Genomic DNA, 144,179 nt, shown 5'->3' with positions numbered 1-144,179 from the left:
ATACTTCTGTTTCTCTGACAATCATGTTATGTCCTTCTCTTACTCTCACTTCTAAATGTAGGTTTTCCTAAATATTCTCTCCTTAATTTCTCCTTTCTTGCTTTCTGTACTACCTTCCTTGACCATTTATCCACATACATGACTTTTTTAATCTTCATAAACTGTCTAGATACTCTTCAGGGCTCTGGCTCCCATTTCTAGGTGCTTGCTGGACTTCTTTTAGACAGGTAAACTTGAGGTTTAGTAATGAGACTGAATTCATTACCCAGCTCTCTAAACATCTTCTGCCTCCTTAATTAACATTGCGGTTAATGACTCCAGCATTCAGAAGAATACCAAAACCTCTTTATCTTGATTTGTCTTGGTCACTACCTTATTTCACATCCTAATTGCTTCTGATCTGAGCTATATCAGTAATTTCCTACCAGATCTTCCTCCTTGTGATTTTAGCCATTCTTTACTTCTAGAATCAGCCTTCTAAAGCCTGGCTACAATGTGTAAATTTTGCATTAAAAATTCTCAATGCTCTCTCCTTCTCCCTATCAGCATATTCTGATTAAAAACCAGATTTATGACCTTGAAGGCTCTCTCCAACTTGATTTCAAGTGTAACTTATAAACATACCCCCTACCTTTGTACTCACCTTATGTCCTGCCACAACTTGCCAAATGTGGAGAGTTCATGTGTCTGGTGCTACTGCTTATTCTATTATATCCATTTCCTCATTTTTCTTTATGAAAATCTTACAATGCAGACCTCCAGGCAAAACATAATATGCATGATAGTATGCTTTAAATTTAAATAATTCTTCAATATTCTCCTTGTTTTGCCTTTGCAGAGAACTAGTATTCTTTGATGGATTTCAGTAAGTAATGCCCTTATCAAAATTGGAGGTCCTGTATGACTTTTCTATTAGTGAAGAGATGGTACCACTTAACTAAAGGCCTAGTTTAAATCATTCATTTTTTCATTCATTCTTTCTTTATGCAGTAATTCTACAACTCTTTATTGAATACCTACTATGTGCTGGACACTCTTCTAGGCACTGGGGGATAAAACAAGCAAAGCTAACAAGGTGTCTGCCTTTCTGGAGCTTACAGATTACTGAGGAAACAGTACTAATGGAATACAGCAAAATAAAAATCAATGATGTCTGTGTCAAGAACTAAGAAGAGGTGCCCACTTTTACTGTAGTGTATTAGTGGAGTGCTGGCCTAGTCTGGGGGTTCATAAAAGGAATCACTGAGGAAATAATGAATGACTAGCAAAGAGGAGGAAAGCATTCTCAAATGCCTTTATCTACAATTTATTATTTTTTTAGTTTAAGGTTTTTGTTTAAATTCCAGTTAGTTAACATACAATGTAATACTAGTTTCAGGTATAGAATTTAGTGATTCTTCACTTACATACAATGCCCAGTGCTCATCACAACCAGTGTCCTCCTTAATCCCATCACCCATTTAACCCATCCCCCAGGCTACCTACCCTCCAGAAACCCTCACTTTTTTTCTCCATAGTTAAGAGTCTGTCTTATGGTTTGTCTTTTTTTTTCACCCTACGTTCATCTGTTTTGTTTCTTAATTTCCACATATGAGTGAAATCATATGGCATTTGTCTTTATCTGACTTACTTTGCTTAGCATAATGCTCTCTAGTTCCACCCACGTCATTGCAAATAGCAAGATTTCATTCCTTTTTTTGACTAAGTAATATTCCATTGTGTATATATACCACATATTCTTTGTCCATTTATCATTTGATGGACCTTTGGGCTCTTTCCATAATTTGGCTATTGTTGGTAATGCTGCTAAAAATATTGGGATGCATATATCCCTTTGAATCAGTATTTTTGTATCCTTTGGATAAACACCTAGTAATGCAATTGCTGGATCGTAGGGCAGTTATATTTTTAACTTTTCAGGAACTTCCATACTGTTTTCCAGAGTGGCTACACCAGTTTGCATTCCCACAAACAGTGTAAGAGGGTCCCCGTTCTCCACACCCTTGCCAACATCTGTTGTTTCCTGTGTTGTTAATTTTAGCCATTCTGACAAGTGTGAGGTGATATCTTGTAGTATTGATTTGTATTTCTCTGTTGATGAGTGATGTTGAGCAACTTTTCCTGTGTCTGTTAGCCTTTTGTATGACTTCTTTGGGACAATTTCTATTCATATCTTCTTCTCATTTCTTAACTCAGTTATTTGTTGTTTGGGTGTTGACTTTTATAAGCTCTTTATATATTTTGAATATTAACCCTTTATCAGATATATCATTTACAAATATCTTCTCCCATTCTGTAGGCTGCCTTTTAGTTTTATTGATTGTTTCCTTCACTGTGGAGAAGATTTTTATCTTGAAGTCTTGATAGTTTATTTTTCCTTTTGTTTCGCTTGCCTCTGGTGATGTGTCTGGTAAGAAGTTGCTTCAGCCAAGGTCTAAGAGTTTGCTGCATGTGTTCTCCTCTAGGATTTTGACGTTCTCCTGTCTCACACTTAGGTCTTTCATTCATTTTGAATTTATTTTTGTGTATGGTGTAAGAAAGTGGTCCAGTTTCATTCTTCTGCATGTTGTGGTTCAGTTTCCCAACATCTTTGTTGAAGATGCTATCTTTTTTCCATTGGATATTCTTTCCTGCTTTGTCAAAGATTAGTTGACCATATAGTTGTGGATCCATTTCTGGTTTTTCTATTATTTTCATAGATCTGTGTGTCTGTTTCTGTGCCAGTACCATACTGTCTTGATCACTATATTACAACTTTGTAATATAATTTGAATTCTGGAATTGTGATGCCTCCAGTTTCTTTTTCTTTCTTTCCTTCTTTATTAATGTTTGTTTATTTTGAGAGAGAGTGTGTGAAAAGAGAGAGACAGATAGACAGACAGACAGAGGAACTGAAGGGGGCCTTGAGCTAACAGCGGAAAGCCCAATGCAAGGCTCAAACCCGTGAACTGTGAGATCATAACCTGTGTTGAAATCAGATGCTTAACCAAGTGAGCCACCCAGGTGCCCATCCAGATTCTTTTTCTTTTTCAAGATTCTTTTAGCTATTCAGGATCTTTTGTAGTTCCATACAAATTTTAGGATTGATTGTACTAACTCTGTGAAAAATTCTGGTTGTATTTTGATAGGGATAACATTAAATGTGTGGATTGCTTTGGGTAGTATAGACACTTTAACAATTGATATTCTTCCGATCCATGAGCATGGAATGTTTTGTCATTTCTTTGTGTCATCTTCAGTTTCTTTCATAAGTGTTTTTATAGTTTTCAGAGTACAGGTCTCTTATCTCTTTGGTTAAGTTTATTCCCATGTATCTTTTGGTTTTTGGTTTAATTGTAAATGGAATCGATTCCTTGATTTATTTTTTCTGCTGTTTCAGTATTGGTGTATAGAAATGTGACAGATTTCTGTATGTTGATTTTGTATTCTTTGACTTTACTTAATTCATGTCTCAGTTCTAGCAATTTTTTGGTGTAGTTTTTTGGGTTTTCTAGATAGTATCAAATAGTTAAAATTTGACTTCTTCCTTGCCAATTTGGATGCCTTTTATTTCTTTTTGTTGTCTGATTGCTGAGGCTAGGACATCCAGTACTATGTTAAATAACAGTGATGAGAGTGGACATCACTGTCTTGTTCCTGACCATAAAGGAAAAGCTCTCGGTTTCTCCCCACTTAGGGTGACATTAGTTGTGCATCTTTAGTATATGACCTTTACGGTGTTAAACTATGTTCTCTCTATCCCTACTTTGTTGAAGATTTTTATTAAGAATGGATGCTGTATTTTGTCAAATACTTTTTCTGCATCTATTGAGAGGATCATATGGTTCTTGTCCTTTCTTTTATTAATCTAGTGCATCATGTTGATTGATTTGAGAATATTTAACCACGTTTGCAACTCAGGAGTAATCCCACTTGATTGTGGTAAATGATTCTTTTAATGCATTGTTGGATTCAATTTGCTAGTATTTTGTTGAGAATTTTTGCATCCAGTTTCATCAGGGATATTGTCTATAGTTTTTTTTAGCGGGGCCTTTGTCTGGTTTTAGAATCAAGGTAATGCTGACTTCGTTGAGTTTGGAAGTTTTTCTTACATTTCTATTTTTTGAAACAGTTTGAGAAAAATAGGTATTAACTCTTCTTTAAATGGTTGATAGAATTCCCCTGGGAAGCCATCTGGCCCTGGACTTTTGTTTGTTGAAGGATTTTTGACTACTGATTTAACTTCTCTGGTTATTGGTCTGTTCAAGTTTTCTATTTCTTCCTATTCGTTTTGGTAGTTTATATGCTTCTAGGAATTTACCAGTTCTTCCAGATTGCCCACTTGTTAGCTTATACTTTTTCATAACATTTTATTATAATTATTTGTATTTCCATGGTGTTGGTTGTAATCTCTTCTCACTCATTTGTGAATTTGTTTATATTGATCCTTTCCTTTTTTCTTTCAAATAAGTCAGGCTAGAAGTTTATCAATATGATTAATTGTTTTGAAGAAACAGCTCCTGGTTTCATTGGTCTGTTCTGTGTGTGTGTGTGTGTGTGTGTGTGTGTGTGTGTGTGTTTCTGTATCATCTATTTCTGCTCTAGTCTTTATTATTTCCCTTTTTCTGGCTTTAAGCTTAATTTGTTGTTCTTTTTCTAGCTCCTTTTTTTTTGTAATATATGAAGTTTATTTTCAAATTGATTTCCATACAACACCCAGTGCTCATCCCAAAAGGTGCCCTCCTCAATACCCATCACCCACCCTCCCCTCCCTCCCACCCCCCATCAACCCTCAGTTTGTTCTCAGTTTTTAGCAGTCTCTTATGCTTTTGCTCTCTTCCACTCTAACCTCTTTTTTTTTTCCTTCCCCTCCCCCATGGGTTTCTGTTAAGTTTCTCAGGATCCACATAAGAGTGAAACCCTCTTTCAATTTCACTTGTTTCACTTTCACTTTTCACCTGTCTTTCTCTGTATGGCTTATTTCACTTAGCATCACATTCTCCAGTTCCATCCATGTTGCTACAAAGGGCCATATTATATTCTTTCTCATTGCCACATAGTACTCCATTGTGTATATAAACCACAATTTCTTTATCCATTCATCAGTTGATGGACATTTAGGCTCTTTCCATAATTTGGCTATTGTTGAGAGTGCTGCTATAAACATTGGGGTACAAGTGCCCCTATTCATCAGTACTCCTGTATCCCTTGGGTAAATTCCTAGCAGTGCTATTGCTGGGTCATAGGGTAGGTCTATTTTTAATTTTTTGAGGAACCTCCACAGTGTTTTCCAGAGTGGCTGCACCAATTTGCATTCCCACCAACAGTGCAAGAGGGTTCCCGTTTCTCCACATCTTCTCCAGCATCTATAGTCTCCTGATTTGTTCATTTTGGCCACTCTGACTGGCATGAGGTGATATCTGAGTGTGGTTTTGATTTGTATTTCCCTGATAAGGAGCGACGTTGAGCATCTCTTCATGTGCCTGTTGGCCATCCGGATGTCTTCCTTAGAGAAGTGTCTATTCATGTTTTCTGCCCATTTCTTCACTGGGTTATTTGTTTTTTGGGTGTGGAGTTTGGTGAGCTCTTTATAGATTTTGGATACTAGCCCTTTGTCCGATATGTCATTTGCAAATATCTTTTCCCATTCCGTTGGTTGCCTTTTAGTTTTGTTGGTTGTTTCCTTTGCTGTGCAGAAGCTTTTTATCTTCATAAGGTCCCAGTAGTTCATTTTTGCTTTTAATTCCCTTGCCTTTGGGGATGTGTTGAGTAAGAGATTGCTACGGCTGAGGTCAGAGAGGTCTTTTCCTGCTTTCTCCTCTAGGGTTTGGATGGTTTCCTGTCTCACATTCAGGTCCTTTATTCATTTTGAGTTTATTTTTGTGAATGGTGTGAGAAAGTGGTCTAGTTTCAACCTTCTGCATGTTGCTGTCCAGTTCTCCCAGCACCATTTGTTAAAGAGACTGTCTTTTTTCCATTGGATGTTCTTTCCTGCTTTGTCAAAGATAAGTTGGCCATACGTTTGTGGGTCTAGTTCTGGGGTTTCTATTCTATTCCATTGGTCTATGTGTCTGTTTTTGTGCCAATACCATGCTGTCTTGATGATGACAGCTTTGTAGTAGAGGCTAAAGTCTGGGATTGTGATGCCTCCTGCTTTGGTCTTCTTCAAAAATTACTTTGGCTATCCGGGGCCTTTTGTGGTTCCATATGAATTTTAGGATTGCTTGTTCTAGTTTTGAGAAGAATGCTGGTGCAATTTTGATTGGGATTGCATTGAATGTGTAGATAGCTTTGGGTAATACTGACATTTTGACAATATTTATTCTTCTAATCCATGAGCAGGGAATGTCTTTCCATTTCTTTATATCTTCTTCAATTACCTTCATAAGCTTTCTATAGTTTTCAGCATACAGATCTTTCACATCTTTGGTTAGATTTATTCCTAGGTATTTTATGCTTCTTGGTGCAATTGTGAGTGGCATCAGTTTCTTTATTTGTCTTTCTGTTGCTTCATTGTTAGTGTATAAGAATGCAACTGATTTCTGTACATTGATTTTGTATCCTGCAACTTTGCTGAATTCATGTATCAGTTCTAGCAGACTTTTGGTAGAGTCTATCGGATTTTCCATGTATAATATCATGTCATCTGCAAAAAGTGAAAGCTTGACTTCATCTTTGCCAATTTTGATGCCTTTGATTTCCTTTTGTTGTCTGATTGCTGATGCTAGAACTTCCAGCACTATGTTAAACAACAGCGGTGAGAGTGGGCATCCCTGTCGTGTTCCTGATCTCAGGGAAAAAGCTCTCAGTTTTTCCCCATTGAGGATGATGTTAGCTGTGGGCTTTTCATAAATGGCTTTTATGATGTTTAAGTATGTTCCTTCTATCCCGACTTTCTCGAGGGTTTTTATTAAGAAAGTTGCTGGATTTTGTCAAAGGCTTTCTCTGCATCGATTGGCAGGATCATATGGTTCTTATCTTTTCTTTTATTAATGTGATGTATCACGTTGATTGATTTGCGAATGTTGAACCAGCCCTGCATCCCAGGAATGAATCCCACTTGATCATGGTGAATAATTCTTTTTATATGCTGTTGAATTCGATTTGCTAGTATCTTACTGAGAATTTTTGCATCCATATTCATCAGGGATATTGGCCTGTAGTTCTCTTTTTTTACTGGGTCTCTGTCTGGTTTAGGAATCAAAGTAATACTGGCTTCATAGAATGAGTCTGGAAATTTTCCTTCCCTTTCTATTTTTTGGAATAGCTTGAGAAGGATAGGTATTATCTCTGTTTTAAACGTCTGGTAGAACTCCCCTGGGAAGCCATCTGGTCCTGGACTCTTATTTGTTGGGAGATTTTTGATAACCGATTCAATTTCTTCGCTGGTTATGGGTCTGTTCAAGCTTTCTATTTCCTCCTGATTGAGTTTTGGAAGCGTGTGGGTGTTTAGGAATTTGTCCATTTCTTCCAGGTTATCCAATTTGTTGGCAAATAATTTTTCATAGTATTCCCTGATAATTGCTTGTATCTCTGAGGGATTGGTTGTAATCATTCCATTTTCATTCATGATTTTATCTATTTGGGTCATCTCCCTTTTCTTTTTGAGAAGACTGGCTAGAGGTTTGTCAATTTTGTTTATTTTTTCAAAGAACCAACTCTTGGTTTCGTTGATCTGCTCTACAGTTTTTTTAGATTCTATATTGTTTATTTCTGCTCTGATCTTTATTATTTCTCTTCTTCTGCTGGATTTAGGCTGTCTTTGCTGTTCTGCCTCTATTTCCTTTAGGTGTGCTGTTAGATTTTGTATTTGGGATTTTTCTTGTTTCTTGAGATAGGCCTGGATTGCAATGTATTTCCCTCTCAGGACTGTCTTTGCTGCATCCCAAAGCGTTTGGATTGTTGTATTTTCATTTTCATTTGTTTCCATGTATTTCTTAATTTCTTCTCTAATTGCCTGGTTGACCCACTCATTCGTTAGTAGGGTGTTCTTTAACCTCCATGCTTTTGGAGGTTTTCCAGACTTTTTCCTGTGGTTGATTTCAAGCTTCATAGCATTGTGGTCTGACAGTATGCATGGTATGATCTCAATTCTTGTATACTTATGAAGGGCTGTTTTGTGACCCAGTATGTGATCTATCTTGGAGAATGTCCCATGTGCACTTGAGAAGAAAGTATATTCTGTTGCTTTGGGATACAGAGTTCTAAATTTATCTGTCAAGTCCATCTGATCCAATCTATCATTCAGGGCCCTTGTTTCTTTATTGACCGTGTGTCTAGATGATCTATCCATTTCTGTAAGTGGAGTGTTAAAGTCCCCTGCAATTACCACATTCTTATCAATAAGGTTGCTTATGTTTGTGAGTAATTGTTTTATATATTTGGGAGCTCCCGTATTTGGCGCGTAGACATTTATAGTTGTTAGCTCTTCCTGATGGATAGACCCTGTGATTATTATATAATGCCCTTCTTCATCTCTTGTTACATCCTTTAATTAATGTCTAGTTTGTCTGATATAAGTATGGCTACTCCAGCTTTCTTTTGACTTCTAGTGGCATGATAAATAGTTCTCCATCCCCTCACTCTCAATCTGAAGGTGTCCTCAGGTCTAAAATGAGTCTCTTGTAGACAGTAAATAGATGGGTCTTGTTCTTTTATCCATTCTGATACCCTATGTCTTTTGATTGGCACATTTAGTCTGTTTACATTCAGTGTTATTATAGAAAGATATGGGTTTAGAGTCATTGTGATGTCCATAGGTTCCATGCTTGTAGTGATGTCTCTGGTACTTTGTCTCACAGGATCCCCCTTAGGATCTCTTGTAGGGCTGGTTTAGTGGTGACAAATTCCTTCAGTTTTTGTTTGTTTGGGAAGACCTTTATCTCTCCTTCTATTCTAAATGCCAGACCTGCTGGATAAAGGATTCTCAGCTGCATATTTTTTCTCTTCATAACATTGAAGATCTCCTGCCATTTCTTTCTGGTCTGCCAAGTTTCAGTAGAGAGATCGGTCACAAGTCTTATAGGTCTCCCTTTATATGTTAGAGCACGTTTATCTCTAGCTGCTTTCAGAATTTTCTCTTTATCCTTGTATTTTGCCAGTTTCACTATGATATGTTGTGCAGAAGATCGATTCAAGTTACATCTGAAGGGAGTTCTCTGTTCCTCTTGGATTTAAATGCCTTTTTCCTTCCCCAGATCCGGGAAGTTCTCAGCTATGATTTCTTCAAGTACACCTTCAGCACCTTTCCCTCTCTCTTCCTCCTCTGGAATACCAATTATGCGTATATTATTTCTCTTTAGTGCATCACTTAGTTCTCTAATTTTCCCCTCATACTCCTGGATTTTTTTATCTCTCTTTTTGTCAGCTTCTTCTTTTTCCATAATTTTATCTTCTAGTTCACCTATTCTCTCCTCTGCCTCTTCAATCCGAGCCATAGTTGTCTCCATTTTATTTTGCCATTCATTGATAGCATTTTTTAGCTCCTCCTGGCTGTTCCTTAGTCCCTTGGTCTCTGTAGCAAGAGATTCTCTGCTGTCCTTTATACTGTTTTCAAGCCCAGTGATTAATTTTATGACTATTATTCTAAATTCACTTTCTGTTATATTGTTTAAATCATTTTTGATCAGTTTGTTAGCTGTTGTTATTTCCTGGATGTTTTTCTGAGAGGAATTCTTCTGTTTGGTCATTTTTGATAGTTCCTGGAGTGGTGCGGGACTGCGGGCACTTCCCCTGTGCTGTCTTGAATAACTTGCATTGGTGGGCGGGGCCGCAGTCAGACCTGATGTCTGCCCCCGGCCCACCGCTGGGGCCACAGTCAGACTGTTGTGTGCCTTCTCTTGCTCTCTCCTAGGGGCGGGATACACTGTGGGGTGGTGTGGCCCATTTGGCCTACTTGCACACTGTCAGGCTTGTGGTGCTGGGGATCTGGCGTATTAGCTGGGGTGGATCAGCAAGGTGCACGGGGGCGGAAGGGGCAGGCTCAGCTTGCTTTTCCTTCGGAGATCCGCTTTGGGAGGGGCCCTGCGGCACCATGAGGGAGTCAGACCCGCTGGAGGGATGGATCCGCAGAAGCACAGCGTTGGGTGTTTGCGCGGTGCAAGCAAGTTCCCTGGCAGGAACTGGTTCCCTTTGGGATTTTGGCTGGGGGATGGGCAAGGGAGATGGTGCTGGTGAGCACCTTTGTTCCCCGCCAAGCTGAGCTCTGTCCTCCGGGGCTCAACAACTCTCCCTCCTGTTGTTCTCCAGCCCTCCCGTTCTCCGAGCAGAGCTGTTAGCTTATAAACTTCCAGATGTCAAGTCCCACTTGCTGTGGGAACACACTCCATCCAGCCCCTCCTCTTTTGCAAGCCAGACTCGCGGGCTCTGCTTGGCCAGCAGGCCGCCCCTCCACCCTGGCTCCCTCCTGCCAGTCTGTGTAGCGCGCACCACCTCGCCTCCCTTCCTACCCTCTTCTGTGGGCCTCTCATCTGTGCTTGGCTCTGGAGACTCCGTTCTGCTAGTCTTCTGGCGGTTTTCTGGGTTATTCAGGCAGGTGTAGGTGGAATCTAAGTGATCAGCAGGGTGAGCCCAGCGTCCTCCTGCACTGCCATCTTCCCAGGATCTCCTTTCTAGCTCCTTTAAGTGTAAGGTTAAGTTGTATATTTGAGATTTTTCTTGCTTCTTGAGATAGGCTTGTATTGCTTTACACTTCCTTCTTGTGACCACTTTTTCTGCATCCCAAAGGTTTTACACCATCGTGTTTTCATTTTCATTTGTTTCCATATATTTTTATTTCTTCTTTAACTTCCTGGTTGACCCATTCATTCTTCGTTCTTCTTTTTTGAGAGAGAGAGAGATTGAAAGAGAGAGAAAGAACGCTAGTGGAAGTAAGTGGCAAAGTAGTTAAGGAGAATCGTAATCAGGCTCCATGCTCAGTGTGGAGCCCGACACATGGCTTGATCCCACGACCCTGGGATCATGACCTGAGTCAAAATCAAGAGTCAGATGCTCAACTGACTGAGTCCCTCCAGGTACCCTGACCCATTTAGTCTTTAGTAGGATGTCGTTTAACGTCCATGTATTAGTGGTCTTTCCAAGGCTTTTCTTGAGATTGACTTCAAGTTTCATAGTGTTGTGGTTGGAAAATATGCATAGTATGAACTCAGTCTCTTTGTACTTGATGAGGCCTAATTTGTGACGTAGTATGTGATTTATTCTGGAGAATGTCCCATGTGCATTTGAAAGGAATGTGTATTCTGCTGCTTTAGGATGAAATGTTCTGAATATATCTGTTAAGTACATCTGGGCCAGTGTGGCATTTAAAGCCATTGTTTCCTTGTCGATTTTCAGTGTAGATGATCTGCCCATTGATGTAAATGAGGTGTTAAAATCCCCCTCTATTATTGCATAATTATCAATAAGGTCTTTATTATTTGATATTAATTTTATATATTTGGTGTTTCAATTTTGGGGAATAAATAGTTACAATTGTTAGATCTTCTAGTTGGATAGACACCTTTATTATGTAGTGCCCTCCTTCATCTCTTCTTACAGTCTTTGGTTTAAAATCTAGTTAGTCTGATATAAGTATTGCTACTCTGGCTTTCTTTTGACATCCATTTGCATGATAAATATTTCTCCATCCCCTCACTTTGAATCTGTAGGTGTCTTTAGGTCTAAAATTAGTCTTTTATAGACAACATTTAGATGGGTCATGTTTCTTTATCCATTCTGCTACACTATGTCTTTTGATTGGAGCATGTAGTCCATTTACATTCAGAGTAATTATTGCTAGATATGAATTTAGTGCCATTTTTATTCCTTGTTTTGTCATTATTTCTGAGGATGTTCTCTGTTCCTTTCTAGGCTTTGTCACTTTTGTTTTTCTTTTTCCCACTCAACGACTCCCCTTTAATATTTCTTGCAGGGCTGGTTTGGTGGTCGCAAACTTCTGTAGTGTTTGTCTGGGAACCTCTTTTCTCTCCTTCTGTTATCAATGATAGCCTTGCTCAATACAGTATTCATGTCTGCAGATTTTTTCCCATTTAGCACATTGAAAAAATCATGCCACTTTCTTCTGGCCTGCCAAGTTTTTTTGGAGACATCTGCTGCTAGCCTTATTTGTCTTCACTCTAAGTTAGGGACTTCTTTTGTATTGCTGCTTTTAGGGATTTTTTCTTCTTTATCTCTACATTTTACAAATTTAATTACAATATATCTTGGTGTTGGCCTGCTTTTGTTGATTTTGATGGGGGTTCTCTGTGCCTCCTGGATTTAGATGTCTGATTTCTTCCCCAAATCAGGAGGTTTTCAGCTAAAATTTCCTCAAATAAACCTTTGGACCCCCTTTCCCTCTCTTCTTTTGGAACTTCTATGATAGGGATGTTATTAATGCTTTATGGAGTCATTGAGTACCCTAAGTCTACTTTTGTGATCCAAGATTTTTCTTTCCCTCTTTTGTTCAGCTTCATTATTTTCTATAGTTTTATCTTCTATATTACTTATTTGTTTCCCTGATTCTTCCGTCCTTGTGGTCATTACATCCTACTGGTTTCAAAGTCTTGACTATTGTATTTTTCATTTCAGCCTGATTGGTTTTTAGGTCTTTTTTCTCTGCAGTAAAGGACTCCCTGGTGCCCTCTATGTTTTCTCAAGCCCAGATAGCATCTTTATGATTATTTGCTTTTAATTCTGGATCAGACATATTACTTACATCTGTTTTGATTAGATCCCTGGCTGTGACGTTTTATTGTTCTTTCTTTTGGGATTAATTCCTCCATCTTGCATTTTGTCTAGGTTTCTGTTTTCTTCTGTGTTTTAGGAAAGCCTTTTGTTTCCTCTTCCTGAAAGTAATGGCTTTATGAAGTGGTCCTAAACTGTTCTGGGCTTGGTGCTTCAGGAAATGCCTCTTGTGTATGCTGTGTGCACTCTGCTGCTGTATTATGGCTGTTCTTTCCCTTGGATCAGTCCTCTGTAAATTCGTCCTTGCCTGCGGTGGGGAGTGTTTGGACCTTGGCCAGAATGTGGCAAGTTTTAACTAGGTGTGTTGTGGTAGGTTTGTTAAAAGAGACTGTTTGCTATTTACACTAGAGGTGAAGCTTTACAGAATTCTGTGCTCAGTTGACATGATGTGTGTGAGATTTGTGCTGGTCTTCTGGGGGAGTGGCCCAGTGCCCTAACTCTCAGGCACACTTGCCTGGGAAAAGCCGCACCTGCAGAGTGCAGGGGGACAGTGCTTGGTGTAAGCAGTTTAGGCCACCACTCTTGGCTCTGTGTTGCTTACTAAAGTTAGTTTATGCTAAGGGGTGGGGGAGGAATAAAATGGCACCAGCCAGTTCCCAGGTCCCCTGAGAGGGGAGTTTGTGTCTGCTGCTGTCCAGGAAGCCCTTCCAGAAGAGCAAAAAATAATCTCCACTTGTGCATCCCAGGCATCTCTTAGATTTCTGCCTTCACCCTGTTTTTGGGCTGTCTGCCTGCCTGACAGCTCAATTCACCATGGGGTCTATTCCAGGCAGACTGACGCTAAGCTTTAAAACTCCAAACTTTAGGGACCTGAGTGGTAGGTTCCATTGCTGGTCCTCTGGGTGAGGGTCTCACTGCCCTGGGACAGATGCAGGTTTGTGCCAGAAGAACAGTCGCAACAAAGTACAGGTGCATGGAGTTAGGAGTAAAGCACAGCAGAGAGCCAGTGCTCTTTGTTCTGCCCACAGCAAGCATCTTTATACCTATGCTGGGAGGTGGGTGAGGGAAATGGTGTCCACTGGCTCTTTTGTCCTCAGAGAGGCAATGCCACCTCTCTTAGATGTGCTCCAAGAAGGGGGAACTGTATCTCCCAGTGTGTCTCAGGAGATCTGGGAATCACACCATCTGTCCCCTCCGCCCCCGCCCCCCCACCCCAGGCTATCTGCCCTCCTCCTCAGAGGCACTGCAGTGCCCTCAGGACTTCATACCAGCCATGCCACAGATCTCTAAAACTACAACCTTTGAGCGCCCCTTGTTGTAACAACTCTTGACATTCAGCCCCTCTTGTTTCCCCATCAGTGGTTTTGAGGAAGTGTTTTCCTTGTGGGATCCCCCGTGTGCTCTTCTTACTCTATCTCTCTTTCACCTCTCTTCATGACTGGGCTCCCTCCCTTCTGCAGTACCCACAAGCCATTTCTCCCCCAAACCAGGTCTCTGCATCTCCTACCTTCTGCTATGTGGCCTCTTCTGTACTCTAGTTGTGCAGTTTGTTCTGCTAGCCCTCAGATTAATTTCTTAGATACTCAGAATGATTCAATATTTATTTAGCTGTGTTCAAGGCATAAGACAAGAAGTCGTACATCTCTGCCATCTTAGCTCCTCTTGCCCTTATCCACATATTGCACAGAGATTAATTGGGAAATGAAAAACCCACCTCAAATATATATTTAAGTACTAATTGAGAGTGTGAAGTTTGTTAGGTGTAGAAATTATATCCTATGAATATACCTATGAAGATACAAAGCTATGTTAGGGCCAAAAGTGGCACTAAGAGGTAACATTGAAGTTGTAATGAGTGAACTCAGGTATAAAATTCTTTACAATGCTATGTGGGATCACATAAATAGCTCTATGAGAAAGGTTTATACGTTTTGCTTTTCCAAGATGTTTCCAAAGTGTTCCATAGATACAATTCTGGTTTCCTCAGGAACACCTAGCTTGCTCATTGTTTACGCAACAGCTGCAAAACAATTTGTTCCTTTAGTTTAGTTTTCATTCCCTTTTAACTCCTGAATTCAGAGAGTTAAGTGGTCATCATACTCCATATTTATCACCATCATCATCATCAATGTACAACATGTCTGTTTCATTTTATTTTATATTTTCCTCCATCTTCCTTGATTCTTCCTGTTTCATTGCCCATACCACATATCTCTTTATAATATACATGTATTCTATGCAGTGCATCCAAATGAACTTGCTATTGACAGCAACCTGCTCTTCACTTCTGGTCTTAAAGGTCAAAACTCTGCTAGTGAGTGTCAGTGAACCCGCCTCTCAGATCCCTGTGGACTCCATCCTTCCCTCCATCCATACTTCCACTCCTTAGTTCAGACATTTGCTCTTTATTTCCTGCTCCATTGTAACTGATCTCCCTAAGTGGTCTTCCTAACTCTAATCTTATTTGCCAAATGCAGCCAAAATGATTTTTCTAAAACACAAATATGGTGATGTCACCACTCTGCTTTAAAACCTTCCATTGTTGCTTTTGCTGATGAAAGTCCTTAGAATAGTGCTAAGGCTCCTCACATTCTCACCTCTGTCTGCAATCACTGTACTTTTTCATTGGCACCCACTTCGCCTACATATTGAGCTGCTTGGCAGTCTCCCATATATACCTCTTGTTTCTTGCCTCAAGAAATGCAAAGATGACCAGAAAAAAGATATTACAAATAGAGAATCCAGCAGCAGAACAAAGGTACCCAGGAGAATCATTTGATTTTAAATTGGTATACACTTAATCATATGCTGTTTATTCTATACACATAATGGACCCATTGGTTACAGTCATGAAGCATTAGGACTATTGAAATTGATTTTTTTAATTAAAAAGATTTTTTTAATGTTTATTTTTGAGACAGAGAGAGACAGAGCATGAATGGGGAAGGGTCAGAGAGAGAGGGAGACACAGAATCTGAAGCAGGCTCCAGGCTCTGAGCTGTCAGCACAGACCCTGATGCGGGGCTTGAACTCATGAACTGTGAGATCATGACCTGAGCTGAAGTCGGATGCTTAACTGACTGAGCCACCTAGGTGCCCCTGATATTGTTTTTTAAGTATATAATTAAGAGCATGAAATTCTGATAAATCTTCCAATTTAGTTTAAAATAATTTTAACAAATCTATAATTTGACAAACATATGTAATAAATATTCTTATATAAGTGAAGCAAAATCTTGCAAAGAAATGTATAGAAATGATCATATTCCTTATATGATTTCATTGATTGGGAATAAAGCCTATTTTCAGCCTCACTTTGTTACTTGCCAGTTGCATCTTGAGATTTATCTTTCATCTTGTTATTTACAAATAAACCTTAAAAATATGAAAATAATCCTGTTGAATTTTGTAAAGAAAATGATTTCAAATAATGAAAGCATTTTAAAATTCATTTTTAATATTGAAACACAGGCATAGTTTATTTGATGCATTTTAACATACACCCCCAACCTAAATGTTAGTTAGTTCCCTTTTGATTTGGTTCTCCTGAGCTGAGTTAAAAAATGCCCTTGACACAGGCTGCAGTAGACTAGGTTTATGCCTGAGTGTACCTTATGTCCTGGACTCTGTGGTCGTATGTGTTACGTTGATAACCCTGAGATAGATGGAGTAACTGTAGGCCAGGTTAACATCCAGTTAGCCTACCTGCAGCAGTACTATGTCTTCAGCCTTAATTTTCCTGGAGAAGGATAGTGATCTTCCAGAAGGTATGACTGTGCTCATCTAAATATTATCAGCACATCTGGGCTTCCAGGTGAGAACCTTGCCCTAGGGGATGTTGCTGATTATTCTGCTGTGGACCTTGGCTGCCCTGGTTTCCTTCAATATCCTTTACTGCAGAAACCCCATTTGACTTACTCACGTGGTACCTGGGTCTAGCCTTTCTGTCAATTTTAATCTTTATCAATAAGGCCAAATGATAGGTTAACCATTAAATACATTTGGTTTGGGCATGCCTGGCTGGCTCAGGTCAGTAGAGCATACAAACCTTGATCTCAGGATGGTGAGTTTGAAACCCACGTTGTGGGTAGAGTTCACTTAAAAAAAAAAAAATTGGGGTTGAATCATGGTTTCTCTTAAATAATTAGCTTAAATTAAATTTAATGACAAGCCTGTGTCATTTGTTAAATGGTAAGAAGATTTGTATTTATATTTTGAAATCTTAGGCACATTAAAATTAAATATATATTTATTTAAAATGAAAATATGTCTTTTTACTTTAAAATCACTTCTATGCCTGGCGAAAGTGCTTATTCAAAGTTCCTATGGGAATAAACACAATTATTTAGGAATGGGAAAGTATTCATAATTCAAGAAGTTGGGAAATGCTGGCTTAAGGGAAAAGCAGTGCTATGCTAAACTATACTATTCTTGGTGGGCAATGAAAAGAGAACACGAAAATGAGAGACCTTTCAGCTCTACCAGATTTTATAAGCATGTAGTAAAAAATCCAGGGGTTGATTCTACACAGGTAATTAGTGAGATTAGACTCCAGAATTCTCCTCTATGTTTTTTTTGTACAGAAGCAGTGTTAATTGAAAATTGTCGCTATGTACTCAGCCGTATGCAAACAGAGCAAAATGTTGCTTTTACAAATTCAATGTGCTTGCTTGCTGTCCTAAATGTGATTTCAATTTCAGAGAATTTTACAGGAATAACCAGCATTGGCATAATATTATTCACGTCCATTATAAAAAATTTTTTGCACCGAGGCCAAGTGCATTTCCAAAGTTCATGCTTTCGTCTACTTTTAATACTTCAGAAGAGTTTATGAAGACTTTGAAAATATCATTTAAAAATAATAACGGAATGAAGATACCAGCTAACAAAAGAATATCTTACAAAGTTAAACTTTTTTTTTAGAGCCCCATAAATTAGCCTTGCAGTGTAGAAAGATCAGAAATTGGAAGCTCTGCTTCTGTGAGGACTGACAGCCCTAATCAATAGATGTAACATTTTCACACTTTGCTTCACCTAGAACTAGAAATTGTATTTAAAATGCCCTCAGAACAATTCTCCTCTTCTTCCAGGAAATAAGACCCAGCTTATAGAAAACACCACAGCTAATGTTCAGTCCCTGAACGTAAAAACCTCTTACTGAGGATAGTGACACAAGATGTATCATAGATTCTGAGAGCAAAAAGCTGATTTTTATGTTTAAAGACTGGAGACTGGGCAATCGGTACTGGTATTAGTGGAAAGAAGACAGCAGCTAAGGACTAAATATTTTAATCACAAAATGTACTTGTTAAAGCTGGGCTGAGAAGTGACAAACCCTATAAAATCCATTAGCCATTTAAAATTAACATCTAATCTGCAGAAAGGAATAGGAGAGTAAAGAGCCTTATTTCCTCTTTCTAAACGGGATATTACTGCTTGAGGAATTGCAAAATCCAGAATCAGTCTGGGAACCAACCATAGCTTATAGTTTTAGGGGGAAGAAGAATGTGGAATGTTTGTAACCTCTCCCGAAATTGAGCGAAATGAAACCCAGTCTTATTCTGTTGTGAACACACAAATTCTTCCTAAAGATTTGTCACTTTAGTGCTCCATATTGGCTGGCAAAATGCTAAATTACATCAGTCATTCTTCTGTGTTCCTTACTCTTCTGTCTTCCACTCAAAAAAAGATGTCTGACCCATTGGTAATATTTATATCTGCTTTCACAATCCTTTACCACTTTGGAGCCATTTAGAACATTTCATACATCAGATTGCTATAGGACTAATTAGACTTCTGATCAATATAGCAGATTGATCTCATGTGATGCACACTGAAACAGAAATGCTAGGTAAAACATTGTAGAATATTCATAGAAACCATAAAAAGATATTTAAAAGACATAGTGAAATTTAAAAGCAAGATAGGGAGATTTCTAGGTGCCAGAAATGAAGTAGGATTCTTTAGTAGTTAAAGGAGTTGAATCTGCATGGTACGTGTTTCAGATGCTGGGGTAGAATCCTTAAAGGGGACTGGAAATCTTTGCTAATCAGCTTGCTATTGTGACCAAAAGTGAGCTGTCCACTCTAGGCCAATGGAGTGAAAAGACACTGAAACAACAAGACTTCCATTTAAAGATGTAAGGCCGTATCTGTGAATATTTTATCACGACCTTACTTTGGGAACTCCAATTAGGTTTGATTTTTGCAATTCCAGTATCAGCTCCATAAAGCTTCCAGAAAATTTCATTTTTCCTATATTCTCTGAGATGTGCCATTTAACTTGTACCATTCTGAATGCCTTCAATTTTTTTTGAAACTTCGCAGATTTTTTCAAAAATATTTACCTTCTTTAAAAAAATTTTTTTTATAGTTTATTTATTGAGAGACAGAGAGAGACAGAACATGAGCATGGGAGGGGCAGAGAGAGGGGGAGATACAGAATCCAAAGCAGGCTCCAGCTTCTCAGCTGTCAGCACAGAGCCCGACACAGGGCTCAAACTCACAAACCGTTGAGATCATGACCTGAGCCAAAGTCAGACGCTTAACCAACTGAACCACCCAGGCATCCCTTGAAACTTTGCAGTTCTAACTTTACCAAAATCCTGTCTTGGACAATCTGTGGCCATTATCACTTGAAATATTGCTTCTGCTCTGATTTCTTTCCCCTTTGGGACTTCAGTTATAATATATGATATTTTTTTCACTATGTCCCACATGTCACTTATACTCTTTCCTGCAATCTTCAATGCTTTTTCTCTCCGTTTATATTTATGTATTTTCAACTGACCTATCTTCCAGTTTTAATAATTCTTTCTTTTGCATACCTTATCTGTTGGTAATCATATCCATTGAGTTCTTAAGTTTAGTCGTTAAGGTTTTTTCAAGTCTATAACTCTTGTTTGATAATTTTTCCAATTATTTTGAACATTATTCATTTTGTCATATGTTATGAATTGTAGATTTGTAAAGTTTAATCTCTGATAATTCTAATAAATATCTGACCCTTGAGTCTGTTTTTGTTGTGTATTTTTCATTTGAATCCTTTTCTTGGTGTGCCTGGTGCTTCTTATGGAATATTGGGCATTGTGTGTGATACATTGTAGAGGCTCCAGATAATGTTATCTTCCTCCTGTGAGGATTCTCTTCATCATCTAGTAGCTTGGAAAAGTGGTGGCAGATTATCACCTTAATACAATCAGGGATTAAAATGACTAAAGACTTGGCTAGAGTTTTGTTGTTGCTTTCCCCTTATTCCTAGGGTTTAGACCATGAGATTCCGTATTTGGTGTATTTGTTAAAGGTCTTTTAAATGACATTGAACTCTATGATCAATGATCAAATGCATCCTACTTTAGTAGGGATTTTGTTTGTCAGAAACCACTTCCTACTTCTTCCCACACCTTCCCACCTTTAGTAGGGTGTTTCCAGTGACCTGCTCTAAGCCTCCACAGGACATTTGAATCAAATGGGAAGCTTAAAAAAGTACCCAGTCCTAGGTTACCCCGAAGACCAATTAGAATATTTGGAGGTGGGAACCTCAGCACCAGTATGTTTTAAAGTTCTTCAGTAAACCAAACTGCATTCAAGGTTGAGTGCCACTGCCCTAGACATCCATAGTTACCATGGTGGGATTGGTTTCTGAGGAGTCATGTGAAATAGCATTAGTCATCCATCAAAATACTTTTTGTTATGTGTTCTTAAAACTCTTATATTTGCTTTGTTTTATATTTTTCATTTTGCCAATCCTATTTATTTGTCAGATATTTACCTAGCATCTAGCACAGATATTTGCCAGCACTATGCTACAAGAATTTAATATATATTAAATAAGATTTTCTTTCCTTTAAGTAGCTTACAATCTAATGAGTAGAGATGGGCTCATAAGCAGTGAATTCACAGTGTGATAAGTTCTGTGACAGGAATAAGCACAGTGTGAGGCACCTAAGCTAATCTTAGGGGATGATAGGTTTCCTGGAGGAGACATGATAAAGAAGGTGGAATAATTCAGGCAAAAAGCACGGTGGAAAGAGGAAGAATTGGCACAGATAAAAGGAACAGTGCAGGCAAATTCTTGAGGCAAATATTACAAGGCACACTTAAGGAACTGCAAGTTCCCTTGACCATGTATTTCTCCTCCCTTTCAGTCATTTGCCACTTGAAGAGTTATGTTTTCTGATTTCATTGTCTCTGTGTACCTCACTTGCTCTCTGCTATTTGTGTGTCTCTAGATTTTTATCATCTATCTGGATTTTGAATTAGTCAGTTTGGGCTAGTGTTCTTTCCTTCCCTTCCCCTTCCCCTTCCCCTTCCCCTTCCCCTTCCCCTTCCCCCTTCCCCTTCCCCTCCCCTTCCCCTACCCCTTCCCCGTCCCCTTCCCCTTCCCCTTCCCCTTCCCCTTCCCCTTCCCCTTCCCCTTCCCCCTTCCCTTCCCTTCCCTTCCCCTTCCCCTTCCTCCCCTTTCCTCTTTCTTTCTTTCTTTCTTTCTTTCTTTCTTTCTTTCTTTCATATGTTTGGTTCATTTGCTATTTATATATATATATATATTATTTTTCCTGGATGCTGTATCTTGTTCAGATATGTATCTTTGAAATTATTCATAATTAATTGGTGCAATAAAAATTATGAATTTATGTGCTGGACATATTTCTAGGTACTGGTAATATAGTGGAGATGTTATAGCAAATACTCGGCACCCAGGAAGAGACAAGCACCAACCACTCGGGAATCAGAAAAGACTATTTATGTAGCACGAGTGCTAGCCCAGTGGAGTCATCTCCAAAGGCTGAGGATCCAGCTCAGGTTTTACTGGTCTTTTTTACATATGTGCTTCTGGGTTGGTTGGGACTAGTATAGTCAAGCTTCAGGTTCCTGGCTGCTGTTAATCCAAGAGGCAAGCAAGAATACAGAAACCAAAAGCATGCAAGGGGAATATCCAGCCTCAGACATCTGGCTCGCCCTTTTATTTGTGTTTACCAGGTTTCCTTCTCATTCTTCCCTTTTGATTTTCAAGCTTCTGTAGCAGACTTTAGAGAAGTCAGTCATTTTTAGAGAAAATCAGTTTGTGGGGGCCAGGGAACCCTTTACTGCCGTGGGAGGAAGGATGAAGACTGTTCTGGCTTCTTCCTGCTGGACAAAGATGAAGGGAGGAATGTGACAGCTAGGGTTCTTTGCCACTCAAAGGAGAGTAGTGACAGCTAGAATGGTGCAACTGGAGCATCATCTGGAGTTTTATAGCTTCCAGGCTAGAGGGAACAAATCTGGTTAGCATATTAAGAATACAAGGACCAAACAGGAGGGCTATGAAAAGCACTGGGAGAGGACCAGCTAAAGGGAGGATCCAGGATGCCCAGTTCCATATGTTGCTCTAAGAGTTCCATGAGTCTGCTAATTTCTGCCTCTGTTTGTTGATTTGTTCCCTTACCCAGTGGTGTCAAGTTTAGGGTAGAGCCAAGGGCCCGCAACTGTTGCCTTAGGGTTAGGTTGCCCCCTTTTGTTTTTTAAATTTTTAATGTTTATTTATTTTTTTTGAGAGAGAGACAGAGTGCAAGTGGAAGAGGGGTAGAAAGAGAGGGAGACACAGAATCTGAAGCAGGCTCCAGACTCTGCACTGTCAGCACAGAGCCCAATGCGGGGCTTGAACTCACAAACCGCAAGATCATGACCCGAGCCGAAGTTGGGCATTCCACCAACTGAGCCACTCAGGCGCCCCTAGGTTGCCTATTTTTATTTAGATTCCTCCCTATTCCCTTGATAATGGGGGAGGGCACCCATAAAGAATTTTATGGGCGGAGAACCCCATCTATGTATTTAACTTCCTATTTGCAGCTGCAGTCTGCCTTCCTGAAGGTCCCTTATCTCTCCTTGCCTAATGTTAATCCTTTCCCTATTTATTCCTTCCCCTGGAATAGGGCCTGTAACTGCTGTTAGGGAATAGGGATAATGACTGTTCTGGCTTCTTCAAACTGATAAAGGACGGTGTGGGGATACAGCAGTTAGATACACCCAAGGGTAGGTTGAGTGGCCCACAGTATGGTTCTACGGGAAGGCTGGCAGGCATGAGGCAGCATAAAAATTAGCTGACACAAAGAGAAAAACACAAAGATTATATTGCCCAGCAAGATAGCATCTTAAGGTAATGTCCCCAGTTCCCAAACCAGTCAAACACTCTAGGAGAGACCCTAAGTTTGTCCAATTATTTCCAAATGTCATCTGTTAGTTCTAAAACTCTGTGAGAATTATCATTTATATTGAAACAACATATGTCAAGAAATCTCTCATAACCCAGGTGATGGAGGAGCTATAAGTAATCAATGGTGGCTCTGTTCTCCAAGAGTTTGGCCCTAACTTTCCTTAATTTTTAAAGCATCCAATTATTGTGAGGTGTTATAGTTTAGTGGAGTATAAGCAGGCAGTGTGTTTTATTTAGAATTGTAAAACTTTCAAGAGCTGGGAGTCCTATTAGAGAAAGAGTCAAGGCGACTGTTATATCATACCTCACAGGCTGAGCTATCCTTGACAAATTTTTTTTTTAGTAAACATCCTTTGGGCCATTTGATAAATTTTATCTCTCCGTAAATGAAAGGCCTGATGCAGTGCTTTAATGATCTTTTAGTTCTGTAAGCTTAGTAACAGTAATTGCCCCAGCTCTGTTTGTAATCATCCCAAGGGCTAGAGTCAGTATCCATTATTTAGACCCCAGTTTATTTTCTTAGGAGAGTAGGTGGGATTGAGTCTCCTTTAATAATTGATATAGCAGGAGAGCTATTTTCTGAACCCTGGCATCCACAGCCTATAATATCTAGTAATTCCCAAAAACTCACATAATTGTTTATCTGTCCTAGAGTTAGTAGCACTATAGTCTCTAATTTAGTTATAATGTCCCTTTCTAGCAAGGGAGTAAGGCTCTCTGGCATTATCAGGAAATAATGAGAAAAAATTAAGTTTCCCCTGTACATCCCAGGGGCTGAAAGAAAAATTTAGTTAGAAGTTTTCCAGAGATGACTCTAATCGTCATGCTGGCATTTGGATAGTTGGCCTGGAGTGGAAAGGAGGACAAAAACGGTGGCTCCGATATCAAGAAGGAAGTGAACTGACTTTCTAGTTACATGAATTTTCAGAGTTACCTGAGGCTCTGGACTTCCAATAGATAGTTGGTTCCGGGAGCCACCCTGAGGAGCCCAAGGTCCTATCAATCCCTTCCAGGGACACTGGTTATCTGAGCCCTCACAGATAGAGGTCTCTGAGGGCATTCAGGATTTCAGTGATTGGCTGACACAAAGGGCATGGCTTGCAAGGCTTTGACTTCTGTGGTTTCTTCTGAGGGCAGTCTTGTTTCCAGTACCCTGAATGGCCACATAAGTGGCATTTCATGCCAGGACCTTTGGAATTCTAGTTTGACATAGTACATAAGGGCACAACTAAGCCCTCATATATATATTTTAATCTTGGTTGTAATATACCCAGTTGACAGCTTGTAAGAGCTCCTCCAGGGACCCTTCCAGGCCAACAGCCAATTTTTGCATTTTTTCTGAATATCTAGGGTTGATTGAGTGACAAATTTGTGCTTTAAAATCATCTCAGCCTTAGGGGTGTCAGGGGAGATAGCTATATATTTAATGAGAGCCTCCCTCATCCTCTCCAGGAAGGCCATTGGGCTCTCATTTTGTGTTTGTAAAATATTGGCTTATTTAGCATAATTCAAGGGCTTAATCTTAGATTTTCTTAAGTTTTTTCAAAACATAAGCTTGGAGGTGGCAGCAATACCATTCCCCAATGGGATGATCATAGTCTCAATTAGGATCTTGGGGTAGAACTGCCTGAGCTCCAGTAGGGAGCTAGAAGTTCCCTATAGGATGTCCAGTCCCATGGTAATTAATGAGTTGCTCATCCCCATATCTCTTAGCTGTTGCCTGAACCCCACATTTTTCTGTCTCATTAAGAGTCTGATTTAACAAAAGCATTATATCTTTCCAAGTCAACTCAAAAACATATATAATGTTTTGAAAACCTCTGTATACTTATCTGATCAGAAAATTTACCTAGATCTCCTTTTATCTGTCTTAAGCCTTGTAATGTAAAGGTTTCTTCTTCTGGCATTCTAGTTTTTTTGTAAGGGAAACATCCCTGTTACATTACAGGGAAGGCCTAGAAAAGGTGGGCAGCAGGGAGAAGAATTGCATTCTTTTTATATAGATTCAGGACCCAAGGAGGAGGAGGTTGAGGTGGAAGACTTCCCTTCCTCCTTCTCTAGGTCTGCTTTGGATACAGGCAAGGGGCCCTTAGTTGTTTCCTCTCCTGTTTGCGGGACTTCAGAAAGGGTTGCCATTAAATCAGGATCCACCTTACATTGCTTACATATATTTTGATTTTTTCTTAAGGCCCCAAAACAATGAACATAGGGGAATTCTCCCCATTTCCCTTCACATTTGCAAAACAAGTCCAACTGTAGGATAGTATTGTCAATGATATTTCCCTCTGGCAGCCAGGTTCCCTCCTCCAGTTTGTATTGGGGCCAAGCCTTTGTGCAAAAGAAAATGAATCATAATGCATTCCAAAGGAATAATGGCCTTGGTTGGGAATTACCCATCTGTAGGAAAGAGGAAGAAAGGCTTCCCTCATCTCAATTTCCTATAGCTGGCCAAGAGAAACCTCATCTTCCAGCTGCCTTTTCGCTGGCTATGTGACTGGCAGCCAAAAGCCCTGTTGGTCTCACAAGGTGCTGGGAGTAGTTGCTCTTACCCGGGCTTGACCTTACCTCTGAGAGCTGACCTGGTCTTCCCCAGTTTCTCTTACCCCTCCATTTCCCTCCTGCAGGATCTTGAGGGTATTGGCTGTGACCAAGCAAAACTTCCCTGGTTGTCATAGCATGCACTAATTTTATTTTGGCCCAACAGTAACTTAGAAATTGATCACTGGCCATTGAGGGAGGGAATTAAAGGGCCGAAGTCAAGGTCTATTTCCCTGCCTTTTTCAACAATGCCCACGTAAATATGTTCCAGCCATGTGGATATCCATTGTCAGCATACGATGGGCTAAGCTTAGTAAAATTGCTCCCATGTATCTCAGTAAAAGCCCTTCATATATCATCCATCCCTCATATGGCACAAGCATCTATTCCTCTGCTAAACAGGGACAACACAAATGTGGAGGATTTAGAGGCCAGCACCAATGGTATTGCCATCATTTTCCCAGCCTTGGGTCAAAGGAGGAGGAAATTTAATATTAACCTCGTGTACTTTTAAAATCCATTTATTTTAACCTTTTTTTTTATTTATTTTTTATGTTTTTAAAAAATTTTTTTTTTCAACGTTTATTTATTTTTGGGACAGAGAGAGACAGAGCATGAACGGGGGAGGGGCAGAGAGAGAGGGAGACACAGAATCGGAAACAGGCTCCAGGCTCTGAGCCATCAGCCCAGAGCCTGACGCGGGGCTCGAACTCACGGACCGTGAGATCGTGACCTGGCTGAAGTCGTACGCTTAACCGACTGCGCCACCCAGGCGACCCTATTTTAACCTTAGTTCATCCTGACCACACATAAAATTCCTTCCCAAAGATTTCCTTTCATGAACCTTCTACAACTTTCCTTTGCATTCAGATTTTGTCCCAAGCCATTTCTCTACAAATAACCATCTCATTTGGGACAAAATTACTTTCTTTTACCTTCAACAAAAATATATTTCCATTCCTTATATCTTTTTTTTCACATCTCTTACTTTTCTACATACAGAGTTGCTTTCCTTATTTCCATCAGTTTTAACTACATTTACCAAAATTTTAACTCTTAGAAGCTTTAGTTTCCAGTGAAACTAAGTAGTAACCAATTTTGAACCCTATGTTACATCAGAATTCCTTGATGGCAAACTTATGAATCCATTAGGCATAAAGTAAGTTTTCCTACAGATTCAAAATATCCTTAGTTTCTCTGTAACAAGTCAGAAGCACAAACCTATATCTAGTAATTACTGCTTTAGTCTCTTATCTCAAATATCCAATGAATTTAATCTCAATTTATCATGCAAGCAAAACTTTAATTTTTTAGGTTACCAAAGACTTTGAAAGCTATCTTAACAATTACCCATGAACACTTTGAGACAGACAAAATTAACCATCATTTTAATCACCTTTTGATGACAAATTGCAACACGATAACAAGAGCTTATTTGACCTTCAGAAAACCTTAGGTGGAAAAAAGTTTTATATATTTAATGCTGATGACTCTAAAGATATGTCTATCTTAAACCAACAAACTTAAATCTGTTTAAATACCACATATGTTCCATCTGTGTCCATTTAAAAATTAATCAATTTGTTCCCCATTGTCTAATTTTACCTGGTGCACCAGTGGGGAAATCTGAAGTGGGTGGTCTTTGCTCCTCAACATCTAGGGTGGGAGGAGGAGCTAAATGGTGCCTGAGGCATTGAGGCCAGTTATGCAGGCCACACCCCAGGTGGTACAGAAACAGGAGTGGGGGTGGAGGGAGGGAAGGGAGAAGAGGAGAGATGCCACCAGGAGGTAGACAAAGGGGGTTTCCAGTTGTAAATCTTGTCAGCTTGGATAGATGAATAAATGCCATGTTTTTTTCCTTTCTACCAACAAGAGGAGATATGCAGTCCATGTCAGGCCAGAGAAGACAGGGAATTTTCCTGAAGCAAAGGGAGTTTCAGCAGCTGCTTGAGAATATTTCCTAAAGTCCCCATTCTAGGTAGACTGACTAGAGACAGTTGGCTCTAACAGTTGGTTTTGAGGAATTTCCCCCCTGCTAATATCCTAGATGGGATCCCTCCCAATGCATGGTGTTTCAGGACAAACATGAGGGAAGAGATAACTTAGTCTTCTTGGTGACTCCCTTTGTAGGGATTTAGACACCTCTTAGCATTGTCAGGTTAGTAGAAACCCCTGACTTGGATCAGGCCTCTGTGGACCTGATTCTGCCTTGAGCCATATGAGGTTGTCATGGAATTGCAGGGTAGGACCCACTCAGGCTCTGTAGCTGAAACCATGGAGCACGGGCACTCACACACATGTTCAGACAGACTGCAGACTTCCATCCAGTACTTCCCTGTCCTAAGTGGTGATTCTGTCACCTGGGAGGTGTTCAAGCTCCCCTTCCACCTCTAGGGTGGGCCTGAATTCGGTCCTGGGTCCCTGGGGGATATTTATCTGATCTGAAGTCCTGTCCTGGCAGAATTTTCTGATTCCTCCTAGAGTCTGTTTAAGCACAGCAGTAGCTAACTATTGTTGGTCCAAGTGAAGGTCAGGGTCCAGTGAAGTCACAGGCGGTGTGCTTTCTTTCCATTACAGGGGCCCGCAATAAGTGGCCTCTCCACTGGCCTCTGACAATGGTGACTCAAGGGGCCAGTGTGGCTGTTGGCTTCCTGGCCAATGCACCAAAAATGTTATAGCAAATACTCTGAGCCCAGGAAAAGAAAAGCAACAAGCAGTCAGAGAATCATAAAAGACTGTTTATTTCACATTGGTGCCAGCCCAGCGGAGTCACCTCCAAAGGCTTAGCATCTGGCTTGGTTTTTACTGATCTTTTATACATATGTGCTTCCGGGTTGGTTGGGACTAGTATAGTCATGCTTCAGGTTCCTGGCTGCTGGCTGATACAAGAGGCAAGCAAGATTGCAGAAGCCAAAAGCATGCAAGGGGAATAACCAGGCTTGGACATCTGGCTTGCCCTTTTGTTTGTGTTTACCAGCTTTCCGTCTCAGAGACATAGCAGTAAACCAAACAGACAAGAGTTCCTTTTCTCATAGAACTTACACTAATTGAAGATCATTCTTTTTTTTTTTTTTAACATTTATTTATTTTTGAGAGAGAGAGCATGAAGAGGGGAGGGTCAGAGAAAGAGGGAGACACAGAATCTGAAACAGGCTCCAGGCTCTGAGCTGTCAGCACAGAGCCTGACGCGGGGCACGAACCCACGGACCGCAAGATCATGACCTGATCTGAAGTCGGACGCTTAACCGACCAAGCCACCCAGGCGCCCCGAAGATCATTCTTAATAATCTCTGGCTACTGACCAAGAGTATGTTTTTGAATCTCCCCATTAGGTTAAATTCCCAATATCGTCCAGCATTTCTCATCTTGATTTTGAATTGCACATGCATGATCTATTGCTATTTGTGTTCTTCATGAGAAAATGTTTCATGTGTCCTATGTCAGCACTGAGGTAACATCCAGAACCTTTACAGGGCCAATAAACTATAGCTTTAGTTGCCACTTGTTTTTATAAATAACATTTATAGGCACATGGCCATGCCCATTTGTTTAGGTATTATCTTTGACTGTTTTCAGGCTACAGTAGCAGTTGAGTAGTTATAACAGAGACCGTATGACTTACAAGTCTAAAATATTTACTATCTGTCTCTCTAAGAGAGTTTGTCAATCTGAGTCTATTCTAGATCATTTACCATAGGCTTAAAATTTTTTTTTAATGTTTACTTATTTTTGAGAGAGAGAGAGAGAGAGCACGCACACGCACGTGCACGCGCATGAGTGGGGGAGGGGCAGAGAGATAAGGAGACCCAGAATCTGAAGCAGGCTCCAAGCTCCAAGTTGTCAGTGCGGAGCCTGACATTGGGCTCAAACTCATGAACCATGAGATCATGACCTGAGCTGAAGTCGGATGCTTAACCACCTGAGCCACCCAGGTGCCCCTACCCTAGGCTTTTAACACAACCCTCCTGAACCCTCATTCTATGATACCTTATTTCTTTAATTTAGTAGGCATATAAAGATTTGGTTCCAGACCACCACAATAAAGTGTATATTGCAATAAAGTGAATAAATGAATTTTTTTGGTTTCCCAGTGCATATAAAAGTTATGTTTACACTATAAAGTATACAATAACATACTTAGTTTAGTGTAGCCACCTTCAGTAATGATCTTAGCTAGGTCTTCTGGATAACTTGTTGAAGCTTCTATATCAGTACTTGCTGCTTCACCTTGCACTTCGATGTTAGAGAGATGGCTTCTCTCTTCAAACCTCATGAACCAACCTCTGCTAGCTTCAAACTTTTCAACTACAACTGGCTCCCCTCTCTCAGCCTTCACAGAATTGAAGACAGTTAGGGCCTTGCTCTGAATTAGGCTCTGGCTTAAGGGAATGTTGTGGCTGGTTTGATCTTCTATTCAGAGCAATAAAACATTCTCCATATCAGCAATAAGGCCATTTTGCTTTCTTATCATTTGTAAGTTCATTGGGTTAGCACTTTAAATTTCCTTTAAAAAGTTTTGCTTTGCATTCACAACTTGGTAACTGTTTGGCGCAGGAGGCCTAGGTTTCAGCCTGTCTTGGTTTTCTACATGCCTTCTTCACAATGCTTAATCATTTCTAGCTTTTGATTTAATGTGAGAGATGTGTGACTCTCCTTTTCACCTGAACACATAGAGGCCATTGTAAGATTATTAATTGGCCTAATATCAATATTGTTGTGTTTCAGGAAATAGTGGGGCCTGAGGCGGGGGTGGGGGGGGAGAGATGGTGGAACGCTGGTCTGTGGAGCAGTCAGAACACATACAACATTGATTAAGTTTGATCATTTTATATAGGCACAGTTCATGGCACCTCAAATAATTACAATAGTAACATCAAAGATCACTGATCACAATTCATCATCACAAATATAACAAAAATGAAAAAGTTTGAAAAATTGCAAAAATTACCAAAATGTGACACAGAGGCACAAAGTGAGCATATGCTGTTAGAAGAATGGTGCTGACAGACTTGCTTGATGCAGGAGTGCCACAAACCTTTAATTTGTAGAGACTGCAATATCTGTAAAGTGCCATAAAGTGAAGTGCAATAAAATGAGGTAGGCTCGTATTAGGATAAAGAACAAATTTGGGCTGTTAATATTGCAAATGTGCTCGGTTTGCAAACAAGCAGTGTTGTCTCAATGCAATGGCCTGAGAGAGGAGGTTGCAGCGTAGGTGTGTGTTCCTCCTATTCTCAGTCCAAGAATTCCAGAAAAGTCTGGCATTCAGACCAGGCTGAAAGGAGAAAATATTTTCCATTTACCTTCCTGCCCTCAGTTACCATGAATGTCTGCAGTGGGACTTACAACACCAAAGGTTGGGTTCTGGGGATGTAATTTTGCCTGGATTAACTGCTTGAAGAGGGCAGAGATTGCTGTATTTTCTAAACTCTGTGGGTGTTGGGTGTGCAACATATTATATGCACCAATTTTTTTTGAATTTTAAAATAATGGGACACATGAGAAACTGATTTTAATTCTGAGGTCCTGAGGAACCACACACATTCTTTTTTTTCTTTTTTTAATGTTTATTTATTTTTGAGAGAGCAAGAGAGACAGAACATGAGTGGGGGAAGGGCAGAGAGAGTGGGAGACACAGAATCCGAAGCAGGCTCCAGGCTCTGAGCTGTCAGCACAGAGCCCAATACAGGGCTCAAACTCACAGACTGTGAGATCATGACCTGAGCCCAAATCAGACGCTTAACCGACTGAGCCACCCAGGTGCCCTGGAACCACATACATTCTTAAGAAAGATAATAACCCAGGCAACAGCTGCTGAAATAACTCAAACATACTTGGGTTCAGAATAAGACATCTCTCTCTATGCCTGAGAAGAATAAAAGCTTTTGAAATAATGATAATAATGATTATAGAACTTTAACTTGACAATTTTGGATTTTAGTTTCTTTGAACTTTTACTTTTGAGATCAAGAAAATTTTATTTAGTGCTATAATGATTTTGGACATTAAACCCACAGAAGCAAGGCAATTTGATTTTGGATTGAGTTGCTTTGGACTTTAAATTCTGTGTACTTTAACTTGTAAGGAAATTTAATTTGGGGACATTAATGTCTCTCTAGGAAGAGACATTAATTACAATGGAAGGTAATTTGTATTCAAATGTATAGCTCTTACATGTGGTAGCATTTTTTAAATGGTGTATCTTGATGTTTTTATTTAATCTCCTTGCAAAATCTTTGATGACCTATGTTAGAATGTGGCCAGACATAGCTTGAAATGAGAAATGTAGATTTTATATTGCCTTAGAGTTAATTTCATTGGTGACCATTTTTAAAACATTCTAGCAGCAAATTCGGTGCTATTTACCAGTGTTATCAGGAGGATCCACAAAACAATCATGGCTAGTATTGGGGAAGAGGGCTCATGAAGTTGATATAGAACTGCCATAATAGATTTCTGATCTTCTATTAGAAAGGAATAACTACTATCCTGGTTGACTGTAGGTCAAATGAATTAACAGAACAAATACTTCTCAACTTCTCAGGTCTTCTTGTGGAGGTACTTCCCTAGAGTAAGTTTCTTGACGTTTTGTCCCATGGAGCAGGAGGGAGGCTCCTGATAAGTGGTTGACAATTACTGATATAAGTTTCTTGGTTGGAGCACAGCTAATATGTTACTGGGGATTCTGTTTTCTCTTTTTCTCTTTCTACCCCAGATTAGGCTTTTGTGCTCGGTGCGCTTAAACTTCCTTGTGGCTTTCTCAAGTTTTAGATTTACAGAGAGTATTGGCAAGTCCTAGAATTCTTAGTCCTAAATCACAGTCTCCAAATATTTGTGTCAGTAATAAAAGTGATATTTTGATTTGCATTCTGTTTACCTCTCAATGGGTTTAGAACTTGTGCAAGAAAGAGAGGGGTGTTATGTATTTGACACATTGAGAACTCAGCCTTAGATTTTTTTGATTTTCCTGAATGCTGGTCTTCTAGCTTAGTTTCCTAACTTGATCTGCTTACAACTTGATCTTTTTTTTTCCTATAGTATATTATCTGTCAATTGTCCTTATTACCATCTTAGTGTCAATAAATAGAGATATGATTGTACTCTTCATTTGAAGTGAAACTTGCTAAAAATTATTTAGGAAACATTAACAGTAAGGTGGAACAATGTATTGGGCTTGTGTAAATGGATGAAATAAACTTTGATTGGATGGATTTGGAACCTTTCAGGTATTAGACATTGTGTATATAAAACATTCATCTACTTTGGTTGAATTTTTCACTCTTTTTTCCAAAATTTTGTTATCATACAGTTGGAGTAAAAGAACATTGGATTAAATTCTAACAACCGTATGGTTGTAAATTCTCATATCTCTAATCTAAACCCATCCTGGGAACCTGCCCACATGCCAAGGTTATTGCTTTTTAGTTTGTTTCTGATCAGCTTTTATTACTTTAAGAAATGTCTGAATCCAAACTTTATAGATAGCAAATTCCACATAAAATATATATGGATATAGTTCTTAATGTTCTTTTGTAGCTTCTTGTTTCCTTACAACCTAGAAAGCACATCATTTCATATTGAAGAAAAATAACACCATTAAGTTTTAATGTTCAAGATATTTTATAGTGCTAAAACACACTTCTGATTCTCTCTCATTCATTACATATGGTTTGGGGGATACTACAGTAAGATTTTTATGTTTGAGTACATTTTTTAAAGATCATGTTTTAACATGTTTTACAATTATGTGTTTTCATGGCCTCTAATTTGTAATTTGTTGCAATTAAATGAAAGTGTAGGAATTATTTTTTATTGATATGTAAATAAAAACCCGTGAATTTATTTGATCCAGGTGACAATAATGGAAAATAAATTCAAGTGAAAACTGTGATCAAACTATAAGTGAATGTTTTTTGTCTTTTTTTTTCCTATTGCTATTATGGATTCAAGGGGTCCAATTGCAGAAATATTTAATTTCTGAGTTTTCTTCTTCAAATATTCAGCAGTGTGAAAGTAGTTTTTAAAAGAATAATGTTTCATTAGTCAGCTAGCCACAAACGTTTCTACCTATTCTTGAAAGAGTAGCAAATATGCTTTACATCATTTAAGATATCTATGAAGAATTTACCTTGAAAGATGGAAAAAATATTTCAAAGGTAAATATAACACAAGAACTGGCAAATCTAGTTCTCTACCCAAGGGAAACTAAAAGCTTGACATTTGTCAGCTAGTAGTTACATTTTCAACTGAAAATAAGAAAATACAGATGAAAGAACTATGATTTCATGCAAGTCATGAACAAAGTTGTCATTTATTTGAGAAACATTACTGTCTTGTGTTCAGGGCATGAGTCTTATTACTGTATATTTGTCTTTGTAAATACAGTGTCAGTGCATCTAAGAGCAAGAAATGATTTTGTTTCCACAGTCTCAAATGAACATCACCCTCTTGATTTTCTTCATTTTAATGGGCTTTGAAATGATCATCGGGAAGTGGATCACATCTCTAACTGCCAAGATGCAATTTGGTCAAAGAAGCTGTTTAGCTTTCATCCTGTAATCAGAGTTGGTGATCTAAGAAACATAAAGATCTCGTATTTGCTGGGTGAGTACTAATTAAAACTACCAACAGAGTTCAAACATCTACTTAATGCATGAGTTCATGTGGAGAACTATTCAAGACCAGCTTATCAGGTGGTAGGTTAATGTTGAACATTATGTATATACATCAGCACACCCATACACTGTCTTTATTTTTTCTCCTTGAAACAATGACAATATTGCATCACTCTTTCCCATTATTTTTGGAAATACTTGAAAACTGAGACATATTAACATTATCTGCTGCACTCCCAATGTGAGCAAGTCAGTATTAAAATGCCCTTCTCAGCTATGCATCAGTGTGGGAGAAGATGAGGACTTTTGTTTTTAGTAAACCTTTCATTTAAATATAACATATTAACAGAAATGGATAGGGGTATTAGCATTTAATTAGATGGCTGCTGAAGTTCTGAAAATAAGCAATCCTTTTATATATTTTTTAAAAAAAATCAATGCTTTTAAGAAATTTAATTCAGGATTGGGGTAAGTAATGATGGGAAGTATAATAGAGGTGACTAGTTGATGTTTTGAGTTCAAATTCAGGCTCATCCATCTTCTTCTAGCTGTGTGACCTTTGAGTAAACTAAATAATGTTCTTAACATTTCTTTCTTCATCTATAAAGTAGGAATGGATTCAGTTTATATTTTTTTCATTGTGGGGCAAGGATTAAGACAGTGTATAGAAGTGTTTTAGCACTGTATTTGGCACATAGCCAGAACCCAATGTGAGCTAAAAATGATATTAACAACAGTAATAAAAATGCTAATAATAGTAAGGAGCAGAAAGGGTTGGGAGGAGTAGTCTGCTTTTAAGGGACAGTAAGATTTACGGCATTTCAGGATATCAAGATAAGATGCATTTTAGTGATTCAGGAAAATGAAATTTGGTGTGGTGAATTTGAGATTGGCTATTTTGGAACCTGGAATTTCATCCTTAATCAGCATCCCTGGGGATAGTGCATTCTCAGACATAAAACATGGTGACCTGTTTCTGACAAATTGGAATAGTGGCAAGGATAGGACAGGGGAAGATGTACAAGGACTTAAGTCATCAACTGACAAGGGGAGAGGGTATTTTTATTCATTTATGTTATTATCATTTATTTTTTTTAGCTTTAAACTTTTCAAGGTGATAATTCAAAGAAAAATGATCAAAAAAAAGGGAAATAAATGATAAGCTAAAATAGAGGAATGAAAAGAGATTTAAATGTTAGGTTATGTGTCTTATTGTTTTTAATGTAAATACATGATATTTAAAGACAATTTAGGATATAGTTGTTTATTGTCTCAGCATTTCTACAGGCTTCTGGTGGAGCTCAAGAATATGGATTTTTGGATACCTGGGTGGCTCAGTCAGTTAAGCATCTGATTATTGGTTTCGGTTTAGGTCATGATCTCACAGTTTCATGAGTGTAAGCCCTGTGTAGGGCTCTGAACTAACAACATGGAACCTGCTTGGGATTCTCTCTCTCTTCCCCTGTCTCTACCACTCCCCCACTTGCACTGTCTCTGTCTCTCTCAAAATAAGTAAAATTAAAAAAAAAAATACAGAATTTTATTTTATTTTTAAAAATTTTTTTTTTCAACGTTTATTTATTTTTGGGACAGAGAGAGACAGAGCATGAATGGGCGAGGGGCAGAGAGAGAGGGAGACACAGAATCGGAAACAGGCTCCAGGCTCTGAGCCATCAGCCCAGAGCCCGACGCGGGGCTCGAACTCACGGACCGCCAGATCGTGACCTGGCTGAAGTCGGACGCTTAACCGACTGCGCCACCCAGGCGCCCCCTTTTTTTTTTTTATTTTTATTTTTATTTTTATTTTTTTTAAAAAAAAATACAGAATTTTAACAAGCACCACAATTATTCTAGCACATATGTCCTTGGACCAAACTCTGAGAAACTCTGTCATAGACTTTGCTACTTACAGAGTGGTCTGTGGACCAGCAGCCTCGGCCTCCCATGGCAGCTTGTTAGAAATGCACAAACTCAGGCTCCATCTCAGACCTACTGAATCAGAATCTACATTTTAAAAATATCTCCATGGTTTGTTCACACACAGTAACATTTGGGAAGCTCTGATCCACATGCTTCTCAATTCCTCAGTGCCACTGTGCTGATGTAGGGGCCACAAACCCCTAGCTGCACAGTATCTGGTGCCAGCTGGGACAGCAAGCAGTTTATTTCCTTTTTTAAAGATGAAAGGTTTGATCAGTGACCTAGCCCATCCAGCTCTGGAATTCTTATATTTTAAGAATTATTCTAATAACAACTTCACTGAATATTAGTTCCTTTATTTTTCCTTCAGCTTATTTATTTTCCCAAGTACTTTTAATTTCTCTGGTTTCATGTCAGCTTATACTGAGCTCCTTTTCAGAATAAAGCCTTCAATAATTGACTTGATACTTTTCTTCGCACATTGTGACAACTGATTCCTTCAGATTCACTCCATCTCTCCTATAGTTCAGAGTTCATCTCTTTTTTTTTTCTTTTCTCTCCTTTCTTCAAATGTTCTCTGCCTGTTTTGCTATTTTACTCTCATTTTCAAAAACAAAAATGTTCATGAATATTTTAAAAAACACCAAGTGAATAATCCCCAATAATGACTAAACAAACATCTAACAGATTTTTCATAAATAAGAAATAAGCCTAACAGAAAATGTATGCACTTAGTAGTGAGTCATCACCCATGAGCCTGGCCACTGCTATGTGCATAGTGCTGAGGGCATACACAGACGAGAAGACGGCCTTTGCTGGCAGCCTAGTGGACATTTCAAATATATAAACTGTAAAGTTCTTTTGTTCGGTAAAAGTGGAATTGCAAACCGTGGAAAATTAAAGTTCTAGGAAAACCTATCCATTGTTTCACCAAAATAATCTTTTCTCTTATTTTTCTCTCATTTCTCTTATTTTCTTCTACTTTCCTTTTTTCCTTCCCTTTTTTCTTTTTCCCCTTTCTGTTTCCTCTCTTGCTCTTCCTCCTTTTCCTTTTTGGTTTCTTATCTTTATCAGACTCAATTTTTTCCTTCCCAAGTAACAGCACAGATGCAATATAAGGCAACTAATGAATACTTCATCTTGCTTTTTAAGGTACTTAATGACACTCTGATCATTCAGCATGTGCAAAATCCAAATTGGGTGAAATCAATCCTGTGGACATTCTCAATAGAGTGAATTTTCTGTTTTGCACTTTTAAGTTCTGGGTATGATACTTCTGAGGATTTACAGAAGGTTCTAAGGAACAACCCATATTTCTGAATTGCAGCTGGTTTATCACACTCAAGATTAATAATATAGTATCTATACTCTTAACTATTTTTTCAGGCATTTAAAAAACTTCTCAAAAGTATTTAAAGAGGTTAAAATATGGAAGTTAAAATGACACATGTATTATTTATTTTGTTATTATTATAGAACATCCTCTTTGTTTAAAGAATGCAATTGTGATATCTGTAAGGGAGTTTGGAATAATTGAGAACACAGGTTACAACAACCAAAAAACAAAACAACAACAACAAAAACAAAAAGAAAAAGAGAGAAGGGGCATGAGTTTCTTCAGGAAAAATGCAATATAGAAATCAATAGTAGTGGTTTCATAGAAACAGATGTAGCTAAATTCTTATTTTATGCAGCAGCTGGAATGGCAAATAGAATTCCCAGATCTTGGGAAGGGAGGTAAGGGACAGACTCAAATCTGTTATAGGAAACTTACCAAGCTTCCTTGATTCTAAGACACACAGTTTTCCCTTACATTTTATCATCTCTAAATTGTGTTAGCTCTGACAACAGATGGGCTGCTACTGTTTAACTGGTAGAATTTACCCCCTACACCGAGGGGCCACAAACCCCAGGAGTTTGGTGTGGCTTAGAGACAATGGTTACTGACATTCAGTGAAGTACAGATGTAGTGGTGATTTCAGTGATATCTAGACATATTCTAGCCCCCATCCAAAGTATTTGAGGATTTCAGCTGCTTTTGTTGCTGATGCCAAAACTTTTATTAATAGGATATAATTTACTTTGTAGCCTTTAACCATGGGTAGGCACACATCAGGTTTTATCACTCATCTATTGCTTTGTTTGAATGGGTTTAGCAGAGTTTCTGATTGTCATGTTCTTTGCAGTTAGTTTTGTTAGCAGAAGGTATTGATACATAGGAGCACCTGACAGTGCCTTATTCCACCACTATTTCTTATCATTAACCCTCATTTTTTAGGAACAAAACTGTATTTAGCCTTAAGGTGCAGACTCATCCTAGTTAATAACAGAGGCATCTGAAAATTAACAACACAGGAAACAGTAGATGTTGGTGAGGATGTGGAGAAAAGGGAATCCTCTTATACTGCTGGTGGGAGTGTAAACTTGTGCAGCCACTCTGGGAAACAGTATGGATTTTTCCTCAAAAAGTTAAAAATAGAGCTACCATACCCAAGGGATACAAAAATACTGATTTGAAGGGGCAAGTGTGCCCCGATATTTATAGCAGCATTATCAACAATAGCCAAATTATGGAAAGAGCCCAAATGTCCATCAACTGATGAATGGATAAAGAAGATGTGGTATGTATATACAATGGCATATTACTCAATTACCAAAAATAATGAAATCTTGCCATTTGCAATGATATGGGGAGCTAGGGAATATTATGCTAAGTGAAATAAGTCAGTCAGAGAAAAGCAAATGCCATATGATTTCACTAACATGTGGAATTTAAGAAACAAAACAGATGAACATAGGGAAAGGGGAGAAAAGAAATGGAGGCAAACCATAAGAGACTCTTAAATATAGAGAACAACCTTGGGGTGTGAGAGGGGAGGTGGGCAGGGAATCAGCTAAATGGGTGACAGGTAGTAAGGAGGGCACTTGTTGGGATGAGCACTGGGTATGTACATGATGAATTGCTAAATTCTATTCCTGAAACTAATGTTACATCTTAACTAACTAGAATTTAAATAAAAACCTAAAAATAAAACAAAAACAAAGGCACCTGAAGAATGAACAATGCTATAACTAACAAATCTTTTCACTTATCAGAATCAAAGGATTCCACACCTGCTTCTTTGGTCACAGACTTACAATTTGTTCTTATCACTAGACTCTTGAGGAATGCTGAAGCAAGTGAGCTGCCCAAAGACCAGCTACACGACAACAAATGATGTAGTGACAGGGACACTGGCTCTGCAATCAGAATTGGCCATTGGATTAATTCCTCTCCTTCCCCTGACATCCATTTTTCATTTGAAAATGGAAATAATGTTGCCCTGCTTACCTCCCAAGATTGTTGTGAAGGTCATATGGAATGATATATATTAGAGCACTTGCTAAATTTCCAGTTTTAAGGGAAGGTTAGAAGTTATTATTATATCCAACCAAGAGGATAAGGAGAAATAAGAGAAAGTTTTGCCAGTTTATAGATTATAAATATAATCTTTGCATCTGGTTCCATTGCTTTGATCATGTTTCATTTTCCACTGTTTTCCAAATATCAACAATTGAAGACTGTTTCCTGAGGAAGTAGGAGGCCAGCTTAGGTATCTATGAGTTGTGATTTGATAGAGGCTCTGGGAAATTACCTGTGTGACAGGGATTTGTTTTCATGGTACCTCTAAATCATTGTCGCCTGTGCTCACTCTGTCCAGGCACTTAGTACCACATGGACAGAATGTGATAAACATTGTGTTCCAGGGAATTACTGTATACAGATGTCTTCATGTGCAATTGCCCCTAATTAGTCACTTGAAGTCAGTAACACAGAGATATTTTGGAACATTCAGCAATTCTTGGGAAGAATTATAAGTTCCTAAGTAAAAAGGAATCTTGGCCCCTTTCATGGCATTACCCATTTCATGAGCTCTGTAGACTCAACTTGTGATTACCTTTGACAGTGTGAGAATAAAATCAAAGGATCTGTTGATATTTTCCACAGGGTAGTTTTTAAAGTTTAGCTAATGTTGGGACACCTGGGTGGCTCAGTTGGTATAAGCATATGACTCCTGATTTCGCCTCAGGTTATGATCTCAACAGTTTGTGAGTTTGAGCCTCATGTTGGGCTCTGCAGAGACAGCATGGAGCCTGCTTGGGATTCTCTTTCTGTCTCTCTACTCCTCCCTGACTTTCATTCTCTCTAAACAAATAAATAAGTAAGTAAATAAATAAATTTAAGGTTTAATAAATGTTAATTAACCATATATTATGTGCCAGGGTATTACTTAGCATTAGGGAGAGAGATGTCTAAGACCCATTCTGTTCACTCAAGGAGTTCACAGTCTAGTTTTACCCTTGAACAACTAGTAAACAATAGGACCATATAAGGAATACTTTGTGAAGTAAGGGTATACTGACAGGCAAAGGACCTCTTAAGAAAAACTTTTTAAGATTTGTATCTTTTGAAGGGACCTTAGAAAGAGTCTCTTATTTATGAGTACATCTTTATTAGATATTAAGTCTTCTTATAATGTTAAAAATAATTTATTTTGATATTGCATACTTCCTTAAGCATATATATTCCTGTGTACCCAGACCATTTTATGGAGCTTTGTAAATCTCTGTCAAATCATGGACTAAAGTCCCTTTAGCTTTTTGTATTCTGAGCTACCATTTTCCAACTTAAACTCCATAAAAGCTTTTGATTCTTTTATGGCTAGCAAGTATCTTTCTTCAAGCAACAAAGAGCTCTTTCCAAGTATCCAAACTTCTAATACTGGACATGTCTTTAACATTGCTTAGAAGGGGGTGTTGGGGCTGTGTGTATTTTAGGGCTATAGTCTGCCAATTGAATGTGCCTTTGTTCTTTCCCTTATATATTTACTTCTCAGTATAATTCTCTCAAAAACACTATGTGTGGCTATCTCAGCTGTGGTACTCCTGGCACAGGCTTATGTCTTTGAACTTCAGAGATCTGAAAACAAGAAAGTTCGTGTGATGCTCCACCAAGAGTTCAGGAATTCTCTTCTGTACTCATCCAAAAATATTTGAAAACTTTTTTTAAATAACCAGCCTCTTGAAATGTTGGGGAACGTCACTGTTTTTCTTGATGCTTTGCACTTTACAATGTATCCTTAAAAAATAGGTTAAGATGTGAGTTCTTACATACTTGATGTATTATTCAGAACAAATTCGTTTGAAGATGCATCAAGACCTTACCATCGGAGCTGCTTTTTCATGTATCCTTTGTTTTAATTCACTCAGTGTTTGGGTCTTAGAGTCTAGAATTCATGGTGATGTGCTTACCCTATTGGGGAAAAAAATGCCTTTTGAAACATCATTCAAAAAAGCAGAAGGCTTACTCTCCTTCCTTTGTAGCCTTCATTTAAAGATCATAGTTAATTGAGCCTACTTGGAACTATCCTGTGACCTGAAAACTGTGCCTGAACCTGTTTAGAACTCTTTGTGCACTCTGTGTCGTTTAACCATTGCCGTAAGCCAGGGCAAAGGGATTCTTAGGATCCCACATTGTTATTCATGTAATAATGGCACTCATATCCCCACAGGGTTAAAATATTTCATTGGACACTTTACGCCTGGAAATTATTTCCTAATCTTTAAAAATTATACTCAATAACAATCTAGAATTTGGAATACTTTTTAATTCTATCTTTTGCATGTTTGACTAGTATCTTTGCTCAGGTTGCTATAACAAAATACCACAGACTAGGTAGTTTAAACAACAGAAATTTATATCTCACTGTTCTAGAGACTGGAAGTCCAAGATCAAGGTGCTGACAGATTCAGTGTCTGGTGAGAGCTCTCTTCCTGGTACAGATGGCCACCTTCTTGCTTTGTCCTCACATGGCCTTTTCTCAGTGTGTGCTCATAGGGAGACAGAATGGGGTTTTTGTCTCTTTCTCTTTTTATAAGGGCAGTAATCACAGTATGAGGGCCTCACCTTCATGACCAAATCTAACCTTAACCACCTCCCAAAGGTCCCATTGCCACCTACCATCCCACTGGGGATTAGGGCTTTAACATATGAATTTGGAGGGATGTGCGGAGGTACACAAACATTCAATCCATAGCAACTAGCAACTAAAATGAAACAGAACAAAATGAAATGGAGTCATCATGTGCAAAAGTTTCTGAAAAAGTTGAATTGGACATAGAAGAATGAAAAATATACCTCATGGATATTAACATTGAAGTGTTATGAAATCAGACTCAAGCAATCTTAAAATGTGTTTTGTTACGGCCCAGCATGGAGGCAATGCTTTTGACCTTGGTTGTTACTTTGTAAAATGATATATCCAGGGCAGTATGATAACCAAGAAAAAAAAGCCTCCACATTGGCCCTTTGCCTGAGAACTCAACCTTAGAGTTATGTTGCCAGATCAAAGCAGTCAGCATGACGTCAGAAATCATGCTTCAGTCTGCAAGAGGTGATTGTGAATGGGAACAGTCACAAGGATCATTACACTTGGTGAAACCCATTCAATCTGACTTCCTGTGTGACAAAGAAAACCTGATGGAGGCTGGATCTTTTCCCTTCAACAATGTGCTTGCCACCCACTCGGCTCTCTGCTTCCTTACAATAACATGTATTTGAGATGAGAAGTATAGATTGACTCTTTGCACCTCATTAAGCTCATCCTTCTGTCTTCCAAGCAGGGGTTTATAAAAACTGTGGTAACTGCCTGAAATTTTGTCACAGTCCACTGAATAAGTAATTTCAGTTTTTCAAAAAATATTCATAGCAGTACTGTATGAAACATTTTATAGCAAAGTTTTGGCTTATTCACAATGTTTTAGTGACATAACCTGGAAATAGCAGAGTTCCATTATTCCCATATTCTCTGTGTGTGTGTGTGTGTGTGTGTGTGTGTGTGTGTGGTTGGGTGGTGGGTGGGGTGTTGGGGAGGAGATGCCTGATACCTGGCAGTCATGGAAACAGCATGATTTAGTTTGCAAATGTGTTTCTTTATAGTAGAATTTTACTGAAGAATGCAGAAGGATACTGTGGAAAGAATTCTAACCTTGGTTTTATCTCTTCCTGTTTTGTGAACTTAAATTAGTCATTTGGTTCTTCTGATCTGGAATTCAGTTTCTTCATCTATAAAAAGCAGGCTTGGATTAGATAAATTCTCCACTTCCTTCCACCCCGAAACCCTAGCATGCTGTGACTTTACCATTAAAGTCAAAGCTTCATGGAACAAGCATGAACTTGGGAGTCAGACAAACTTGGATTTTTATCCCTGCTGTTTCTTATTTCCTCTGTGAAATTAGGAGTCTTTGCCCTTGTGATGGCCCATTTCTTTATCTTTAAAATTGGAATTCCAGGAGCACCTGGGTGGCTCGGTTGGTTAAGCATCCTACTATTGATCTCAGACCAGGCGTTGATCTCAGGGTCATAAGTTCAAGCCTCACAGGCTCCAGGCTTAGCATGGAGCCTACTTAAAAATAAGTAGAATAGGGGGCGCCTGGGTGGCTCAGTCGGTTAAGCGTCCGACTTCGGCTCAGGTCACGATCTCGCAGTCCGTGAGTTCGAGCCCGCGTCGGGCCCTGGGCTGATGGCTCAGAGCCTGGAGCCTGCTTCCCATTCTGTGTGTGTCTCTCTCTCTGGCCCTCCCCCGTTCATGCTCTGTCTCTCTCTGTCTCAAAAATAAATAAACGTTAAAAAAATTAAAAAAAAAATAAGTAGAATAGGAAAAGAAAAGAGGAGTTCTAGCATCCCTTCAGCATGGTTGGGAGATCTAAATATATGTCAGGTAGTATCCTACAGATTAGGTACTCAATATTGACGGTTATGATTATTGGCATTATGATAAAGATTACTATTCTTTCAGTTTGGTAAAGAATTTTCTTCCACCTGAGGTTGAACTGAGCTTGGCACATGTGGTTGAATAAGGAGGTGATTGTTGAAAGGCCAAGCAATCCTGGTAAGTGGTTTGTGATGTTGCCAACACTTGTAAAGCATTTGGATTTGGAGACCCTATGTGTTTTGTTTATTTTTGTTCTTCTTGATTGTTTAAGAAGGTATTTCAAATAAGTCCCCCCTGTCTCTCTGCCCTCCTGTTTACCAGCTGTCACAAAGATAAGCTCAAGAATTACATGAGAACAATTAGTACAGAGCCACATAAATCTTATTTACCTCTATAAGTAGCCCCATTTCTTATGACACTTAAACTTCAAATGTGGACACCTTGTTGTCCTGTGATTTCACTCTACTATTAACAAATAATAGTTTTCATTTGTTGGACTCTAATTATGCCAGACCTGCTGCTTTTATATGATGTGCATATACTTCTACTTCCATTTTCACAAAACTCCTCAAGTACTTTTGTTGTATTTTCCAAATAAAGAAACCAAGGCTTGAAATGGTTGATTAGCTTATCAAATATTCAGCCTTGAAGTTAGAGGAAATCCATGACTGTTTCTAAAATTTGGGTTGTTTTACTAAGATTTACTACATATATAAAATCAGCCATTCAATTTTTCCTGTTTTTATGTTTAAATAATAAATTGAACTGAAGAATTATATTCAATATTTTGAGTTTTTTTCAATTATCTGAGATATCTAAAAACACCGTGAATAGGTTGTCTCCAAAATAGCTTAAACTTTGCTGACTGTAATGTTTTGCCAAATCAACTCATTGTAGAGATGCAACTACAATATTTTAAGTACCATATAATAAATCAGAGGCTGAATAAGGATTCCAGTTTTGGACTCTGAGTTTCCCATCTGCTCCTTAATCCCCAAGCTACCTGAGTTCTAAATTTATATGGAATATGAATCTATATTGGTCTTGGAATAAAGATAAGAAAGGGAAAAAGGTGCAGATTTAATGATGTCAGGGATTAGGATCTTAAACTTTTTTTTAACCTTAAATTACTTTTAGTCTGTACCTTCTTTGCCTGAAAATATGGGCATTTTTCTGTGTTCAATTCATGACTATATGTCATATATTTTTAATGTTAATAATATTCTTTATGGCTCTTAACAAATCTTTAAAAGCCTGACTTGAACATGGAAGATATAATGTATGAAGTTTATGGATATCATTTTAGCTGAGCATCCACATAAAAAGGCTATAATAATAATTATGAATAAATACATTCAGGAAGAGAAAGATGGCAGATAGAACCTTAGCCACTTCAACTAATAGAAGAGAATGATTAATACCAAACCTGGTAAATAGCACAATAAGCAATCCAAAGCATCATAAAATCCCAGTGAATTGTGTATCACTCAGATTCCTATAGCAGTAATGCATCATAACAAAGCCTAAATTTCATTGGCTTAAAATAACAATGGTTTATTTCTTGTTCCTTGCTTTGCTGGTCAGCTAGTGTGGGTATGTCTCAGGCTGTGGGTTGAGTTCAGGTCTGCTTCAAAATTCTTTTGTTCTAAAGTCAGTGGTTATTTGAGGCTTTTTCATCTCATGGAGGGTGTCATAATTTCAATGGGGCAGACAGAAACATGTGATGCTTATAGCAGAGAATTGATAGTTTCACTTCCACTCACATATCAGAGAAAACAAGTCACATGGGTGAGTCCACTTCATTGGCACATTGAAGTATTTGTTATGGTTCACCATACAGTGAACCATGATAAGGATATGGAGGGATGAAAAATTGAGCAAATAATAAAATCCATACGTAATGACTAAGTGAAGCTTTCTGAAGACACAAAGAAAGTAGAACCATAATGTTTATAATTGTGCATCAGTGCTGTTTCTACTCACACTGGGACTTGGCTATTGTTTGCTTAGTTCTCTGGAAATCCCCCAAGGGAAAAGCGGATAGGAAGAGAGAAGAAAAAAAAAAAGAGGGTATTCAAAGAAAAATTTCCACCTGGTTAAGAGACTTGTATTCCGGTAGCATGAATGATTTATTGAAGTGTGCAACAGAATCAGATTAGCCCCAGAATGTTGGAGGCTGTCTATGAGACTGACAGACTGTGAACTACTCTGCTCATTTGCATATGTACTCAGTGCCTCTTAAGTTCACAGCATGGAGCCGGGTGCTTTGGAGAAAAAGGGAAGTATTGGAAATTAGGAGAGAATTGAGTAAATCCAGGTAAGAAAAGATGTAAAGAGAAAGTCAGGTGACAATGGATGGACTAAGGAGGGTTGATACTCAGGCACTAATGTTCCTGAGGAAGGAGGGAAGTTTGAGAATTCCTGTTCAGGGGAGGAAAACATCTTTTTCCTTTACCTTTCTAAGTGAGGAGGCCCTAGGAAGAGAAAAGAGAAAAGCACACACATTTATTTAATAGAAGTTTCACGTTACTTGGAGCCTTGATGAGGAAATAAAGAACTGAAGAAGTGGTTAAACCTGAGTGTTTTTGTGCTAAGTTTGATGAAGAGTCATGGAAAAAATGTGATTGGACAGGAAAGAGTATGAGCTTAATGCAATTTTGGGAGAAACGGCGAGAACTATACATTCACATTGCTCTTGTGTTCCCAACTGTTTAGAGGTAAGGATACTCCTTTCCTCTCAGTGTTGGGAGGGCACCTTTCACTTGAGGGTCTGTGACCTGCTTCAGGAAAGGTCAGAAAATCCTTCCTGCACCTGTTGTTTCTCCAGTTCTTTCAGCTTGAAGTATTCACTATGCCAAAGTGCCACGTTTTGGGACAGCTTGTCCTGAATGTTGTCACCTGTGATGAGAAGGGGAAGACAGTGGTGCAGGAGTTTGTGATTCAGTCACTTAGCAAATATTTATGAGTCTCTTTCGTGTTCCAACTTAGGAAGTATGTGTCAAGAATACAAAGAACACATAGTCCTTATCCTCAAGTCACTGAGAAACAGATGGGGATCATACAAGTGAATGGACAATTATCAAGCAGCCTTTTAAGTGCAGAAGTGATGGTAAACATAAAGTCCTTGAAGTGTACAAAAAGATATGTAATTAAGACCTCAGAAGTTAGTAGGGACTTCTAGGACCAACTGACATTATGCCAGGGTCCAGAGGGACTTTAGATGATGATATAGGCTTCAATACAAGAAAAATATGAGTGATGGTAGAGGAACAAAGTTTAGAAGTAGTAACAGTGATCAAGGAGTCAACAGTATTCTGAATTTAAATTGGGGAGAGTGCAAGAAGGGATAGCAGGTCTTAAAAGTTGGGGAACAGGTTGTGGTATCCAAACCCTTTACTTCTCAGGCAGAAACTGGAAGTTGTGAGTTCCTTCCTGGTGTATGTTATGCTGGAGGTGGGGTTTACGGCAAGATTGTGCCTCAGCTTTTCCTACCCATTTTGATGTACATTTTTTTTTTTTATCATTTACTCAGTCTTTAGATGTCACTCAGCTAAGTTTCTGGATTTTTTAAAAAATTTTAATGTTTATTTATTTTTGAGACAGAGAGACAGAGTGGGAGCAGGGGAGGGTCAGGGAGAGGGAGACACAGAATCTGAAATAGGCTCCAGGCTCTGAGCTGTCAGCACACAGCCTGACGCAGGGCTTGAACCCATGAGCTGTGAGATTATGACCTGAGGTAAAGTCCGATGCTTAACTGACTAAGCCACCCAAGTGCCCCTGGATTTTTTTTTTCAGAGACAATTGCTCCATATGTAGCTTTGGTTTTGGTGTGTTCTTGGAGGAACTGAGTTCACAAATCTGCTATTGTCACTATTTTGAACCAGAACTCCTTTAAAAAAATTTTTTTTAACGTTTATTTATTTTTGAGACAGAGACAGACCATGAACAGGGGAGGGGCAGAGAGAGAGGGAGACACAGAATCTGAAACAGGCTCCAGGCTCTGAGCGGTCAGCACAGAGCCCAACGCAGGGCTCGAACTCAGGGACCGCGAGATCATGACCTGAGCCGAAGTCGGACCCTTAACCGACCGAGCCACCCAGGCGCCCCCAGAACTCCTTTTAAAGTCACATTCATTTTTAAATTAATTAATTAATGTGTCCCATTTATTTGTATATTTATTTAACTTAAAAAATTTTTTTAACATTTATTCATTTTTGAGAGACAGAGACAGAGCCCAAGTCGGGGAGGGGCAGAGAGAGGAAGACACAGAATCAAAAGTAGGCTCCAGGCTCTGGGCTGTCAGCACAGAGCCCAATGTGGGGCTCGAACTCAGGAGCTGAGAGATCATGACCTGAACCGAAGTCAGATGCTCAACCAACTGAGCCACCCAAGTGCCCCATATTTATTTAACTTTTATTCCAGTATAATTAATGTAGAGTGTTATATTAGTTTCAGGTGTACAATATTGGGATTCAACAGTTCTGTACATTACTCAGTGCTCATCATAAGTGTACTCTTTAATCTTCTTCATCGATATCACCCATCCCTCCACCCACCTCCCGCATGGTAACCCTCAGTTTGTTTTCTATAGTTAAGAGTTTGCTTTTTTGTCTCTTTTTTCTTTGTTTTGTTTCTTAAATTCCACATATGATTGAAATCCTATGGCATTTGTTTTTCTCTGACTTATTTCACTTAGCACTATACACTCTAGATTCATCCATGTTGTTGCAAACGGCAAGATTTTATTCTTTTTTATGGCTGAGTAATATTTCATTGCACACACACACATACATACCACATCTTCTTTATCCATTCATCTATCAATAGACATTTGGGCTTCTTCCGTATCTTGGCTATTTTAAGTAATCCTGCAATAAACATAGGGGTGCATATAATTTTTTCAAATTAGTGTTTTTGGATTCTTTAGTAAATACTCAGTAGTAGAATTATTCGATCATATGGTAATTCTATTTTTAATTTTTTGAGGAAGCTCCATACTGTTTTCCCCAGAAAGCCATATTCCTTTTAAATGTTATCGTCTACTACTTTTTAACTAAGCAACTATCTCATTAAGATGTCCTGCCTCTTCAAGTGCTTTGCATAATTTTGAGGAACAGGGAGTTTGGTATGCATTGCCCTTACCATTTTTTTAAACACATGAGACTTAGTGATGTGGTATTGAAATATATTAGAGCTAGATGTAAGTGAATATAGTGAAATGGGTGAAAATATGTTTTGTCCTAGGTCTTATTTAGAAAGATGAGGAATAGTGAAGTGAGCAGACATTTCTGAGGCAGAAAGAATGAAAAGGAAAGTTGAAACAGACATTCATTTTTATATGAATGAATGGTGAATTATATAAATGAAACTCAATAAAATAAATGCAATCAATACATTGTATTATAAGCCTAGTTTTAGTAATCATACTTACAGCAGTGAGTCAATATATAGAAATCCCTTTACTGGTAAGGTCTCCAGAGTTTGGCTTACACCCATGTTAAGCATGCCATTAACCTGCATGTAATCATTTACAAGGATAAAAAGAATGTAAAATAATTTACAGGAAAAGTTTACTATAGTTCATAAGTATTTTGTTTTGTGTGTGGGACAGTCTCAAAGATATTCTAAGGAAAATAAGGTCTTATAAAATCGGTAAAATAAATATAGAAAAGTCTAGTACTTTAAATGAAAATCAATCCCTATATTGAAAACTGAATTGACTGAGAACATGTTAAATGTATGAAAGAACTAGGAACTAATTAAATGCTGGTGTCCAGGAGATCTTAAAGATCTCATCTGATGATAGCCTTTTCTTATATCTTGAGCCCTTTACCCAAAACTTCCCACCCACCCAACAGATCTATTAAATAAACAAAAACCAAACAAACAGCTTTGTTAGGTTTTTCTGTTTTGTTTTACCATAGGTTTTGAAAATGGGAATTTAAAGGATATTTAGTGAATAAGTAATAAAAGGAAGGAGTGGTTAAAAATATAGTGAGGAAATAATGTATGAAATTCAGGTTTGGTGGAGATCATCTGTCTTAACATGACCTTAAATATGACTTTCCTACAAATTGAGAAGAAAAAGGTTTTTGGTGAATTTTCAGACCTATGCTTTAAAACCTCATTACATTAATATTTAACCATTTTACTTCACGTTTGGGTTGCTTCTACTTCCCTCTGAATTTGGGCTGTTATGGCTTAAAGTTTGAAATATTGTAAATATTATTGCAGTTTTACTGCTTTTAAGTTCCATAGCTACAAGTATGTTCAGAGTGCTTTTTCATTATGGGATAAATTTGTTGAGATTCTTCTAAATGCTTAATCATAGCTCTGGCAACTTAGGGTATTTTTAAAAAAATGAAAATAAATACAAAAAGTCTGGATAAAGAAGAAACATGGAATTAAAAATGTCAGGGACTAAAAACTTAATGAAAGGGAACATTTAATGTCAGATAACTTGGGGTAGATCCCAAAATCTTTACCCTATGCAAGTGACAGATATTTTAGTACACAGTATTATGAACTGGTACATTTTGGCCCTAGACTGCCTTGTGCCACCGCCTCATGTTATTAATTAGGAAACATAAGAGCCTTTTGAAATCACAAAACTATTAGAATCAAGGCTCCAGATTCCCAGTCTCAGGCTTCCCTGTTGGCATAGGAATATCCTTTCCTTGGCATGAACAGTTGGGTGAGAGGCGCCTGACTTGAGTAACTGCTCACATTCATCAAATATTTTTGTGGGGACTTTAGGTAAATTACTTATTATATGCATGCCTTAATGTCCTTGTCTGTAAAAATCAACATAATATTTGTTTTCTTAAAAAAAACTCTAAAAAACATTATACAGATTAATGGGGAAATGGCTCCAAAAAATACTGTTTCTTATCTACGAACTTAGGAAGTTAATTGAACCAGATGATAGCTCTGAAGAGATCCGCAACAATTACTGGACAGGATGAGAACCTTCTTTTTCACTTTTTCTTGCTGGCTTGAGTTCATTCTCTGAAACTCAGTACTTTGGAGTCAGCTTCTCTTTTTGCTTCTGGTAGGGGGTGGTACAACTGCTCCATATCCCATAGTCACCTATGCCTACTGCTAGTATTTTCTTTACTGTGTTTATCAGTCTTCCTCCATGTAAATGACCTCTTTGATGTTGGATACTATGTTTAATTTATCTTTCTAACCCAAATGCCTTGCACAGCATCTGGAACTAAGTGGATCAAAACAGATATTTGTCAAGTCAATGAAAAAAACCCAAGATGTTTTCAGTATCTGAGTTTGCTGGTGATGATAGGCAAGCATTTAGACATAATGGTCAGTATGTATGAGGTTCTAGATTATTAAAGTAAATTTCAAGTATAGGATAACCTTTCTAATTCTAGAATTAGATTTAAATTAGAATTGCCATTTCACCCCCTGGTAAAAAAAGTTTCTGTTTAAAATCACTCACCACAGTAATCAATTGTTTATATCTGCTGGTAAATGGAGAAACAGAAAGAGAAGCGCATACATGATCAAAAAATATGGAAAGGGAAAGAAAGGTAAATTCAGGATAACACTATTTATATGAACTGAATCTATAATCATCATTGCAGTCAATTTCACAGTAATAAGTATTTGGCATCAGAATGTCACTCACATTTTATATATATGTTATTGTAATATTTTTTGTGGGGATAATGAAAGCATTTATTCTTGAAGACATATTAATGAAAGATCTGAATAGTGCATATTATAATCAGTTTTCTAATAAACAATGAAATAAAACACATGCTTATTTGACTTAATTGCATTTCCGGTTATATGTTAGAGACATTTAAAATAGAACCAGAAATTAATGCCCAGTGGAGACAGGAGTTGAAGGAATTAAAAGTAAATATTATATATAAAGCTTAAAAGTACTGTTTTCTAGGGTACAAATAAAATAAAGGTGCTAAAAGCTAATGCATCATTGAAGATTCAATATAGATTGTAAGGACTTGGCTCTTCACTGACTATAAAAGTAATTTATTAGAATATAGATCAGACTGTACCACAGAGAGGGAAAATTTTCAAGGCATCAGGTGGTAGTTGGACAGGATGACCTTTATCGTCCCTTCCAACCCAGAGATTCTGTAAATGGATGAAATCCCAATAATGAGGAAGGTGCTAATGACACACCATAGTGCCCTCTATTTTTAAAATGAGTATTTTAAATGTCAATATGTTATTTGTTTTCAATGTCTCCAACTTTTATCATGAAAAAAAAATCCATGTTACCATTTCTCATTCAAGCTTCTAATGATAGACTGTGACCTTTTTCTGGGGGAAAAAAAAAGGCCAAGTCTGTCTGAATTCTTGTTACAAAGAAGTAATGCAAATGAAAGAGGTTCCAATTCCCCAAAGGCTGCTAAATGACACCCTCCAACTATAACCTGCTGGTCTCCAGAGGGTAATTAAATTGCAGATCGGGAATATATCTGTGATTTATTTTTAGGAGACCAGGCTGGAGAAAATAAAATACACCTGACCTTTAAGTTTTTAGATTTGTAGGGGAATTATTAGCAAAGTTATTTGTGACTTTAAATTTTCAGTGTTTGGTAAGAAATGTCAATCAGTTAACAGTGCTGTTTGCTCTAATGGAATCTTACTGGTAAATTATAGACATGGAACAAGAAACTATACTGAAATTGCAACAATAGTTTGCTGCACTAAGCATAGATATTATGGCCCATTTTATGAGGAAGTGTCCTTAAAATTTATAGTTGTATGTGCACCTTGGCAAATAACAACATGAAACTGATCAGAATAGAGGAAGTCATTCCAAACTTGGCCAATGGGCAGAGGAGAGCAGTCCTTAGGTGAACTAGTTTCTGCTATCTTTTCTTGGTAAACTCTACTAAAATGTGGAGATATTGTATACAGTGGTTGATCTTTTAAAAGAGTTTAAAATGTTTAATGTATGAACTTAAAATTTTGGCATTTTATTTGTCTTTTCAGAATGTAGATGAGAACGTATTTGGTTAATATGCCAGCTTTAGTTCATTGAATATGAAACATTTATTAAATAGTTTTTTCTTAGGTGTGTGGGAAGATATAATTAAAATTTGGAAACAAGTTTTTATTTTACTAAATTCATTAAAGTTTTTCTTTATATGTTGCCTCGGGGATCTGAGGAGGGGGGATTAAGAAAAACAGGTGTTTACAATTTAAGGAGACATCTTACAGATAGCAGCTTACAGAACTTCTAAGTGTGGGTGACTGCTTTGCAAGTTACAGGATACCAAAGTAAATATTGGCTTTGGGAAAGAGAATTGTGATTTTCTTCCCAGAAAATCTAAAAATGTTTAGATACATGGGATACATGAAAAAAACTGAGTGTTCTCCATTTTGAGTTTAAGAATAACAGAATCCTGCATGTAAAATTCCTTTTGTGGGGATTCTAAGTTCATGAGATAATTGTGTGGAGAACGTGAAAGAGAGGAGAAAATTAGGAAATGTATCACTGTTGTTTTTTGTAAATAGATAATGGGAATGAGTAAGAATTAAAATGTAATATTTAATCACAGTTAGCCCCAACTCCCTCCCAGATTAATAGACTTGCACATTTCTGACTTGAGGTTAACATCGGAAGGAAAGGGTACATTATAGAAGATGGTGGCTCAGGAGTGCTCCTAATTTAATGTCCACATGGGGGAAAATTTAATGTTCCTGATGGGGGAAAATTGGAATTGCCAGAGATGTTATAGAAATGTAAAAAAATTAAACAAAATAAACTATGTAAATTGTGAAACATATTCCACAGCTCAATTTACTCTGTGGTAGGGTAACAATTATAAAATTTCCATCTTGCTAATAGAGACATCTACCTCTATCACATTAAATTATCTTTGCCTTCTCCTTCCCTTGCAATTATATTTTTTCATGCTTACATCTATGTTCTAAGTGTGAATGTCCAAAATTAAGCTACTGCTGTTGCTGTTGCTGCTTTAGCTCCTACAAAGGAATCTAGCACTTTCTATGTGATAAGTCTGAACTAAAGAAAGACTTTACAAGAATTTAAGTTTTTTGAGTCTCTCAAAAATCCCATGAAGTCAGTAGTTTTATTAATTTCCTTACAGGAGTGAGGAAACTGAGGCTTAGAAGGATTTGAGGCAGGCAGTTCAGCTGCTTAACTCACATCTTAACTTCTGTTCCATAATTTCTCAAATTTTAATGACATTTGCCTTTAGAAATTTTAGAAGTTTAAAAGCCCTTGTCTCATCCTCATTGTAAAGACTCAGTCAGGACCTTCTTTCATGGAATGCTATTTCCTGACTTCTTTCATATTATACCCATCACCTTACACTTGATCTCTGAGCCTGGCTGTCAGGAGAAGACTCTAACTTTGTCTGTACTCTCCTCCTACCAGGATGAGCCCATAAATGTGTGTAGTCTATTAATTATTAATTAAACAACCATATGCTTGCCTGCTATTGGATGCTAATTTGGAGGACCCCAAAAATGCGTAACATCCAGACCTTGCCATAAAGAGGGGGAGACAAGGGGACAGGCATATAACTCAATAACAAAATTATTATTGTTCATTTTCTTCTTGTTAAGGAGGACTTTGTTGGTATGAAATCCAGACTGCCTTATTTTTTCTGGCAGATGCTCTGCTTTAATCTGGTTATGCCTTTCTAGCTTAACTCCTCCCACCCCCCACTTATAGCTCTAGTATTGTATTCAGATTCATTTATTTATTAAATATGCTGTGACTATACAGGAGTTTTAGGAGACAAATAATTCTTCTTTTTCCCCACCTGTGTTTAGAACCACTAATATAGACATAGAGGTCCAATAAATGGAGATAAAATGTTTTATAATATCTGTAAAGTTATCTGGAGATTGAGGCTGAGGTCAGGCAAGTGAGTTTGTGGGTACACCGCCTTCCTCAGTGTAACAGGCAGCCCTAGGAAACCACAGACCAAGGGGTCTGGCCCCTGCTACTGCATAGTAGGGAGAAGACCATACATAATCTCTCATCTAATACACAGATCATGAAGAAAAGAGAAGGAGACAGGACAAGAGCTGAGCGTGGCTGGTTTGTTCTAACTCGAACCCACCAGTTAGAGGGACTAGGGTGAGGGGTGCTGGAGAGAGGCCAGGAGTATCATCTAGTGGAGGTCTCGCTGCATAGACATAGGAGGAGCAAGGAACAAATTTTCCCTACAGCACATTAGACCGGATTGAAAGATGTGGTTAAAAGATCTCAATCAAATGAAAAGCCACATAGAGAAATAGGCAGTTCTAGTATAGGGAGGTTCATTTTTTCCCCAAATTTATTGAGGTATAATTGACAAATAAAATTTTAAGGTATTTAAAGTGTCCACTGTGATGATTTGATTTGTGTATATATTATGATAGGATTTCTTTCATGAATTAATTAACACATCCATCACCTTACATATCTACCTTTTTTTTTTTCTCTTTTGGTGGAAACATTTAGGTTCTACTCTCAGCGATTTTCAATTATACAATATAGTGTTACCAACTACAGTCACCATTTTATATATTAAATTCTCAGACCTTACTTATAACTGAAAGAAAGTTGGTACCCTTTACCAACTTCTCCCTGTTCCTAGCAACCACTTTTCTATTCTCTGTTTCTATGAGTTCACTTTTTTTTTTTTTTTTGGATTCTACATATAGATGACATCATCTGGCTTATTTCACTTAGCATAATGCCCTCCAGGGTCATCCATGATGTCACAAATGACAGAATTTCTTTATTTTTATTTTTATTTATTTATTTCAAGTGTTTATTTATTCATTTTGGAGAGAGAGAGAGAGGGAGACAGAGAGAGAGTAAGAGTGAGCAGAGCAGGGGCACAGAGCAGGGGCAGAGAGAGGAGGGAGAAAGTCTCAAACAGGCTTTGTACTGTCAGCTCAGAGCCCAATGGGGCTTGATCTCATGAACTGTGAGATCATGACATTAGCCAAAATCAAGAGTCAAATGTTTAACCGACTGAGCCACCCAGGCCCCAAGATTTCTTTCTTTTTAAAGGGTGAATGATATTCCATTATGTCTATATATACCACATTTTCTGTATTCATTTGTTGATGGCTACCTACGTTGTTTCCGTACCTTGGTTATTGTGAATCATGCTGCAGTGAACAAGGGAGTGCAGATATCTCTTTGAGATAATGATTTTGTTTCCTTTGGGTATATATCCAGAAGTAGAATTTTAGATCATATGGTAGTTCAGTTTTTAATTTCTGAGGAAACTCTTTACTATTTTCCATAGTGGCTGTACCATTTCACATTCTAGGGAGGTAGTTTGGTAATACAGGTCTAAGTGTTGTAGAATGTGTCAGAGATAGATTCCTAGAGGAGGTGACACTTGTTGACTCTTGAGGAAGAAAGATGAGTTTGCCAGAGAAACAGCAAGGGGGGCAGTGCAAACATGTTCCAGCAGAGGAATAAATAGCACACATACAGGTTCTGAGGCTTTATGTATTTGGAGAATTGAAACTGCTTAGATATTATCAGAGTGTAACTGTCAAAGATGGGATAATAGGTCAGAATATGAGGCTGGATGGTAGGCAAAGTTGGTTGACTCCTTATTCCCTGCTTCCGAGTGTAGCGGTATTTGGGACCGTTAAGTGTCTTCTCTTGGAGCTCTGCTCATTGGCCTAACATTGTGTAACCTGGTGAGAGATTCTTAAGGCACCTTTGCTTTAAGTGTAGGTGGAACCTTTTCTCTTTCTTTATTTACGTCAGCCTCACAATCCTTGAGATCATGTAACCCCCATGTTGTGCTACCAGGAAAGTCAGATGCAATTCTAAAGAAAAGTTGAGAATAGGAAGCAATTTCTAGTTTAAGACTAATAGCTTCTCCTAATTTTGGCTTAGTTTTTATATTTTTGTGGTAGATTAGAAAATTCCATTGCTTTGACAATCAACAGTGGTCACAAACGCTGGGCCCAGATGGCTGTTTACTGCCAGTGCTGCATTGATGCATTCACCACTAGGTGGACTCTAATACCACACCTTTTTCAGTTCCAAACCAGGCTGACTTCTGGGTAGGGTGATAGCTTGCTTCATCCCCTGAGCATAGAATGTTATCCTCATAGAATATTGGAATATTAGAATTAGAATATTAGAATAATAGCTCACAGAATATTATCCTGCTCTTGGAGGACTGCATCATGGAGCCTGGCAGATAGTTTGGTGTGCTTAGCATTTCAAATTTATAGAACTGAAAACGTTGAGAGGTTTGGAGGATATATCTTCATTTCTTAGTTTTGTTTGGCCTATTGAAATTCTGTGCCAGAGCAAGCTAAAAGTTATATTTACCACTTGAATTCATTATGCTTTTTCATAAGGAATTATTCTTTTTGATAGTAACTTGTATATATGTAGTGTTCAATAATTTTTAGAAATTTTTCCTATACATTAGGAAAATATATTCCAGTACAGCAAATCAATAAGACAGGGCAATGTTTATTTTCTCCATTTTACAGAAGTGGATACTGAGGCTTACAGAAGCTAAGTTGTATCTCTTAGATCAGTGCTGTCCCAAAGAAATCTAATGCAAACCATATATATAGTTTTAAATATTTTGAGTGCCACATTAAACAAAGTAAAAAAAAAAACAGGTGAAATTAATTTTAATAGTATCTTTTATTTAACCCAATGTGTCCAAATGTTACTATTACTGCATGAGCTATTTTATAGTTTTCTTAGTAAACCTTTGAAATCCAGTGTGTAATTTATACTTAAGGCAGGTTTTAATTCAGACTAGCCACATTTCAGGTGCTTGATAGCTGTAAGTGGCTAGTGGCTACTGTATTGAACAGCACAGACTTAAATAAAGACTGTAAGGCTGACTTTTCTATTGTGCACTATATTGACCCGCTACTAGTTTGGGTAATGGAGTGGGGTTGTATTTTAAGAGTTGTAATAAATCTAAACAACTTCATTACAAACTTTTTCTTGTTTTGCCTGAGAACAACATCATTTATCTTTGTATCACTTGATTATTTCCATAGGTGTGGTCTGTGAGCCCTGGAGTAGCTTTCCCTAGTAGAGGAATTGAGCAGAAACCCACAAATAATGAGCAAAGAGCTGTAACCGACATTCCTTAAGTAGCCAGTTAGTAATGAGTAAGTTCACCTTTGTATCTTAGGAATGAAGGGGCATATCCAGTAATATCAACTTTGTGTGAAAATGCTTATATAAATGATTTTTCATAAGGAAAACTTTCTAAATGAAATTAAAATTTCACATCTAATCCTTCTCTAGTATTTTTCTTTACTTTGCCCCTACTATTTTCAGTCTGTGTAGGCCAAAATTTCATTTCTATTGATTGTTTAGTGTGGGTGGAATAGGTTGGCAGACATTTTTATTGACTAAATGAAATATATGCCTTCATGAGATTCATCATCTCTTTTCCTGAAATAGCAACTCTACATTTTCCAGGTAGCTAAAAGGGAAAAATCTCAGCTTTAGAATTTTATTTCTAGTGGTTCAAAGACTGAAAATCTTAGATTTTCAAATATGTATGCTTGATTCCAGGGGGCTCCATTCCTTCCCATCAGAAAACCAAAACCAAAATAAAACAAACCAACAAACCTCAAATACTTTATTTGAAAAAAACTTCCAGAGAGAGAGTATTTGGGATTTCCAGATAAAAGAGCCGTTGTTTCCAGTCCTTCCAGACTAAAGACTAAACTTTACTTTCTCTTAAGTGTTTACACAAGCTGGTCCTTTGTGCTGTTGCCAACCATCTGTAGTCACTGGCTAAGACTGACCCATTTGATGAAATTTCTAGTTCCTCTTATTAGAATTAACTTTTTCTTTTCCTGGGTTCCCATAATACTTTGTTTGTATTTCTGTTATAAAAAATAATTACAGGGGCATGTGGGTGGCTCATTTGGTTATGTGTCTGATTCAGTTTTGGCTCAGGTTATGATCTTGGGGTTGTGGGGTCAAGCCCTGCATGGGGCTCCACAGTGGGCCCGGAGCTTGCCCAAGGTTCTCTCTCTCTCCATCACTTGAGAGGTTTCTATTCTTAAAAAAAAACCACCAACAACAAATTACATTGTCTTCTATGTTATATTAGGTTGACCCAAATGTGATTGCTGTTTTGTTGTAGGTATATGTTCACTTTCAAATTCTTCAACCTACCATAATTACCTTATAGAATTCTGAATACACACACACACTCATATATATCTAGGAGGCAGAACCTGTGTCAAGTTAACTTGTGAATATCCCATAGCATCTTGGCTATGGTAGCCCTTCAGTAAGATTTGTTTAGTTTGAACTGAATGAAACAAAAATGGAATGCATGTTGGGGAAACAGAATCATATAAATCAACCCTCTTCTCTATAAAACTCATAGACCATTAGTGCCTTGCAGGTTTTGAATTTCAAAGAAATTGACAGACTTCAATTTGATGCTCTGATATGTATATTTAAGGAGAGGATGCCAAAGAAATTGGAAGTAAACATATTCCAGAATTTAGATAATGCTAGTTTTAAGCAGGGAAGCTGTTGTATTGCTGATAAATGGGTTGAGTGCATGTACTATTTTTATCTAAGTGATATATATATATATATATATATATATATATATATATATATATATTTATTTATTTATTTAATAGATCCAGTTTGGAGTGAAACCTTCAACAAATTGAGAATAAGAAAAGCTCTTTCTAGTGGCAAAACAATTGGTCTGAGTGATTTATCAGACTAAACTGACAATGGACAGTTTTTTATTTATTTGTTCATGTGTGATAAAGATACATACAGAAATCATGTGTTACCTTCCTATTCTATTTGTATATTGAAATTTAATGAAATCATGATTTAAAAAGCCAGATAATTTCAGAATCAAACTATTCTTTGAATTTGCTATTTTTTCTGTGTACACCTGTTCAGGATGTGCAACAAGATTATGGCGGCGGTATTTTTTTACATATCTGTGCCAAAACAATTGCATTGGAAATTCAGAAGGAAGAAACATCTGTGGATTTTGTGTATCTGACATGATTTTTTTTTATAAGTCAATCTAGTCATTTTGAAATTCAAGGTCTCTGAATTCTCAGTTAGACCTTGGTCTCAAACTGTGGCTAAATAGAATATGAGTCAAATTGTGTAAGATAAAGTTCATACTTTGTCTTGGGCAGCTATATATCACCTCATGTGGCCATGGAAAGAATATTACACTAAATGTCAAGAATGGGCTCTGGTTATGCTGCCCAAATTTTCCTTTAGAGATGAAGGTCTTATTCTCCAGCTGCTGGAAGTGGTACTGGCAGATACCCCTCAGCTCTTAGACATTTTTGGGAAGTGCCTTGACAGAGAAGATCTACATTGTCCAAGGTCATATCCCTTCCTGGAGAAACCTGTATCCTATGAATGTCAATGTAAAGGTATAACATTCTGTACTTCTCATTCCAATTCAGGACAAGAAGGGTCATTTAAGTTTCAGAGCCCCTGGCTGGGGGAGCAGGGGATCAGCTGAGTTGACTTTGGATTTGTTGAAGCCAAGTTCAGCCTTTGCCCAACTCTGCTTCATTCCCTTCTTTTCATTTATGCAAGGATTGATCTCAAAATTTTTTCCAATAGATTTCCTGTATGCTCATTTCTGTCTCAGAGTCTATTTTCATAGAGCCCAATTTATGACAATATCAAATTAGGAAAGGAGAGATGTTCCAAACTGATAGAAACTTGAATAAGACTTCAGGCTAAAGAAAATTTGCAAATTACCAATTCTTTCCATATTGTTGATGAAGAGACCTAGATGCCTTCAATCAATTGCCCATAGTTGCTGATACCACATCAGGGACTTGACTTCACAGGGTCTTATTATTTTGGCTGCAGAGCTGATTAGAGGTTCTTCCTGTTGTTTGTGTTCCTGTCTAGCTCGTTCTAGTGTGAAGTTATCTATCTATCTATCTATCTATCTATCTATCTATCTAGCTATCTATCTATAATCTATAAGTGTTCCAGCAAATCAACTCAACTGAGTGATTTAATAGGTCCAGAAAATTCTCCAGAGGTAATGTCTAAATTTGAGTCTGAGGATATCCTGAAACATTCTGAGTTGTCAGAAGTGGTTGTTGTTTGCTCTGGCATTTGGAGTTCATTGCAAATAACTTGAAATCCCAGTCATTCTACTGTGTTTTGTGGGGGATATCTGAATAGAATGAGAATGACACTTGGACCATTTCATGCAAGTTGGAGTCTTCTGGATCCATCACTGGAGACACGCAATTCCCTGGGCTTGCTTTTGCAGTTTGCTTCAAGATAGTATAAAACTTACTGGGCCACTGATGGGTATATTCTTTTTGTACTGTGCATTTATTTGAATGACCTCCATATGACATAGAGCAAGTGGCTCAAGGCTAGCTTTGTTCTCAATGCTACCATTCTGTGTGAAAATTCACCCAGCAGAGGCAGTCTCCTATTTTGAGCTCTCTCTCTTTTTCTTTCTCTCTTCTGTGTTTTTTTTTTTAATTTTTTTTTCAACGTTTTATTTATTTTTGAGACAGAGAGAGACAGAGCATGAACGGGGGAGGGGCAGAGAGAGAGGGAGACACAGAATCGGAAACAGGCTCCAGGCTCTGAGCCATCAGCCCAGAGCCTGACACGGGGCTCGAACTCAGGGACTGCGAGATCGTGACCTGGCTGAAGTCGGACTGCACCACCCAGGCGTCCCTCTCTTCTGTGTTTTAATTTGAGTCTTTTATAATTATCTTGGAAGATTATTATTAGTTGTTGCTTTAAGAATTAGTCCAATTATCTGAATGAGCCAGCATTTCTGTTGTGAGAAGTTTAAGAGAATAGTCAAACTTATCCTAAATAGATCTTATCTGTTGCCATTGCTAGTTTGACCAGGCTGGTAAGAAGAAACTGCTGTTTCTGAGTCCAGAAAGCAGATGTGGGGACTCAGAAGAGTATGGAGAAACATGATATTCTCTTTACATTTCTTTAGGTGTTACATCTATAAAAGAAAGCAAATCCATTTTTTTCTGTGTTCCTCAAGAAAATAGATCTAGGATTAGTGGGTAGAAGTTAGAGAAAGACAGAGGAAGCACTTTCTAATAAATATTGTCTCAAATTGAAATGGTCTTACAAGGTAATGAGTGTAATCTGATTAAAGTGTTCAAGGATAATTGAGGTATACACCTGAGATATTTTCTCTTGGATGGAGAACTGGATGGGGTAGTCCACTTTGTTGGTGCTCCACAGTGATCATATCTTCTGGTATTTACACCGTGTGCAATCTTCTTGGTTAGTAATACTGAGCTCAGCCACATGGCTACATCTCACCATTGGGAACATTGGCAAGCATGATCCAAGCAGAGGCTTGCTGAGTGCTTTTACATTGGAACTTGTCATCTGGGAACACTCCCTCTTGGGAGCAAGATGTTGTACCATAAAGAACTTGGGCTGGACTACTCAACTATGAGAAGCTATTGGAGGGAGGCTAAGCTCCCAGTTGAATGCAGCCACATGAGTGATTTCATACCACAGACAGCAGAAAAACTACCTAAGTAAGATTAGAATCATGAGACATAATGTGTTGTTGTAAGCCACTAAATTTGGGGGTGGTTTATTATGCAGGAGTATGTAATGGAAATACTGAATATGTTATATTATCTCTGGAATCTCTCCAATTCTTATGCTCTCCAACAGATTGTAAACAGTGGGAGAAAGAACTTGAAAAAGCATATAGTTATAAGTTCCCCTCCGAGGTACTGTGTTTCATTCCTTTGCCTTGGGGAAATGTTCATTTAAACTATCTCTACTTTGTGACAATCTTACAAGTACATAAATATCTCCCACAAAATCCTCCCTCATCAATCCTCCTGTTCTGATTAATCCTGATTGGCAGATTGTGTAGACATGGGGATGGTATTCCGGCTTCAAGTTGAGGTAAGAATGAAGATACCAAAACCTCCCTCAAAATGTAACATTTCTGAAACTTCAACAGATATTAAATGTAGTTTAATCAACATTGATTGATTCCACACTGTTTTCTCATCTACTACATGAGGTTTCCACAGCCACTTAGTGGGAAAAAAAAGGAAAAGTTAAGCAGAATATAAATGAATCATTGTGTCCATTTTAAAATTAATTAGATAGGATTTTATATTTGCCTTATGATTTTTCTTAGTAACTATCATTTGCTATTTCTTTTCAAGAAATTCTTTGCTAATCAAAGTTTATTTTTTTGTCCTTCCCTCTGGAGTTACAAACCAGCAGTATAAGCGGGAAGATACAGATATTCCTTGATGTGTTTGATTTATTTTGGATGTTGTCAAATTCACAGATCAGAGCAGAAGTTTGATTTTAGCTTAGGCTTTAGGAAATTTTTTATTTATAGAAAACCATGATAAGGAAATTTTTTATGATGTCAATATAGAAAAACATAGTCTTCTTGTGTATTGTACCTTCACTCATTTACTTTTGGGCTATAGTGAGAAAATATGTTTTGTTATTGTTGTTGTTGTTGCTAATTGTTTAGTTAAGTTGGGTGATTAGTACTTTCTCTAGTTTGGTCAGTCCATGTTTTGGGGTTCCTTAAAACCTGTCCCACAAACTGGCATTAAAAATACTGCTGTGAGTAGTGCCTGCGTTCGGTTAATGTCTACTGGTGTAGTCAAGGCCCCAAGTTTGGCCCCATGAAATGGCCAGTGTCCACTGGTTCTTAACTTTCAGCTGGGCCATAACCCTAATCTCACCTCACAAGTGGAGCACCTGCCATCACAAAGGAAATGAGATAAGGGACCAAGGATATCTTAGGCATAGTCATCATTTCTTCTAGAAAAGTACCTAAACATGGAGGTCCTGTTTCAATTTGAAGCATATTCCATGAGATAAACTGAAGCAGCACATTGTAGCACGTCTTGTAGAGGAAGTGTGAGAGGGAAACTGAAATGATGACAAGAAGAAGCTGGCTCCTTTCCTCACAGGCTAGTGAAGGACAGCGGTGACATTGTCCCATTCACTCAATATTGGCATCAAAACTCTGAGGGATTATTAACAGAGTACAGAGGGTAGAGATGTTGCCCAAACTGGGAGGCTAGACCTTGGGTTAGGTCATGGCCTGCTCTAAGAGAGAAGGCTTGAATGCCAACCTCCAAGCCTCTTTGGTGCTTGAGCTCCATTCTTCAGCAGAATGGACATTCTTACACAGTCATTTAGGATCTTGAAAAACTACATTTCCTATGGTATGCCTATTCTTTCATAAGTTTACCTCCTGTAACCAAAGTGAGAACCTCATCACCAATAACAAAACATAACCATGGTCCTCATTTTCTTTCTTCCAAACTCTTTCCAACTGACTAAGGACCTGACTTGCTTTGCTAACCCATTCCTAGGGTAAAGAGTGAAAAAGTGTGGCACATTGGGTGTACATGTATGTGTTTAGCAGGTAGAGAACTTGAAGGGACAGTAGCTGTTGTTATTCATTATAAAGCTAGTCAAAGTTTGTACATTTCTAACAGAAATATCAGATGTCAGATTCTTTACCATTATGTATCTTTAAAGTCCAGTTTATCTTTGTCTGAGGGGAAATCGTGTTATTTTAATTGCTGTATTTACACTAAGGGAATATTAAAAATAGCTTGAAAAGAATAAAATAGCTAATACTTGTTGAATGCTTATTGTGTTCTACACACTTTATTACCCAATTTATTCTTCTAACAAACCTATAACATTCTGTTATTGTCCATATTAACAGCTAAGGAAACCGAGGTGTAGAGAAATCAATGGAGCTTGTTCAAGGACATTCTGGCAGGCTAAAGATGTTCACAAATTCTTCAACACTCTCCCACTGAGGGAAGTTCCCTCTCCTTGAAACTCGTGGACTCCGTGTCTGCTTTGACTAATATAATATGGCAAGAATAACACTTTGCCATGGGGTCCAGGCCTTAAGGATTTGGTAGCTTCCACTTCCTGCCTTTTGGAACACTTGCTCTAGGATTCCTGAGATACATGTAAAAGTCTGATAACTCTGAGGTCATCATGCTGAGAGAAGGCTGAAGGGAGCCAAGTGGAAGGGTCATGTATAGGAGGATTGATGCTCAGTGAGCCCCCAGTTGTCATGGCTATGGCTCCCAGCTGTTCAAGTCACCAACTGAAGCCACAGACATCATGTACATGTCAGAATACTTGACTCATAGATTAATGAGTAAAATAAATGATTAGTATTTTAAACCACAGAGTTTTAGGGTCATTTGTTATATAATAGTAGATAAGCAGAACAGTTATTATGTATAATACAAGCCAAATGGATTTAACCCAAGTGATTTGGCTACAGAGTACATATGCTCAACAAATATTCTATATAATATATATGGTACCCAGGATGTTGTGCTATTTGAGTTCAAACAGCAAGTCTCCCACCTCTGCAACACCCTGCATGGACTTTTTCTTTAGCCCATTTCTTTCTTCTTCAAAGCCCTACTACTACCTGACATCTTGTGTCCTCTGTTCATACTTATTTAGTGTCCATTTCCCTACCCCTCACTCAAATGGACAATACACAGGGCAGAGGTTTGCCTGTTGACTGCTATATCCCTAGAACCTAGAATAGTTCCCGGCATGAAGTAGACATTAAATATTTTTGACTGAAAGAGTAAATGATAGAAATGTTTCATTTTAAAGTGAGCGAAATGGGAAATGCCTTTTGTTTCAGTCACTTGAGACATTCTGTGTAGCTATTCTGGTTTACTCTTTAGGGGGGAGAGAGAGAAAGGTCAGAAAGAGAGTCTTACAAATAAAATGGATGATATATTAACCTCATAAGACAATTACCTGAGTCTAACCCAGGCAAAGAAAAGAAAGAATGGCAAACAGTAAAAAAGCAATTGTGACAAGCTGCATTTATTGAATATGATATTTTTCTGGCTACAAATCTGTTAGTGAAATCTGCAGGGAGGATGTGCAGCAAAGCGTCATCCCATAGAAGTGAGCTATCCCCTGGGGGTGGCTCAAATATGACACCATTCCACTTGGAAGAATTTGAGTAATGACAGGATGGCCTCCAAGAGTTCCATTGGCTTGAATAATTGAATAGGCTAAACTAAAGCAAGAAAAATTAATTTGTGGGTTAAGGAAGAAAGATAAGGAAACTAGACCTTTCTAGGAACCCTAGAGCAAAGATTGACCTCTTCAGATTCCAGTGAGGTATTAAGGAAAATAAATCCAAGTGATAGTTAGCTGTAATATATGGTAAGTTGAAAGTATGACATAAATGAGGTCCTATTATTATAGCATACCACTGAAAGAGGTTTTGTAAGTGACTTAGAGGAAATGAACTGTTCAATATGGAGATGGTGACAAGTTGGGAAATGCCTACAAATAGAGCCTCTCTCAATCAAGCGTTTGCTGGTCTGTTTTGTGTGTTAGTCATTCTGGCTTCCAGAAGAAAGAGTTAAGCCTGAATGATGTAACAGATTTAAACACTTCAACAAGACGAAAAAGTGATCTCACTGAGAAGTTATCAGCTTCTAAATCAATTGAGGGGGCTGAAGCCAGGCCAAAACTAAATATATTCAGGTAGGTGTGCAGCAGTGGGAACTGGGAAATTGCTCTCCAGATGGCGTGGGTGAGTATTAAGCTCCCTCAGGAAATTTAAACAATTCTCTGTGGGCACATAACTCACGTTTCATGATGTGAATTCTAGAATTGTTTTCAAAAATTGGCACATAAAGCCAAAGCTGTAGCAATAATCTAAAATAAAGACAAGAATCACTTCCTCTAAACACAAATATCCAGTTCAACATTTATGAGAAAAGAGAAGTTGGGTGCCATTCATTTGGGGAGCTGAAAGTCAAGAGGTTATGTTTTGTTTTACTTAAAGAATTGAGTTATTTTCTTTCTAATTACACAATTATATGAGATATGGCAATCATGAAGTATAGTTTGCAAAAAGTGCCACATGTTTCACTGATTCCATTGCCTGGATAAGCACAATGAAATGTAAATGTCAATAGGTTGGGCCAAGAATTGAGAATTGATTTACCAGAGGGCCACTTTAGCCATATTTGTTTATTTACTGCCCTCAGAGTATAGTAAAAACCCTGATCCTCCTCCATTTATATCATTTGTTTTAATTAATCTCCAAAAGACAAGGACCTATGCAAGTGTTTTCAAAATGAAGATAGGGAAATTCTAACATAATTGTCATTCATATATTTCCACAAATCTTTTAAAAATATATGATTTGTGTTTTTTATCAGAAGATAGGTATGTGATTGAAATGACTTTACTTATTACTATATTCTTATAGTTGCTATGTCCAAAAAGGAAACAAAAAGCCTATTAAAGAAGAAACTTGTTCCATTTACATCTGCAGTATGAGCAATAATAGCTAATTCATTCTGGGTGTTACTTATTAATACATTAAATTCTATAGCTTTGTGGCTGAGTAATGATAATAGTCAACATTGACTATGTAGTTTTACTTGTATCAACTCATTTGATTCTTATATCAGCTTACTCCTTTTTCATAGATGAGAAAATAGAGGCACAGAGATGTTGGGTAACTTTGCTGAAGTCGGGAGCTGGTAGGTGGCAGATCTGGCATTAGCATACAGCAGTTTGATTTGTAACCCAGTCTGTGCTCATATTAGGCTATGATGCTTCTCAAACACTGCATGTGGTAATTTTGCATTTTGTCTCATGATTCTTCCAACTGAATTAGTATATCAATGTTGAAATAGTATCATTTCATCTATTAAAAGTAAAGATGTTTTCTTTCTGTTATGCTCTTGATGCAAAAAATACCAGAATTAAAATTTTATGGCTCATTTGGAAGGTGTCTTAAAACAAATAGATTTCTTTAGGTTGATGTGAAGTCAATGCTGGTGGCTGGGTTGGGGGGAGAGGGTACAGGGGAAAGATGGCTTAACCATAGCAATTTGTCAGAAAGGAAGTTACTCAAAGTGGCATTTTAGAGTGCTGCAGTAGAGTTCATAACATGCTCCTATAATGTACAGTTCATATCTGCTCTTGCTACCTATAATGAGTGTTATAGAAAGAAAAATAAATAGGCATATTCTGGAACCCATGTTGTTTTGTGTAGTTGTAAGAAATATGGGTAAACTAAAATATATTGCCACTTCACAGTTGGAGAAACTGAGGAGTAGAACCTGCTTCAAGATGTTAAGAGAGATTAGACACTAAGCCAGAACAAACATTTAGAATTTTATAAAATTAGAACTTGAGAGATTACAGTTCCCAACCATCTTATGTTGCAGTGAGAAAATAAGGCTTGATGGGTTTATAGGCTTTTTATTTTGAATGTGTGTAGGTACTTGTGTATTTATAAACCTAACCTGGTTCCCCCAAACCCTCAAATACAAGTAGAGTACAGAAAGGCTTTTATGAACAAGACAAAATAAAGTTAGAATGCTAAGCTATAATGACAGGTGAAGTTAGAACACAAAATGAATGAGTTCCCAAATGCTGTTGGAGGACCATTTGGCTTTCAATTTTCTAGCAACAAACACTAGGACAGAAACACAAGCCACAGTGTTCATGTGATCAGAATAGCACAATTATTCCTGGTTCTGAGCCCTGAGAAAATTTATTGTAAAGGGCCACACAAAGAAGGGTGTGTTTATAAATGAATAATATCCTTAAAACATAAATACCATAAGCTTCATAGGACTGTTTCTTCACCTTCACTCTCTGCAGGCTGTTAGCAGAACAAATCAGCACAATATAGCAGGATAATTTTATGAGCCACTGAAGCAATGCAGACCAGGTATGAAGGTGTCCTGATGTCCTCTTAAGGATGGATTTTCAAATTTTAGAAGACATACAGACAACATCTAATTCAGGCAGTTCTGAAGAATACATATTTCTCTCAATCAAGCTTTTAACTAAGTATTGAGTAGCAATGAGTTTGACATTATCCTCTCGAATAACTGTTTCAAAAGTAGTCTATGTTCTGATTAAAAGAAGACCCACATACCTGTAAGCATCAGAGTTCTCTGAACTGGGGGGAAAGCTTTCCACACTGCAAGAGCTTTTGTATTCCCTTTCACACATATTTTCCCCAGCCCAATATTTATACTTCACCTTTTTAATAATGTATTTTTCCATGTAGAATTATAGGTTTGCATGTGTTAGAGTAGGAGGCCACTCCAACTCCATGGAGTGATGGATTGAGCAAGTACTGAGGAGTAAGCCAAGATTTCTCCTAAAAATAACTTTAAGTTTATTCCAGCTCATGAACAGATGGGTGACCGAAGCCCTCAAAACATGGCCACAAGAATTTTAGTTTGGAACATTTTCAAAGTGGGTGTTAACAAATGCCCATCATGGCCATAAAAATAAACCTCAGGAAGGGATTCATAGAACATCTAAATGTTGAGCAATGTAATTTCCTACAGAATGCTCCCAGATAAAACGATTACAAAATATACCCCTAATGCCTGAATGAAGTGTGACCATACATAACCACGTACAGATCCATATGAATGCATCTATGATGATCATGTGGTCTGGTGGCCTGGATAGTCCTGGATAATGCCTGTTGTCCTGACATGATTCTTTTTTTTTTTTTAAACTTTTTTTTCAACGTTTTTTTTTATTTATTTTTGGGACAGAGAGAGACAGAGCATGAATGGGGGAGGGGCAGAGAGAGAGGGAGACACAGAATCGGAAACAGGCTCCAGGCTCCGAGCCATCAGCCCAGAGCCTGACGCGGGGCTCGAACTCACGGACCGCGAGATCGTGACCTGGCTGAAGTCGGACGCCTAACCGACTGCGCCACCCAGGCGCCCCCTGACATGATTCTTAATAGCACTTTCTTTATTGTGAAAAGTGTTTTGGCCCTTTTGATGCTTTTTGGTTACATTTGTAATTATATAAGATGTTTACTGAAAATCTTGTACTAATGTTAAGTATTTTTATAGACTTTTTGCTTTCATGTTTCATACTGGCTCTGCCCTCTGAATTTGGGGAGATGAAGGAAAAAATGATTATAAAAATCTTTAAAAAAATCCAAATTTTCATTTCAACATAATGTTGAACACCTTTAATGTGTGTGTGTGTGTGTGTGTGTGTGTGTGTGTGTGTGTTTAGTGTGTTGCTCTAATTGTCAACTTTGTAGGCATTTCAATGTTGTAAAGATTCATTGCCATTGTAAAGGTCCTGGAATTGACTGTTTGTCTCCGAAGATGTAATTAAACCAAATGAAGTACTTCCATTGGAAGGCTTATGCTGACCCTATAGCTATATGTTAATTCTCTAAAGGTTACATAAGTATATAACTTTTGGCACACATATAACAAAGTATCCTGGATAAATTAAATGATCACACTATTCTTACCCGATTCTTGTTTTGGGGAGTCAATGCTAAGGAGAGGCACATATAAGCTGCATAATCAGACACTATTTTTTATTGAAGTATAATTAACATATAATATACTCGTTTCAGGTGTACAATATAATGCCTTAACAATTCTGTACATTTATCAGTGCTCATTCTTTATGATGGCCATTGTTAATAGTGATCTGCTGTATCCTGTGTAGAATACTAATTTGAGAAACCAAAGCTCCCAATTTATTGGTGAGAGCTTGCTGTACATTTGAGATAACCATTATGTCCTTAATTTGTGGACAGAAGGAGTAGCTCTTTAAAACAATAAATGGATCACATCTTGAGTACTACTAGATCATGTAAATATATGAGGAAGAATTTGAGCCCATAGTTTGGAATGTTCCTTGAACAATTCTGAAAGAAAGAAATCTTCCCCAAAAAGCTTTATATAGATTGAACTTTAAAAAATAATCAGCAATACAATATGAGGAAGTAGTGTCCTAATATAATCCTAGAGTTGGCTGGGATTCACAAAGTTCAGAGCAATTGACCTTGGTTTGTCCAGCTGGGACAAGTATACATCTTAAGGGTCAACTTGAATCTGAGTTTGAATGACCACTTTCACTAAATTTATACTCTACTAACTTGTTTCACATTAAGTCCTATTGTTATATCTAGGCCCAAAGTTAGGCCCTTCCACAAGGATTCATTTACCCAAGTTCTTTCAAGGCATGGAGATTTAAAATTACAGAGAAAAATCCTGTCTCCAAGTGTTATGACTCAGTTTCTTTGTACAGATGCTAATAAAACTGTAATTATGGGTGTGCTAAAATATGAAGCAGTGAGTTTGGTTGAATTCTTCCCATTGGTGGGGAAACCACTTGTAATTACTTTCCAAGGACCTTCAGAACTCCTCTAACCTGAGATAGAATTGATCATGCCTGTTTCGTGTGCTCAGTGAATATTCCATTTCTATCTGTTATTTGTATTTACCACTGTAACACCTTGAAGTATTTGTTTCGGTATCCATTTCCCATCAGACTTTAAATTCTCCAGTAGCAAGGATGGTGACTTATTTGCTTTTGCTTTTCCAACAATTAGCACAGTGTTTGTGTTGAATCAATGGAAAGATGTGTTTTGTCCATTTCTCTGACATTTTTAAATAGCATTTTTTTAAAGTCTAAAAATTACATCACAGACATCTACCACTCATATTTACTACATATTAGTTTTGCATTTTGCTTTAGATAATTTTATTAAAAACAATTCTTTTTTTTTAGAGAGAGAGAGAGAGAGAGAGAGAGAGCGAGAGCGAGCACCTGAGCAGAATAGAGGGGCAGTGGGAGAGAGAGCATCCCAAGCAGTCTCCATTGTCAATGTGGAGCCCGACACGGCTCAATCCCATAACCCTGCGATCATAGCCTGAGCCAAAATCAGGAATCAGATGCTCAACCAAATGAGCCACCCAGGTGCACCCAGATAATTTAATTTAACTTAATTTTTTATTTTTTTTAACGTTCATTTATTTTTGAGAGAGAGTCAGAGTGCAAGTGGGGAAGTGTGGGAGAGAGAGGGAGACACAGAATCTGAAGTAGGCTCCAGGCTCTGAGCTGTTAGCATAGACCCCAACATGGGGCTGGAACTCATGAACCGTGAGATCATGACCTGAGCCAAAGTCAGATGCTTAACTGACTAACCCACCCAGGCACCCCCAAAGGAAATAAAACTTTATAGCTATAACTAAGGCTTCTTGCCACTGGGTTTTCATCCCAGAGATTACCACTCTCCTGAAATTGATTATGCCATTTCTGGCACTGATTTTTACTTCTTTATTCATATGCCAATGTGTATCCATAAAAACAGCATTGTTCAAAGTGTTTTTAAATTCTTTACATGAGTGATATCCTATAAATATTTTTGCAACTTGCCTTATTAAATTGAGGGGCGCCTGGGTGGCACAGTCGGTTAAGCGTCCGACTTCAGCCAGGTCACGATCTCGCGGTCCGTGAGTTCGAGCCCGCATAGGGCCCTGGGCTGATGGCTCAGAGCCTGGAGCCTGTTTCCGATTCTGTGTCTCCCTCTCTCTCTGCCCCTCCCCCGTTCATGCTCTGTCTCTCTCTGTCCCAAAAATAAATACACGTTGAAAAAAAAATTTTAATTGATATTTTGTCTTCAATATTCATCTATGTTGATACATATAGATGTAATTCCTTCATACCAATGGCTGTATTCTATTATGTGAGTCCACCATGGCTTATTTATCCTTTCCAGTATTGATAGACATATTAAGGTTGTTTTCAGATTTCCACAATTATGAATCATGTGTAAATAAATACCCTGGTACATATCTTACTGAGTACATAAGAATTTTTAGAATATACAAATATTAAAATGAATTTCTGGATTTTCTGGCTAATCACATTGTTAATTCTCTAAGGTAGTATAATCATTTGCACCATCATAAGCTGTGTATATTGTGTATATGTTCTTATTTCCCTATTTGACCATTCTTGGCATAATCCAACTAAATTATTGTCAACATGAGAGATGTGAAACATCTCATTGATAGTTAGTGAGATGGGAAATCTTTTCATTTGTTTATTATACATTCATATTTTCTCTTCTGTGAATTGCCTATTTATAATCTTTTTCCATTTTTCTATTGTTTGTCTTTTATTATTGAGATATTTATTTATTGATGTATTCTTAATCCAAATCTATTGTCAGCTACATGAGTTGGAAACATATTTCTCAGTCTGTAGTTTGTATTTTAACTTTAAATGGGTCTTTTGTCAGGCAGGGATTTTAATGCAACTAAATTTCTTAGCGTTTTCCTTTATTTTGTGGGATTTTTATGCCTCGATTAAGACATCCTTTCAAACAGAGAGACAATGCATATTGTCTTCCAAAGCTTTTAAAGTTTTGCTTTTCATATGTGTGACTTTAGTAAGTTAGAAACTAATTTTCAGCATGAAATGAAGGAAAATGAAAGGGTCTAGTTTTATTTTTTCATACAAACAGTTATTATTTTTCACCACACCATCCTCCCTTCACTGATTTGAAAGTCACATGTCATACACCAAGATTTCATATAAATGGATATCTGAGTTTTAGCTCTTGATTTTGTTCTGTTGACTTATTTATATGTTCCTGCCCCAAAGGCTTTTTAATTTTGATAATTTTACCTTTTCAATATGTTATGCTATCTGGTAGGGCAAGTTCCTTCCCTCATATTCTTTAAAATTACCTTGACTATTCTTGGCCTTTTATCCTTTAATATGAATTTTAGGACCATCTTTTCAAAATCAATGAAAAACACTGCCATGGTTTGGGAAGGATTACACTGCATTTATGAACTAATTCTAGAGGAGTTATTACATATAATTTCCATATCTGTGACCATGGTCTATTTTTCTTTTATTTAGTTTTCTTTTTTAAGTTTATTTATTTATTTTGAGAGAGAGGGAGAGGGTGCGCAAGCAAGCCAGGGAAGGGCAGAGAGAGAGGGAGAGATAATCCCATGGAGGCTCTGCATCCTGGATTCAGGGCTTGAGCTCATGAACTGTGAGATCATGACCTGAGCTGAAACCAAGAATCCGATGCTTAGCTGACTGAGTCATCCAGATACCCCTGGTTTTTTCATTTAATAAAATTTTGTAACCTTTTGTTCCATAAAGGTCTAGAATATACTTTGTGGAATTTATTTATAATTGTCTTAAAATATTTGTTAGTGGTATATGGGAATCCTTAAAAATTAAATTTTCTAATTACTTTCTTATCATTTATAACAATTCTGTTTATTTTGGTATATTGTTTTTAGTTGAGGTGAAACCACATGACATAAAATTAACCATTTTATTTTATTTTTTAAAATATTTATTTACTTGTTTTTGAGGAAGAGAGAAATAGAGAATGAGCAGGGGAGGGGCAGAAAGAGAGGGAGACAGAATTCCAAGCAGGCTCTGCATTGTTAGCTCTGCCCCATATGGGGCTCGAACTCACAAACTGTGAGATCATGATCTGAGCCAAAACCAAGAGTCAGACACTTAACCAACTGAGGCACCCAGGCACCCCCAAATTAACCATTTTAATGTGTGCAATTCAGAGTCACTTAGTACTCTCACAATGCTATTCAATCACCACCTTTATCAAGTTCTAAAACATTTTCATCACCCCAAAAGAAAACCTCATACTGAATAAGCAGTCACTTCCCATTTTCCCCTCACCTCATCCCCTGACAACCACCTATCTGCTTTCTGTCTCTATGAACTTATCTATTCTGGATATTTCATATAAATGGAAACATGTGGTATATATCTCGCTGTTTTCACTTAGCATGTTTTCAAGGTTCAGCCATGTTATAGCATGTATCAGCACTGTGTTCTTTTCTTATGGCTAAATAATTCCTTTGTATGTATATATCATGTTTTGCCTATCTACTCATTCCTTGATGGAGATTTAGCATGTTTCTACCTTCTGGTTAATGTGAACTGTGCTACTATGAACATTTGTGTACAAGTATTTGTTTGAGTGCCTGCTTTTAGTTCTTGTGGGTAAGTGCTAGGAGTGGAATTGCTGGGTCATAAGGTAATTCTGTGTTTGACTTAAAACAATTTTTGTTTTTAACTTTTATTTTTGAGAGAGAGAGAGCGAGAGAGCATGAGCGGGGGAGGGACGGAGAGAAGGAGACAAAGAATCCAAAGCAGGCTCCAGGCTCTGTCAGCACAGAGCCCGATGTGGGGCTCAAACTCACAAATCGCGAGATCATGACCTGAGCCAAAGTCGGACGCTTAACCATCTGAGCCACCCTGTGTTTGACTTTTTGAGGAGCTGCCAAAATATTTTCCAAACTGGCTAAACCATTGTACATTTCCAACAGCATGTGTGAGGGATTCATTTTTTCCATAACTTGTTATTATTGTTTTAATTATAGTACTCCTCATGGATGTGAAATGATATCTTACTGTGGTTAACATTTGCACTTCCCTAATGACTAATGATGTTGAGCATCTTTTCATGTGCTTGGCCATTTTTATATATCTTTGGGGAGAGTCTATTCAGATTCTTTGCCCATTTTAAAAAAATTTTTAAAAATTAAAAAAATTAATTTTTGAGAGACAGAGAAAGAGTGTGAGCAGGGGAGGAGGAGAGAGCAAGAGAGACACCGAATCTGAAGCGGGCTCCAGGCTTTGAGCTATCAACCCAGAGCCCAATGCAGGGCTTGAATTTATGAAGTGGGAGATCATGACCTGAGCCAAAGTTGGATGCTCAACCAACTGAGCCACCCATGCACCCTGGTTCTTTGCCCATTTTTAAATTGGTTTGTCTGTATATATACTGGATACTATATAGTTATCAGATATATGATTTGCAAATATTTTCTCCCAATCCATAGATTGTATTTTCACCTTAAGAGTATCCTTTGATACACAAAAGTTTTTTTTTAATTTTAATGAAGCTCAGTGTATCTACTTTTTTCTGCTGTTGCTAGAACTTTTGGTGTCATATCTAAGAATCCAGTGCCACAACCAAAGTCATAAAGATGTACCCCTATGTTCTCTTCTACTGACAGTTTTATAGTTTTAGGTCCTATACATACCTGTTGCTTTAGGTATAAATTTGTTAAATTTATTCTACAGATCAGATGAATTGATATGGTTTATCACTCTAATTCTCTTTTAAGTATTATCTTTAGTTTAACTACTATATTAATTATAATTTTAATAGAAAATTTTCTTTCCTAAAATTTACACATACTTTTTTTTGGTGTCAGCTTCTTGTATTTTGAATGTTTTTTTTAATTTTATATTTTTTTAAAATTTACATTCAAATTAGTTAGCATTTAGTGCAAGGATGATTTCAGGAGTAGATTCCTTAGTGCCCCTTACCCATTTAGCCCATCCGCCCTCCTACAACACCTCCAGTAACCCTCAGTTTGTTCTCCATATTTATGAGTCTCTTCTGTTTTGTCCCCCTCCCTATTTTTATATTATTTTTGTTTCCCTTCGCTTATGTTCATCTGTTTTGTCTCTTAAAGTCCTCATATGAGTGAAGTCATAATGATTTTTGTCTTTCTCTGACTGACTAATTTCACTTAGCATAATACCCTCCAGTTCCATCCATGTAGTTGCAAATGTCAAGATTTCATTCTTTTTGATTGCTGAGTAATACTCCATTGTGTATATATACCACATCTTCTTTATCCACTCATCCATTGATGGACATTTGGGCTCTTTCATACTTTGGCTATTGTTGATAGTGCTTGCTATAAACATGGGGGTGCATGTGTCCCTTTGGAACAGCACACGTGTATCCCGTGGATAAATGCCTAGTAGTGCAATTGCTGAGTCATAGGGTAGTTCTATTTTTAGTTTTTTGAGGAACCTTCATACTGTTTTCCAGAGTGGCTGCACCAGTTTGCATTGCCACCAAAAATGCAAAAGAGACCCTCTTTCTCCGCATCCTCGCCAACATCTGTTGTTGCCTGAGTTGTTAATGTTAGCCATTCTGACAGGTGTGAGGTGGTATCTCATTATGGTTTTGATTTTCATATCCCTGATGATGAGCGATGTTGAGCATTTTTTTCATGTGTCAGTTGGCCATCTGGATGTCTTCTTTGGAGAAGTGTCTATTCATGTCTTTTGCCCATTTCTTGACTGGATTATTTGTGTTTTGGGTGTTGAGTCTGATAAGTTTTTTATAGATTTTGGATACTAACCCTTTATCTGATATGTCATTTGCAAATATCTTCTCCCATTCCATCAACTTCCTTTCAGTTTTGCTGATTGTTTCCTTCTTTGCTGTGCAGAAGCTTTTTATCTTAATGAGGTCCCAGTAGTTCATTTTTGCTTTTGCTTCCCTTGCCTCTGGAGACATGTTGAGTAAGAAGTTGCTGTGGCCAAGATCAAAGAGGTTTTTGTCTGCTTTCTCCTCAAGGATTTTGATGGCTTCCTGTCTTACATTTAGGCCTTTCATCCATTTTGAGTTTATTTTTGTGTATGGTGAAAGAAAGTGGTCCAGGTTCATTCTTCTGCATGTCACTGTCCAGTTTTCCCAGCACCACTTGCTGAAGATACTGTCTTTATTCCATTGAATATTCTTTCCTGCTTTATCAAAGATTAGTTGGCCATACGTTTGTGGGTCCATTTCTGGGTTCTCTATTCTGTTCCATTGATCTGAGTGTGTGTTCTTGTGCCAGTACCATACTGTCTTGATGATTACAGCCTTGTAGTATAGCTTGAAGTCTGGGATTGTGATGCCTCCTGCTTTGGTTTTCTTTTTCAAGATTGCTTTGGCTATTGAGGGTCTTTTGTGGTTCCATACAAATTTTGAGATTATTTTCTATAGCTCTGTGAAAAATGCTGGTGTTATTTTGATAGATATTGCATTGAATATGTATATTGCTTTTGGTAGTATTGACATTTTAACAATATTTCTTCTATCCAGGAACATGGAATCTTTTTCCATTTTTTTTTGTGTCTACTTTCTTTCATAAGCTTTCTATAGTTTTCAGTGTTTAGATTTTTCACCTCTTTTGTTAGGTTATTCATAGGTATCTTATGGTTTTCGGTGCAACTGTAAATGGGATAGATTCCTTGATTTCTCTTTCTGTTGCTTCATTGTTGTTGTATAGGAATGCAACCGATTTCTGTGCATTGGTTTTCTATCCTGCAACTTTGCTGAATTCATGAATCAGTTCTAGCAGTTTTCTGGTGGAATCTTTTGGGTTTTCCATATAGAGTATTCTGTCATCTGTGAAGAGTGCAAGGTTGACTTTCTCCTGGCCGATTTGGATGCCTTTTACTTCTTTGTGTTGTCTGATTGCAGAGGCTAAGACTTCCAATACTATGTTGAATAACAGTAGTGAGAGTGGACATCCCTGTCTTGTTCCTGAACTTAGAGGGAAAGCTCTCAGTTTTTCCCCATTGAGGATGATATTAGCAGTGGGTCTTTCATATATGGCTTTTATGATATCGAGGTATGCTGCTTCTATCCCTCCTTTCTTGAGGGTTTTGTTTTATCAAGAAAGGATGCTGTATTTTGTCAAATGCTTTGTCTGCATCTATTGAGAGGATCGTCTGGTTCTTGTCCTTTCTTTTATTGATGTGATGTATCACATTGATTGTTTTGTGGATATTTAACCAGCCCTGCATCCCAGGTATTAATCCCACTTGGTCGTGGTGAATAATTTTTTTAATGTTTTGTTGGACCCAGTTGGCTAGTATCTTATTGAGAATTTTTGCATCCATGTTCATGAGGGAAATTGGTCTATAGTTCTCGTTTTTAGTGGGGTCTCTGTCTGGTTTTGGAATCAAGGTAATGCTGGCTTCATAGAAAGAGTTTGGAAGTTTTCCTTCCATTTCTATTTTGGGAACAGCTTCAAAAGAATAGGTGTTAACTCTTCATTAAATGTTTGGTAGAATTCCTGTGGAAAGCCATCTGGCCCTGGACTGTTGGTTTTGGCAGATTTTTGATTACTAATTCGATTTCCTTACTGGTTATGGGTCTGTTCAAATTTTCAGTTTCTTCCCGTTTCAGTTTTGGTAGTGTATATGTTTCTAGGAATTTGTCCATTTCTTCCAGATTGCCCGTTTTATTGGCATATAGTTGCTCATAACATTCTCTTACTATTGTTTTTATTTCTGCTGTGTTGGTTGTGATCTCTCCTCTTTCATTCTTGGTTTTATTTATTTGGGTCCTTTCCTTTTTCTTTTTGATCAAACTGACTAGGGATTTGTCAATTGTGTTAATTCTTTCAAAGAACAAGCTTCTGGTTTCATTGATCTGTTCTTCTGTATTTTTGGTTTCAGTAGCATTAATTTCTGCTCTAATCTTCATTATTTCCTGTCTTCTGCTGGTTTGGGTTTCATTTGCTGTTCTTTTTCCAGCTCTTTAAGGCATAAGGTTAGGTTGTGTACCTGAGATCTTTCTTCCTTCTTTAGGAAGGCCTGGATTGCTATATACTTTCCTCTTATGACCACCTTTGCTGTGTCCCAGAGGTTTTAGGTTATGGTGTTATCATTTTCATTGGCATCTATATAGTCTTTAACTTCCTCTTTAACTTCTTGGTTAGCCCATTAATTATTTTGTAGGATGGTCTTCAGTCTCCAAGTGTTTGTTACCTTTCCAAATTTTTTCATGTGACTGATTTTGAGTTTCATAGCATTGTGGTCTGAAAATATGCACGGTATGATCTCTATCTTTTTGTACTTTCTGAGGGCTGATTTGTGTCCCAGTATATGCTCTACTCTGGAGAACATTCCATGTGCATTGGAGAAGAATGTATATTCTGCTGCTTTAGGATGAAATGTTCTGAATATATCTGTTAAGTTCATTTGGTCCAGCGTGTCATTCCAAGTCATTTTTTCCTTGTTGAGTATTTGATTAGACGATCTGTCCCTTGTTGTGAGTGGGGTGTTGAAGTTTCCTACTATTATGGTATTACTATGAATGACTTTCTTTATATTTGTGATTAATTGATTTATATTTTTGGGTGCTGTCACATTTGGCACATAAATATTTACAATTGTTAGGTCTTCTTGGTAGATAGACCCCTTCTGCATCGCTTGATACAGTCTTTATTTTAAAATCTAGATTGTCTGATATAAGTATGGCTACTCTGGCTTTCTTTTGTTGACCTTAGCATGATAGATGGTTTTCCATCCCCTTACTTTCAATCTGAAGGTGTCTTTAGGTCTAAGGTGGGTCTCTTGTAGACAACATATAGATGGATCTTGTTTTCTTATCCATTCTGTTACCCTATATCTTTTAATTGGAGCATTGAGTCCACTGACATTTAGAGTGAATATTGAAAGATGAATTTATTGCCATTATGATGCTTGTAGTGTTGGAGTTTCTGGTGGTGTTCTCTGGTCCTTTCTAACCTTTGTTGCTTTTGGTATTCCTTCCTTCCTTCCTTCCTTCCTTCCTTCCTTCCTTCCTTCCTTCCTTCATCTTTTGTCCCCTCAGAGAGTCCCCCTTAAAATTTCTTGCAGGGCTGGTTTAGTGGTCACAAAATCCTTTAATTTTTGATGGTCTCAGAAACTTTTTATCTCGCCTTCTGTTTTGAATGATAGTTTTGATGGATAAAAAATTCTTGGCTGCATATTTTTTCTGATTCAACACATTGAATATGTCCTGCCACTCCTTTCTGGCCTGCCAAGTTTCTGTGGATAGGTCTGCTACAGACCTGATCTGTCTTCCCTTGTAGGTTAGGGACTTTTTTTTCCCTTGCTGCTTTCATGATTCTCTCCTTGACTGAGTATTTTGTGAATTTGACTGTGATGTGCCTTGTTGATGGTCAGTTTTTGTTGAATCTAATGGGGGTCCTGTGTGCTTCTTGGATTTTGATGTCTGTGTCTTTCCCCAGGTTAGGAAAGTTTTCCACTATGATTTGCTCACATAACCCGTCTACCCCTATTTCTCTCTCTTCCTCTTCTGGGACCCCTATGATTCTGATGTTGTTCCTTTTTAATGAGTCACTGATTTGTCTAATTCTTAAATCATGATTTTTGCCTTAATCTCCTTCTTTTTTTTCCTGCTTCATAATTCTCCATAAGTTTGTCCTCTATATTGCCGATTCTCTGTTCTGCCCCATCCATCCTTGCTGCTGCAGCATCCATCTGTGATTGCAGCTCAGTTGTAGCATTTTTTATTTCATCCTGACCAGTTTTTACTTCTTTTATCTCCACAGTAAGGGATTGTAGTCTATTTTCGACTCCAGCTAGTATTTTTATTATCGTGATTCTAAATTCTGGTTCAGACATCTTGCTTGTATCTGTGTTGGTTAAATCCCTGGCTGTCATTTCTTTGTGCTCTTTCTTTTGGGGTGAATTCCTTCATTTCATCATTGTGGAGGGAGAAAAGGAATTAATGAGGTAAAATATTAAAATTAAAAAATTAAAAACAAACACACACAAAAGCAAATCGAATAAATGATGCTGGATCCTAGGTGTGTTTTGGTCTGGGTGTTCAAAGGGGCTTGACAGATTAGAGAAAAATGGGAAAAGAAAAAAAAGGAAATAGTTTGAAAATTTGAAAAAATGAATACACTGAAGTAGACTAAAATGAAATGATGCAAGTAAAGTAGAATTTGAAAAAATTTACACAAAAGTAAAAAAGTATAGTTGACAAAAAAATAAAGAAAAATGTTTTTAATAAAAATTGAAAGTAAAAATGAACTTTTTCTGTATTCAAGAAAAAGAAATGAGAAAGAGAAAAAAGAAAGAAAGAAAATTGAATAGACGGACCAGCGAACAGACTGAAATACGACTGAAATTACTTGTTTTCCCCTAGAGGTCAAACTATGAAGCATTTTATAGTCCATAAACTAAGCTGGCAGAGATTTGTGTTCCTGAAGAGCCAGGTTGGCCTACTTGGGAGGGGCTTAATGTAATGGCTCTGTTATCCATTAGATGGTGCTTCTTAGCTTACTGGGATGGATTGTTGTGGTGCTTGTAGGTGTTTATGCGCGTGTGTGGAAGCAGTGAAAATGGCGTCACCCAGTCTATAGTATCGGAACTGTGTTCTCCTGGATCAGCAATCGTGCTCCTGTAATTTGTCCTCAGCTTCCATCCACTCCCCGCTTTTACACAGTCTGTGACCATGCCCCAGGCAGCACCTCCCTCCTGATGTGGCTGTTTTTCCTGACCCCTTACTTCTGAAGGACTGCCACTTTGACCCATTCCACCCCTCTGTGGGAAGGTCTCACTGAGCTATGGCCAAATGTCAGATGCACCCAGGAACGCTTGCTGGACCCTGCTGCTGCCGGTGCCCTGAGATTGGGGTCAAGTGCCAGCCCTCTGTAGAAAAAGTTCGCAAGACAGTGTATAGCAGCAGTGTTTCAGGGATTATGGAAAATCATGCACACATCTGGCTCCAGGCTTCACCCTTAACAACCTTGTTCCAGCATCAGCAAATGTGGGCATTCTTTGGGGTCTGCTGGGACCAGGGGGCCTCAACAGTCTCTACCAAATGTCCTTTCAGCAGTGGAACCGCTTTTCCCTGTGTGGCCCAAGAACCTCTCAGACCCCACTCTGCTCCTGGGGATTCGCCCTTCCCATCAGAGCACCACCAGGTATCGAGCTGCAGAGTTGCAGGCTCTGTGCTCCCCTTGTTTACAGTCTTAATGGAATTTAAACCCTGTACTATCTCCTTTTCTTTTCTCCCTTTTCAGTTTAGTCCCTGTGGCTGTTTCCAATTTTTTTGGGGGTGAGAGGTGTTTTTCCTGTACTCCCCCTTTGCCCCCCACTGTCTCCCTCCTCTCTCCACCCTCAAAAGTGGCTCCATGCCTACCACGGTTTCTTGCTCCCCAAGTTCACCTCTCCATGTCACATACCTGCTGAATGCTGTGGTTCAGGTTGTGCAGATTGTTGTGTTAATCCTCAAATCAGTTTTCTAGGTGTGCAGGATGGTTTAGTGTTGGTCTGCTTTACTTCATGGACAGGAGACACACAAAAAACTTCCATGTTGTTCTGCTATCTTGGCTCCCCCCATACATACTTTTTTTAATAGAATGCTTCTTTCAGTATATTTTCTATTCCATATTCAATATCCTTATTTTATTTGAAACATAATTATTTTAGCATACTTTGCAGATTAGTATATTATGTCAACTTTTAAGTTGTGCTAATCCTCTTGGTTTTTTGTATGCTAATTCTCATAGTAAATTGCTTTCTTGAGTAGTTTATGATTTTTTCATTGTGAATTTTGCAAGCTGGAGTTATTATTTTTCATCAATCCTGAGGATTGTGAATGTGTTTTCCAGAGTAGTCTGATTTTTGCTTTAGGTGAATGTATGAAGAACCTCACCAGCCCAGGACCATTTTTAAATTAATTTGTTGATTCAGGATTCTCACACTCCTTATGATACCTCCTATCATGTCAATTCAGATTTGATACCTTATTTACCTATGTATGTATGTATGTATGTATGTATTTACTTATGCCCACAGTCTTGCAGAGATTTACTTCTTTGGATGATATGGTTTTGTAGTCCCATCTGAGGGGCCAGATTTTCTAGGACACTGGATTTTGACAGATGATATCAGCCTGAGCTTATTTCATAGCTTTGAGGCAATTGTCTTATTAGTGTTATGTTAAAGTCCCAACTCCTTGCTTACAGGGTCTGTATCATCATCTGATATGCCTACTGAGCTATCCAAGTTCCCTTGTACAGCTTTACAACCCTGACTTTAAGTTAGTGTTTATTTCTGGTACTTGAGGATTTTATTCACTTAAATTTAACAGACTTTTATCAAGCAACTACAGTGTGTCAGGTACAGTTCTGGAACTTGAGCTGTATCTATGAATAATTAGACATTGTTCCATCTTTACAAGTTTATATTCCAGTAGTAGATATTAAAAAGTAGACACAATAAAAAAGTAAATTATATAGAATCTTAAAAAATGGTAAGTAATATGGAGGAGAAAAGAAGATCCAGATAAAAGGATCAGGAAGGGTGGAGGAAGGGAGGCAAGTGTTTTCAGGGTACACTTCATGGAAAGGTAAAATCTGAGCAAATGTTTAATGCAAATTATGTGAGCCAAGCAGTTTTCTAGAGGAATAGTGTTTCAGACAGATGAGGCCGCAAAGTAAAGGCCTCCGTTCGTAAGTGAGATGCTTTGTGCTTTCTAGGAGTAATTTGGAGGCCAGTGTTTCTAGAGCTGACTAGTTAAGAAGGAGGGTGCTAGGATATGAAAACAAAGAGACAAAGGGAGAGGACAGATCATGTAGAACGTGACAGTTCTTGTAAAGACTCTGGCTTTTAGCTTGATCTGTGAAAAGAGTAGCAACGTGATCTGACTTAGGTTCTAAGAAGACTGCATTAGCTATGTGTTGAGAATAAATTATAGGAGTCAAGGGTAGACATATGGAGATCTGTTGTGAGGGTACTAAAGCAATCTGGGAACAAGATGATGACACTGACCAGCATGGTAGCTGAAGAAGTGATAAGAAGTCACATGCAGCATGGTTTCCTGGTGGATTGGATGTGGGCTCGGAGAGAAAAGAAACAAGGAGTTAAGGACAACTCTTCTCTTTCAGCTCAGTTATGTATATATAATATTCATTATTACTATTTCCTTAAGTCTAGCATTCCTCTCTGATATTTGGGGCAGAGTAGTCCTGCATTACTTCAGCTAACTATATTCTTGACCAGAAGCCAATGAAATGAGTTTTAAAATGTCATCTTCTGTTTAAATCCATCTTTAAAAGTTTTGTTGTATATTCTTAGAAGTTTTGGAAAGTCCAAGCACTTTAAATAAAGTGTCTGAGAGAGCTGAATTGTTTGATCCTTTTGAGGAGCTGCTAAGGATGTACTCACTGCAAATGGATGGGAACAACAGCAGGTAGCTCTCTGTGATGAGAAGGGTTCTTAATCCCTCAGACATTTCCTGGCAAAGAAATACATATTTGGACAAAAATATAGGGAGAATTTTCATCTCAATGATTGGCATATTGCAGATATAGGGATTTTCTTTTTCTTTCGTTTTTCTTTCAACAAAGGGCAAAAAAACTCAGAGTAATTAAAGACTTTCTTTCATTAGGTAACAGAGTTCTTTTACTTGAGAGAATCAACAAAATATTCCATGGCAATAGGGCTTTTTATATTTACTGTGATGTAATTGCTTGATAAATAGTGTCTGAGGAAACTAAGTAGTTTGGGTCAAGAAACCGTAAATAAGATACCACCCAATAGAAAAAAAAAATCAAAATCTTTTTTAGTATTTTTTTGGAAACATTCAACAAAATTCATCCTTACAACCTAAGGTGAATATAGCAAGACATTTATTCCTCCTGTGATAGCCACTTCTTTCTTTTGAGAAAGCCATTTCAGTTACTGGCCAAAAATGTTAGCAGAATAAAACTGTGGGTATGGTAGCATATAGACATCTATTCACACGTGTGCAGTGACCACCCTTTCCCACAGACATTCAGTAAACAGCAATTCTCCCACCCATGGTTTCCAGGGCTTCTCCTCTAGTACTTAACTTCTGTTTCCCTATTGAGCTTGAAATGGAAAGGGATCAAGGAAAGGGAACTTCTTTTTCAGAATGTTGGTTATGTCAGAGGGATGGCAAATAATATAATATTTACCCCTCATAGTTACTCTTCTCAAATCCCTTAGATTCTCTAAAATTTACTGTTTATTTAAAAAATAATTTTGATCTTGACAGTGTCTATAAACAGCTTGTTAATACCCTCTTATTTTGCCTTAAGGACTGTGGTTCCCAAACTTTACGTTGGGTCTGCCTCCAGGATTGTGATTCAGTGGGTTTTGAGTAGGGCTCCAGATTTACATTTCTAACAGGTTTCCAGTGTGTGTGGGTATCCAGGTGGTATTGGGTGGTGGGTTGTGGAATTCCTCAGTCCTTGTCTTCTTCAAAGAAAGAATTCAGTTGATAGACTTGATAGAGAATTAAAGTAGCACAAGTTTTCTTTTAATGTTTATTTATTTATTCTGAGAGAGAGAGAGGGAGAGAGAGCAAGCAAGCGAGCTAGGGAGGGGCAGAGAGAGAGGGAGAGAAAGAATTCCAAGCAGGCTCCTTGCAGTCAGCACAGAGTCCCACAGGGGATTCCAACTCACCAACCATAGGATTGTGACCTGAGCTGAAATCAGGCGTTCTGTGCTTAATGATCAGAGTCACCCAGGCACCCAAAGGTTGGTTTTTTTTTTTTGTTTTGTTTGTTTGTTTGTTTTTTTAGCAAAACATGACAGTATACTCCAGAGACAGATGAATGGGCTGCCCAGTGGATGAATAGTACTGCCCTGAGTTTCTCACTGTGTTATATTATGGGGGTTTGTTTGGTCTCCTCGCACTCATCTTGTTATTATCGTTCCACACTCAGATCCACCTTGCTTTCCTCCCCTCCAACATTTTGCCCAAGTTTGTGTTAGCTATTTTTCCACAAGCACCCAAGCACAACCCATGGGGGTGGGGGTGGGACCCAAACCATAATACAAATGGTTTTATAATGATATTATAATAGCCTGTGGTTACTAGGGGAGAAGGTCTTTCTTAAGTGTGCATGCTTTAAAGTTGGAGAAGTCCCTGTAGCTGGTATATTCTGCTTATCACTTGTATTAAACCATAAAAAGAGGTTAGTCTAAAGGAGATGGGGGAGTCTGTGGGCGGAGACCTGGTGGTCACTGGCAATTGTCCATCTATCATTTTTCTTTCTCGCCTCTTTCTCATGCCTCTATACCTGATAACTGTCCACTCTAACATAGGAGCCATTCTTTGACTGTCTAAGGTTAATGAATTTCAAGCTTGAATGTACCTTCCAAACCATGGAGAGCTTTAAAAAATTCCATATAACTGACTACACCCCAGACTAATTAAATCAGAATTCTGGGGTGTGTGGAGTGGGGGGCGGTGAGACCTGGTACCAGAATTTTTAAAGCTTCCCAAGTGATTCCAATATGTATGCAAGTGTGAGACCTCTGCCTTAAGGTCTGCTGACTGGCAGCTAGATGCACTTGGCATAATTTGTGATTACCAGTAAGCTGCCTGTGCACCTGGGCTAGTTTCACAAGGTCTCCATGACCTCCTCCCTGGAGTCAAAGTCTTGTGTGAAATGAGAAATAGGACAGCACTATGCAAATATAGTGCTCTCATCATCAAACTTGCAGCAACATTTTGACGTGTATGGCTTTAACAAAGGGTAGAAATTTCTCCATGTGTCACTTGGTATGAAACTAAAAATTAATTATTGGAGCTGAATTTTGCACACTAGCATAATGAAGAGGGAAAAGATACTCTTACTTTCAAAATGTCTTTTTGGATTCTGCTGAAACATTATGATATACCTCAGGATCCCCAAATTAACTTTTGTGAATATTTAGACTGTTTTATGTAGAATCAACTTAAAATGGGCAAACTGATTATAAATTGATTTTATTTAAGATACAGCATTAGGTTTCTGTTTCTTTGTCATTGCTGAAGTCACTAGAAACTTTCTCATCGAGAATGTCCCCCTTGACATTGGCAGATAATTGTAATATATAAAATTATAAATAAAAATATATCGTTAGATGAAACCATAGAAGGCTTACAGGCCATTCTGAACATAAATTAGTCAAGGATTTATAAATTTTTTGATGACACACAATTTTTGAGTTTAAGAGAAGCCATGAGTTTATGCACTTGCTGTGTGACCTTGGATAATTCACTTAAACTTTTTAATGCTTAGTTTTTATCTTCAAATTAGGGTTAATGACATCTACTAATGAGTGTTGAGAGTATAAAGTGAGATATATACATAACAATGTTTGCTAAATATAAATTTATCATGTTCAAGATAAAACACATAAGTAGGATAATTGTTTTTCAGTAAATGCTAACAGTGTAAGTGCATATTCCCTAGATGGTAAGACTCTTGAGAGTAGGGGTTATATTTGTATCCCCACTATATAGCACAAGTCTTGGGACACAGGAAAAGCTCAATTAATGATTGCTGAGTAAATCACCATCTAGACATTTTAACTTAGTCCCTTCTATGACCAGTAACACAAGTTTATGTGAAAACAAGGTAGTAAGCTAGGAAACAAAACTTTTCGTGGTGTGAATATAACTGATCTCTGAGGATTAAAGTTCTGCATTTTCCCTCATTAGCACCAGAATCTAACCTCCTCAGTTAATGGGATCAGAGACAAATTTATACATATACAAGCTACATCTTTCCCTTTTGTGCTATGAGCACTCCTAATTTAAGAGCCAAATAGCTAGTGGAGAAAAATAACTTTTATGTTATCCGAGGGATTGGCAGTTGACATGTTTCATTTTTCCTATGGCCTAAACTGCTTGTCTGTAAAAAATTAGACATTGGATAGTGAGTTACTAATCTTTTTAGGCCATGTGATTGAGAACATACACAAAATAAGCACCTAAAAATTCAGTGATTGATTCTTTGTGAAGCACTCATTTTCTGTAGCACATGGGAAATATGCGGGAGCCAGAGTGAAACCCTGTATCGTCACCACCTTGGGTGCTTATCTTTGTGATACTGAAAGCAAAAATACGTGTGTGGGAGTGGAGGCAGGGATATCAAGCTGATTCATATATTTCTAGGCATATGTGGGGATAGGTAGAGTAGGGCTACAGAAGCCAGTTTATTAAATTAGGAATAAGGAATCTTGTTCTTAAAGGTCTATTATCAAATTAAGAACAAGGAAACTTTAAAGGAGATAAGTCATCCTGAAGGAAAGGAAATTGAGAGAATATAAGTTGGGTATAAGAATAATTTATTGATAATTTGAAGGGATGGGAAATTTTATGACCCATTCCCTTGTATTCCTAGTCCAGGCTTGTTATCAACTGAATTGTGTACCCTCCCCACCCCCATTCATATTTTGGAGAACTAACCCTTAAAGTGACTATATTTAGAGATAGGGCCTTTAGTGAGGTACTTAAGGGTAAATGAGGTCCTAAGGGTGGGACCCTAATCCCATAGTACTGCTGTCCTTACAGGACTGCTGCACACAGAGAAAAGGTCATGTGAGGACACACTGTCTTTAACTGAAGAGAGAGATCTCACCAGAAACCAATCCTACTTTGGAGACTTTTCGACTCCAAAACTGAAAAAATACATTTCTGTTGTCTAAGCCACCCAGTCAGTGGCATTTTGTTATGGTAGCCCCGGCCTACTAATTCAGGGCTCTCTTAGTCTATTCATGCTACTATAACAAAAATACCATGGACTGAGTCGCTTAAACATCAAACACTTATTTTTCATGGTTTTGGAGACTGAGAAGTCCAAGGTCAAGGTGTCAGCAGATTCTGTGTCTTATGAGGGCCTGCTTCTTGATCTATATATGGCAGTCTTCTTGCTGTGTCCTCCCATGGTAGAAGAGGTGAGAAGACTCTCTGGGGTATCTTTTATTTTATTTAAAAAATTTGTGTAAATATTTATTTTTGAGAGAGTGAGAGCACGAGTGGGGGGAGGCACAGAGAGAGGGAGACACAAAACCCAAAGCAGGCTCCAGGCTCTGAGCTATCAGCACAGAGCCTGACATGGGGCTCGAACCCACAAGATGTGAGATCATGACCTGAGCTGAAGCTGGACACTCAACCAAATGAGCCACCCAGGCCCTGCTGGGATATCTTTTATAAAAGCACTCATCCTACTTATGGAAACTCCACCTTCATGATCTAATCACCTCCCAAAGGCCTCGCTTCCTAATATGCTGACATTGGGGGTTAAGATTTCAGCACGTGAATTTGAGGGGACACAAACATTCAGTCTATAATAAAGGCTATTTTAGGTTTGTGTTTGAACCCTAGAGAAAAAGGGGTAATTGTAAAAGAAAATACCTGTATTTAAAATTTCTCTAACAGATCATAACAGAGGGTAGCACAAAAGTGGGGATGAGAAGAATGACTCACTTTCTAGTCAGAGCACCTTAAAAACCAAAAATGACCACAGTGGCATGAATGGGGAGAGTCCCAGGGGCAAAACTAGGTAACAGCACAGCAGCATGCCTTGGTACATTGAAATCACTTCCATGCAGTTGAGCTTAGCACAGCTCATCTTACCTGAGTACCAGTTGGAGATCAAACAGTGTCTGTGGGATGGCTACAGCAGGGGAGACCCTGGTTGTTACAGAGACAGAGACCCAAACTCAAGAGAGAAAGGGGAACATGAGTAAATCAGAATTCATTAGGAGGTGGTTCAAGGTGACAGCATAGGAAGATCCTGAACTCACCTCTTTCCATGGACAAAACAAATCTACAGCTGCATTTGGAACAATTCCCTCTGAAAAAGGCTTGAAAACTAGTTGCATAGCTGCTCCACAACAAAGGATGAAAGAGCCACATAAAGGTGGATTGGAGAGGCAGAGATGAACTTTCACCAGCTTCTCCCCCACCCCCCTTGTGGAAACCCACAATTTGGAGTGATATCACAAATATGGGGCTTCTCCATGAGGAGAGAGAGAGGTGTTTCTGCCCCACATCAGACAACTCAACCCCTGGGACCTATGCAGAGGGACAAGCTCCCCAAAACTGAAACCCAGGAAAGCATAGGGCTGTGGGGAATGGAGATTCCTCTCATAAAGGGTTCATGCATGGATTCACTAGCCTTGGGACCCAGCACAAAAGCAGCGGTTTGAAAAGCATCTAGACCATATGTGAATGAGATTTATTTTCTAATCTTAAAATGTCTGCCAGAGGAGCAAGAGCCTATTGGGATTCTCTTCAGGGACAGAGACTCTGGTGGGCACAATATTTTACTTTCTCCCTCTAGCTTGCTAGTGCCAGCATTAGCAGAAGCCATTTTTGCACTCCTAAGCTGCTAGCACCAGTAGGTGTGCCTACTCAGCACTGCTCTTATGGCCTCACTAAAGCTGCCAGTTTTTACAACTGTTGCCAAGGGGACGCCTCCAGACTCCCTGGTCTGGAGTCCAGTAGGGTCTATAATTGCTGTCCCACCAAACAGTATATATTTTCATACATTCATAGTGGCTGCCTGGGGGACTATCTTCCAATCAGCCTGAATCTAGGTGCTGACTGAGACCCTCTTCCCTCTGTAAGACTCATAGATCTTGGCACACAATTGATTCCTATCAATAACTGGCACCCATCAAGAGTAAATCAGGCTGTTTAGACAATCACAAAGGTTTGAGGGACAACCAAGAGCTAGGGCACATTTTGATTATAAAGTTTATCTCCTACACAGGACCACTTCTTCAAAACTGGGAGAACTGGCAGTTTTGCCTAATACATTGGAAAAACCACAGAATCAAGCAAAAGGAAGAAACAAAGGAATCTATTCCATATGAAAGGACAACATACAATAATAGAAAAAAAAACCTTAGTAAAATGCAGATAAGGAATATACTTGATAAAGAGCTCAAAGCTCACTGGACTTGGGAGAAGAATGGATGAACACACAAAGAACTTCATAAAGAGATACAAAATGTAAGAAAATACCAAACAGAAGTCTTAGAGATGAAAAATATACTAGAGGGTTTCAACAGCAAACTAGATGGAACAGAAGAAAGTATCAGTGACCTAGAACAGTAGAATTTAACCAAACAAAGCAGCAAAAGAAAAAAAAAAAGAATTTTAAAAAGTGAAGCTAGCTTAAGCAACCTGTATGACAACATCAAGTGGAATAACATTCACATTATAGGGATCCCAGAAGGAGAAGACAGAGAGAAAGGGACAGGAAGTGTATTGAAAAATAATGCCTGAAAACTTTCTTAATCTGGAGAATTAGACCTCCAGATTCAGGATGCCTAGAGAGCTCCAAATAAGATGAACCCAAACGAGTTAATATCCAAAATACCTAAAGAACTTATCAACAACAACAAAAAACAAATAATCTGATTAAAACGTGAGCAGAGAACCTGAATAGACATTTTTTCAAAGACGATATACAAATGGCCAACAGACACGTGAAAAGATGTTTAATATTACTAATAATCAGGGAAATGCAAATCAAAACCACAATAAGATATCACCTTATATATCTGTCAGAATGGATGGAGACAAAAAGATAAGAAATAACAAGTATTGATGAGAATGTAGAGAAAAAGGAAACTTTGTACACTGCAGCCACCATGGAAAACAGTGTGGAAGTCTCTCAAAAAATTAAAAATACAAATACCATATAACCTAGTAATTCCACTAACTGGGTATTTACTGAAACAAAACCAAACCACTGATTGAAAAGATATATCCACCCCTATGTTTATTGCAACATTATTTACAATAGCCAAGATATGGAAGCAACCTAAGTGTTCACAGAAGGATGCATGGATAAAGAAGATGTGGTATATATAATGAAATATTACTCATCCAGATAAAAGGATGAGATCTTGTTATTTGCAACAGCATGGATTGACCTAAAATGCATTATACTAAGTGAAATAAGTCAGAGAAAGACAAATACCATATGATTTTACTTATATATGGAATCTAAAAAACAAAACAAATAAGCAAAAGCAGAAACAGAACCATCTATAAATATCAAAAAACTGATGATTGTCAGAGAGGTGGGAGTAGGGGTATTGGAAAATGGGTGATGGGGAGTGGGAGATGTAGGCTCCCAGTTATGGAATGAATAAGTACAGCGTTAAAAAGGTACAGCATAGGGATTATAATCAATGGTATTGTAGTAACGTTGTGTGATGGCAGATGGAAGCTACACTGTGGTGAGCATAGCATAATGTATAGACTTGTCAAATCATTATATTGTACACCTGAAACTAATGTAACATTATGTGTCAACTATACTTTAATTAAAAAAAAAGATGAATCCAAAGGGAATGACACCAAGACACATTATAATTAAAATGTCAAAAGTTAAAGATACAATCTTCAATGCAGCAAGAGAAAACAACTTATGTACAAGGGAATTCCTATAAGACTATGAGAAAATTTCTCAGCAGAAACTTTGCTGGCCAGAATGGTGTGGCATGATATATTCAAAGTACTGGTTGACAAATGAGAACTTTCAACCAAGAAAACTCTACCCAGCAAGGTTATCATTCAGAATTGAAGGAGACATAAAGAGTTTTCCAGACAAGCAAAAGTTAAAGCAGGTTATCACCATTAAACTCGCCTTACATGAAGTGTAAAAGGGACTTCCTTAGGCTGAAAAGAAAGGAAACTAATTACTAACAAGAAAACATACAAAAGTAAAAGTCTCACTGGTAAAGGTAAATATACAATAAAGATATGGAACTAATCACTTATAAAGCTAGTATGAAGGTTACGAGACATAAGTAGTAAAAATAACTTTAACTACAATAATTAGAGGATACACATAATAAAAAGATGTAAAATATGGTACCAAAAACTTAAAACATGGTGGAAGGGTAAAAATGTGAATTTTGGGGGGTGTTTTCAAACTTCACTTGCTATCAATTTCAAATTGATTGTTATATATAGGCTATTATATGTGAGTTTCATGGTAACCAAAAGCAAAAACCTATAGTAGATACACAAAAGATAATAAAAAAGGAATCTAAGCACAACACTATAGAAAGTCATCAAACTGCAAGAGAAGAAAGTAACAAAGAAACTACAAAATAGCCAGAAAGTAATTAACAAAATGGTATTAAGTATATACTTATATCAATAATTTCTTTAAATGGAAATGGACTAAATTTTCTCACCAAAAGACATAGAACAGATTAAAACAAAACAAAACCCATATGTGCTGTCTACAAGATACTCACTGAAAATGTAAGGACACACATAGGCTGAAAGTGAAGCGATTGAAAAGGTATTTAATGCAAATGATTAGCCAAAAGGCAGTTGAGATAGCTATACCTACATCAGACACAATAGACTTTAAAACAAAGACTAATAAAAGACAAAGATGGGCATTACATAATGATAAATCCCAAAAGAAAATATAATGTTTGTAAATATGTATTCAACCAACAAAGGAGCACCTAACTATACAAAGCAACTATGAACAAACCTGAAAGGAGAAATTGACAGCAATTAAATAATACTAGGTGCCTTTAATATCCCATTTACATCAATGGATAGATGGCAGAGATCATCCAGACAGATAATCAGTAAAGGAACATTGACCCTAAATGATATATTAGACCAGATGTACTTAATAAACAGATATATGTGTTCCATCAAAAAACAGCAGAATACATATTCTTCTTAAGTGCACACGGGATATTCTCCAGGATAGATCAAATATTAGTCTACAAAACAAGTCTTCATAAATGTAATAAGATTAATATCATGTCAAGCATCTTTTCTGAACACAGTGGCATGAAATTAGAAATCAATTACAGGAAGAATACTAAAAAATCACAAGTATGTGGAGATTAAACAGCATGCTGCTGAACAACTAATGGGTCAATCGAAATCAAAAGAGGAATAAAAAAATACCTTGAGATAAATGCAAATGGAAATACAACATACCAAAATCTATGGGGTACAGCAAAAGCAGTTGTAAGAGGCCTACCTCAAGACCCAAGAAAAATCTCAAATACACAATCCAACTTTACACCTAAAGGAACCAGAAAAAAGGACAAAGTCCAAAGTGAGTAGAAGGAAAGAAATAAGAAAGATCAGAGCAGAAATAAATGAAATAGAGACTAAAAAGACAATAGAAAAGTTCAATGAACTAAGAGCTCATTCTTTGCAAGGATAAACAAAACTGACAAATCTTTAGTTAGACTCATTAAGAAAAAAATAGGGTTCAAATAAGATCAGAAATTAAAGAGAAATTACAACTGATACAAAATAAATATGAAGGATTATAAGAGACTACTATTAACAATTATATGCCAACAGATTGGACAAGCTAGAATAAATTCCTAGAAACATGCAATTTTTTAAGACTGAATGATGAAGAAATAGAAAATCTGAATAGATTGATTACCAGTTATGATATTAAATAAGTAATCAAAAAACATCCCAAGAAAAGTCCAGGACCAGATAACTTCACTGGTGAACTCTACCAAACATTCAAAGATTTAACATCTATTCTCAAACTCTTCCAAAAATTGAAGAGGAGGGAATAATATATCCAAACCTATCTTATGAGGCCAGCATTATTTTGATACCAAAACCAGACAAGGATACCACACAAAAAAGGAAAATTACAGGTTCGTATCACTGATGAATATAGGTGCAAAAATCCTCAACAAAATATTAGCAAACTGAACTCAACAATACATTAAAATATTCATATACCATCATCAAATGGGATTATTTCAGGGATGCAAGGATCCACAAATCAATCAACATGATATACTACATTAACAAAATGAAGGATAAATGCATATGATCAATTCAGTAGGTGCAGTAAAAGCATTTGACAAAATTTTGCATCGGTTTATGATAAAAACTCTCAACACAGTGAGTATAGATGAAATGTACCCCAACATAATAAGGCCATATATGACAAATCCATATCTAGCATCATAGTCCACAGTGCAAAGCTGAAAGATTTTCCATTAAGATCAGAAGCAAGACAAATATCCCACTCTCACCACTTTTATTCCACATAGTATTGGAACTTCTAGACAGAGCAATTAGGTAGGAAAAAGAAATAAAAGGCATCTAAATTGGAAAGGAAGAACTAAAACTGTTACTATTTGCAGATAATATGATTTTACATATAGAAAAATTTAAAGACTTTACCTAAAACTTTTAAAACCTTACACCAAATACTATGAGCCTCTGATGAGTGAAATTGAAGAAGACACAAATGGAAAATTATTCCATGCTCTTGGATTGGAAGAATTACTTTGTTATGATGTTCATATTACTCAACACAGTCTACTGATTCAATATAATCCTTATCAAAATGCTAATGACATTTTTCACTGAAATAGAACAAATAATCCTAAAATTTGTATGGAATCACAAGACCTCAAATAGCCAAAGCAATCTTGAGAAAGAGGAACAAAGCTGGAGACGTCACACTCCTTGATTTCAATCTATATTGCAAAACTATATTAATCAAAACAGCATGGTATGGCATAAGCAGAAACATAGATCAATGGAACATAAGAGAAAGCCCAGAAATAAACCCATGCATGTTTGATTAATTAATTTATGACAAAGGAGGCAACAATATACAATGGGGAAAGGACAGTATCTTCAATAAATGGTGCCATCAAAGCTGGAAAACCACATGAAAGGAATGAAACTGGACCACTATCTTATAGCATATACAAAATTAACTTGAAATGGATTTAAGACTGAATGTAAGACCTGAAATCATAAACTCCTGGAAGAAAACATAGGTAGTAAAATCCTTGACATTGGTCTGGGCAATAATAGTTTGGACCTGACTCCAAAGGCAATGGGAACAAAAGAAAACAAACAATTAGGACTACTACAAACTAAAAAGCTTCTGCACCTTGAAGGAAATCATCAACAAAATGAGAAGTCTACTTATTGAATGGGAGAAAATCATATATCCAATAAGGAATTAATATCCAAAATATATAAGGAACTCACACAAATCAGTAAGAAACTAATGGGTTTAAAATGGGCAGGAGATTGGAATAGATATTTTTCCAAAGAAGATATACAGATGGTCGACAGACACATGAGAAAATGCCCAGTATCAGTAATTATCAGGGAAGTATAAATCAAAACCTCAGTGAGCTATCACCTCATATCACCTCTGTCAGAATGGCCATTATCAAAAAGACAAAAAATAGTAAATGTTGTGAGGATGTGGAGAAAAACCCTTGTGCACTTTTGGTTGGAATGTAAATTGGTGCAACTAGTATGGGAAACGGTATGAAGGTTCCTCAAGACATTAAAAATAGAACTATCCTAAAAATCATCCAGCAGATACACTTCTGAATATTTATACAAAGAAAATGAAAATACTGATTTGAAAAGATATATGCACTTCTATGTTCATTGCAACATTATTTACAATAGCCAAAATTTGGAAACAACCTAAGTGTCATGGATAGATGAATGGATAAAGATGATGTGATATATGTACATACATACCCAATGGAATATTACTCAGCCATAGAAGTAAATAAAATTTTGTCATTTGTGACAACATGGATGAACCTTGAGGGTTTTATGCTAAATGAAATAAGTTACATAGAGAATGAAAATTCCTTAGGATTTCACATAAATGTGCACGTAAAATACAAAACAAATGAACAAATGAAACAAAACAAAACTCATAGGTACAGAGTAAAGATTGGTGGTTGCCAGAGGGAAGGAGGTAGGTGTATATATGAAATGGGTTAAGGTGATCAAGAGGTACAAACTCCCAGTTATAAAATAAGTCATGGGGATATAATGTATAGCATGGGACTATAGTCAATATTACTGTGTTAAATATTTGAAAGTTGCTAAAAGAGTAGATATTGAAGGTTATCATGAAAAAATGTTTTGTAACTGTAAAGTGATGGATGGTAACTAAACTTATTGTGGTAATCATTTTGAAGTATATACATATATAGAATCATTTTGTTGTATATCTGAAACTAATATGATCTTATATGTCAATTATACTTTAGTAAAAAACAAAACAAAACTAATTGCTTCTCCTGGACACATAGGAGACACCTCCTGGAAAGCTCCTAAGATAACTGGTGATGAAGAAACTTTGAAATGATTTTGTTTTTAAAAAATTTTAACTTTTTTATTCATTTTTTTTGAGAGAGAGAACGAACGAACAAACCAGTAGGACAGGGGCAGAGAGAAAGGGAGACACAGAGTCCAAAGCAGTTCCACGTTCTGAGCTGTCAGCAGAGAGCCCTATGCAGGGCTCAAACCCATGAACTGCAAGATCATGACCTGAGCTGAAGTTGGTTGCTTAACCAATTGAGCCACCCAGGCTCCTCAAAATCATTTTGAGATTTTGAAGTAGTAGTGAGTGTGAGTTTATTTCATTAACTTATTGGAACATGTCATGGCACATATAGTATGGCAGCATTAACATAAATGTTGTAGAAATTGCCATCAGGAGGAAACTAATCTTTGTAAGATGCCTATTAAATATTAGGTAGTGGGCTGTTATCTGAATTATATCTCATTTTTGTATAACAATTTTGCAAGCTAGTATCATTGCCCCTATCTTTCAGTTGACGAAATTGGGCCACAGGAAGGTTATGGAGTTCACCCAGGGTCACCTAGGTAGTGTCTCTGAAAACTAGAATACAAAGTAGCTGTGTTTGACTCCAAGGTCCATATTTAACACACTGCCATTCATAACCTGTGAAAATTTCTGTGATTTTTTGTTTTGTTTTTCCTGTTGTGTATAGAGGAGGAAATATAAATAGTTGTTTTAAGACATTATAAAGATAATGCAAACATTTTCCATGTCCCCTAATTTGTGGAAGGACTTTATCTACTGCTAGTGTCACGGAACATCATTGTTATTCCTTCATTCATGGTATAACTGAGCTTTTACTGTGTTCTAGGCACTGAGGATGTAGTGATAAACAAAACAGACATAGCCTTTTCCAGTTTTGAAATGAACAAGTCAAGGAATAAGAGATATACCATAGGGAATAGAGTCAATGGTATTGTAATAGTGTTGTATGGTGACAGAGGGTAGCTACACTTGTGGTGAGTGTGATATAATGTATACAGTTGTTGAATCAGTATGTTGTATACCTGAAACTAATGTAACATAGTGTGTCAACTATACTCAAATTATAAAAAAAATAGACATAGCCTTTCCCTTATATACTTTGGAAATATTAAGCAAATTATCACATCAGTAAAATATGTAATTATTTTTTTAATGTTTATTTTTGAGAGAGGGTGAGCAGCAGGGGGGCAGAGAGAGAGGGAGACAGAGGATCTGAAGCCAGCTCTACACTGACAGCAGAGAGCCCCATGTGGGGCTTGAACCACCAAATGTGAGATCATGACCTGAGCTGGAATTGGACACTTAACCGACTGAGCCACTCAGCCACCCCAGTAAAATATGTAATTAAGCATGGTGATAATTGCTCTAAAAAATGGACAGGAGAGGCATGGAAGAATAACAGAGATGAGATTTAGGTGGAGAGGATGGAAAGGCTTCTCTGTATTGAGATCTAAGAAAATGTCTGATAGATGGGTGGGGTCGTTTAAGTGAGGCTTTGGGCAAACTCACCTCCAGGAAGGCAGAAAGAACATGTAAGAAAGCACAGGAGAGAATAGACTTGACTTGTTTCAGGACCAGAGTGAAGGTCAGTGTGGTTGGGATATAGCAAGCATAGAGGAAAGCTGAAGCTCCAGATGGAAGCAGGGGCCAAGTTATTTGGGCCATAGAAGCCCATGTTAATGATTTAATATTTTATTTTAAGTGTAATGTACCTTGAAAGGACATTGAAGGCTTTCGACCCAGGGAGGTAGATGGAGTATATGATCACATTGGCCATTGCATGGAGAATCAATTGGAAGGGGGCAAGAAGGGAATTGGGTAGTAAGTTAGGAGGGAGAAGATGGCAAGGAAGACTGACAAGGGGATACCAGAAAGGGAAGAAGATAATGCAAACTAAAGAAGTCAACTGCTGAAAAAGGCAGGTGTGGTCTACTGCTGAAAGGAAAGAGGCAGGGACAGGAAGGTGAGAGACTGAAGCATCCATGCCATCTAACTAAATAAGGATAAAAGTGAAGACGAGGGGCTGGCAAGACAAAGTGAAGGCTTCCCTGTGGCTGAGGACTGTTGAAGGAGATGCACTTGAACAAAGAGGCTGAAAAAAAGGTTTTGGTCAGACTATTGACTTTGGAGGGGGGTTGGCTATGGTATGTTCATATTGTAATTTGTGAAAGTGGGTTGCTGAGGTAAGGAAGAAGAAAACAAAACTGGAAATAAAGAGGTCAAAGAATTGTTATAAGGGTGTTAGGAATGTCATCTATCTGGACATTAAGCTGTCTGGAGTGAGGAGGGAGCTAACGTCTCAAAGAATGAGGGAGCAAAGCCAGGAGTTCAATAAACTATATTGAAAATAAAGAAGAGTTGGGGCGCCTGGGTGGCACAGTCGGTTAAGCGTCCGACTTCAGCCAGGTCACGATCTCGCGGTCCGTGAGTTCGAGCCCCGCGTCAGGCTCTGGACTGATGGCTCGGAGCCTGGAGCCTGTTTCTGATTCTGTGTCTCCCTCTCTCTCTGCTCCTCCCCCATTCATGCTCTGTCTCTCTCTGTCCCAAAAATAAATAAACGTTGAAAAAAAAATTAAAAAAAAAAAGAAAATAAAGAAGAGATAATATTGCCAGATGGTCAGCTCAGAGGAAGAGGGACTTTGCACTGGAAGGGGCACGGGATGATCTGGAAGAAGCACTGGGGAGTATAGGAGACGCTGATCATGTGTACTGTGGGATATAAGAAGAAAAACAGCTTCCATATCAGAGGGTCTAGGGGAGCCTATCCCCTCAGGAAGCAACAAAGATTCAATTAGGCCAAGTGGGTAGTAAGAAAGATGTTGAAGATGCAGAGGTATCTTTGGTCACATATTAGATCTCTGAAGGGGAGAGAGTCTTAGATAGAATAGAGAGTATGCACAGAGTTGCAGTGAGTGTAGAATCAAGTGGTGGTAAGAGCCAAGTAAGAAGGGTCCTTTGGTAAGTGCGTATAGGCATTACTGTGAGTGTGTGTGCATATGTGTGAACCATCCACTGCTCAGTGTTCGGTTGCCAACCCTGAAGTTTGAGTGAGTGCACCTGTAGGTTGTGGTCATAATCCAGTTGTCTCCAGTAGACCTATCAGTTTGAGAGCAAAAGAAGTCAATGAAGCTGCTTTTGGTAGGTGTCTGTTCTTTGAAAACTAACCTAAGTCCCTCCTCTTGGACCCATAGGAAAAGCTACATTTTATTAAATTTTCAGGGTAAAGGAAGCAGGAGATCAATGTAAAAATACTATTTATTCAGAGCACTTACAGAGAAAGGAAATTAGCTTTTTAAACTGTGAGATAATGTACAAGATAACTGAGCATGTAATTAGAGGCATGCTCAGTCCTTAGTTATACTTCTCAAGTTTATCCTATCAGTTCTTCTGTATCATAATGATAGAACATTTTATTTCAGTATGGAAGATAGCTACTACATTCGTCCCAATAGTATAAAATGTAGATTTCATCAGGTGCCATATATACAAACACAAACACTTCATTTAACTCAAAAGGAGTGTCATAGTTTAGGAAATAATTTTCAGTAATGATTAGAAAATAATCCCAGGGATACATAAGAACATTTCTAAATAAACCTCAAGGTAATTTGATGAACACTTTGTGGTTGTGAACATTTTCTCACAAGCTGTTCTTTTATTGTCTAAAGTAAATAAATTACATGGAAAAGATGAATTGCAATTTTCAAGGCAAAAGGAAATTTGCCTCATCCATCACTACACCACCTTGCAGGAGGACAGGAATTCCAGATGCTTTGGAATAATGGGCCAGAGATGAGAGAATGCACACAACATGTACAGTGGAAGAGAAGTCATTTGTGGGATGAGAGAAAAAGTTCAAGTTGAGAGAATGAGGTGGGTGAAAGATTAGGCTGAATAAGTAGGTGGGGGTAGATCAGGACAACTTTATATTTATTGCTGAGAAGTTTAGACTTATTATAAGGATCATGAGGTATAACTGATGGCTACTAGGCAAAGGAGTGGCATAGTCAGAAATATATCTTAAAAAGATCTGCCTGATAGGTATGTAGAAGGTGGCTTATAGAGAGACTAGGAAGAAGACCAGCTAAGATATAGTAGCTGGGGGAAGTAATTATGAAGGCCTAAACAAAGTAAGGCCAATGGAGGAAGAACAGAAATTTGAGACAGATTTGGTAGTTCTGAGGATGGCCCACCACTTGTCTAAGGACCAGAGAGAGACTCAAGTGCAGAAGAGGTTTGATCCCTGAGTCTTTCTTCCTTCTCATTATCTTTCTAAGTTATCTCCTCTGCTTTTAAAAAAATGTTTAGGTGTTGGGTTTCATTATTCTTTATATAGTTTATATAACCCTTTATCAGATCTGCCATTTGCAAATACCTTCTCCCATTCTAAAGGTTGCCTTTTAATTTTGTTGATTTTTTCCTTCACTGTGAAGAAGCTTTTTATCTTGATGAAGTCCCAATAGTTCATTTTTGCTTTTGTTTCCCTTGCCTCTGGAGATGTATCTAGTAAGAAGTTGCTATGGCCATTATCAAAGAAGTTACTGCCTGTGTTTTCCTCTAGGATTTTGATGGCTTCCTGTCACAAACTGGTACAGCCACTCTGGAAAACAGTATGGATTTTCCTAAAAAAGTTAAAAATAGAACTATCCTATGGCCCAGAAACTGCACTAGGTGTTTACCCAAAGGATAAAAAATACTTATTCGAAGGGACACATACACCCTGATGTTTATAGCAACATTATCAATAATAGTCAAAGTATGGAAAGATCCCAAATGTCCATTGGCTGATGAATGGATAAATGTGTTCATGGTATTTATATATGTGGTCTGTGGTATGTATGTGGAATGTAGTATGTATATATAATGGAATATTACTCAGCCTTAAAAAGGAATGCAATCTTGCCATTTTCAATGACATGGATGGAGCTAGAGACTATCAATTATGCTAACTGAAATGAGTCAGAGAAAGACAAATACCATATGACTTCACTCATATGTGGAATTTAAGAAACAAAACAGATGAACATAGGGGAAAAAAAGAGAGAGAGAAACCATGAAATAGACTCATAACTACAGAGAACAAACTGAGTGTTGCTGGAAGGGAGGTAGGCAAAATGATGGATTAAATGGGTGATGGGTAATAAGGAGGACACTTGTGATGAGCACTGGGTGCTGTATGTAAATGATGAATCACTAGATTCTACATCTGAAACTAATATTACACTATATGTTAACTAACTGGAATTTAAATAAAAATTTGAATCCACACAATTTTTTTAATTAAATGTTTTATTCTTTCCTCTTATACAGAACCCTGAATATAATATCCTCATGCTTTTGGTATTTTTTCAGCAATTCATTCCTTTGCTTTCTCCTAACATGTATGAGTACCATAGATATTCTCATTGAGTTAATAGTACTGACCTTGCACAGGATTTGTGAGGCCCAGAGGCCAGTTCTTTCTTGAAAATGGGATAAAATGTTTCTAACTGTGCTGAATATTTCTGTAAAATCCCTGGAAAAGTCTGAAAATGGGTATATCTTTTCACTGAGCTTGAAAACATGTAGGAGCATAATAATAAGCAGTTTTTTAGAAGTTTAATTATTTCTTTAAGTAATCTCTATACCCAACATGGGGCTCAAACTCATGACCCTGAGATCAAGAGTTGCATGCTCTTCTAACTGAGCCAGCCAGGTGCCCCAAGCACCTTTTAAAAAAGGGTTTTAAATATATTGACTCACTTCGTCTTGAGTTGTCACAATCGTATGAAATAAGTACTGTGACAAACTTCATTGCACAAATGTAGAAATTGAGGCATAGAAAAGTTAAATAAATTATACAAAGTCACACAGATGATTAGTGGCAACTTGCCTAAGGTAGTTCTTAGATAGCAGAACCAGGATTTAAACCCAGTTTGTGTGGCTATAGAGCACAGGCTTTTAACTACTACACTATGGCCCTTCCAATACTTGTAGTATGTTGTAATAGCTGGGGAGGGGGAGTTTCTTATGCTAAGAGAAAATCCCAAGATGTTTACCTACTAGTCAGAAGTGAGAATAATATTTCTAGATCAGGGTCTTTGGAGATTGATAATATTCTATCTGCTGGCACCATTAGGGGTGGTGATAGTCTATGGTTGTCTTTATTCCTTGTTGTTTCTCTGCCTCAAATCTTCTAAGGTTTCCAGTAGAGCACACCTATTTCAATTAAATACCCCCACTGTTGTTGATGACAATAAACAACTACGAAGATCAAATGGTCTTAACTTGTCACAGGAAAGGAATGGTTATTATAGGGAGGCTATCTCTTTATCTCTATCTATCTATCTATCTATCTATCATCTGTCATCTATATTTCTGGGCATCCATCATCTATCTGTCTATCCATCCATCCATCCATCCACCCATCATCTGCCTTCTAACCATCCATGCAGCCATCCCTCTATTCCTATATATTCCCTGGCTTCTATGGGCCATATACTTCATTTTCCCTTTTCACATAATTAGATTCTTTCTTTCTTTTTTTTTTATGAAGCCATCCTTTTTCCTTTATTTAACTACTCCCAAGCAAATTAAAGCAAAATGAAACAAAACAAAAAAACCCAGCATACTTGTCACATTTTTCTTAAGTCGAACAAAGGTGTTAACAGGGTAAAGAGTCAATATACAAAGTATTCAATGAAAATTAATTGAGTACACTCTAAAAAATATCACTGGTGCTAACCAAACCCATTTGTCAATTATATTCTTGAGAACAGGTAACTGGTGAAACTCAATGATCAACTCTTTACCACCTGTAATTTTTAATATATAATTTATTGTCAAGTTAGCTAACACACAGTGTATACAGTGTGCTCTTGGCTTTGGGAGTAGATTCTTGTGACTCATCACTTACCAGCAAATGGTGCCGGGAGAACTGGACAGCAACATGCAGAAGAATGAAAAGAATGAAACTGAACACTTTCTTACACCATACACAAAAATAAATTCAAAATGGATGAAATACCTGAATGTGAGACAGGAAACCATCAAAATCCTAGAAAACAGGCAACAACCTCTTTGACCTTGGCCGTAGCAACTTCTTACTTGACATGTCTCCAAAGGCAGGGAACTGAAAGCCAAAATAAACTATGGGGACCTCATCAAGATAAAAAGCTTCTGCACAACAAAGGAAACAATCAACAAAAACTAAAATCCAACCGATGGAATGGGAGAAGATATTTGCAAGTGATGTATCGGATAAAGGGTTGGTATCCAAAATCTATGACGAACGTTCCAACCTCGATACCTGAAAAACAAATAATCCAGTGAAGAAATGGGCAGAAGACATGAATAGATATTTTTCCAAAGAAGACATCCAAATGGCTAACACTCACATGAAAAGATGCTCAGCATCACTCATCATCAGGGAAATACAAATCAAAACGACATTGAGATACCACCTCACACCGGTCAGAGTGACTAAAATTAACAACTCAGGAAACAATAGATGTTGGCAAGGATACGGAGATCATTTAATTCTTAAAGGCTTGTAACGCCAGTATTTTACAGATGACGAAACTGAATCTAAGAATAGGATTCAGGTCCTCAAACTCAAAACCAAGGTTTGTAGTCAAATTTATCTGATCCCAAAGTATGTACCCTTTCCCTTTAAAATATAGTTCTTATACTAGGTCATTTAATTTTTGGCTAGATATTCTACTTATTAGACTACATTATTGTTAGTTTAAGGTTTTTCCAGATCATCCCTGTAATTGTCTCCATAGAATATTTGCAAATTAATCTTTGTTTTTCCCAGTATTATGAAAAATGTAATATAATAAGAAGAAAATCTGTTCCATATAGGCAAGTACAAAACTCGCAGGGGATACTAAAGATAAACTTTACTTATATTTCAGATGGATTGTCTAGTCGCATATCCTTTCTCTCTCTTATTCTGTGAGAGTTTGAGAAAAATCAGTGCAGGTACAAGTGTAGTAGCAACGTCTATATTTCCATATATAACATAATTAGCTCATTAAACTAATTTTAAGGATAATATGTTTATTCTATAATCAATTAAAACTTCATTTCAATGAAATCCTATCAGAACAGTGCCCGGCTTTATGTAGAAGAATGAATGAGCTGGATAAGCCATCTCACCTTTTTTGCCTCATACCAGTGATACCTGATGTATCACTCAGACTGGTTACTATGGCAATAAAAAGTATTGAAATTTCATCTTGGTAAAAGAAATTGAAATAATTAAACATTTTAAGACATACGGTTTTTTCCTTTGACCTGTATTTGCTGCTGAAGCTGATGATCAAACTAGTTTGCCACATAATAACCAAGACAGGTAGTATTATCTTTACTCATGGTACCTGTATGTGTAAATTACCTTTCCCAAAGTAAGTAATAGTGCAAAAATGAACAAACTTAGTCACAGTAGACAATGCATGCACAATAGGATCAAAATTAATTGCTAGTTCATTCCCTACTACATTTTTCCATAGATCTCAGTTGGGGAGACTCTTGAGTTTCCAGAAGAATGCTCTTTCAAGGATTTCTATCTGTTATTGGCTGAAAAATGAGGTTTATGTAAATAATATGTTTTCTTTCTTTTCTTTTGGCGGAGGGTAGAGAATGAATTTCCTGTTAGTTAAATTCAGAATTTATTATGCATTTACTCTTTAGTGATAAAGGCACTCAATGTCATTAATAGACATGATCTTTACATTCTGTTCCAGAGTGGGGCATTTATTGAAATTGGATTGTGAATTCTACATGTTTAAACACACCTTATTTAGGATTTTTATATAAATTTACTCCTGCTCTTTTTGCTTATTGATATTTATGTCTGTTAAATCCTGTTAATTGGTTAATGTTTGTAATTGCTTTTGAGATGGAAAAACTAATGATCACTATACTGTAGGAGGGTGTGGGTGGCTGCAGTGACAACTTGCTGAGGGTGCCTGCGAGGGGTTTGACTGTGAGGGCTTGCTGTGGGCTCTGGGATAATGAGGAATCCCTGAAGGATTCTATTTCCCTGTTCCCCAAAGGCTTTTGTGTTTGATTCTCCTGGTATGGCTAAGTCAGTCTGGACATAATAAAATCATCATTCCTGCAAAGCTGTGAGAGGAAGGCTCTTCAAAGATTTTTTTACCCACTTTACCACTAGAGTTTGCTCTAATGCAGTTGGACAGTATCTATGAAATAAACCATAAAAATGATAAGAATACATTAAAAGTTCAAAAAAGCTGTTTCTCTTGAAAATTAGGGACATTTGTTTTATTGTTCTTTTTTCCCTCTGCAGTATAAGCTTAATGGTAGACACATTTTTATTTCTTTATTTTCATGTTTTGAAATATAGGACATGTATTTGTCAAAAAGTTGACAAAGAACAACATAATTGTGAAATGATAAAATTTTCCACCCATTTCTACAACAGACCTATAGTCAAAGGGAAAAGAGTTTTTTAAAAATTGAAATTAAAATAAAACAATTTGAGGGCTCCTAGGTGGCTCAGTCAGTTAATCATCTGACTCTTGGTTTTGTGAGTTCAATCTCCTGCTTGGTATTCTCTATCTTCCTCTCTGTCTGCCCCTCCCCACTCATACTATCTCTGTCTCTCTCAAAATAAATAAATAGATTAAAAAATTTTTAATTGATTTTATTTTTGCTAAAACTACTGAATTTTCTGTCACTCCATAGGAATGGTAGAGTTTCTATGCATTACATGATTCTCAAAATGGGATTTTTTTCTGCTTTTAAACAATAAATACTAAATAATATTAAATGATTAAATGATAATACTGGTTTTCATTTTGTTGGCCTACATGCCTGCTTATCTATTTCTTATATTTCTTGGATCTCTTCCAAACTTACATATTAGCATTTCATAATCACAACACTGGTTCACTGGGCCTGACATCACAAGTCTTCTGGGGGGCTCCCTCCTGCGGTTTGTGCAATTGGTCCTATAGAGGAAAATGGCATCTAGAGGGAACCACCCTATTGCCCAGATTCCCCCATAGAGACAAAACATTTTCCAGCTATTTATTTTTAATTAGCTGGTAATTACTGCCTACTTAGAGTGAGTTTCAAAAGTGGCAAAGCAGATACAGGTCCTGCAGCACATAGAACTGACCCCTTACCAAGGAGCTACCTTGAGTTTTGTTCAAAAGAGTACATTTCTGTACCAGTTGAAGTAAAGATTTTTTCTGAAGTTCAGCCATACTTACTAAAGTTAGCTTTTAAAATCTTAAAGCTTCTTATAAAATTTGAAAATGCTTCAAACAGAGCAATGAGGAATACAAAAAGCTCAGTGAAACACATTCTTACATCAATTTTTACATAATTGAAAGAAATTAGAGAAAGCCAAATGACCCCAAATATAGACTATTTGGACAAATTATTGCACAACTATTTAAGGTGACATTGTGCTACCATTATGACAACATGGGGTATGCTTATTCTATTATATTAAATAAATAAAAGAATAGAAAAGTAATTATAAAATACATTCTTAACTGTGTAAAATATTCATAGAAACTGCTTAGAGGGAAATATAGCAAAGCACTAAGAATAATTGTTTTCTTCATTAATGATTACTTCATATTTTTAAAAGTTTTTATGATGAACAATTGTTTTTCTTTTTTAAATACAAACTTAAAACATACAAAAATATGAAGAATGGTTAAAAAAAAACAGACAGCCTTGAACCTATATGTGATTTTAAAATCTTATTTGCTTAGATATTTTCAGGTGTCTTTTGTTGTTCTTGTTTTGTTTATTTGAGAAAAAGCATTTGATATCTCTGTCTTTTTTTCATCGAGGTAATCGCTATTCTGAGGTTTGTGAATTTTATATTTTTGTCACGTGTGGAAGCATCCATAAACAACATATAGTATTAGGTATATTTTAAGTTTGTCCATAACAGTAGTGGTATACATATCATTCTGCAATTTGTTCACTCACCTATATTTTTAAGATTTATTTATGATGATGTACGGAGATCCAGCTTGTTTTAAAATGCTATATAGGTTCCCATCATATTGATATACAATCATTTATCTATTTGTTCTCTTGGTAATTCTCCAAGTAGTATACTCTCCAAAGATGTTTTAAATTTTTTGCTCTTATAAAATTCTGTAATTAATATTCTTAAAAATCTTGTACACATTTGAGAGTATACCTAGAAGTGGCATCAGTGGGTTGAAGATATTTATAACTTAGATTTTACTGAATTGTTCTCCAGTTTATACTCCCAATAGCTGAATATGTGGATTAGTATTCCCTGACATTCTTGTCAACACTTGATATGGATAAATATCTGCCAAATGGATAAATAGAAAAGAACATTTTTAAAGGTTTTTTTTAATTTGACTTTCCCTGTTTATTAGCCTTTAGGATTACTTTTATGTGAATTGTCTCTTTGCCCATGTTTCTATTAGGTCATTTGTTCATTTCCTATTGATTTTTGAGCACTCATGATAGAATTGGGATACCAATTCTTTGTCACTGTATATTTGCAAATTTATTCTCCCAGGCTGTAAATTGTCTTTGTATTTTAAGTTTCTTTTGATGAACAGAAGTTTTAAATTTTAATATAGTAAAATGAGTTCACATTTCTTTTAAATGTTTCTATATTTATTTTGAGACAGAGCATGCGAGAGAGCCAGGGCTTTCATGCATGAGAGGGTTAGGGACAGAGAAAGGAGAGAAAGAATCCCAAGCGGGGTCCATTCTGCCATCACAAAACCTTGCGTGGGGCTTGATCCCACAGACTGTGAGATAATGACCGGAGCTGAAATCAAGAGTTGGTTGCTTAACCAACTGAGCCACCAAGGTGCCCCTTCACATTTTCTTTATAAGTTTATGCCTTTTGTGTCCCATTTAAAATATATGTCACTATCCTGAGGGCATAAATACATTTAATATTTTCTTTTAAAAGAATTTATTCTTTGAGGTGTCTGGGTGGCTCAGTTGGCTAAGTGACAGATTCTTGGTATTGGCTCAGGTCATGATCTCACAGTTTGTGGGTTCAAACCCTGCATCAGGCTCCATGCTGCTGGTGCAGAGCCTGCTTGAGATTCTCTCTCTCCCTCTTTTTCTTTCCCTCCCCTGCTCATTCTCTTTTTCTCTCAAATAAGTAAACTTTCAAAAAAATAATTTATTTTTTCATGCTGTGATGTAGAAATCGAAGTTTATTTATTTCTTGTATATCTAACTATTATCCTCACATGATTTATTAAATGGCCTATTGCTTCCATACTATGAAATGCTGTCTCTATCTTATGTTAAATTTTCAAATATGAGTGGGGGATTGTTTTTGGCATTTGTTGTATTTGTCTATTTGATTATTCTTGTACTACTATAACACTATCATAATTACTTCAGTTTTAAAATATATTGGTATTTGTGAGAGCAGGTCTGTCTACCTTAGTTTTCTTCTTAATAATTGTTTTGCCTACACTGGGCATTTTGTTCTTTCACATAAGTTTTATTATCACCATAAAAGTTCTTTAAACAATGCTTTTGAAATTTGGATTGGATTTTTGTGGATTTATAGATTAATTTTTAGGAAGATTGATATGCTCAAAATAAACACTGAATTTTTCCATCTAAGAATAGTTTATTTCATCACTGACTTAGGTCTTTTATATCTTTAACATTTTATGATTATTTGTATATATTTTATTGGATTTTTTCCCCATTACTGTGTGTGTGTATGTGTGTAATATTAATAAAAACCTACATTTTATAAATGGAAGTCTCTGGCTTATAGGGATCCTTCAATTTTTCTATAGTAATGTTTTTTTCACAACCTTGTTGATCTCTTTTATTATAAGTTGATCTATTGATTCTCTTGGGTTTTCTTTGTAAAACACCATGTCCTTGACCAATAATGGCAAATCTATTTCTTCTTTTACACTTATACCTCTGATTTCCTTTTTCTTGTTTATTGGCTTATCAGAGACTGCTATCTACAAAAATGCACTCATCCCTTCTTTCTTAAAAATAGGGATAGAATATGCCAAATGAAAAAACTAAATTTTGCAGCCTCCCTTACATATAGGGATAGCCACTGAAATGTATCTAGAAGTAATTGCGTTGAACTTCAAGAAAATTTTTTAAGGGACAAATGACTCCTATTGCTATCCTATCCTTTTGCTTTTATCCTGTCTTCCTTTCTGATGCTTGAAACATGGATATGATGTTTGGAGCTCCAGTCTCCATTTTGGGATCATGAAGTACCTCTGAGAATGTAAGCAAATGTTGAGAATGGTGGAACAGAATGAAAAAGGAACTTGGGCCATGATGAATTTATGGAGTTACAATTTCAGGTCAGTGCTGACTACATCAGGATTTCCTTTAAGCAAGAAAAAATTTTTTTGTTTAAATTTTGTTTTGTTTAAGGAACTATTATTTATGTTTTCTGTAATATACAGCCAAATTCCATTATAAGTGTACATATACTGTGTTTTCAGTAGCATTTTGATAGAAGTAACAAATAGGTAAATTATTGTCTTTTTTTTTTTTTTAATTTAGGAAAGGGTGATGGGCATTAAGGAGGACACCTGTTGGGATGAGCACTGGGTGTTGTTTGGAAACCAATTTGACAATAAATTTTATATTAAAAAAAACAAACAATAAGTAAGTAAGTAAGTAAATAAATTTAGGACAAAGTGTTTCCATTATTAAGTTTGTTGTTTGCTGTAAGTGTTTTGTAGAGAGCTTTTGAACATGTTTTCTTTCTTTTCCTAGTTATTTAAGAGTTTTTATTATGAATAGTTGTTGAATTTTGTCTACTGCTTTTTTTCTGTATCATATGATACAGATGATAAGATAGGTTATACCTTTTATCCATTAATGTGATGATTTACTTTAATGAATTTTCTAATATCTTCTCTTTCTAATGGTTTTTTTTTTCACTTGTGGGATAAACTCTAGTTACAATAAACTGTCTCTCAGTGTACTGTTACTTTAAAAAATATATTGCTTGATTTGATTTTCTAATAATTCTGGATTATTGATATAATCTTATCTCTAAAACTGCCTTGGCCAGTGATCTTTTAGTGAGTAAAATTCAAATTATTTTTCAATTTTAGGTAAGTTTCAGATTCATTAGTTGTTACACATTTTTTCATTTTCTATTTCTGCATGAGATAATTTTGCTATTTTTATATTTTTTAGAAAAATATTTATATTTCTCAATTTTTACACTTTTAGTATAAAGTTGTTCCTTACAGTGTCTAATTAATTTTTATTTATATTTTTATCTGTCCCATGCTTACTGCTAATATTTTTTATTTGTGCTTTCTCTACCTTAATGTTGGGAGACATCTCAGACGTGTGTCCATTTTCCTTAGTCTCTATTTTAAAATATCTTTGTAATTTTATTGAGAAATAATTGATACAAATCCCTGTATAAATTTAAGGAATCCAGCATGATGGTTTGATTTATATATATTGTGAAATGATTACCTATGTTCTATGGTGTAAGTACTTATGTATCTATGTTATAGTATGTTCAGCTAACACCCATATTTTCATGTAGATACAATGAAAAGAGAAGAAAGAAGAAAAGAATAAAGGAAATTTTTTTCCCTTGTGATGAGAACTCTTATGATTTTGTTTCTTAACAATTTTCCTATATATCAGATAGCAGTGTTAACTGTAGTTATCAAGTTGTACATTACACCCAGTACTTATTTCTCTTATAACTGGAAGTTTGTACCATTTCGTCACCTTCCTCCAGTTTCATCTACCACCATCCTCTGCTTTTGGTAACCACAAGTCTGACATTTCTTTCTATGTGTTTATTTTTATTTTATTTTATTTTATTTTATTTTATTTTATTTTATTTTATTTTATTATTATTCATTTTAGAGAGAGAGAGCACATGAGAAGGGGAGGAGGCAGAGGAAGAGAGAGAATCTTAAGCAGGCTCTACACTGAGCATGGAGTCCAACACAGGGCTCAATCCCATGGCCCTTTCATGACTTGAACCAAAATCAAGACTCAGTCATTCAACTGACTGAGACACCTAGGCTCCCATCTATGTATTTGTTTTAGGTTTTTTGTTTGCTTTTGGTTTCACATATATGTGAGATCACCCAGTATTTGTCTATGTCTGACTTATTTCATTTAGCACAATGCCTTTAAAGTCTATCCATTTGTCACAAATGGTAGGATTTCCTGAATTTTTATGGCTGAATAATATTCTGTTATATATATATATATATATATATATATATATATATATACATACACATACACACACACATATATATATAATATTCTGTTTTTCATATATATATATATATATATATATATATATATATATATAATTTTTTAATCCCTTCATATCCATTCATTAACTGATGGATACTTAGGCCCTTGTGGATCTTGATGTCCATTTCTCTCCCTAGGTTCAGAAAGTTTTAAGCAATTATTGCTTTAAGTATACTTTGTGTCCCTTTCTCTTCTCCTTCTGGAATTCCCATAATGTGAATATTATTTCTTGTTATTGTGTCCTATAATTCCTGTAGACTTTCTTCACTCTTTTCCCACTGAGTGGATAATTTCCCATGTTCTGTCCTCTAGATCACTGATTCTTTCTTTGGCATGGTTGAGTCTACTTATAAAATTCTCTATTGAATTCTTAAGTTGAGTTATTATATGTTTTAACTCTAGAATTTCCTTTTTTTTTAAGTTATTTTCTTGTTGAACTTCTCATTTTGTTCATGTATTGTTGTCCTAATTTTGTTTAGTTGTCTGTGTTCTCTTGTAGTTTACCAAACTTCCTTGAGACGATTATCCTGAATTCTTTATCTGACAGTTTATAGATCTCCATTTCTTTAGGGTCAGTTATTAGAGCATTATTATTTTCCTTCAGTGGTGCCATATTTACCTGATTTTTTTTGGTGATCCTTGATTCCTCACATTGGTATCTGCACATTGGAGTAATTGGGTTGCTCTTCCAGACTTTACAGTTTTGCTTTGGCAGAGACCATTACCAGTCAGCTCAGTCTGGGTTTCTGAATGAGTCTGCTGGTAACATCCTTGGGCAGGGGACCTGCTGTAATGGTCTAGTTTGGAGCAAGGCCACTCTGTGAGCTCTGAGGACAAGGATGGACAGGTGTGCTACTGGCTGAGAACAGTTGGATGAGACTACTGGCTTGGTGCCCTACCCAACTGAGGTGGTAGGATGGGCTCCATAGTTGCCTGGATTCTCAGGTCAGACTTACTAGATGGTTGGAACTGGGTACTACATTCAGTAGTAGATGGAGTTGTAAAGTAGCTTCCCTGCCCTGGCAGAGCATCAGGCCAGGACCTAGGGCCTGTATAGCTCATTGTTTGAGGACCTGAATCAGACCTGAGCGTGCACTGAATTCTCTGGTCATGTGAGGCCACTGGTCTTGATCTATAGACAGGAAATCATGGGTTATACCTTCTGTACAAGTGCCATTGTAGGGATATTGAGTGGGCTACATGGCTTTCCTTGTGCTCAAATTGGATTCCCTAGTCAGAGAGGTTGAAGGCTACATTCAGCACTGAGTAGGGCTATGAAGTATATTCCCTGCTTGGGTGCAGCAAGAGAATCATCTCTAAAGCCAGTACAACTGTTTGTTGTCTTAACTCAAGCCAACTCACACCCCAAGTTCTCTGTCTGAACAGGGTTACTGACTTTGCTCTGCAAACTATCAGCTCTGCTTGTCCATTTCTTGGCTTAAATGATGCTGGCCTGCAAAGCCTCCAGGATATTCTCCAGCTCTTCTGATCAGATGGGGTCAGAAGATGCTCTTCATCGTGGGTGTGGATATGTCTCAGCTTCTTGCCTGGGTGTGGGCAAACCAGGCTCTAGTGCCGGCAAAACTCCTCATTTGAGAATCTGAATCAGGCAGACCTGCACTGCACCAACTTCACTGGTCAGAGAATGCTCCTGAGTTGGTTTTGCAGGTGAGCAAAACCACTATGTGGGATTACTAATTGGGCACTGCAGGTATGAATTTGGTCTGCCAAGATCCATGTACTGGTTGTTGCAAGACCCTCCTTCCTTCTCCATCAAAGTCAGATTTCCAGTAGTGGAGCCCCCCAGATTCCTCTGCAATCCCCAGTGTTGCACAGTCAGAGCAGTGACTCCCTCAAAGTGGCCCACAATGCTAGGTGAGCTGGTTGTCCACCCCCAGGTTCTCTTTTCTCACTGAAAGAACTGGAGGCTCAGGGGGATCTTCCATGTGGTACTGCAATGGCCTGGGGGAGCGACAATGCAGTCAATGTGTAGCTGCTTCTCTTACCCTTCTAATGCAGTCAGTTTTGGTCTCCATGGTGCAAGGGGTACCTCAGTCTCACCCCATGTTCTAGGATTCTCTTGTGGTGTGTTGTTCTTGAATAGTTGTTAGTTGTTCTTGTGAGGGGCAGTGAAGTGAGGAATGACTTATGTTGCCGTCTTGGGGACATATAAAACTGTTTTTATTCCATACCTTGTTTGTTTTTGTTTTTTATTTCACTATATCCTGCTAATTTTCATACTTCCATCTACTTAGGCCTTATTTGTTGATGTTGTCTGGCCTTTTGAGTCAAATGTTTTGTTCATTTTTTATCCTCTAATATATACATTCAAACAACACCTGTTACTGTAAGTACTAATTTGGCTGTACTCCACAATTTTGAATCCACAAAATTGTATCCACGATTTTGATACATAGTATTTTCATTGTCATTTAATTCTCAGGTGATTATAATTTACATTATGATTTTTTTCTTTGATCTTGTGATATGTACCTTTCATTTTTAAACATGGGATTTTTTTGGCTAGTGTTTATTATTGTTCCTTTCTTATGTTAATTATTTAATCAACCTTTAACAATGTTATTAATTTTCTAAACATTTTAAACTCTCCTTCAGATTGTTCTATTGTATCAAATTGTTGAAGATTCTAATATTTTTCTCTTTTTTTTTTCATATGCCCTTGGTTGTCCACTTTTCTGTCATTACCCCCACCCCCCCTTTTTTTTAATTGAAAACACCTCTTTAGTGTTGTTGTTTGCTTAACTATGTCAGTCAATGCATTCTTGATTATAGTACTGGTTCTCAAGAATAGTATTGCCCGTATTTCTCCTAAAATTTCAAGAAAGTATTTTTTTTAATATTTTAAATTTTATTTAAATCCAAGTTAGTTAACATACAGTGTAATAATGATTTCAGGAGTAGAATTAGTGATTCATCACTTACATATAACACCCAGTGTTCATCCAAACAAGTGCCTTCCTTAATGCCCATCATGCATTTAGCCCATCTCCCACCAAGCACCCCTCCAGCAGTCCTCAGTTCATTCTCTGTATTTAAGAGTCTCTTATGGTTTGCCTCCCTCTTCAAGAAATTCTTATTAAATTGGTGGTATTACTTACATTAATATCTGACTCTGACATACCACCTACATAGCTAATTGTTCCCTAATACTTCCATAAATTATAGATTTGGAGTTTTGTTTCTGACATTAGAATTAATACTCATAGCTTTGAATATAAATGGTTCTTCATGTTTCCCAGGAGGATAATTACAAAGAGAGTTTCTAGGTCTCTTTTTATGAGGGGGTCATCCATTCTGGGGCCCTGGCTACATGTGGGGGTCTAAGTTCCCTGTATCAAGGCCTCAAGCCACACATTTTTTCCCGGGACTCAGGGAATAATTTTAGGATCAATATTTCCATGGCCCCCATAAGATCAGTACACAAACCGATTGTTCTGTCTTTAAGATCTCATTTTATTTCTGACATCTGGAGATCTCCTTTTCTTTCTTGCACAATTTCCTGTATATTATCTTATTTAAATAGTTACATTTTAGTCAGCATTTCTATGTGGTTTAGCTGAGAGTGTAAATTTAAAGTCTATACTAGCACTGGACATGGAAACTAATTTTATTGGAGAAGGAGGAGAAAGAGGAAATCCTTCAGGAATGTAGAGGGCTCAGTGACAGAGGAATACAAGACTCAGTGACAAATTGCTCCAGAGTGCAAGTAGCATCTCCTAGGGAACTCTGGAGGACATCTTGACATGACGTGCTTATTTCTATAACAGCATGCTAAGAACAGGCCTGGTGGCCTGATAGAGTGGGACATTTGCTGAGCTAGCTTCTGGAGGTTACACAATCCTTAGTATTGCACTAAGTGCCACAGTCACAAGATTCTAATAGAAAAGGAGGTCATGGTCCTGCTGCCTCACATGTACTTCATTCATATTGTGGGAGCAAAGACAGAAGAATAGTAAATCAGTTGACTCAAGTGAGGGGGAGTGAAGCAGATGGGAAGGCTTCCCAGAGGCAATGTATGAACTTTGCCATGAAGGGTACCTCAGATGTTACCTGTGCAGAAAGGGGGAACCTGAGTAGAAGAACAAGACCTCCCTCTGCAGGGGATTCAGATTGCAACCTGCTGGAGCTAGAATCTAGGGCATAGTAGGAGAAAGGTGAGTCTGGGTCCTAACTGTGAAAGACCTTGAATGAAATATTTATCTTCATTTGTTTCAGAGATGTTTTTCCCCTAAACTTAGAAAAAAATATTTTTTCACTTTATCTCTTTATTTTTTTAAGCTATACATGATATTAACTCGAGTACTCTACCCATACCCACAGGATATACATTCTAAGACTCCCAGTGGATGTATGAAACCACAAGTAGTACCAGACCCTGTATATAGTGTTTTTTTTTCCTATACCTATATACCTATGATAAAGTTTAATTTATAAATTAGGCACAGTAAGAGACTAACAATAAGAGCTAATAATAATAAAGTAGAACAATTGTAACAATATGGTATAATAAAAGTTACATGAATCTCTCTCAAAATATCTTCTTGTATTACACTCACATTTCTTCTTCTTGTGAAGATGTGAGATGATAAAATGCCTACATGATGAGGTGAAGTGAGGTGAATCACCTAGTGATGTGATGTAGTGTTAGGCTACTACTGGCCTAGTGATACTGTTACAGCAGGAGGATTATCTGCTTCTGGACCACTGTTGATCATGGGTAGCTAGAATAGCAGAAAGCAAAACAATGGATAAGCAAAGCAATGGGTATTGCTGTATTAGGCAATTAAGATAATCTAGGGTATTAATCAAGACCCATGTTCCAAAATATCATAAAATGAATAGATACAGGATTTGGTACAGTTTCTGATTTTAGAAATGTAAATGAGAAGGCAGTTCTACTTGGAATTCTTGCTTTTTAAATTTGTTTTACATTATTTTTGAGAGACAGAGCATAAGTAGCAGAGGGGCAGAGAGAGAGGGAGACAGAATCTGAAGCAAGCTCCAGGTTCTGAGCTGTCAGCACAGAGCCTGATGTGGGGCTCAAACCAACGAACTGTGAGATTATGACATGAGCCGAAGTCAGATGCTTAACTGACTGAACCATCAGGCACAATTCTACTCTGAATTCTTAAGAAACCACAATACTAGTTTCCACAATGACTGTACCAATTTACATTACCACCACCAGTGCACGAGGGTTCCCATTCCTTCACACCCTTGCCAATGCTTGTCATCTCTCTTTTTTTAATTTTTTAAAATGTTTATTTATTTTTGAGAGAGAAAGAGAGACAGAGTGAGAGCGGGGGAGAAGAGAGAGAGGTAGACACAGAATCCAAAGCAGGCTCCAGGCTCAGAGCTGTAGCACAGAGCCTGATGTGGGGCTTGAACCCACAAACCATGAGATCATACTGACACAACTGTATGAGCCACCCAAAAGCCCCTTGTCATCTATTGTCTTTTTGATGATGGCTATTCTAACAGGAGTAAGCTGATATTTCATATGGTTTTGATTTGCATTTCCCTAATACATTGTGATGTTGAGCCCCTTGTCATGTACCTTTTGACAACTTGTATATTTTCTTTGGAAAAAATATCTTTTTAGTTCCTCTAACCATTCTTTAATCAGATTGTTTGATTTTTTTCTTCTATAATTTATTTATTTTTTATAACTTACATCCAAGTTAGTTAGCACATGGTGCAACAATAATTTCAGGAGTAGATTTCTTAAGCCCCTTACCCGTTTAGCCCATCAACCCCTCCCACAACCCCTCCAGCAACCCTCTGTTTGTTCTCTATATTTAAGAGTCTCGTGTTTTGTCCCCTCCCTGTTTTTATATTATTTTTGCTTCCCTTCTTTTGTGTTCATCTGTTCTATGTCTTAAAGTTCTCATATGAGTGAAGTCATGATATTTGTCTTCTGTGACTAATTTCACTTAGCATAATACCCTCTAGTTCCACCGACGTAGTTGCAAATGCAAAGATTTCATTCTTTTGGATTGCCGAGTAATACTCCATTGTGTGTGTGTGTGTGTGTGTGTGTGTGTGACCTCTTCTTTATCCATTCATCCATCAACAGACATTTGAGCTCTTTCCATACTTTGGCTATTGTTGATAGTGTTGCTATAAACATGGGGGTGTATGCGTCCCTTCTAAACAGCACACCTGTATCCCTTAGATAAATACCTAGCAGCGCAATTCCTGGGTTGTAGGGTAGTTCTATTTTTAGTTTTTTGAGGAACCTCCGTACTGTTTCCCAGAGTGGCTGCACTAGCTTTCATTCCCACCAACAGTGCAACAGAGATCCTCTTTCTCCGCGTCCTCGCCAACATCTCTTGTTGTCTGAGTTGTTAATGTTAGCCATTGTGGAAGGTGTGAGGTGGTATTTCATTGTGATTTTGATTTGTATTTCCCTGATGATGGGTGATGTTTAGCATTTTTTCATGTGTCTGTTGGCCATCTGGATGTGTTCTTTGGAGAAGTGTCTTTTCATGTCTTTTGTGATTTCTTCACTGGATTATTTATTTTTGGGGTGTTGAGTTTGAAAAGTGCTTTATAGATTTTGGATACTCACCATTTATCTGATATGTCATTTGCAAATATCTTCTCCCATTCTGTCAGTTGCCTTTTAGTTTTGCTGATTATTTCCTTTGCTGTGCAGAAGCTTTTTATTTTGATGAGGTCCCAGTAGTTCATTTTTGCTTTTGTTTCCCTTGCCTCCAGAGACGTGTTGAGTAAGATGTTGCTGCGGCCAAGGTCAAAGAGGTTTTTGTCTGCTTTGTCCTCGAGAATTTTGATGGCTTCCTATCTTACGTTTAGGTCTTTCATCCATTTTGAGTATATTTTTTGTGTATGGCATAAGAAAGTGGCAGGTTCATTCTTCTGCATGTTGCTGTCCAGTTTTCTCAGCACCACTTGTTGAAGAGGCTGTCTTCATTCCATTGGATATTCTTTCCTGCCTTTTAAAAGATTATTGGACATATGTTTGTGGATTCATTTCTGGGTTCTCTATTCTGTTCTATTGATCTGAGTGTCTGTTCTTGTGCCAGTACCATACTGTCTTGATGATTACAGCTTTGTAGTATAGCTTGAAGTCTGGGATTGTGATGCCTCCTGCTTTGGTTTTCTTTTTCAAGATTGCTCTGGCTATTGAGGGTCTTTTGTGGTTCCATACAAATTTTAGGATGGTTTGTTCTACCTCTATGAAATATGCTGGTGTTATTTTGAGAGGAATTGCATTGAATATGTAGATTGCTTTGGGTAGTATTGACATTTTAACAATACTTGTTCTTCCTATCCAGGATCTTGGAATATTTTTTCATTTTTTGTGTGTTCTTCAATTTGTTTCATAAGCTTTATATAGTTTTCAGTGTATAGATTTTTCACCTCTTTGGTTAGATTTATTCCTAGGTCTTTTATGGTTTTTGGTACAATTGTAAATGGGATAGATTCCTTGATTTCTCTTTCTGTTGCTTCATTGCTGGTGTATAGGAATGCAACCATTTTCTGTGCATTGATTTTATATCCTGTGATATTGCTGAATTCATGGATCAATTCTAGCAGTCTTTTGGTGGAATCTTTTGGGTTTTCCATTTAGAGTATCATGTCATCTGCAAAGAGTGAAAGTTTGGCCTCCTCCTGGCCGATTTGGATGCCTTTTATTTCTTTGTGTTGTCTGATTGCTGAGGCTAAGACATCCAATACTATGTCGAATAACAGTGGAAAGAGTGGACATCCCTGTCCTGTTCCTGACCTTAGTGGGAAAGCTCTCGGTTTTTCCCCATTCAGGTTGATATTACCGGTGGGTCGTTCATATATGGCTTTTATGATCTCAGGGTATGATCTTTCTATCCCTACTTTCTTGAGCATTTTTATCAAGAAAGGATGCTGTATATTGTCAAATGATTTCTCTCCATCTATTGAGAGGATCATCTGGTTTTTGTCCTTTCTTTTATTGATGTGATGTATCACATTGATTGTTTTGTGGATATTGAACCAGCCCTGCATCCCAGGTATTAATCCCACTTGGTCGTGGTGAATAATTTTTTTAATGTTTTGTTGGACCCAGTTGGCTAGTATCTTATTGAGAATTTTTGCATCCATGTTCATGAGGGAAATTGGTCTATAGTTCTCTTTTTTAGTGGGGTCTCTGTCTGGTTTTGGAATCAAGGCAATGCTGGCTTCATTGAAAGAGTTTGGAGTTTTCCTTCCATTACTATTTTTTGGAACAGCTTCAAAAGAATAGGTGTTAACTCTTCATTAAATGTTTGGTAGAATTCCTGTGGAAAGCCATCTAGCCCTGGACTGTTGGTTTTTGGCAGATTTTTGATTACTAATTTGATTTCCTTACTGGTTATGGATCAGTTCAAATTTTCAGTTTTTTCCTGTTTCAGTTTTGGTAGTGTATATGTTTCTAGGAATTTGTCCATTTCTTCCAGATTGCCCATTTTATTGGCATATAGTTGCTCATAACATTCTCTTACTATTGTTTTTATTTCTGCTGTGTTGGTTGTGATCTCTCCTCTTTCATTCTTGATTTTATTTATTTGGGTCCTTTCCTTTTTCTTTTTGATCAAACTGACTAGGGGTTTGTCAATTTTGTTAATTCTTTCAAAGAACCAGCTTCTGGTTTCATTGATCCATTCTACTGTTTTCTTTCTTTCTCTCTTTCTTTCTCTCTTTCTTTCCTTCCTTCCTTCCTTCCTTCCTTCCTTCCTTCCTTCCTTCTTTCTTTCTCTTTCTTTCTTTCTTTCTTTCTTTCTTTCTTTCTTTCGTTTCAATAGCATTAATTTCTGCTCTAATCTTTATTATTTCCTGTCTTCTGCTGGTTTTGAGTTTTATTTGCTGTTCTTTTTCCAGCTCCTTAAGGCAGAAGGTTAGGTTGTGTACCTGAGATCTTTCTTCCTTCTTTAGGATGGCCTGGATTGCTATATACTTTCCTCTTATGACTGCGTTTGCTGCATCCCAGAGGTTTTGGGTTGTGGTGTTATCATTTTCATTGGCGTCCATATACTTTTTAACTTCCTCTTTAACATCTTGGTTAGCCCATTAATTATTTTGTAGGATGGTCTTCAGTCTCCAAGTATTTGTTACCTTTCCAAATTTTTTCATGTGGCTGATTTTGAGTTTCATAGCATTGTGGACTGAAAATATGCACGTTATGATCTCGATCTTTTTGTACTTGTTGAGGGCTGATTTGTGTCCCAGTATGTAATCAATTCTGGAGAATGTTCCATGTGCACTGGAGAAGAATGTGTTCTGCTGCTTTAGGATGAAATGTTCTGAATATATCTGTTAAGTCCATCGGGTCATGTGTCATTCAAAGCCATTGTTTTCTTGTTGATTTTCTGTTTAGATTATCTGTCCATTATTGTGAGTGGGGTGTTGAAGTCTCCTACTGTTATGGTAACACTATCGATGAGTTTCTTTATGATTAATTGATTTATATATCTGGGTGCTTTCACATTTGGAGCATAAGTGTTTACAATTGTTAGGTCTTCTTGGTGGATAGGCCCCTCAATTATGATATGATACCCTTCTCTTGTTACAGTCTTTATTTTAAAGTCTAGGGTTTCTGACATAACTGTGGATCTTCCAGCCTTCTTTTTTTGACCATTAGCATGGTCATCCCCTTACTTTTAGTCTGAATGTGTCTTTAGGTCTAAAGTGGGTCTCTTGTTAGCAGCATATAGATGTATCTTGTTTTCTTATCCATTCTGTTACCCTATGTATTTTGATTGGAGCATTTAGTCCATTGATGTTTAGAGTGAGTACTGAAAGGTACAAATTTATTGCCCTTAGTTGTATTGCCTATACAGTTGGATTTTCTGGTGGTGTTCTCTGGTCCTTTTTATGTTACTTTAGGTATTTTTTTCTCCCATCTTTTCTCCCCTCAGAGAGTTCTCTTAAAATTTCTTGCAGGACTGGTTTAGTGATCATGATCTCCTTTAATATTTGTTTGGGAAACTTTTAATATCTCCTTCTGTTTTGAATGACAGCCTTGCTGGATAAAGAATTCTTGGTTGCATATTTTTCTGATTCAGCACATTGAACAAATCCTGCCACTCCTTTTTGGCTTTTCAGGTTTCTGTGGATAGGTCTACTGCAAACCTGATCTGTCTTCCCTTGTAGATTAAGGACTTTTTTTCACTTGTTGCTTTCTTGATTCTTTCCTTGACTGAGTATTTTGTGAATTTGACTATGGTATGCCTTGTTGATGGCTGGTTTTTGGCGAATCTAATGGGAGTCTTCTCTGCTTCCTGAATTTTGATGTCTGTGTATTTCCTCAGGTTAGGAAAGTTTTCTACTATGATTTGCTCAAAAAACACTTCTACCCCTTTTTATCTCTTCATCTTCTAGGACCCCTATGATTCTGATGTTGTTCATTTTTAAGGAGTCACTGATTTGTCTAATTCTTAAATCATGCTCTTTGCCTTAGTCTTCCTCTTTTTGTCTGCTTCATTGTTCTCCATAAGTTTGTCTTCTATATCGCTGACTTGCTGCTCTGACTCATCCATCCTTGCTGCTGTGCCAACCATTCAGGATTGCAGCTCAGGTAATACATTTTTTATTTCATTCTAACTTTTTCTCTACAGAAGGGATTCTAGTCTGTTTTCAACCTAGTATTCTTATTATCGTGATTCTAAATTCTGGTTCAGACATCTTGCTTGTATCTGTGTTGATTAAGTCCCTGGCTGTCATTTCTTCCTGTTTTTGGGGGGGTGAATTCCTTCATTTTGTCATTGTGAAGGAAGACAAGGAATTAATAAGGTAAAAAAATTACAATTAAAAAATTAAAATCAACACAAAAAAATCAAATAAAGGATGCTAGATCCTAAGTGTGTTCTGGTCTCATTGTTGATAGGAGCTTGATAGAATAGAGAAAAAAAGGATAGATAAAAAAAAGAAAGGAAAAAGAAAGGAAAATATTTGAAAATTTGAAAAAATGAATACAATGAAATAGAATAAAATAAAATGATGGAAGTAAAAAATGGAATTTGAAAAATTTCCAAAAATAAAAAGTATAGTAAAAAAAATTAAAGAAAAATATTTTTAATAGAAATGGAAAATGAAAAAAAAATTTCTCTTTCTGCATTCTAGACGAAGAAAAGAAAAAAAAATTGAATAGATGTTCCAGCAAACACACTGAAGTATGTTTGAAATTACATTGGTTTCCCCTAGGAGTCAAACTATGAAGCAATTTATACTGTATAAACAACTCATGTTGTTCCTGAAGAACAACATTGGTCCAGTTGGGCAGGGCCAGTGTAATGATTCCATTCTTCACTAGATGGCACTGACTAGCTTACTGGGGTGGATTGTTGTGGCACCTGTAGGTGTGTGTGTGCACGCGTGGGAGGGGTGAAAATGGCATCACCCAGCTACCCACTCTCTAGTATTAGAACTCTCTGCTCTCCCAGACCAGCTGTTGCGCTCCCATCCTTTGTCTCTGGCTTCTTCCACTCCCTGCTTTTACACTGCCTGTGACTGTGCTCACAGGTTGCCAGGCAGCACCTTCCTGCTGAGTTTTATCCCAGATGCGGCTATGTTTCCCAACCCCTTACTTCTGAGGGACTGCGGCTTTGACCCGCTCAGACCCTCTGGGGGTGGGTCTCACTGAGCAATGGCCAGGTGCCAGCCTGCCCCCAGGAACGTTCATGGGACCGTTCCAATGCCAATGCCCAGAGACTATGGCTGGCTGCCAGTCTGCCCTCAAAAAAGTTCGTGTGATTGTGTAACAGCAGTGTTTCAGGTGTTATGGTAAATCACAACACACATGTGGCACCAGGCTTCCCCCTTAACGTGCTTGTTCCAGCACCAGCGAATGTGGTTGTTCTCTGGGGTACACTGGGCCCTTTGCCTGTGGGAAGGATGCACAGCCTCTACCAAATATCCTCTCAGCAGAGAACTGCCTCTCCCTGTCTGGCCAGAGGACCATGAGGGCCTCGCTTTCTGCTCCTGGGAATTCATCCTTCCCACTAGAGCACCACCAGGTATCGAGCTTCAGAGTTGCAGACTGTGTACTCCTCCTGTTTATAGAGTCTTAATGGAATTTAAACCCTCTCCTTTCTCCTTTCTCCCTTTTTTGTTGAGTCCCTTGCATACTCTTTCTTTTTTCTCCAGCTGCTTTTGGGTTGGGGGATGCTTTCTGTACGATCCCCCTGTCTCCATAAGCAAAAACAGCTCCCTGCTCTCTGTGGCTTTCTCCCCCAATTCACCTCTCTGAGCCGCATACCTGCTAAGTTCTATGGTTCAGGTTATGTTGTGATAATCCTCAAATAAGTTTTCTACATTTGCAGGATGGTTTATTATTGATCTGGCTGTATTTCAGGGATGAGAGATGCCAAAAAAACTTCCATGTTGTTCTTCCATCTTGGCCCCTCCCAAGTCTCATGAGTTTTTCACATATTTTGGATATTAACCCTTTATCAAATATATGATTGAGAAAATGACATTTAGCATTAACTCTACATTGTTATTTAGCATTAACACCTACATTGGTGTTATATACCATATACCTGATTTTTCTTTAATTGCTGACTTAGCCTGTGAAATAAGAATTGGTCTAATTGATTAATATAATTATATTAGGAGAAATAAGAGATTTTGAGAGTCTGGTGCATAAAAATCACTCAGTAATATTATTTTTCATGATTGCCATAAAAATATAATACTAGGAACTTTATCCTTGAATGAGATAGATTTAGACTAAGCCAGGCAGTGCAGTTTTACTATCATAATTTCATATCACATACTATTATGCTACTTGTGATTTTCTGAAAGACAAATTAATAAGACTTGCAAAGTAATGTGCTTAGCATTTTACTCAAAAATAATGATTTCATTCCTCACCTTTATTTATAACCACTGCAGAGTTATTAAAAGGAACAAGATGGGGAGATTTTACTAAATTGGTGAAGCTTATTAGAGTACTTTCTAGACTAGTATGAGGTAAGAGGAAGAAACTGGGAAGCACAGGCTCAAAGTCTTAATATTCACTTTTAATTATGTGTATGCTAGACCTAGAAATTCACAGGAAAACATTTGTTATTCTAGTCTCAGTTTTAATTAAAATTTTAAGTAAGTGTGACCTTTTATTGCATGCTAGTTTTTACTTAACCTTTTGTTCCTTTATTCAGCAAATGTATCTCTATCTTCCTATCTAGATATTTTGGTGTCTACCAGGGATTGAATTGAAATACAATGAAACATAGTATGTGGTTCCTTTGATCAATGCCCTGCTATTTTCTACTTTTGCTTGCCTAGATTTAGGTACCTAGGTCATCTTTAAAATGAATTATCTCAGGTTTGCATTTGTGAACTGCAAATATACCCAATGGTCAGATAATGTGTGGTATTTCTGCAAATGTGAATAAATGGGGATTAATTTCATGCTCCATACAGCAGTCAGATCTTTTGCATATTTGAAGGTAAATCACAGAAGTGGATGGGTGATATATCAACATAGTGTGATGCTTTACTCTTATTTCTTTGTCCTCAGTATTTAGAGATGTGAATATTTGAAAAATAATGCAAATTATGAAGAATATTAATCGTTTTTCTAAAACTATTTTTGGTAAACTTATAGGTTTAAGGCCATTTAATACAATAAGGAGGGAGAAATTGCAATTATTTTGTTGGATTTCTTAAAGCTTTACAAAAATTGCTATACTAGATGGAATTCAAAGAGTTGAAATGTAATTGTTTAACTGAAATTGAAAGTCTGAAGAGAGTACTGTGTAGTGGTTTTTAGGCTCTGAGAAACAAGAGAAAAGACTCCTGTCTCAAGTGAGTTGTTTCCCTAAATAGGTCTTTCAATTTTTAACTTTTAGAAGCAGAACCAGAAAGATTTTTTTTAAAGTAGGAAAAGAATGATGATTCAGAGGAAGAGCAAAATATAATAATAATAAATAAAATAAGAATTAATTAAGAGAGGAAATTATTACCTGGAAACATTAACCATAACAAATTTATCTGGCATTTGTCACAGCAGTTTCAGTGTTGGCTACAAAGAAAACATGGGTGATGGGCATTAAGGAGGGTACTTGTTGGGATGAGCACTGGGTGTTATATGTAAGTGATGAATCACTAGGCTCTGCTCCTGAAACTAGTACTACTCTGTATGTTAACTGATTTGAATTTAAATAAATACATTTTAAAAAAGGATGTGAGATACACACACAGGAATAAAAATTAAAAAAAGAAAATGTATTTAGCTATTGATTTCAAAACAGAGAGCAATCACCAAATCTAGAAGTGGTATTTCTTAAAATGTTTCCACTCATTCAGAAGACATTTATTAAGTGTTGCTATTTATCAGGCTCTAGGTAAACAGTTCCTGTCCTAAGGAGCTGTTAGGAAGTGTTAAGAGATGGCCAAGAGACCAGTGACTTCTTCCAGGGTGAAGGGGTGTAGTGGATTGACAAAAGAGATACATTCAACTTCAACTGGGAAATGATTAAATGTACATTTTCCTTCTCTGTGTTTTTATACTTTTTATCATATTTCCTTTATTAGCCAATATGCCTAATTTTCCACTTTTAAATAAACTTTATTTTTTAGGGCAGTGTTAGGTTCACATAAAAATTGAGCAGACAGTACATAGAGATCGTAGGCATTCTCTGCTTCCCCAGCTATCAACATCGCTCACCACAGTGACACATTTCTTACAATTGATAAACCTGCATTGACACATCATTATAACCCAGACCCAGAGACCACAGTTTACCTTAGGGTTTGCTCTTGGTGCTGTACATTTTATGGATTTTGAGAAATGTATAAGGTTATAGTATCATGCAGCATAGTTTTGCTGTTCTAAAAATCATCTGTGCTTTACCTCTTCACTCCCCTCCCCCTTATGCTTTTATGTTTTAAGTCATAGTATATGACAGTGTGTGGTTAAAATTTTCATTTATGCTGCAAATTTTAATGTGCATTAAAATATGCAAAGAATAGGGGCCCCTGAGTGGCTCAGTCGGTTACTCGTCCGACTCTTGGTTTAAGCTCAGGTCATGATCTTCCAGTTTTGTGGGTTTGAGCCCCATGTCGCGCTTTGCTCTGGCAGCATGGATCTGCTTGGGATTATTTCTTCCTCTCTCTGCCCTTCCCTCACTCATGCTGCCTGTGTCTCAAATAAATAAATAAACTTTAAAAAAATATGCAAAGAATATACTTAAAAGCTAGACACTAATGTATATTTACTAAGGTCAAGAGCTTCTCACAGATTGTTACTTTTTATTATTACTCATATTATTACTCATATTATAGTACAGTTTTTAATAATAAGTAACAAGTTTGGAGCTTCAATGCTATGGAAATTGCCCAGTGTAATTAAGCTCATTCCTGAGTCTTTTAAGAAGTTGTCATGAGTAGAGAATATACATAAATAGTGCTTCATTAGGTAAACAGAAAAACCTATAGCAACTTATGAGACTATTTCTATTTTAGCACAATAAATTATTTCCTTTATTATTTGCCACAATGAAAACAAACTTACCTTGTATCCAGGGCCAAAAATCTTTGACTTGAAAGCCATCACCTACATTTGGATCAAATCATTTTGGGAGCTGTATGTGTGTAGGCACTCACATGTGTGTGTGTATGTGTGTGTTCCGTAAATTTTCAGCATCTGAGATCAAAATAAGAAAAGTAAACCACCTGGGTAGTGGGCAGGAGAAGATGGCAATGAATTTATTTTTTTAATGATTGAAAAAAAAAAAGAGCAGTAGAGAGATGACAGAACCAAATGGGGGAGAGAGAAAATAAGTTAGTAGAGAGGAAACACACAGGTGCAGGAGGAATCGGGTCATTTTAGAGAAATGTGGTGAAAAGTGACTAATGGCATCACAGTCACCATGGCAAAAACAACTTCTTTTTTCTCTAATGGGGACCTGAAAAGCCCAGACCAGTGATCCACATCTGTGTTTCTATAACTCACTGACTTTTCCCCCTGGCTGAGAAATAAAGGATTCTCTACTAATTACTTTATTTGGATTTTAACCAAGGCCAGCAATCTATTACTTTATATAGGGTGTTTGAATTTTTTTTCTTAGCGTCCTCTCACCTGCTTATAAAGATTCTTATTGTTTGAGTTTAAGCAAATTAGTCCAGGGTGCTTGATTTAGGCATCTCACTGGGAAAATCTTTGAAAACCTTTCCCAGGTGGGCAGAGAAGTTTGATGGATTACATGTCAAATTGCAGTCTATCAGTGTTTATGGAATAAACTGGTCTTCAATAATAACTGATTTCTGGGAGTCAAAGGAAGCACATAAGTATAAGAAACCAAGTAGAACTAAAGCATTAGCATTGAACTATAATCTTGCCACATGTTCACATAACATGTTTTAGCGAATAATTATATTTCCCAGAATAACCCAAGTAAAGTCCATTTGCAAATTTGTACAACCAACCCTCCTTCTTTAACTGGTTTAGGAAAAAAAGTTCCAATGAAAAAGATAAAATAGATAATTAAGATCCATTGCTATGATGCTAGCAGCATGATCTTTTGTGTGTGTGTGTGTGTGTGTGGGTTGAGGGGTAAAACATTGTTTAACAATATATGTTGGATGTTTATTCTTTTATAACAGTATAGCTTTTATTAGAAAAGCAAGAAATAGTAAATGGAGCTTTTGACAGGGTCTGTTGGATTCTTACCAGGGCTTGATAAATAATTGGCATTCACATATTATTACACTCTAAACACATGGGTTTTGAGTTTATTGATATTCAATTTTCTTGATATCTCTTTGACTTTTAGCCACTACTTGCATTTTTATTGCTCACTTTGGATCCATTTGTTTATCATTTCAGCCATTATTGGCACAAATGCAAAGAATACATGAGGAGATGTGGAGGAAAGAGAGAACCTAAGAGAATGACAATTCAAATAAGCCATGTCATTGTCTAATTCTGCACTATGAATTAAGTTGGGTTATATGAACTGGCAATTTCTAAAACTGTTTCTCTGGGAGCATGTGTCCTGGGTTCCAAACAGATGAAACTACAGACAAGATTTGGAGTGTGGTTGTGGTGATGGGGGCTTTGTGAGGATGGGTGGCTCCTCTTACATTAATATTACTGTCAAGGCACTTGTCACACTGTCTAGTGATTGTTTACTTGATGCCATGCTTCACTAGACTGTTACCAACAGGGCTGTCTTGTTTTTTATGTCTTTGATGCCTAGTAGAGTTCCTGACACACAGTAGGCATGAATACTTGATTCCTAGATGAATAAATGATAGGAACAGAAAAATCTCTGCATCTAAAATAATGATGAAAATAATAACAATAATAATGCTAGCGATAAGGCTAATAGTTAATATTCATTGAGAGTTAACTATGGGCCTGCCAACTCTTTGAAGTACTTTATGTGTTAACTCATTGAAACCTCACAATAGTTAAATGCTATTATTTTACCAGTTTTATAGATGAGGAAGCCAAGGCAGAAAGCTGCTAAGCAATTTACATAGGGTGTCACAGATGAAAAAACGTGCTGGAACCAGGATTTGAATCCTAACTGTCTAGCTCCAGAGACCATGCTTGTTTCCCACCACAATAAGCAACAAGCTCAGTCCCCCCGCTGTCACCCATTTGTTTCAGGTGGTTATGATATAAGCAGACTCTACTGTAGGGGTGAGCTATGGGCAAGGCTGCTGTAGAGCTGACTTATGAAGATGAAGCAAACACGGACAAAGGTAATTTACTATGGGAAGAATTTCAGTCATGTGGTAGAAGAGACACCTGGAGATAAGGAGCAAACTGTGGACCTGCATACTCCTGACCTGGTGAATTTCTCCCTGTAGCCAGGCTTCAATGACCATGGACATTCCCATGAGTCTCTAGGAAGAACAAGGAAGCCAACAGGAGCCATATCACTTCTTTAATGCTCTTATCACATTTAATCTTTGCACCATTTCTCTGCTAGTTTGGAAATAAGCTGAAGTGAAAGCCACTTTCAACTGAGCTCAAGTTGTCATTGTCTTCACTCTTCCAAATGGAACCAGATTCTGTGTTATGGTCAACTCTTTTCTGGACAATGCACTTAATACCTATTCCTTGTTTCCCTCTTTTGTAAAATAGAGATAATATTCTCCTTACCTCGCAGGATTATTGTTGAGATTAAATGAGTTAGTACATGTAGACCTTTAAAAAAGTGCTTGGCACATACTAAGTGCTCGAAAAATATTAGCTCTGGGGTGCCTGGGTAACTCAGTTGGTTAAGCATCTGACTCTTGATTTCAGCTCAGGTCGTGATCTCATGGTTGAGAGATAAAGCCCTACATTAGGCTCCATGCTGAGCATGGGGCCTGTTTCAGATTCTCTCTCTCCATCTCTCTCTCTCTCCCTACCCTGCTCATGCTCTCTCTCTCTAAATAAATAAATAAACATTAAAAAAAATAAAGGTGACTTTTAAATATGGAACAAATCCCTAAATAAGAGGATTGAACTGAAATGGTAGAATTACATAAAATCTGACCTTTTAGGTCAGAACACTATCTTCAAAAGTTTGTTCTTCTTTTCCTTTTTGTTTGAACTGTGACATGATTTAATTATTTACATTTTAGTTCAGATCCTTTCCTAGGCACCTCTCACTCATATTTCTTGCACTCAGCATTCTATTTCTTTCAGATTCCCCAACTTTCATACTCTTAATTAGATTTAGTGATACCTGATAAACACCAAGTAGGGAATGAGTCTCAGTTTCCATCATGGATTCTTTTGAGATCTTGTGACTTGTAGTTATGCTTTAACCACTGTATGTTTATAAGCTTTGTTTTTCTTTTTAAAGCCAGAAAGAATTGGCCAATAGTCTTATTTGTAAATTATATTTGTGAAAATTGTAGAATTTTAGGGGCAAGTAAGAAATACATGTTATATTTAATATTTATATTATAGTGTTGCTATTTATTGATTCCTATAACTAATAACTTTAAAAAATAGTGAATAGTTTATAATTTTCCCATCAAGATAAATAAAAATTGCCTAATACATTTTCCAAAAAATTTGCCAAACAGAATTCATAAGGAAGGATATGAAAATAAATATTGGTAATAAATAAATAGTGGTATCTTTTTTAAAAATTTTAATTCCAGTATAGTTAACAAATAATTTAGTATGTTTGGTGTAGATTCAGGTGTACAATATAGTGAGTCACTAACTCCATACATTACTCAGTGCTCATCACAAAAAATTCACTCCTAATCCCCATCATCTATTTCACCCATGCCTTCACCCACCTCATTTCTGGTAACCATCAGCTTGTTCTCTATAGTTGAGTATGTTTCTTGGATTCTGTCACTGTCTCTCTTTTATTCCTTTGCTCCTTTGTTTTGTTTCTTAAATTCCACATGAGTGAAATCATATGGTATTTGTCTTTCTCTAACTCATTTCACTTAACATATACTCTCTAGCTTCATCCATGAGGTTGCAAATGACAAGATTTCATTCTTTTTAAATGACTGAATAATATTCATACATATATATATGTAACATTTTCTTTATATATATGTAAAGAAAATGTTTATATATATGTGTAAAGAAAATGTTATATATATGTGTACATATATGTATATATATATAGTCTTCTTTCTCCATTCATTTATCATTGGATAATTGTGCTTTTTCCATACCTGGCTATGTATACCTTGGCTGTTATAAATAATGCTGCTATATACGTAGGGGTGTGTGTATCCATTTGAATTACTGTTTTTGTATTTTTTGGATAAATAACCAGTAGTGCAATTGCTGGATCATAGGGTAGTTCAATTTTTAACTTTTTGAGGAAACTCCATACTGTTTTCCATAGTGACTGCACCAGTTTGCATTCCTACCAACAGTGCTAGAGGGTTCCTTTTTGTCTATAACCTTTCCAATAGTTACTGGTTTTTGTATTTTTGATTTAGCCATTATGACAGGTGTGAAGTCATATCTCATTGTAGTTTTGATTTCCATTTCCCTGATGTTGAGTGATGTTGAGCATCTTTTCATGTGTCTGTATGCCATCTGTATGTCTTCTTTGGAGAAATGTCTGTTCGTGCCTTCTGTCCATTTTTATCTTTTAAAAAATGTTTAATTATTTATTTTGAGAGAGAGACAGAGAGGGAGAGGGAACATGAGGTGGGAATGAGAGAGAATCCCAAGCAGGCTCCGTGCTGTCAGCACAGAGCCTGATGCAGGGCTCAATCTCACAAACTGTGAGATCATGACCTGAACTGAAATCAAGAGTCAGGCGTTTAAACAACCGAGCCACCCAGGTACCCCAGGCCATTTTTAAATTGGATTGCAGTAAAACCTTGGATTGTGAGTAATTTGTTGTACGAGTGTTCTGCAGACAAGCAAACATTTCTAATAAATTTTAACTTGATAAATGAAGGATGTCTTGCAATACAAGTAGTATGTGATGCCAAATGTCACATGATCACAATGGAGCCAATGGTTCTTCTCTCTTTCTCTCTCCCCCACCCCGTCTCTCTCCCTGTGGGATTGTGGGTGATTGTCAATGCAATGTCACATTTCCGTGAAATCCTCAAAAGGAGGCAAAAGCAAGTGTCATTAGATAGGTTCCTTGTTAAAGTTTCATGAAAAGGAAAAGATTCCACTGAGCCAACATTAGCAGTAATTGTTAGTGATAGTGAAAGTTGTCCTACACAATAACTCTCCTCTCTCGTCTCCTTCATAGCAGCTATGAAGGTTTTCAAAGGTAAGTGCAGGTTAATTTGTTTATTTTTCTTTATAGTTTGTATTTTCTTTATTATTTTGTATTAAAGTATTATAATCAATTTTATATGATTATTTGGGGTTGTGGAATGAATCATCTGAGTGTCCTTTATTTCTTATGGGGATATACAAGTGCTTTGGATTGTAAGCATGTTTCTGGAATGAATTATGCTCACAAACCAAAGTTTTACTGTATTTGTTTTTTGGGTGTTCATACACACACACACACACACATACATATACATACATACATGCATTCATACACACACACACATACATACATACATATATCCTTTTTGACCTCGCCTAATTTAGATGGCTCCCTATCACATGATGTTACATTTCAATAAGTTTTGGTTAGCAAACTTAACCATAAAAATCATTTTTATTTTATTCCTACTGACAAGAAAAAATATGACAGACTTAATAAGATTTCTGGCTCATTACAGGTGCAACTCAACTCTTTGGAAGTGGTAAAACTTGTAAAACTCTTTTGTAAGCATAAATCCTCATGGATTTTATTATATGATGTTTAAACTGTATATTTTAAATGGCAATTTTAGTTTTTTAACATTAAAGATAGGTCATAAAAATAGAGGTAGGAGGATTACATTTCCAATAAGAGAATTACAATAAGATGAAGAATAGAAATAAAAATGTAAATTATCAGTAGATCTGTAGTATGCTACCATTTGAATACTTCCCATATTTCACTGTATTGTATTATGTACTATTCTATCAAATCGTATCTTCTTTTAATATAAATTTACTAAAACAGATGACATTGGAACCATAAGGCTTTTGTGGTTGTTTTAAAGTTGTGTTTTTCTTTCCAGAGCTAGTATGAATTTAGTTGCCAAATACGGAAGAAAACCTGATTTAGTTAACTTTGTATACATATGTTGTTATGTGGGAGGAAAAGTAACAATTAAGGACTCGTTTCATTGAACTAGAAACTTCTGTGAGGGAAAAAATCAATCACACATTTGCGTTGTGGAAACAAACAGTTTTTAAGCATTAGATATGCCTTCCATACATATTAAGTAGAAGGTTATATTTTCTAGTTCATTTGGTATATCTCCACAAATGTTTTCAGAGCTCATAGAGAAACAACTGTTAGAATCATTTAGTAATTTATTCTCCAAATATTTATTCACAACCAGTTTTCTAATGGCTGAAGATATACAATAAATAAAATAGGTAAAATATCTCTGCCCACATAGAATATGCACAATACTGAGATGAGAACAATTAAGTATGTATGTGTGTGTTTTGTATATATGTATGTATATATATACTTATAAATAAAATATATTTTTATTAAGTATTATGAGCATTAAAAAAGAGAGAATGTTTGTATCCCCTCAAAATTCATATGTTGAAGTCCTAACCCCTAATGTGATGATATTTGGAAGTGGGACCTTTGGTAGTTAGGGTTAGATGAGGTTGTGAGAGTGGAGTCCCCGTGATGGGATTAGTATCCATATAGGGGAAGACAGTCCAGAGCTCTTTCTCTCCCTCTTTCTGCCATGTGAGACAGAGTAAGAAGGTGACTGCAAGCCAGGAAGAGTGTCTTACCAGTAACTGAATCAGCAGGCTTCCTGATCTTGGATTTTTCAGTCTCCAGTACTGTGAGAAATAAATTTATTTTTAATGCCATCGAGTTTATAGTATGTTGTTGCAGCACCCCAAACAGACTAAGACAGAAAGGATGGGGGTGGAAAATGTTAGAGAATTCAGGGAAGACCTCACTGAAAAGATAATATTTAAGCAGACTTTAGAAGTTGAGTGTGTGAGCCATGTCTTGGTATGCATAAAGAATTGCAATACAAGGGTCTTGGGGAGGGAAAGTGCCTGGCTTGTTCCAAAACAGTGGAAAGCCGAAGTGAACAAAGCAACAAGAACAAGCACAAATATTAATAAATGAGGTCAAGGGGATAAATAGTGGCCTAATTTTGTGTAGGAAATGGAAGGCCATTTTAAGGGCTTTGTGTTTGCTCTGAGATGGAAAGTAATTGGAGGGTTATGAGCAGCAGAAGAAGATGCTCTGAGTTATGTTTTAATAGGATCATTCAAGTTCTCTAGGGAGAACATATTGGGAGGACTGGAGCAAGAGAGGAAAATGAAAAAGGTATCAGTACATGATGGTGGCTTTGACAGTGGAAATAATAGCAATAGAAGCTGTGAAAAGAAGTTGGGTTGTGGATATTATAGTTTCAAGATAGAACCAATAGAATAGGTTGATAGATTGGATGTGGCAGGTAACAATAATAGAGGAATAAGGGATTACTTTAAATTTATTGACGTAGGCAACTGGAAGGAAAGAGATTTCATTAGGTGAAATGGGGAAGTCTCTAGAATGCAGGTTTGGTGGAGAAGATTAGAAGTTTGTTTTAGGAGATACTGTTTGAGAAACCTATTAGACAACCAGGTCGAGATATATAGAATAGGTTACTGAATATAGAATTCGGAAATTCAAGGGGAAGATTCAGAATTGGGATATAGATCTGTGAATCAGAAGCTTGTAGGTAATATGTAAAACATGAGATAGGTTGCAATCACTAAAGAAATGATTTTCAAAGGAAAAGTCCCAGGCCTGTGCTTTGAGGGCACTTCAATATTAAGAAGTTAGGGATAAAATGAGCAAAGAAGATTGAACAGTAACCAGTGAGGTAGGAGGCAAGACAGGTGAGTGTGGTATCTATTTCTGGACTTTCTCTTCTGTTGCTTTGATCTAGAAGTTTGTCCTTTTTCCAGGATCATATTGTTTTTGATGACTTATTTATACTTAATCTTAAAATCAATTATGATTCCAACTGTTTTTTTCAAAATTGTTTGGCTCATCCATTATTTTGTTTTTCATATACTTTATATAATAAGATTTTAATTATTTTCAAAAATCCAGCTCAGATTTTGATTAAAATTGTATTTTATCTCTAGGTAAATTAAGAGAGAACTGACATATTTTATTATATTGAGTCTACCACTCTGCAAATGTGGTGTATTTGACCATTTATTTACACCTACTTTGATATGTTTCATCAGTGTTTTTTAGTTTTCAGAATACAGATCTGACACATATTTTGTTAGATTTTTGCCTAATTATTTAATTTTTGAAGCCATAATGAAGTTTTTTTCAACTTCCAAATATTTGTTGCTATATATTACATATTTTTTACCTTCTTTGAGATTTTTTAATTAAACAATATTATTGTCTGTGAAAAAATGTTTTTGTTTTGTCCTTTCCAATTTGTATGTCTTTTATTTCTCTTTCTTTCCTAGTTGTGCTGGCTAGGGCCTCCAGTCCCATGTTGAATCTAAATGGTTGGAACATATTATGTTCCTGAGATGGTCTTGTCTTATTCCTGATTTTGGTGGGACAGTGGGCATTATTCAGACTTATATCATTAAGTATTACATTATAATATGATCATTGCTTTCTGAGCACTGCTTTAGTTTGACTTATCATGTCTTGATATGCTGTTTTATCATTTTAAATTCTTCCAAAACATTTTCTATTTTCCTTTCCTGTGATTTTTTTTCTTTGACCCATGACTTAGTGAAAAACATGTGTCCGGGGCACCTGGGTGCCTCACTTGGTTAAGGGTCCAACTATTGGTTTTGGCTCAGGTCATGATCTCATGGCTCATTAGTTCAAGCCCTGCATCAGGCTCAGCGCTGCTGGTTTGGAGCCCCTTAGGATTCTCTCTGTCTCCTTCTCTCTCTGCCCCTCCTCTGCTCTTTCTCTTTCTCAAAATAAATACATAAACTAAAAAAACAAAACATGTGGTTTCCAAACATTTGGGGATTTTTGAGATATTATTCTGTTATTGATTTCTAGTTTCTTAATTTCATTGTATTCAGTGAACCTACTTTGTATTGTATAAGTTTAATTTTTTTTAATTTCTTGAAATATATTTTATGGCTCAGAATACAGTTTATACTTATGCATGTGCACTTGGAAAGAATGGACATTCAGCTGTTGATTGGCAGATTTTAGATAAAATTGGATGAAAATATGGTTCAGGTCATCTATATCCTTACTAATGTTTTTACTTTTCGTTCATTTACTGAGAGAGGAATATTGAAACCTCCATTTATAATAGTTAATTTATGTGATTCCATTTTATCCTCCACTATTGGCTTATTAGACAGCCTTCTTTTTATTTTATTTAATGGTTATGCTAGGGTTTTGGTACACATTTTCAACTTATAGTCTATCTTCAAATGATATTATACTACTTTACAGTTAGTATAGGAAACTTACAGGTATATACTTCCATTTCTGCCCTCCTATCCTTTGTACTATCATTGTCATATACATTACTTTTACATACATTACTAACCCTGAAATGTGCTTGTAGCTTTTTTTGCATTCAGTTATCAACTACCTTATAAAGGGTCAGTAAATCAGAAAAAAATCTTTTATGTCTCTTCTTGTCTTTACTATTCTGGTACTCCTCATTTCTTTGTGTGGGTCCAAGTTTTCTTCTAGTATCATACTCCTGCCCAAAGAAATTCCTTTAAACTTTCATTCGGGTCTAGGCTTTTATTGGTTGGTAAGTCTTTCTTCAACCTTCATTTTTGAAAGATATTTTTGCTGTGTATAGAATTTCCTTATTTATCTGTGACCTTCCATATACTTTCCTTGCAGAAAAAATATATATATTTCATTGCTTTGTAGTTACTTCTTCTTTGTACCCTGAAATACTAACTGAAGAATTGAAATGTTAAAATAAATTATCCACTTATTTGGCATCATGTGGAAAAAACTACAGAGATGTTCATGATTCCAGCTATTTTTATATTATGTAAGTGTTGCCCCAGTATGACAAATCCCTCTGGTACCACTGGTACAAATTATTTGATGAATGAGAAAACAGGCAATAATTATGATTTATTGGCACTTCCAAATAATATGCTTAACTACTGTTATGGGAAATCCTTAGCAAATTCCCCAAATGAGATGACACTTCTGGAACAACACTGTAATATTATTTTCTTCTTATAGGAACCAAAGATGACAATAGACTGTAGCCACTTTTCTTTTTTTTTTTTTTTAATATGAAATTTATTGTCAAATTGCTTTCCATACAACACCTGGTGCTCCTTCCAACAGGTGCCTTCCTCAGTGCCCATCACCCACCCTTCTCTCCCTCTCACTCCCCATCAACCCTCAGTTTATTATCAGTTTTTAAGAGTCTCTTATGGTTTGGCTCTCTCCCTCTCTAACTTTTTTTTCCCTTCCCCTCCCCCATGGTCTTCTGTTAAGTTTCTCAGGATCCACATAAGAGTGAAAACATATGGTATCTGTCTTTCTCTGTATGACTTATTTCACTTAGCGTAACACTCTCCAGTTCCATCTATGTTGCTACAAAAGGGCATATTTCATTCTTTTTCATTGCCAAGTAGTATTCCATTGTATATATAAACTACATCTTCTTTATCCATTCGTCAGTTGATGGACATTTAGGCTCTTTCCATAATTTGGCTATTGTTGAAAGTGCTGCTATAAACATTGGAGTACAAGTGCCCCTATGCATCAACACTCCTGTATCCCTTGGGTAAATTCCTAGCCGTCCCACTTTTCTTAAGCAAAGTGTGGCAAGTTCAATGTTCCATTTTCTAATCTATAGAAATGCTTGTCTTTATTGAGGGAGGAGTAACATCTGCATATCATCTGCTCAGAGGCCTTCTGGTTAGGAATTCTCCTTTCTGTATTCTTCTTATTTTTTTGTGAAACCAGTGTCTCTGGGTAAATTGGTAAGATGAGAGATCTGTCCCTTTGTATCTGGCCAAATGAACATTATAATTGGATTTCACCATGGACCCAAAACATTGGTCCAGAGAAAGTAATAAAAAGATCAGAATACTCCTGTAACATTCACTAGTGCTCCCTAAGGTTTTGAGCTGTGGGCTGTGTGCATGTGTGTGGGGGGACAGCCCACTGTCATCTTCCTCCAAGACATCAAGTGAACAATTCTGGCTGTCACTTTTATAATTAAAGATACCAACATTCAAGCAAATGCCTGAAGGCAGCTAGGTTAACATCTGGATATCGTTAAACATTGTATTTGGTAGGAGAAAAGGATTGAGAAAACTTTTATTTCTTCCTCTCATTGACTTGGAATTTACATGTATGACTTTGAGAAGAATCAAAGTCAGGTTTTTTACAGACAAGGGAAGGGGTAATACCAAGTTTGGTGAAACCTAAAACATTGTACACAGCTAAACAGCTACGTTCTTTAAACATGCAAATACTTTTGAAAAAATATTGAATAAAAGTTCAGTAATTTGAAAAGATCAGCAAACATTTTAATTGCAGTGATTTTTGCATCATGACTAAGTTCTACCATGATTTAATCTCATGAGGCTCTCCACAAATAATGCATCAGATCACATTGTAGAGCTGACCTCCACACTCCAACCCCTGATCTCTTTCCACATCTCATGCTCTGTTGCTTCTTTGCTGGTGGGCAGCTTAATTCAGTCACTGGTCAGTCTCCTGAATGTACTATTGGTGCTAGCATTTTGCACTCACACTTCATTACTCTTAAGGGTGGATGGTATGGATTAAATGTTTGTATCTCTCCAAAATTCACACATTAAAGCCATAATATGATGGTATTTGAATGTGGGGCATTTGGGAGGTAATTAGGTCATGAGGGTGAAGCTTCCATGATAGGATTAGTGTCCTGGTAGGAATAGGAAAAGAGCTAGCTCTCTTTCTCTCCACCATGTGAGGGTACAGTGAAGATGGCTGTCTATAAACCCTCACCAAGAACCTGACCTTGCAGGCACACTGATCTTGGACTTCTAGCCTTCAAAACTGTGAGAAATAAATGTTTGTTGTTTAAGCCACCCAGTCTATGGTATTCTGGTATAGCAGCCCAAACTAAGACAGTGGTTTCTTCTTGAATTCCTTTCTACTCTAGAGTATGTTATATATACACATATCACTCCCGTATTACACTTTTCTTTCACTTCACTTTTATTTGAAGCCTCTACCCAGTATCCATACCAAATGAAAGGTCACATTATAAATTAATTTCCAGATCTATTGATAGTTAAGGCTCAGAATTATATCCTTCTCTGGGATAGAAAGTGGCTGAAGACCATGAAATTATGGTTTCTGCTAAAATGAACCAAAATCTTGTCCTCAGGCACGTCAGGTCTTACATTCTACACATAATTGTTGACTCATTTCTCTGTATCTGACTTACTGTCTGTGTTCTGCCTGGCTCCTCGATGTCCATGTGAATTAGTCTCTGATCACCTAGTCATATGCAGGTTAAAACTCACCTCATCATCTCTTTCAGTTTTTCAGCCTAACCTGGAATCTCCTCATTTGTGTTGCCCCACCTGGGCTTCTTTTAGGTAGTGCAACAATATCTCCTGGAAGTTACATTCTCAGAGGCATAACTACCAGGATTTGTTATGTAGCTAAATAATTGCTTTCCAATTTATATCCATAAATCTTTAATTGTATTAATTTTAAAGTCTTTAGAGTTCTACAAACCTAGATTAAATTCTGGATCTGCCACTTACCAGCTATGTGCCCTTGGGCAAATTGCTAATATTCTCTGGGCCTCATTCCCATCTTGTCTAGATGTTCTACTTGTGCATAGGATTATTTTGAGAATTGAAATATTTATGTAAAATGCTCAGTACAATATCTGGTACATAAGGCACACAGTCTGTGCTGAATAAGTGTTAGCAACTATTAAAATTTTTGTTATGGTTCTTAATAAATGCTGTTATGACAACATAATGATAATGAAAATTAATGATATAAATATTGTAACTATCAAGGTGTGGTGGACATTAACAGTATCTACTAACACCTTGTTCTCTTCTCATTCTGGGTATACCGGAGGATTAAAATTTCTAGTCTCTTGAAGTTAAGCATGGCTATGAAACTTACTTTTAGTTAATAAAATATTTGAGAGCTGGTATGTGACTCTACATTATTCTCTTCTCTTTCTATCCCTGTCTGGATTATTGCATAATCATTTATTGATAAGTCTGGGCTAACGCACGGAGCACTGGAACGTTTGTTTAAGCCATTTAGATTTTGGTATTATTACCAAATAGTAATTATCTTACTGTCACTGATTTGTAAAATCAATGAAAGGAAAACGGATATCATAGGTGATTGTTTCTTAGATGAGCTTGCCTGAAAGTTAGAATCTCAGCACTGGCCAGAGGAACTAAATCTAGGGTTGGGCATTGAGTGATTTAAATCTATTCTAAGGGCTATAGTGACTGCATGGATCAGTTGAACTGACTCTCATAGCAGAGAGTGACACAGATACTGAGCTAGGTCAGGCACAGCCACCATCCCAATTCTAAGGAGAACGCTATCTAGTCACTGGAAGTATGATGAAGAGTTCCACCTCCTGGGAAGGACAAGCCCGCAACATGTAACGACTTATAGAAAGGGCTTCACTGAAGAATTTCAGCCCCAGAAGACGAACCAGAATACTGATAACAAAAATGAGGCAAACTCAGTTCTAGAACTTAGTAAGTTTGGGTAGGTTTGTGGCAGAGGGGGCAGAATTTGATGGAATGGAAAAGAGAGAAGTGCTGAATTGTTCTCTCATTTGGAATAAAATAATAAAAATGTTTCCTTGTGTTTTAAAAACTTTAAACTCAAACTATGAGACAAATGAAACCCAAAGTGCCTGAGGAAGTAGTCATACAATTAAAAAGTCATAAATTAAACCTAGTATAGATTTCACTTTTGAAATTTCATTAGGGATTGAGAAAATTTTAGTAATTTAAAAATACTGTAATGCAATAATTAAACATGAAATAGTATAGCTTGAAAGGGAGAAACTTCACCCTGTCAGGAAATGATCAGGTCACAAAAATTATTAATTTTATATTGCAGCTATGCAGAAAGTTTAAAGAAAAAGAATCCTTAGGGATTTTTACTTGTCTGTCAGGAAGAATAAACTGATGGAGTGAACCATGCCATTTAAAGGTTTAGTGAGCTGTAGCAAGAATATTATCAGTAATGGCCATGTGTTATGTGGGAATGCCACCTCCTTCAGATCCCTTATAAGTAGCTCCAGGTCTTGCTGCCATGTGGGTCCTGTTGATTTTTTTCCCTTTTCTCTGGTTCTCTATGGACAAATACGACATCTGTTTTTCTGAAGTTTGCTGAAGAAATTTTTACTGCTGCTGCTGTCCATTGGTGTAACTGCTGAGGTGCTAGGGACCAATGTTGTGAGACTGTAGCAGGTGCACAGAAGAGAATAATCCCCAAAGAACACAGCCTAAACAAGATACAAGTTTATTTCTTTTCCTCACAACAACAGTCTAGGGCTGGAATGGTGGCTTCCTGGCCAATAGGGACCCAGGATCCTCTGAGGCTAAGCTCTGCCATTTTAGTTGGCCTCATCTTCAAGGTCATCTCCTTTGTTACAGGCCATGTGTAAAAGAAAATGTGGACGGGCAAAAATATGCATCTTCCACTCCATCAACCTTCATTAAGTGAAGCATTTCTACTCACATTCTGTTGGCTTTGACCTAGGCACACGGCCATGCCCAGGTACAAGGGAAGGTAGAAAATGCAGAACTTAATTCCAGGCAGCAGGTAGGGTTTCCTACTATTCTGCCAGTAGAAAGACAAAGACTAGATATGAGAAGGTAATTAGCTATCTTTGCCATAACTACCAAAGCCACTGTCATAAGTGCTATTGAGAATTTTTTATCTCAATGTCTGAGGTTTTTTTGTCCTAAATAAAAACAATATATACTTTTTATCAAAAAATATATATTCATTATATAGCACATGGAACAAACAGTCACATAAACAGAATATTAAATTTTTTCTTTAATTGTACCATTCAGAAGTAACACGATATGTTGGTATATATTCTTTCATTATTTCATATATATTTATGCACTTATATATCCATCTACATGAATTAATGAATATATATAGCATATTATAAATATGTACAAACACTGGTAAATGAATGTATATTTGGGCATATTATAATCTTACTTTATACATTTTTTTTACTTATTAACATATCCTCATATCAAGTTATTCTTTGGAAAAGAATTCAAAACTTTTTATTGGTCTATAGTATTTTATTATATCAAAGAGTTACCTTTACTAATTTAAATGATACCCAAATATTCTATAAATCTATTATACTTGATGTACCTTATGTGATGATGAACATTGTGTTTTTCTTTGCGTCCATTTTGGATTCCTTAGTATCAATTGTTTAGAATTGTTGAGGCAAAGATTTTATATTTTGCCAGTTTAATATTATGTGTCACACTTATATATTTGTATTTAGGTAACTTTTATGACTGAGGGTGTTTAGCAAAACTAAACCTAAAACGAAACCTAAATTATACAGTTCCTTATAAAATAAAGGGGTATACACAGGCAATTTTTTAAAGGGTACTTTAGGGTGTTGGTGTTTATAAGTTTGCTTTAAAAACAACAGCACAGAGAAAAAGATGACATATAGCAGACACTTCCGGCATCACTACCTTTCATAAGATGTAAGTGAATCATGAATGCTATCTTCTTAATATTTCTTTTTGATGCCAGCATTGAACAGATATTTTCTTTCTTGAGTAAGGAAATACTGACTGTGTTTATGTACACAGAAAATTATCACTTTCCAGTAATGCAACAGAGAGCATGGGAAATTAAGTGTATGACTGTGTAAGGGAAAATGACTCATTTACTGGGCATTGTTCTTAGCATGTGAGAAGACACCATTTTATTTTTTTTTCTGCGTTCAATTCAGGACTCTGTCATTAGCTTCTGGTTGATTGAGTGGGGCAATGCCAGAGACAAAAACACTTCATTTATAACAAATTCAAACTCTTTCTTAAGATACTTGAAAGCAAGACCAAACTTAGGAAAGTCAGATATTTCAAAGTAGGCTGCTTATAATTGTCTTTGGTATATCTTATACATCTTCTTAATTAACAATTTGGAGAAAGCTAATCACCCAGGGACGCTCAGAATAGTTTAATTGTTCATTGAAGAACTGAAGCCCTGAAGGTCTTTGTAAAAAGAGAATGCTGAATGTGTGTATTTGACTAACAGGGGGTTGAAAGAATTTTTAAAGATGTGGTTGT

Source organism: Lynx rufus, unplaced genomic scaffold (genome assembly GCF_022079265.1).
Source record: "Lynx rufus isolate CCGP_SWC_20201006 ecotype Redwood Valley unplaced genomic scaffold, mLynRuf1.p SCAF_22, whole genome shotgun sequence".
NCBI lineage: Eukaryota > Metazoa > Chordata > Mammalia > Carnivora > Felidae > Lynx > Lynx rufus.
The sequence above is the reverse complement of the archived record's forward strand: the minus strand, read 5'-3'. Positions refer to the sequence as shown.